Consider the following 142,682-nt stretch of genomic DNA (forward strand, 5'->3'; position numbering starts at 1 on the left):
CACTGAACCACATTACATTTGGTACCACTGACCTCAGTATGAGAAGAAGCACAAATATGCACAGCCATCTTCTTCTTTTTGACCTTTTCACCAGGGGACTTCACTTTGCACAATGTTATCCTGTCATTGTCTCCAAGGACAAAGCAGGAATGATCTTTCTACTTCCTACTGGATTTTGAACCCTTCTACCATACATGGTAGAAGAATGTATGAACCATACATTCTTACATTTTAAGACTAAAACCATACCATTCTACAGCCTGTGAGGGTAAAGGGATTTTTCCTGACCTGCTCATTATTCAACTAGTCATTCATGATTTCATTCAATAATTGTCTTTGAGATGCTAGGCATTGGGGATTAAAAGAGAAACCATAGAGAAAACATCTCTGCCCTCTAGAAACTGACAGTCTATTGAATGAAACAGTTGTTTGACAATTATAATCAAGTGTGATCAATCTCTGATGGAAGGACTCCAACCATGGGCACCTAACTGGTCAAGGTTAGTGGTTACTGGTTAGGGAAAGCTTCCTGACAGAGGTGACTTTTAGGCTAAAATCAGACTGCAACAAATTTTAGGAAGTATATATAAGACTTAGGTGGTAAAGCCAGTGTCATTTCTTTCTTTCTTTTTTTGTGGTACTGAGAATTGCTCTACTAGGGTGCTATTAGCAGGGATACTCTACCATGAAGCTGCATCCTTGGTCCCTTTTTTGTTTTTTGGCACTGGGAATTGAACCCAGGGGCACTCAACCACTGAGTCACATCCCCAGTCCATTTTTTTTTTTTTTTTTTTTTTTTAAGAAACAGGGTTTCACTGAGTTGCTTAGGGCTTTGCTAAGTTGCTGAGACTGGCTTTGAACTTGCTATCTTCCTGCCTCAATCTCCCAAATCGCTGGGATTACACGTGTGTGCCACCTCCTCTGGCCCCTTAGTCCCTTTTTATTTTGAGACAGGGTCTCCCTAAATTGCTGATGCTAGCCTCAAACTTGCAATTCTTCTACCTTAGCCTCCTGAGTTGATGGGTTTACAGGTGTGCATCACCACACCAAACTTGATTTCTTAGCAATTTCTATGTAGTAGGCATGAATATAGCACCAGACTCCAACAAAAGAATAAATGCTGGAAGGCAGAACACTTCCCGAATCAAGCTATATAACAAGAGAGGGTGGCTGTACACAAACAATGTAAAGTCAAGCACAATTCCTTCAATAAACCACTGTTCTGATTTTCTACCATGAAAAAATAAGCAGCTTCAGACTCACAATGTTCATTTTTTCAAGGAAACAGATTAGCTGCTACTAGGTAAGCTCTGATAGACAGCCTCTAATAGTAGTATCAATTTACATAGTCTGCAATATTTAGGGACATTCTTACATTTTAAGATTAAAACCATACCTTAGAAAAAAAATACCACATGGTCCGGTGTAGTGGTATATGCCTGTAATCTCAGTGGCTTGGGAGGCTGAGGCAGGAGGATTGTAAATTCAAAGCCAGCCTCAGGAATTTAGCAAGGTCCTAAGCAATTTAGTGAGAACCTTTCTTGAAATAAAATAAATAAATAAATAAATAAATAAGGGGGCTGGGTTTGTAACTCAGTGGTAGAGTGCTTGCCTAGAATATCTGAGGCACTGGGTTCTATTCTCAGCACTGCATATAAATAAATAAATAAATAAATAAATAAATAAATAAAATAAAGGTCCATCAGCAACTAAAAAATATTTTAAAATAAACAAATAAAAAAGGATTGGGATGTATTCAAGGGGTTAAGTGCCCCTAGGTCAATTCCCAGTACCAAAACAAACAAACAAATAACAACAACAACACACTCCAAGAATATGCAGTGTGCTCACAATTTTAGAAGAATAATGGAAGGTAAACCAAGGGCTATAAGATCCATGAAGGGTGAATGGGAGGAAAAATCATCCCAAGGAGAAATTTATTACGTAAGAAAATATACACAATTTTTATAAATTTATAATATTGTTTCTATGTATATATGCAACTTACATACAATAAATGTACAAACCTTTGACATTCAGTTCCATAAATTTTGACAATTGCATATATAGCTGTGTAACTTCCACCCAAAACTATATATATATATATATATATATATATATATATATATATATATATATAAATAATACATTTACATTACCCCAGAAAATTTCCTTAATTCCTTTCTTGGTAAATCACTTCCCCAACAATGGCAACCACTTCCTGAGTTCAACACCAAATAGTTTTTGTCTATTTTGGGGTTTCATATTAATGGAATCATACAATCCATATTCTTCTGTGTCTTGCTTCTTTTGCTTAATATAATTTGAGATTCATACATGCTATTGAGTACATGCTAGACAAGCACTCTACGACTAAGCTACAATCCCTAGTCCAATTATGTGTCCTTTTTGTTGTTGTTGAGTAGTATTCCATTGTATAACTGTATCACAGTGGGCTATTCCATTCTCCCATTGATGGGCATTTGGGCTGTCTCTAGTTTTGGGCAACATATGAGTAAAGCTGCTATGAATATTTGTATACAAGTCTTTTGTATACAAGTTACTTTTCTTCAGTAACTACTTAAGAGTACAGTTGCTGGGCTGGGGACATAGCTCAGTTGGTAGAGTGCTTATCTTGCGAGCACAAGGCCCTGGGTTCAATCCCCAGTACCAAAAAAAAAAAAAAAAAAAAGTACAGTTGCTAGTTCATATGGGCATGTTTAATTTTATAAAAATTACCAGTTTTCCAAACTGATTATATCATTTTACACTCCCATTGGCAATATATGAGAGTTCCAATTACTGTGCATTCTTGTCACTACTATTGTCAATGCTGTTTCTTTTAGCCATTCTAGAGAGTGTCAAATGGTATCTTGTTGGGGTTTTAATTTGTATTTCCCTGATGACTAATAAATTCCAAAATACTTGAAAATGAACATTGGTCAAAGAATAAATCGTAAAGGTATAAGAAAATTAGGTGATGCAGCTCAATGGTAGAGGGCTTACCTACTATGTCTGAGACCCTGGATTAGACCCCAGCACTGCAAATAAAACATAAACAAAAAACTCTGAGCTGAAACAAAATGAAAACACAACATATCAAACTAGGGGAATACAACAAAAATAGCATGCTTTTAATACTTTATATTAATTTTTTTTTTGTACTGGGGATTTTTGGTGCTTGGCATTGAAACCAGGGGCACTTTACTACTTAGCTATATCCCCAGTCCTTTTCACTTTTTAGTTTGAGACAGGGCTCACTAAGTTTCTAAGGGGCTTGCTAAGTTGCTAAAGTTGGCCTTGAACTTGCCATCCTCCTGCCTCAGCCTACCAAGTTGCTGGGATTACAGGTGTGATCTTGTCCGGGGCAAGAAGTACTTTTATTAGAAAAAAGGAAAAGTGTGGGGCTGAGGGGAGCAGCTCAGTGGTAGAGCACATGCTTAGTATGTGTAAGTCCCTGGGTTCAATCCCCAGCACACAAAGAAATAAACAAAAACCCAGGAAAAATATAAAGTTAGTGATTTAAGCTCCTACTTCAAAAAGAAAGGAAAAAATTAAATCCAAAGTTGGTAAAAAGAAAATAATAAGGGCAGAAATCAATAAAATAGAAAATGAGTTGCACAATAGAGAAAACAACAAGGGCACAAACTGTTCTTGCTGAGTATGTTCAAGGTCAGCCTAGCAATTTAGTGAGGCCCTCATCAATTTATGTGACTTGGGAGGCTGAGGCAGGAGGATCACAAGTTCAAAGCCAATCACAGCAACTTAATGAGGTCCTAAGCAACTTATAAAGATCCTGTCTCAGAATAAAAAGTAAAAAGAGTTGGGGATGTGGCTCAGTAGTTAAGTGCTTCTGAGTAGTTCAATCTCTAGTACAAACAACAACAACAAAAAAGCTTTTTTATTTTCTTTTTTTTTTGCGGTGCTGGGGATTTGAACCTTTTTTTTTTCTTTTTGAGAAATAATTATTATTTTCCTTTATTTTTTGTGGTGTTGGGGATTGAACTGGGGCACCAAAGCACTGAGCCACATCCCCAGCCCTGTTTTGTATTTTGTTTAGAGACAAGGTCTCACTGAGTTGCTTAGTACTTTGCTTTTGTGAGGCTGGCTTTGAACTCTTTGAACTCTTGATCCTCCTGCCTCAACCTCTGGAGTCACTGCACTGGGATTACCAGCATGTACCACCATGCCCAGTTATTATTATTTTATTTTTTGCAGGCTGGGCAAGTGTTCTACCACTAAGCTATATCCCTACCAGCTGGAAGAATTATGTAAGTTGATAAATCCTATGCTAGATTTATCACAAAAAAAAGGAGAGAAAACACACATTACCAATGTCAGGAAAAAGGGACACCATTATAGTTGCAACAGATAGTACAAGGAAAAATAAGGGTATTATAAATCTTTATATGTCTTTATTCTAATAAATTCTATGACTTGAATGAAATGAGCAAAGTCCTTAAAATACACAAATTATCATACTAACACTAACATGAGAAGAAAAAGAAAATCTAAATATCCCCATACTTAGTAATAAACAGAATTTATTATTAAACTCCCCAAAGAAAACTCCAGGGCCAAGGGCTGGGGATGTAGCTCAGTGGTAGAGCACTTTCCTAGCCCTGGGTTCAATCCCTACTACCAGGGCGGTGGGGACAACTCCAGGGCCTGGTGGCTTCACTGGTGAATTCTATTAAATATTTAACTGAGGAAAGAGAAAAAAAAAAAAAAAAAAAATCCCATACAAACTCTTTCAGAACATAGAGAAGGGGATACTTTCCAACCAATTTGTAAGTGCAGAATAATCTCGATATGAGAACCTGATAAAGATATTACAAGAAATCTTAAACCATGAATATAGATGCAAAAATCTGCAAAACTTTTATGCAGCAATTTAATTTCTAGTTTATCCTAAAGAAGCACTTTTGAAAGTGGATAAAGATAAACTACAGGATATCTCCCACATTTTATTTTATTTTTTTAGTGCTGGGGATTCAACCCAGGGCCAAGAACATACTAAGTGTTCACATCCCCAGCCAATTATCTGTTTCTTGCAATAAATATATATTGATATTTTAGTACAAAAAAGTTATTGAGAAAAACATTTTAAAAATCTGACCAGTGGCCTGTTGCAGTGGCATAGGCCTGTAGTTTCAGCAACTTGAGAGGCTGAGGCAGGAAGATCCCAGGTCTGAGGTAATACTCAACAATTTAGTGAGACCTTGTCTCAATGTAAAAAATAAAAAGGACTGGGGATGTAACTTAGTGGTAAAGCACCTTTGAGTTCAATACCCATTACCAACAAACAAACAAACAAACAAAAACCAGATATAGATATATTACATATATATTACATGTATCTATGTCTATATCTCGCTATATTTGTACATCTTCTCTCATATTTCAGAGGCATTTTTGTATCTCTTCTATCGCATTTCAGATCTGGGACTACAGAATGCTCCTCCTCCTGATGCACGACCTCAAACTGGGTGACTGAATATAATTTTCTCCATTGGTTCCACAGTGGCTCTGCCCTAATGGTCAACCCCTCTCTATTCAGTATATGAGACAGTATAAACCTTGCCACTCACCTACTGTGACTTTGTCAAGATCCTTTCCTTAGTTGGGCTCTAGTTTTTTTCTTTTCTAAATTCAGGAGTTCGAAACAATGATCTGCAAGGTTCTTTCCAGATGTAGAGGGAAGAAGAGAAAACCTGGGCAAGGGGCGGGGGTGGGTGGTGGATTTAAAAATGTAGGTGGTGTTTTGCGCAGCGATGTTTGCCTATGATCTCAGCGGCTTGGGAGGCTGAGGATCGGAGGATCACAAGTTCCAAGCCAGCCTCAGCAATTTAGTGAGACCATGTCTCAGAATAAAAAATAAAAAGGATTGGGGATGGCCTAGTAGCTCATTCTGGTGAGCATGTATGTGCTCAGTGAATTAGCTGGTCCCTACATTCTAAGAAACAACTACATATATTCCAGGTTTGCTTATCAATAGATACTCCTGATGATCTGCAACCTAAGGTTTTTTTTAACTACTGGGGCACACACTGTATCGTTGTTTGCCCCCGCCCCCCCGAGGTAATTGGTGAAGTGCTTTTTTGTATCAATTTACCAAGCCCAGGGGCACCTCTCTTAAGGCGGACATGTCAGTGGCTGAGAACAGAACAAGCTCGTCAGGGCCAATCTCAGGGCTGCCCGCCCACGCTCGAGGAACCTCATTCCGGTGGGTGTCCAAACTACTACCACAGTTTCTGGAAAGGCACCTGATAAGACTCGCGGCTTTAGAAAAGCCCTAGTTCTGCCACTAAAGAGCTGTGTGACCTTGGACAAGTCCCTTCTTCCTTCGGGGACGTTGCAATGGGATTAAGTGCCTCCTCCCGGGACTAGTTCGGGGACGATCAAGCGACGTGGAAAACGTGGGCCTTTAAACCTTTATTTATCTTCGAGGAAAGCACGAGAGGTATCAGAAACAGGAAACTAAAGGGTCCTGGCGCCACAGCATCTAGAACCCGCCTGAGCCTCAGCTCTCGCGAGATCTCATCCCAGCGCTTCGCGGCGTCATCCCCAGGGCCGTGGCGGCCGTGGCAGCGACAGCGCCGGTGCGTAAGGTACTCACAGGGGCGGACCGTATCCCTCCGCCGCCGGCGCGGCCCGGCCCTCACTCGCTGGCCCGCCAATCCCCGCGCCTCCCGACCTGCCCCTCGGCCTGGGCCCACCCCGCGCTCCGGCGGCCCCACCCCGGCGGCGCCGCCCGCCCGCCCGCCCGCGCGTCCCTTGGTCCACCTGCAGCAGGCAGGAAGGCAGGCAGTTCCTCCCGCTGTCCGATCGAGAGGCGCCTGCTGAGCCAGAGGCTCGGGCTCTTGCTCCCGGCGGAGGGATCCACGGCGGCTGAGGAGGCTCTGAGCCTGGGAAGAAGAGGCAGCTACGGCGGCGGCGGCGGCGGCGGCGGCGGCGGCGGGGGCGGCAGCGCATAAAGGGGCCGCCGCCGGGTGATGCGGTGACCGCTGCGGCAGGCCCAGAAGCTGAGTGGGCCCCGGCCCTCTGCCCGTCTTGCCGGACCCGCGCTTCCGAACTCCCCATCTCCTTCGGCCGACCCGCGACTGCCGAGGCGGCCTCAGGCCCCTTCCCCACCCCTCCCCCGCCCCCGCCCCGGGGGCTGCCGCCACCGCCACCGCCTCCCACCATGGCTCTGAAGAGGATCCACAAGGTAAGCGTCCTGAGGTCGACTGCGGGGATGGGCCGCTGGACGAACTTGCCGAGCAGGCTGAGGCCTGCACTTCCCGCCGTCGCCTCCGCCGGGCTCGCGGCCTCAGGTTCTCGCTGCCGGCGCTGGCCCCGCGGGCCGGCCTTCACACCCCACTCCCAGTGATGGCGCCCGTAGAGGCCCCGGCGCGCGGCCCGTGCTTAGGCCTGAGGGCCTCCTCTTCTTAGCGTTCCTCCAGTCCTCCTTTCCGGGCGCGCGTGGTATGCAATCCCCGGGTCTCTCTCTCCATCCTGGGACGGCTCCGCTCCAGGCCATTGTCCAGCCAGACTAGGGGGTGGGTGGTGTGAGGGCGTTGGGAGTTCCCATAGACAGAGGTCGAAAGGGCTCCTCGACCCATCTTCGCCCTGGCTCCCTTCGGAGAACTGCCTGGGTTCAGGGACCCTCTCTTGGCCTGACAGAGGTAGCCGTATTGCCCGATCCACAACTGTTTCTTGAGTTCACTTACCTCTTTGGGTGACTGTATGCTTCGGTCCACCTGACTAGTACAGAAAGTGCTAAAGTAGGAAGTTCAGAAGGAAAAAAACGTGACTCTTAGGAAGGAGGAGGGAAATGGAGAAGCCATTTATTCCTTGAGGTTGCCATATGTAGTTAGAAACTATCACTTCAGTTTTGCAAGATTGGATCTTATAGAAAACCTGTTAAATTAGCGAGATTAGGAGCCAGTTCAGAAACTGAACATTGAAAACCATTGGAGAAATTATATATAAGGTGTCTTTCACCGTCTATTCACAAAATGAACTTAACAGAGAAATTAGGTGTCGTTTGTTCAGGGGAGACCCTTTTGATTTTTGATGAGAACGAATTTGCTCTTTGAAATGAAAGATTATTGTTTTAGTTATGGATAAGGAGGTTCTCCTGATACTGCATTGAGTGTGGACTTGTCTGGAAATTTAGGGTTCTTTCTCTAATATTGTAACCTTTATTTTACGGGTACTGGGGATTGAACCCAGGGGCACTTTATTATTGAGACACATCCCCACCCCTTTTTATTTAATTACTTTGAGACAGTCTAAGTTGTTTAGGGCCTCCTTAAACTGCTGAAGTTGTTCTTCAATTTGTAAGCCTCCTGCCTCAGCCTCCGGAGTTGATGGGATTACAGTGCCACCATGCCTGGCTATAGTAACCTTTTTAGTGCCACTTACTGTGATGTTTTATTCTTGTATTGGGGAGGCACCACTGGTGGTTTTTGTTATGTGTTTGGCTTGGCTACTCAGATTGACTAAATTAAACCTTTAGCTGCTTAGTAAGAAATAGGTCTGGAGATTATCCATTCTGAACGATTTGGTGGGAATGCAGGAGGAAGAGAACCATTTTTCACTTTGCCTTAAACCAAGTTGGAATGCAGATTGTCAATTAAAACACCTCAGTTTAGTACTTGGTTCTCATTTCATTCTTGTTGCTATTATACTGAGAGTTGAATCCCTGGCCACTGAACCATTGAGCTACATTCCCATCCCTTGTTCTTTTTTATTTTGAGACAGGGTCTGCTGAGTTGCCTGGACTGGCCTAGAACTTGTGATTCTCCTCCTGCCTCATCCTCTGGAGTAGCTGGGAGGCATGTACCAACTCTCCTGGCTAGTCTCATTTCATTCTTGATGAATTACATTCTTAATGTAGAATGAGTCTTATCATATGCTTTCAGTTAGTTTAGCTTCTTATCTACTTTTTTGGCTTCACTTACAAACAAAAAAGGGCAGACTTTAGACAAAAAATCTTATATTAAAATAAAGCAGAGTATTTGTTAAAAAAATATGAACCTTAAATAAAGGTTTCTTACAGAGTCATTTAAGGTGCAGGAGCACAATGAGGGATAATCATCCAAGTAAAAAAATTATGTATTTTTGAGGTGTTTAGGAGTTACCATGTCCTTATAGAGTCTAATTGGGACGTTGTCACTTGGTTTATACCTGTAGAAGATTGTGCTGTTCTACAACCAAGTATGATACGTGATAACTTCCAGATCACAAATCGTAGCATTTAATCTCTATATTGATAGAAAAATAGGACTTTGATTTAAAACATACATTTTAATCTAATTATACTTGCTACTTCCCCCCAGTAATATGGTTTCTTCTGAGTTACTAAACCCACCCCCTTCAGTGCTGGAGATTGAATCCAGGGATGGTTTGTCACAGCTTACATCTCCAGCTCTTTTTTTTTATTTTTTATTTTGAGACAGGGCCTCACTAAGTTGCTAAGGCTGGCCACAAACTTGCACAGCCTTCTCAGTTGCTGGGGTTTATAGGCATGTGCCACAGGGCCCAGCTACATTTTTTTCTTTTATTTTTGGTCCTGGGGATTGAATCCAGGGAACTTTACCACTGAGATATAGCCTCAGCCCTTTTTTTTATTTTTTTAAATTTTGAGACAGGGTGGGTCTGTCTAAACTGTTGAGACTGGCCTCGAATTTAGAATCCTCCTGCCTTGGTCTTCTGAGTCTCTGATATTGTAGGTGTGCCCCAACATGTCTGGCATGAGTTACTGCATCTTTTTAAGGAATAGATTCTCTAAGATATCCTTATAAAAATTTAAAAAAATGTTTTTAGTTGCAGATGGACACAATGACTATTTTGTTTATTTAGTTTTGTGTGGTGCTGGGAATCAAATATGTGCCTCATGTGCTAGGCAAATGCTCTACCATTGAGCATAATCCCCCCACCAAAAACTTTTTTTTTTTTTTGATTCTGGGGATTGAACTCAAACTTGACCACTGAGTCACATCCCCAGCCCTGTTTTGTTTTATTGAGACAGGGTCTTACTGAGGTCCTTAGCACCTCACTTTTGCTGAGGCTGGCTTTTGAACTTTTTTTTTTTTTTTTTTTTTTTTGTGGTGCTGGGGATTGAACCCAGGGCCTTGTGCTTGTGAGGCAAGCACTCTACCAACAGAGCTATCTCCCCAACCCTGGCTTTTGAACTCTTGATCCTCCTGCCTTAGCCTTCTGAGCCACCTCACCTGGCCCATAAAATTTTTAATAATAATGAAATGAAATGATAGATTGAAATGAAATGATAGAGTGATGATTTTTTTTTTCTTCTTTTTTTTTGGTACCACAAGTGTTTAACCACTGACCCACATCCCCAGCCCTTTTTATTTTTATTTTTTTGAGACAGGGTCTCTCTAAGTTGTTCAGGGCCTTGCTACTGAGGATGGCCTCAAACTTGCCATCTCTCTGCCTTAGCCTCCCAAGTTACTGGGATCACTGTCATGCGCCACCATGCCTGATGATAATTTGAACTTTTAAAACCGTTATTCCTTTTTCTCCCTAGTTTTTACACTAGAGTCTTCTTCAAAGTATGGCTTCTCTGAGGCCAGAGATTAGAAAAATGAAAGTTAATTTTGGTATAACACTCAAAGATGGTGAAAACAAAAATGGAGATAAGTTTTTACTTTTCATATGATACCCATTTTAGGTTGAGTGGCCGGCATGCCAGATACAGATGAGTAGTCCCATCTTATCCTTAGTCCTAGTAGTAGTGTATCTGTAATGGAATCTGCAAGACACTTGCTTATCTTTTTTTTTTTGGGGGGGGGTACTGGTAGTTGCACTCAGAAGTGCTTTACCAGAGTTATGTCCCCAGCCCTTTTCATATTTTGTTTAGAGACAAAGTCTTGCCAACTTGCTGAGGGCCTTGCTGAATTTCTTAGGCTGGTCTTGAACTTGTGATCCACCGTCTCAGACTTGCAAGTTGCTGGGATTACAGTTATGTGCCTCTGTGGCCAGTGACTTGCTTGTCTTGTATTGATCTTAGTCTTGAACTTTCTCAATTACCATTCTCCGAAATAATAATTCTACTTAACTATCCTTTCAAATTTAGATGTCATGAACAACTGCATCTGGATTCCAATATAATTTTCTAAGAAAAACCACATTTGACGTGGCATCTTTAGGAATGTAGTATCTTGTTTCTTTGACAGAGGGACACTATTTGTATCTGAATTTGGCAGTCTGTAAATGGTGTGTGTGTGTGTGTGCACGCGTGCGTATATGCACGCGCGCTGAGAAAATGCCATGTTGTTTTTGGAAAAAGCTTTTGATGGACTTTATTTTGAGATACTATTTAAGGTCACCAAGCCAATGCTTTAAGCAGAATATATCAGAGGGTCGTTATGAACATACAGTGTAGTTCTGGCAAAGATTGAGATACTCTGGGGCTTTTGTATCTATACCAAATGTCCCTGGTCTGCTATGTTTTGAAGTTGTCTGCTGACATATAGGTCTTAAGCTTTGATTTTGATGCTTTGAGTGCCTGCCTCTTGAAGCACCACCCCCAGCCCTTTTCCAGTTGGCTGCATCTCATCTGTTGTGGGCTAAGAAACCAGATCACAGAGCTTATTAAAATTGTGTCTAAAATAAGATCCAGTAGGCTCTGAGTGAAGAGGGTTCATGTGTTCTGTGAATTGTGTGGTCTCTGGCAGATCAGAGACCTTTTTGACTTGCTTCCTGTTTTTTCTTTTTCCTTTTGTTATACAGATGCAGGAGGAGGCTCTTTTGTAAGTGCCATAGTATTGATGGACAGAGTTAATTTCTCTATTTTTTAGGAAGGTTAAAGGCTCAGTATCTTGATCTTTGAGGAGTTGAAGACTGACCAAACTTTGGATACTGAAAGTTTGTTTGTTTGTTTTTTAATTGGTGCTGGGGATTGAACTCAGAGGTGCTTTATCACAGTCATATCTCCAGCTATTTTTGAGACAAGATCTCACCAAGTTGCTTAGGGCCTCCGTAAGTTGTTGAGGCTGGTCTTGAATTTGTAGTCCTCCTGCCTCAGCCTCCTGAGTTGCTGGGATTACAGGCGCGTGCCACCATACCCGGCAAGCTTCTTTTTTAATAGTAATAGTGTCATGTACATTTTAATGATATCCTAATGGTGCCCTTCTAGCTATAGTTAGCATTTGGTATGCATAGCTTAAAAAAATCACCTCATATATTATTCTGTTTCATGTTCAAGATTTTTTTTTTAAACTGGCTTCTTTTAAGGCTTCTGAAACAAAAAATGAAGTTTTTAGTTAGAGATTTAAAACTCCGATGACTGTAACCAAAGTGAGCAAGAACAACAAAGGCAACTAGCTAATGTATGTGCTGTCATGCATGTGCAGCTGCTATCCTGCTCCCTCCAAATGTTGCCATTACCAAGATCTGTGGGCCCAGTGTTGCTCGATCTTCCTTTTTCCCTCCCTGAAAGAGAAGCTGCAAATCCAGATTTTTGCAACCTACTTAACTTTTTTCTTTTTTTCTTTTTGTCATTACTGGCGATTGAACCCAGGGCCTCAGGCATGCTAGACTAGCACTCTACTACTGAGCTGCATCTCCAACCCTTTTTTTATTTTGAGACATTCTCACTAAGTTCCCCAGGCTGGCTTAGAACCTGTGATCCTTCTGTCTCAGTCTTTTCAATTGCTGGAAATACAAGTGCCTGCTACTGCACCTAGCTTTACATTGTCGTGTGAGGTCATGGGAAACATCAGTTTAATATATTTAATCCCATTTAGAAGAATACATTTTATTCTTTTTTTAAATATCTTTTTTAGTTGTAGATGGATACAATACCTTTATTTTATTATTTTTTATGTGGTCCTGAGGATCGAACCCCCAGTGCCTTACACGTGCTAGGCAAGTACTCTGCCACTGAGATACACCCACAGCCCATACATCTTGTTCTTCATTATGATCTGTTTCATGTTGCTAATCATCTTTTTGTAGACTGTACACTTTCAAAATATCTAAGATTGAGAGGTCACCAAAGTGATATATATATTTTTTCACTTCGGATTGACTCCAGGGGCACTCTTATCACTGAGCTGTATCTAGCCCTTTATATATATTGAGATCCACTTGCTTCCTGGGTTGATGGGATTACAGGTGTGTGTCATTGTCTCGCTGCACCTGGTTCAGGTGTGATTTTTAAGGATCTGTGGGAAAGGAGTTATAACACTGTAACGGTAATAAATTTTAAAAGATTACTTAAACATACAGTTGACTAGGGTCTGGGGGTGTAGCTAGGGTTGTGGAGTGCTTCCCTAGCATGCACAAAGCCTTAGGCTGAATCTCTAGCACTGTTTGGAAGAAATACTATTCTAGAGATGTGGTACTGTATTATTAATATCATCAGAGAATGGCCAGGGTATGGTTCAGTGGTAGTATTCTCACCTAGCAGATGCAAGGTCGTCCTGAGTGCCATCCTCACATCCCCAGCACTGCAAAAAACAAAGCTAAGGAGTAAATGAATTCCTATCAAAATGATGAAACAAATTAGCAAATAGTCCTGTGAAATTCTGGGAACGTTAACATAGTAAATAGTTGGCTAAAGAAAGCTATTTAAATTAGTTCTGTTTTGGAAAGCAGATGTACCTTATTCCAAAGATAGCTTCTTTTTTGGTTTGTTTCTTTGTTTGGTGTGTGTGTGTGTGGGGGTTAAACCTAGGGCCTCATACATGCTAGGCAAGTGCTCTATCACTGAACTGCAACCCCATCCAACCCCAGCTCCTAGGATAAGTATGTAAGTATTTTGGGAAGATTTTTTTCCCCCTTCCATTAGAAAAGGATTCTTCCCCAGAGGTCAGTGGCAAATACCTGTAGTTCTAGCTCTACTGAGAGATTGAGGCAAGAAGATTACTTGAGACCAAGAGTTCAGGGCCAGCTTGGGCAATATAGAAAGATTCCGTCTCTTTTAAGAAAAAAAAAGAAAAAGAGAGAAAGGAAGGAAAATAAAAGAAAGAAACCCCCAAAACTGGGGGTGTAGCTCAATGGTAGAACCAGTGCTTAGCATACATAAGGCCCTGCTTCAACCCCGGGCATGACCAAAAAAAAAAAAAAAAAAAAAAGACGAAAAAGAAAAGGATTCTTTACTTGGCAAAATTTCCTTGAATTGAGAGATTTTCTTTGGCCCTACTAGGTTTCTCTCGCTCTCTTTTTTTTTTTTGGGTGGTGCTGAGGATGGAACCCAGGGCCTTGTGCATGCTAGGCAAGCACTCTACCAGCTGAGCTATATCCCCATCCCCTAGGTTTCTCTTTAACTGTAATTTAAATAGCCATCATTATTGTGGCACATACCTATAATTCCAACTATTCCAGAGGCTAAAGCAGGGAGATCACAAATTCGAGGCCAGCCTGGGCAACTTAGCAAGATGCTGTCTCAGAGTAAAATAAAATGGCTAGGAATGTAGCCCAGTGAAGTGCCCATGTTCAATCCCCACTACTGGAGGTGGTGAGGAGCCATTTTTGAGGAGATCTTAATATTTTCTTTAAAGTTTCTCAGTGAGTCTGTATTTTTGTACTTCTGACTGATCATCGATGAAGAGGTTTTAAGAAGGTCCAATTCTGGGTATTATAGATCAAAGAGAGATGACTGCTAAAATATCCCAGGATAGGAATTCCTGACTCATTCCTGATACTTCCAGGAACCTCTGTAGCCCACATCATGGAAATGCAGGAGTACACTTGTTTTTTCTGTAGAAGTAAAGTTTGATGGTTAGGTTCTCAGGCTAATCTTCAAAATCATATTAAATTATAACACAGAGAAATAAAGTACCATTTTTTTTCTGTCCACAGAGTCAAGTGGGATTTTAACTAATAAGATCATAATGTTAAGATTGCACCATATCTCAGGGCTGCTATCTGAAAAGGCCATTTGACTTGCTAGGTAAGACTAGGCCTGAATGAAGAACCTGGATTTCTTGCATGATTGGTGCACACCTGTAATCCCAGCAATTTAGAAGGCTGAGAAAGAAGAATCGAAAGTTGGAGGCCAACCTGGGCAACTTAGTGATGACCCAAGCAACTTAGTGAGACTCTGTTTCAAATTTCAAAAAGGTGGGTATGTGGCCCAGTGGTTAAGTACTTCTGGGTTCAGTCCCCAGTTCCCCAGGTGGCGTTTGTGTGTGTGGGTAGAAATCTGGATTTTTTTGACTGTATCCAATGTCTTTGCTAGAAGATCATGTAGTACCCTTTTTTTTTTTTTTTTTTTTTTTTTTTTTTTTTTTTTTAATTTTTTTTAGTTGTAGATGGACACAATACCTTTATTTTTGTGTGGTACTGAGGATTGAACTCAGTGTCTCACACATGTGAGGTAAGTGCTCTTAAATCCAAAGGGTGCAGTTTTTTTTTGTTTGTTTGTTTGAATAATTTTTTTTTTTTAAACTAGAAATCGAACCCATGAGCACTTTACCACTGAGCTGTATCCCAACCCTTTAATATTTTGAGGCAGGCTCTCAATAAGTTGTCCAGGCTGTCCTTGAATTTGCAATCCTACCTAGCCTCTCCAGTTGTTGGGATTACAGGTGTGCTCCACTATGCCTGGCACAATTAGGTATTTAAATTATGTCCTGGAACCTGAATATCTTTGTCAGTTTTTCTTCATATTATTGAGGGAGTCACATTAAGGGAGTATTCACGAATACCTTGAAACTGCATACATGGGCCTGGGGTTGTGGCTTCACCACATAAAAGTGAATAAATAAAATAAAGGTATTATGGCCATCTACAGCAAAAAAATTAAAAAAACTGCACACTTGCGATGTTCTTTATCCTGTATATTTTTCATCAGTGTCAAATGAATACAGTATTGAATACTTGTAATTCTAGCTACTTGGAGGATCAGGCAGGAGGATCTCAAGTTTGAGGCCAACTTGGGCAATTTGGTAAGATTCTGGCTCAAAAATTAAAAAACAGTAGGGCTGGGGATGTAGCTCAGAGGTAGAGCACTCCTGGGCTCCAACCCTAGTGCTGCCAAAAAAAAGAAAGAAAGAAAGAAAGAAAGAAAGAAAGAAATCAAATGGGTTTTTAAAATTCCTACAAAAGATCAAGAACCATTGTTCTACTTTCTTAAACTCTATTTTAATCTCATCATGACCAAAGCATGTATTCTATAGAGAAAATAGAAATCTTTTCTATGTGAATTCTTTCAGATTTCCTTGGAGGCATTAAAAAAAAAAAAAAAAAAACCCAGCTACTATCTTTAGAGTATTAACTATATCAAGAATTACTGAATCTTTTCAGCAGTCCTATGAGAATTATTTTCTCCAGGTTAGACAAGAAACAGAGACATGAAGTAAACTTACTCAAGATTAAATGGTCTGCATCAGGATTCAGATGCAGGTCTTGACCATAGAGCCACTGCTTCTCTATATTTGACTGTTTTTATCATTTTTTCTCCCTGCTTGTTTCTAGAGAAGCTGTACTTTTCCCTTTGCCAAACTGTTGCCTTCTGTCCTATTCTTTCTTAAATGTCCTTGCTCTCTAGTAAATTGTTTGCTTTTATAGTTCCAATGTCTGCTCTTCTAATCATCTTCGGCATCCAAATTTATCCAAGGTTTTCTCCCTTTCTAAAAAAACAAACTTTTTTGGTGGTGCTGGGGATGAACCTAGGAATCATGCATGCTAGGCAAAGCACTCTGCCACTGAATTATACTGCCAGTTCCAGCAAATGAAAAAAAAAATTGTTTTTGAATATGGAGATTTAACCAAGAGGTGCTTTACCAGAGCTACTTCCCCACCTCTTTTTGTTTTTTATTTTGAGACAGGATCTCACTAAGGTGCTTGGGTATCACTAAATTGCTGAGGTTTAAACTTGTGATCCTCTTATTTCAGCCTCTCTAGCCACTGGGATTACAAACGTGCACCACTGTGCCCACCTGCAAATTAATTTTTTAAACCTTCTTTCCTGCACTGGAGCTGTTTCCTTCCTCTTCTTTATCCTTCCCATCTTTGACATTTCAGTGCCCCAATTTTTTTTTTTCTTTTTTCTTTTTTTTGTACTGGGATTTAACCCAGGTGCACTTTTTACCACTGAGACACAGCTCCAGTCCTCCTCCTTTTTTATTTTGAGACAGGGCCTCTCTGAATTGCTGAAGGCCTCCATAAATTGCTATGGCTGGCCTTGAACTTGGGAACCTCCTGCCTCAGCCTCTTGAGTCACTGGGATTACAGGCATGCACTACCACATCAGTTCAGTTCTAAAAATCCTTAAATACTTTTCATCCTTCTGGAACTGTTAGTAAGGTCACTGGTGATTACTTAATTGCCAAATTCAGTAGGCACCTCAGTGTTTTTTTTATTTGTTTTGTTTTTTTCTTGTTTTCTGGTACTGCGGATTGAACCCAGAAGCTACATCCCCAGTGCTTTTTGTTTTACTTTGAGACAGAGTCTCTCTAAATTGTAGAGACTGGCCTGGAATTTGTGGTCTTCCTGCCTCAGCCTCCCAAATCACTGGGAGTAGGATGTGTGCCATTGTGTCAGGCTTTTCTTTCTCCCTCGCCCATCCTTGCTTCTTGTAGTGGGATTGAAATCCGGGCTCTGCCACTGATCTGCATCCACAGACCTTCAATTATTTTTTGCTTTTTTTTTTGGTACCTAGGATCAAACCTAGCAACACTTAACTGCTGAGCCATATCTCTAACCCTTTTTAAATTTTTAATTCATTTTATTTATTTATTTATTTATCTATCTATTTATTTATTTATTTTGTGGTGCTGCGGATTAGAACCCAAGACTTTATGCATGCAAGGCAAGCACTCTACCAGGTGAGCTATATCCCCAGCCCCTAATTTTAAATTTTGAGATAGGGTCTTGCTAAGTTGCTTAGAGCTTCGATAAATAGCTGAGGCTGGTTTTGAACTTGTGATCCTCTTTCCTCAGCTTCCAGAGGCTGGTATTACAGTCATGTGCCACCTGTAATCCCAGCCACACCTGACCAGCCCTTCAGTTTTTAAACTTTCACTGCAGTTAACACAGTTATTGGTTCCTTTCCTTTTCTTTTCTTTTTTTTTTTTTTTTTTTTGTACCAGGGATTGAACCCAGGCTTGCTTAAGCACTGAACTACATCCCCAGCGCCCCCCTGCCCCTCCCCTTTTTTTTTAAACAGTGTCTTGCTGAGTTGTTTAGGTCCTCATTAAGTTGCTGAGGCTCTGTCCTCCTGTCTGTGCCTCCTCAGCCACTGGGATTACAGGTGTGTGTCACCCCACCCATCCAGACAAGTTAATTTAAATATATAATCAAAATACACTATTATAAGCAAAAAAATAAGTGACTATTTAAAATGGTGTCAAGATGAAACATCTTTCATATTCATTGTTATGAAATAATACTTTAAGACTAGTATTTTTGGGGAGCTGGAGAAATAGCTCAGTGGCAAGTACTTGCCTATCATGTACAAGCATCCCTACACAAAAAAGAATAGTATTTTTCTTACATAATTAAGTGATCCTCATCAGATGCTGCATTAATGTGTTACTGGATATTTTATTATAGTATATGGAAATTTGTTTTGAATAGGTACATTGTTGCAAATGAAAGAATACAGACTGCTTATTTTATAGTATTCTTATTTGCCATATGCAGGCAATTCAGCTACCACCAGCTTTTTTTGGTTCTGGGGATTGAACATAAGGTTGCTTAACCACTGACCCACATCCCTTGCCCTTTTTGTGTTTTATATTCAGATAGGATCTCACCAAGTTGCTCAAGATCTTGCTAAGTTGCTGAGGCTGGCTTTGAACTTAAGATTCTCCTGCCTCAGCCTCCCCAGCCCCTGGAATTACAGACATGTGCTTCCATGCCCAGCTCACCAACATTATTAATTATCCCATCATGAACAAGTCACCTGGTTTTTTTCTAAACACCAGAAGGCTATGCTTTGCTTATGTTTATTTAAAAATAATCTGACTTCTTTGGTTAAAGAATCAAAGGACCTTGCTGTTCATTCTAACTATAAGTCCATGGAAACAGGTTAGTATGCCAGAAATATTTAATATATAATGAGCTTTGATTAAATAACTTCTCAAATATATATATTGAATTATGACAAGAATTAGGGTAGATCAGTGGTGGTTAAATAGACAGTAATGCTGGTGGCTAAAGGCTATGCATCTCTACACAGATTGAGAGACACCTGTGGGCATCATTTGCCTGGGTGTGTGTGTGTGTGTGTGTGTGTGTGTGTGTGTGTGTGTGTGGTGTGTAACTTGGGTTGAACTATCCAGGGCCTCGTACCTGCTAGGCAAGTGTTTACTACTGAGCTACATCCCCAGTGCCTTTTTTTTTTGAGACAGGTCTGGTGCAGTTGTTCAGGCTAGCCTGGATTTTGTGATCCTCTTGCCTCAGCCTCCCCAGTAGCTGGGATTACAGTTTCTGCCACTGGCTGGGCTTATCATTTGATGTGCAGATTTCTTGAGGGAAATCATTGCCCTAAAGCTAGGGGGAAAAATAAAAAAAGTATTGCTAAGAATATGTATTAAAAGTGGATAAGCTGGGCTCGGTGGCGCATTCCTGTAATCCCAGCAGCTCTGGAGGCTGACAGGAGGATCACAAGTTCAAAGTCAGTCTCAGCAACTTAGTGAGGCCTTAAGCAACTCAGCAAGACCCTGTCTCTAAATAAAATAACGAAAAAGGGCTGATAGTTCAGTAGTCTATCATATGGCTCAGTATTTAGCCTCTGAGTTCAATCCCTGCTACCAAAAAAGGTAGATAAAATTTAGAACCAAAAATATTGCCATTTTCACTATTATAATACATAGTAGTCTGTCATGGGAAAAACTCTTGTAATTGAACCCATTTTCATTGATCCTTCTCAGTCATTTTATTTTATTTTATTTTATTTTTTTGCTAAGTGCTTATACAAGGAATGTCTTCTCACCTCCTTCCAAATTCTTTATTCATACTTGGAGACTTCTGAGAAGCCTGTAGAAGTCAAAAGTGCTACTACAGAATTGTTTCTTATTATGTAGACATGAATAATTTTTAACCTTTTTGGACTTAGCTCTCCTGGACAATGTCCCTGTTTTATTCTGGTATTCTTAGTACCTGATGCATAGTAGGTGTTCTGTGAATGCCAAGATCGAGTGGTTTGGTAGAAAAAAAGAATTTTGGAGTCACATACCTACTGAGTTATGTTCTAGGACTGTGGCATTAGGCAAGTATTCTTACTAATTTTCTTGAGCCTCAGCTTCCTTATGTACAGAAGGGGGATAATGTCACATATCCCACAGCCTGTGTGAAATATTAACAGGAATAATGCTTGGCATTTTGAACTACGCAAAAGGTATAGGTTCTTTTTTTGTTGTTTGTTTTTTGGTTTTGTTCTTTACAATGTGTGATTGTTCCATTTGTTTCACAGTCTGCAAACAAATCAAATAACCATCAATAGATGAATATATCAGCAAAATGTAGAATATCCATACATTGGAGCATTACCCAGCAATAAAAAGGAGCAGATAAAAGATACACATCTGCCACTTATCAATTAGCTCCAAATTCAGTCTTTAGAACCTGCTCTATCGTAAGGAGCTGGACTCCCACTTTTCATTCAGCAAAATATTATACTTGTCCGTAGGGGGCAGTGGAAGGACATTGCAGAAGTAAGGGGTTTTTTGGATCTGTTAGGCTAATTATTTTTATTTTATTATTATTATTATTTATTTATTTATTTTTTCTGTTAGGCTTTTTAAAGTCATTGTTCTTTTTTTTTTGTCTTTTTTGGAACTGGGGGTCGAACCCAGGGCTTTGCGAGTGCAAGGCAGACGCTTTGCCACTGAGCTACATCCCAGCCCTTAAAGTCATTGTTTAGGGTTTTTTTGTTTTTGTTTTTGCAGAATTGGATAATGAACCCAGGACCTTGGATATGCTAGGTTAACTAGCATGTAGGTCTACCACTAAGTTACATCAGCCCTGGTAATACATGTGATAGTTCAGTAGTCTAGAAGTGTCTGAACAGTTCTCTTAAATGTTACCTTGTAATAGAGGTGTCAGCTGTCATTTGAGGACTTTTTCCACCATCTGTAGAGGATTGTTCCCCCAAAATGATAGCATTTCTTTGTCAACTTCTACAGGGCTTATGTCAGGTAAAAACTTGGAAATCAGATTGGATTTTACAGACACATCAATAGGAATTAATCTCTTAAAGTAATAACCCACTAACTGAGCATGGTGGTACATGCCTGTAATTCTAGGGGCTTTAGGAGACTGAGGTAGGAGGAACCCAGGTTTGAGGCTAACCTTAGCAACTTAGTGAGACCCTCTTAAAATAAAAGATAACAATGTCTGGGGGTGTCACTCAGTGATAGAGAGCCCCTGGGTTCAATCCCCAGTATGGGTTGTGGGAGAGATAAAAAATAATCCACTAATATGAGTGAGTGCTTTTCTTTAGATTAAGTATGCATTTTTTTTTACTATGTGTATTAATTTTCTGTGCTGTCATGATAAATTACCACAAATTGGGTGGCTTAAAACAATAGAAATGTGCTCTTTTGGTTTTGGAATTCAGCAGTCTGAAATCAGTGTGTCAGCAGGGTCACATTCCCTTTGCTCTAGGGGAGAATTATTTCTTGTTTCTTCCAACTTCTGGTGACTGTCAGCATTCTTTGGCTTCCTTGTTTTGTGACCACATCACTTCCAATCACTGCTTCCATCTTCATATCACCTTCTCTGTGTCTTGTTTTTTTCTTTTGTCTTTTGTATAAGGAGACAGTTGCCATTAAACTTGCCCAAGCCTGGGAATGTAGCTCAGTGGTAGAATACTTGTCTAGCGTGGGTAAGTACCTTGGTTTAGTCCCCAATACTGTAAAACAAACAAATCCCAAAACTTGTTCACCCAGGTGATATAGGATGATTTTTATCTAAAGATTCATAATTATATCTGCAGAGACCATTTTTCCAACTAAAGTAACATTTGTAGGTCCTAGGAATTAAGGCATACAGGTATCTGTTTTTTAGATGAGGGTATTTTAATCCACTGAGGATTAAACTGAGTGCTGGGCAAGTGGTCTTACCACTGAACTTCTTAACCAACCTCAACATGATAGTATTTAATCACTCAATTTAATAAAGTAACTACTATCATAGCTTTTTTTTTTTTTTTTTTGAGCAGTACTGGGGACTGAATCTGGTGGGTGGGGCTCTACTCCTGACTGACATCCCTAGTCCTTATTGGGGTCTCACCAAGTTGCTGAGGCTGGCCTTGAATTTATGAGACTTTTGCCTCAGCTCCAGTCACTGGGATTATAGGCGTATTCTACTATGCCTGGCTAGCCTTTGGGCTTTTTCATATTGTTTCTCAGCCTACAAAAAAGTTGCAAATATAGTATAATACAGCATTTTTTTTTGTTAGCCATTTCAGAGGCAGTTGCCAACATGATGCTTCATCATCCCCCATTTAATTTAATTATATATTTCTGGTGCTGGAAGCTGTTCCAGTATCATTTATTGAAAAGATTATTCTTTGAATCCTGTTGGATTGTTTTGGCTTTGGAAACCAAAGACATTTGTGTTTATTTTTGCACTTTCAATTTTATTCCATTGATCTGTATATTCTTAGGCCACTACCATACTGCCTTTTTAAAAAATATTTTTTATAATGTTTTGTGGTTTTTTTATACCTTTATTTTTATATGATTCTAAGTCTTGAACCTAGTACTTCACACATGCTAGGCAAGTGCTCTACCACTGAGCCACAACTGCAGTTCCCTACCATACTGTCTTAAATGCTGTAGCTTTGCATTTTAATTTGAATGCAGACATATGAATCCTTCAGCTTTATTCTTTTCCAGATTGTTTCTGTTCCTTGAGCCCTCTGCATTTCCATGTGAATTTTATTTTATTTTATTTTATTTTTTGGGTATAGGGGATTTAATCCAGGGATAACAACATTCCCAGCACTTGATTTTTTTTTTTTTTTGGAAACAGAGACTCACTAAATTAAGACCTCACTAAGTTGCTGAGGCTAGCCTTGAACTCATGATCCTCCTTTTTCTGCCTCCCAAGTTGTTGGGATTACAGGTGTGCACCACTGCTCCTGGCTCCATATGGATTTTATCATCAGCTTCTTTACTTTTTGTAAAAAAAAAGTTCACAATTTTGATAGAGTTTGCATTGAGAATCTATAACTCAGTTTGAGAAGTATCTGGACTAGTCCTACTATACTCCCTTTTTAATTTTCATCTTTGCCTTTTGTCTACTTTGTGGAGGGTCTTTTTTATTTTTTTATCTTCCATTCTTTCAAATGAACTTTTCTTCATTCTCAGAAAATTTCACTTAATTGTTTTAAGCATTTTTGTTTGTTTGTTTTTGCAGTACTGGGAATTGAACCCAGGGCCTGATGCAGGCTAGACAAGCACTATACCACTGGGCTATATCCCCAGCTTTATTTTTTTCTGGTACTAGGGATTGAACCCAGTGGTGCTTTACCACTGAGCTACATCCCCAGCCTTTTGTTTTATTTTATTTTATTTTTAACTTTTTAAAATTTTAAGATGGGCTCACTAAATCGCCCAGGCTGGCCTTGAACTTTTGACCTTCCTTAACCTTAGTAGCTCAGATTATAGGTGTGTACCATAGTTCCAGATTTATTTTATTTTTTATCTTTATGTTTTGGTACTGGGAATTGAACCCAGGGTCACTTCACCTCTGAGCCACATCCCTAGTCCCCCCTCTTTTCTTCCCCCTAGCCCTTTTTATGTTTTATTTTGAGACAGGGTCTCACACGTTTGCTTGGGGCCTCCCTAAGTTGCTGAGGCTGGCTTTGAACTTGTGATCCTCTTGCCTCAGCCTCCTGAGCCACTGGGATTACAGGCATGCACTACTGTGGCTGGCTTAATCACTTATTTCTTGTTTGATAGAAACAATAGTTTTTCTTCACTGATACTTGTGATAGTTTTTCTTTTGCTCTTTTTCTGCTCCTTGCATTTTCTTTTTTTTCCTTCACATATTTTTTTGGTCTTCATCTTTCTTATGGAAGATAAATTATCAGGTTGTTGTTCTTTTTTTGTCAGTTGTCTTTCCCGATTAAGAGTAGGGTATGGACCGGGTGCAGTGGCGCATACCTGTAATCCCAGCAGCTGGGAGACTGAGGCAGGAGGATCATGAGTTCAAAGCCAGCTTGAGCAAAAGCGAGGTGCTAAGCAACTCAGACCCTGTCTCTAAATAAAATACAAAATAGGACTGGGGATGTGGCTTAGTGGTGGAGTGCCCCTAGGTTCAATCCCTAGTACTCTAGTACTAGGTACTAGTACTCAACCCCCCCACACACCCGCCCAAAAAAAAAAAAAAGAAATAGTAGGGTATAACCAGGGAGTTTAGTTCAGTGGTAGAACTCATGGTAGAACTCTTTCCTAGCATACAGGAGGTCCTGGGTTTGAACCCTAGCACTGCAAAAAAAACAAAGAATAGGACGGTAAAAAACTGATTCAACATTTTGAATATATGGAAGTGAGGTCTGGCAACTGTGGAGTTGAGTTTATGTTTTGCTGACTGGGCTATTTATCTGGTTGAACCACTGATGTTAGTATATTGTATAGCTCTTTGTCTTACGCTTGTCAGATTTTCCTCAGAAAGATCTTATAATCTCTTGCCTGGAAGATACAGTTAACCCTTCATTTCTGCGGATTCCACATTCTTGGATTCAACCAACTTCAGATTGAGAATATTAAGAAAAAAGATGGTGTCTCTTTGAACATGTAAACATTTTTCCTTGTCATTATTCCCTAATCAAAACAGTTTAACAACTATTTATGTAGCATGTATGTTGTATTTAAGTAAAGTATAGATGATTTAGAGTATATGGTAGAATGTTGGGTGTGCTAGGTTATATTTTATATATGCAAGTATTGTTATTTTGTATAAGGAACTTGAGAATCAGATTTTGATATCCTTGGGGAGTGTCCCCCTTTCCTCACTGCTGCCCACGGTGGATACTGAGGGATGGCTGTATAGGCCTTGGTCACTTGTGTAGTAGGCACAGACCAGGGAAATTGCTATCTATTTTATAATGTGTAGAAAGAACTGCCCCCAACAGTAAAGAATTATCTGGCCCCAGAATGTCAGTAGTGCTGAGATTGAGAAACAATGAGATAAGGATTTTTATTTTTAATTTTTTGGGGGGTGGCTACCTAGGATAAAACTCAGGAGCACCATTCAGTCATATCCCCAGACCTTTTTATTTTTTATTTTGAGTCAGGGTCTCACTAAGTTGCTTAGAGCCTCACCAAATTGCTGAGACTGGCTTTGAATTTGATCATTCTCCTGCCTTAGCTTCCTGAGATGCTGGGATTATAGGCATGTGCCACCACGCCTGGCATGATAAAGATTTTTAAAAAATACACAATACAGTTATCACATCTAAAAATAGACAGTAATTTTCTTGTATCAAATGTCTAATTAGTTTAAATTTCTTTCAGAGCTCTAAGAGCAAAAGAAAAAAATTTGTAAAATTCTAAATATTGGACCTGTAACTGTAATGTCATGTTTTCTAGTCCTATCAAACAAGATGTGACTATCCCAGGCAGAGGGAGGAGATGTAGACTCTACATATTGATAAGAGAAGTTTCATGCTTATAACAAGGGAAGAAATTGTTTTCAACCATCTCTGAAGATTCTGAGCTTCAGGAGATATTTAATGTTTTCTTAACATATTTCTTGGATGAGATTCGTGTGCCATAAATTTAATTTTTGTGTAATTTTTGCTGCTTCAGAGTCATTAAAAATGAGATGGGGTGCTGGGATTGTGGCTCAGTGGTAGAGTGCTTGCCTAGCTTGTGTGAGTCACTGGGTTCGAATCTCAGCACTGTGTATAAACAAATAAAGGTCCATTGACAACTAAAAAAAATATTTAAAAAAATGAGATGGTTGAGTAATATTAAATTAACATGTTTTTCTGAATATTTATTCAAAAAAACTTTTCTCAAGATTTGTTTGACCAGTTAACAGTGGGAGGGAGTAGAGAAGAAGGAAAGGGAAAGGATGAAACCTAAAAGTGTGATTGTTTTTGAGAAGTTTAGATATTTGTGTGTGTAGGGGGATTCCTGTCAGAATAACTTCCTAAGTAGCTTTGTTTAGCCTAGTGCTAAGAGACTAAGAAAAGTAGTTAGAATGGTAAAAGACAAAATTAAGTAACAAGATGAATTTCATACTTTTACAGCCTTGTTGCTTTTGAAACTTTTCACTTAAGTCATAGGCTTTAGTACACACTTTAAGAAATTTGAGTCTGACTAGATAGTGTGGGTGAAGGACTTGATTAATAACATTTTTATACTTCTATTATACCACAGAACAACTTCTCTACTTGCTATCTCCTATGTATTAATCTCAAAAATGCTCTTGGAATCCTCAGATAGCACCACTGTAATGATTGTATGAGTTAAATATCCCCTAAAACTTAATTTTCAGATCTACCATATTATAAACTACTTACTACATAGAAATGATGTTTGAGGAGATAGATATATTTACCCTGACTTGGACATCACACAATGTAAACATGTATTGAAGCATCACATGGTACCCGTAAATATAGATAATTTTTATGTCAAAAAGTAAATTAAGGACTGGGGTTGTGGCTCAGTGGTAGAACACTTGGCTTCACATGGGTGAGGCATGGGTTCAATTCTCAGCACCACATATAAATAAATGACAAAAAAATAAAGGTCCATCAACAACTTAAAAAAAAAAAAGGTAAGCTGGTCATGGTGACACATACCTGTGATCACAGCAACTCTTCTTCATTTAAATGGTTTTGTGTTGTTTTTCAGTGGCTATGTAAGTTGTTATTTGTAGAATGACCTTTTCCAGAACTGGAGCACCTGATTGCCCTATATTGTACTATGAAAATAATTGATCTCCAGATGTGGTGGCACAAGCCTATAAAACAAGCAACTCAGGAAGCTGAGGCAGTAGAATCCCAAGTTCTAGGCCAGCCTCAGCAACTTAGTGAGACCCTACCTCAAAATAGAAAATAAAAAGGACTAGGGATGTAGCTCAATGCTAAAATCCCCTGGGCTTGATCTTCAGTACCACAGAAAGTAAATTTAAAAAAGAAATATTCATTTACTTTGAAAATTGTGTCCATGTCATCTTTTTATTTAATAAAAGAAACTGATCCGGTGTGTGTGTGTGTGTGTTTGTGTATTTTTTTAAATCTTTAATAAATTGCTTACTAGAGCTGTGCTTTCTTCTTAGTATCAGCAAGTATAGAATGGATTTTTGAAACAGGTAATACAGGACCAAATTGTTCCCTCGCCTAACTGTGGACTTGAATTTTCTGTGTTGCCTCTTCCAACTTCACTTGCAAATAGCATGGCAATACTTGCAGGGTGCAAATTTTCATCACAGGAAAAAAAACTGTTTCGTTTTCTTAGTGTCAAAGTGCTCTAATTTAATCTTCCCCAAAGATGGTACTAAGTTCTTCTGTTCTGTGTAAAAGACGTGATTAAATGCCATCTCAGGTGCTTTTAATGTGGACAAAGGACTCCTATCTTTAAGCTTACATACAATATAATTTTAAAAAACATTTTTTCATATGTCCCAAGTCACATATAATAGTGTCTCGTTTGGGAGGCTGAAATATTCCAGGGAGAGGTAAGACCTCTTTCTGTCAGTTGGTGTTTTGATTTGTACTTTTTCAGTGCAATTGAACTCAGAAATTGAACCCAGGGTCTTGTGCATGCTGGGCAATTGCTGTACCATAAGCCAGGACCCCAACCCTATTTTCTTATTTTGAGACAGGGTCTTGTTAAGTTATGCAACCTGGCCCTGAGTTTGCAGTTATCCTGCCTCAGCCTCTCAAGTACTTGGGGAGGCTCTTCTGCCTTTGAGTCATCATGTGAGACAATTTTGCAGATATGTAATGAGTCTTCTAGTATAGTACTGGTCATCGAAACCAGAGGCCCTTTACCACTGAGTTACATCCCAGTTCCTTATTTTTTGAGACAGTGTCTTGGTAAGTTGCCTGGGATGGCCTAGAACTTGTGATCCTCTTACCTTAGCCTCGAGTGGGGTGGCAGGAATGTACACTGTGCCTAGTTTAGCATAGTACAGTTTAACAGTTTACTTAACTGTTATTTTACCCATCATATATATCATAGTTTGTCATCTATAGGAAGACTGATGTAACCAGTCAGGTTTCTTATTATCTGTTTGTTTATTTATGTGATACTGGGGATTGAATCTAGGGGTACTTTACCATGATCTATATCCCCATCCCTTTTTATTTTTTCTTTTGAGACAGGATCTCATTAAATTGCCGAGAGTCTTAAGTTGCTGAGGCTATTCTCAAACTTGGGATTCTACTGCCTCACCTCCACAGTTGCTGGGATTACAGGCGTGTGCCACTGTGCCTAGCAGTTTCATTCTTTGGAACTTTTGATACTGTTGGAGAATTTGTGAAATGAAAACTTAGGCTTTGTTTTGGAGGAATGAAGAGGAAAGTAAGTTCATGAGAAATATTACTTTTTATGTTTCAAGGATTTACAGTTTAATAGTTTTTTAAAATATTTTTTTAGTTGTTGATGGACCTTTATTTTATTAATTTATTTATATGCAGTGCTGAGAATCGAACCCAGTGCCCCACAGAAGCATTCCACCACTAAGCCACTACCCCAGTCCCTAACAGTTTTTATATATTTCAACACATCACTATACTTAAGTACCCCAATGCTATTTAACAAAAATAGTTCACACAGGTTCTTTGGAAAGGGGACATAGTTTTACAGGGTATAATGAGAAACAGGTGACCATTTAAACCTCTTTTGAGTTCCCTATTATTCTGTCACTTTAAGTTAGGTCCCTATTTGTTACTGGGTCATGAGACATTAAATAGGTACACAGAGTTCAGAGGCCAACCTGGAAAACCTCATATCCCTGTCTTAATAAAAAGGACTGGGAATATAGCTCATTGATAGAATGCTTGCCTAATATGCCTAAGGCCTTGGGTTCAATCCCTACCAACAAAAACGGAAGTATGAACTATGCTAAGTTGTAAGAGCATGTTGTGCTTTTTCATAGTATTTAAGAAGAAATAAATGAAGAAAATGGTCCCAAGTGTGGTGGCGCATGCTTGTAATCCCAGCTACTCAGACTGAGACTGAGGAGGATGGCAAGTGGCCTCAGCAATTTAGCAAGACCCTAAGCAACTTAATGAGACCCTGTCTCAAAAAATAAAAAGGACCGGGGATGTAGAGCCCCTGGGTTCAATTGCTGTACAAGGGGAAAAGAAAGAAGAGAGAGAGAGAGAGAAGGAAAGGGAAAGGAGGGAGGGGAGGGGAGAAAAAGGGAGAGAAGGAAAGAGAAAGGAAGGAAGAAAGAAAGAAAAATGGGGGTAAGAAACTTCAGTGAAGGCCTAAGGGCAATATTTACATATAAATCAAAGGTACATGGAGGAAGTGGAGATTAGAGAGAAAAGTATTCCAGGCAGAATGTTCCTAGAATTCTGAAATGGTTGAAGTTAAAAAGCCAATGAATTGGACTTGGGATATAGCTTGGTGGTAGAGCACTTGCTTAGCATGTACAAGGCTCTGGGGTTCAGTACCCAAGTACCACAAACCAAAAAACCTTGTACAACCCAAACATGAATGAATTAAGAAAAATTTTTAATTGGAATATTATTAAGCCTTGAAAAGAAAGACAAACATATTTGCAATGATGTAGATTAATCTGGAGATTATTGTTAAGTGAAATAAACCAGACACAAAAAGACAAATAATCATGTTTTCTCACTTTCATGTGGAATCAAAGTCAAACTCTTATGAGTAGAATGGTGGAGGAGGAGGTGGAGATTCGAGAGAAACCAGAAGCAGGGGTTTGAGGGTTGGGGAGATTTTGGTCATACAGTTTTCAGCTAGATAGGAATAAATAAGTGTAAGAATTCTATTATGCAATGTAGTATAACTATAATTAATAACAACATATTATATTCAGAATGGCTAGGAGAGTGTTTTTAACCACAAAAAAACCTTTCAAATCATGTAAATGATACGTTTTTGTCAATTTTAATAAATGAAAAAAGTTTTGAAGTGAGTGTGAATTCAAATGAGTAAAATAAGATCTAGGAAAGATTTATTTATTTGTTTATTTACTTATTTATTTATTGGTGCTGGGGATCAAACCCAGGGCCTTATACATGCTAAGCATATGCTTTACCACTAAGCTATACTCCCCAGCCCTGTAGGAGCTTTTTTTAATAAAATATATTTTTATTTATTTATTTTATTTAAATTTTTTTTTCATACAAGTATTTAGGGTAAATATCTCATTCTACCTAACGTTCTTCCCATCCCTACCTCCCCACCCCTCCCCTCACTCCCTTCTGCATAATCCAAAATTCCTTCATTCTTCCCTACTGTGGATGGATCAGCATCTGCTTATCAGAAAACATTCAGTCTTTAATTTTTTGGGATTGGCTTATTTCACTTGGCATGATATTCTCTGGTTCCATCCATTTACCTGCAAATGCCCTAGGAAAAGTTCTTGGTCCTCCTAATGAACACAGGAAAGCTAGGCGTGGTGATACTTGCCAGTGTCCCAGCTACTTGCGAGACTTGATGTGGGAGGATCACTTGAGCCAGAAATTTAGATAAGCTGAACAACATAGTGAGACATCAAAGTAATAAGTAGCTGGGTGACACATTCCTGTAAACCAAGTGACTTGGGAGGCTAAAGCAGTTGGATCGCCAATTTGAAGCCAGCCTCAGCTCTTTTGGTGAGTCCTTAAGCAACTTGGTGAGACCCATCTTTTTAAAATTGGTACCAGGGATTGAACCCAGGGGCACTTTACCACTGAGCCACATCCCTGGCCCTTTTTGGTTTCTTAAATTTTTTAATTTTTTTTAGATTTTTTAAATTTTGGGACAGTCTTGATAAGTAGCTTAGGCCTTGCTAAATTGCAGAGACTGGCCTCAAACTTGCAGTCTTCCTGCCTGCCTCAGCCTCCCAAATTGCTGGGATTATAGGTGTTTACCACTGTGCCCAGCTATGAGACCCTGTCTTAAGATAAAAAATAAAAAGGGCTGGGGATGTGGCTCAGTGGTAAAGCACCTTTGGGTTCATTCCCTTGAACCATCCCCTCCAAAAGAAAAAAAAGAAAAAAAAATTATGAAAAGAAAATATTGTCATTAATTGTAGCAGAATATTTCCATCTAAATGGTTTCTGCTCAAAGAGAGAAACTTAATGTTCTCTGTAATGTTTTCCAGTCTTCCTTTTTTTGGAACTGGGGATTGAACTCTGGGATACTTTGCCACTGAGCTACATCCCCCCACCTTTTTTTTTTTTTTTTTTTTTTTTTTTTTTAAATTTTGAGACAGATCTTACTAAGTAGTTTAAGTACTTGCTTAATTGCTGAGGCTGGTCTAAAATTTGGCAGCCCTCCTGCCTCAGCCTGGGATTATAAGCATGTAACACTGCCTCTGGTTTGTTTTCCAGTCTTAACCCCAAACACCTTTTCCATTCAGGTTCAATAAATAAATCAATACATTCTGTATGTCACTATAAACTTTGTTTCCTAGCACTATAGGTGATTAGACTGAGTGAATTGGACTTGTCCTTGGAAGTGTTTCCTTCACATTCCCCCACCCCCACTGTCATACTGGGAATTGAACCCAGGAACACTTTACCACTGAGCTGTGTATCCCCAGCCCTTCATATTTTTTGAGACAGAGTCTAGCTAAATTGCTCAGGCTGATCTCGAACCTGTACTCCTCCTGCCTTAGCCTCCTGAACAACTGTAATTACAGACGTGCACCATTGCACATGGCCTTTAGAAATATTTTTATGTTTTATTGTCCCTTTTGTTGTACCAGTTTTACTTGGTACTGTGCCAAGCATCCTTTCATTTAGGTACTTAAGTGTTTCTCTCTGAGGAATATAGTGAAGAATATGATATCTCTCACTTAGAGTTTATGATTTAAACATTCAAGGAGTAGAGGAGGAGAATATAGAAGTTAATTTTGAGAGTTATGGATAAAAAATTGAACATGAAATACAACATAGAGTACCATATATGATATTAAATGTGTGTAATACTGTTACTGAATCAAGTACCAGCTTGGAAAAGGAAGGAGGTCTATGGGGAATAAACAGATCATTTTCATCCTAACAACATTGTATATAAACACTGTCTTTATTATTGGAAATGTTTGATTTTGCATTTTAAAATCACATGTGCTATTGTGAAGTTAGATAAAAATGATCTGGGCAGGGGTGGCTGCCTAGTGATAGAGCACTTGCCTAGCATGCACAGGGGCCTGGGTTTGATCCCCAGTGTTAGGGAAGATCTGGAATGTAGCTTAACATAGTTTTCTTTAATCCTGTTTCAAACAGGGTCAGTTGTATATCGTCAGTTTTATATAGGTTTCTCCATTGTGAAACTAAATGTGGTAAGCAAATTTGCTGGGTGTGGTGGTGTGTGCCTGTAATCCCAGTGGTTCAGGATTATAAATTCAAGACAAGCCCCCACAACTTAGAACCTGTTTCAAAATAGAAAATAAAAATAAATAGAAAGAATTGGGATAAAGTGCTCCTGGTTTAGTACTAAAACCAAACGAAAACATGCTAAGCAAATTTGAATGTTTTATCAATTCAGCTATAATTTTTTTGGTAGAAATATCTTACAGGTCTGAGCTCACTAACTTGATCTCAGAATTTCCTGGATTCAGCAATTCTCTTGCTTCAGGCTCCTTAGTAGCAAGGACTATAGGAGTGTCACTGACTTTTTAAGACTGCTTTTCTCAAGGTGGATTTTTCCTGCTTGACAAAGAGATACAGAACTCATTATTCTCTGACTTCCTGATTCCATACTGTTTTCCGTCACTTTGTAACAGGTAGACCTGGTTTTGTATTTGAGGTCGGCGAGTGTAAAAAAACAAATTTCAGGGACAAGAGGATGTAAATCAGTGGTGGAGTACCTTTGAGGCCCTGGGTTCCACCCCGAAGCACTGAAAAAGAAGAAGAAAAGATTCTTTACAGTTTGTATTTCTTTGAATTCCTTTTATATCTTAGAGTAATAAGGATTTCTTTTTGTTACACAGAAATTTATTTATTTATTCATTTATTTATGGTACTAGGGATTGAACCTAGGGATACTTTACCACTGAACTACATCCCTAGTCATTGTTGTTTTTTTTTTTTTTTGTTTTTTGTTTTGTTTTGTTTTGTTTTGTTTTGTTTTGTTTTGTTTTTGGGTGCTGGGGATTGAACCCAGGGCTTTGTGCTTACAAGGCAAGCACTCTACCGACTGAGCTATCTCCCCAGCCCCGTCATTGTTTTTTTTTTATTTTGAGACAGGGTATTGCTAAATAGCCCAGGTTAGACTCAAACTTATGCTCCTACCTCAATCTCATGAATTACTGGGATAATAGGCATGCACCACTACCCCTAGTTACCCTTTTCCTTTTAAAAGAAATGTCCTTTCCTGCCCTGCCCATGTGGAATACACAGCTGTAATCCCAGTTACTCAAGAGTCTGAGGTAGGAGGATAAAAACTTTGAGTCCAGCCTTGGCAATTTAGTGAGACACTATCACAAAAATAAAAAAGGACTGGTAATGTAGTTTGAAGGTAAAAAAAATCTCCAGTACTGAAAATAAATAAACATAAGTAAATAAAAATAAAATCAATCTCTGAAAACTCATAGATAAATGTAATCTGCCTTGGAAAGAAATTATGCTGGGTGTATACACTTCTGTAATCCCAGCTATTTGGGAGGCTGAGGCAGGAGAATCCTTTTTTGTAGACCAACCCTGGCAATTTAGCAAGACCCTGTCTCAAAATAAAATTTCGAAAGGGGCTGTGGATGAAACTTAATGGTAGAGTGCTCCTGGGTTGAATCCCTCAGACAGAAAGAAAAAAATAATTTATGTTGTATTAGCCATATCTGAAAAACCACTAAACTTGAACTTTCTCTTGCTTTAAATATTTGTTTAAACACTTCAAAGTAGTTTATTGTTAGACCTAAAATAATGATGAGAAATAACTATAGGACAGTTTAGCTGTATTTATGTAGATTTCTTTGTCATGCTTGAAAGACTTATTCATACTACTGTAACATTTCTTGTCTGGGATAAAAATATTTTTCTTGGTTCCTTCAGACTTGTTTCAGACCTTCTCACAGACATTATGCATTTTGTGAGAATCAAATCTTGAGGGGGAGGAGGGAGAAAGAAGTAAATAAAGGCTGGTTTTGTGTTCATACTATTTTCTTTATGAAGAACCTTTTTAGAACCTTGAATATTTATAAGAATGTAGATTACAACATTTCCAAACTTCTTTGACCCTTAAAGACCTATAAACAAAACAAACCAAGCTCTGTAAATTTTCATTTCAGTCTAACGCACACATTCCTCCTCCCCCCAGTCCACATCCTTTTGAGACTTGGTCTTGCTGTGTTGTCAGGATGGTGTATGACTTGGGCTCCAGTGACCTTCCCACCTCAACTTCCCTAAGTAGTAGGGACTACTACTGTTTGCTACTGAAAGTGGCCTTATTTTATAGCTTGAGAACTCTGATCTGGACTGTTTGATTTCCTTTAAGTTATGTCAGCATATAATTAAAAATATTGCAATACGTTAGCATTTAGAAAATCTGAATTCTGCATATTACGCCTAGTAATATCAGCAAGAATATAAACAGATTATTTTATTTTTATTTATTTTTACTGGGGCTTGAACCCAAGGTGCTTTACCACTGAACTCCATGGTAAGAAATTTTTTGAGACTGGGTCTCACTAAGTTGTTGAGACTGACCTCAAACTGGTGATCTTCCTGCCTCATATTCTCAAATCATTGGGATTACAGGCGTTTGCCTCTTTGCCAGCCCTTGGTTTGATTTTCATGCTTTCACATGGGATGTTTAGTTTTCACTATTTGCAGCATAAAAATCTCCATGTGGTCTTCTTATAGAACCATTTAATTAGGTGAAGAACAGTTTTTGTTTTTTTGTTTGTTTGTTTAATTTTTTTCCTTTGGTACTGGGAATTGAACCCAGGAGTGCCCAACCACTGAGCTATATCCCCAACTCTTTTTACTTTTTTTTATTTTGAGATAGGGTCTTGCTAAATAGCTGAGACTGGCCTCCTATTTGGCAATCCTCTTGCCTCATCCTCTCATGACACTGGGATTATAGGCATACACCATTGCACCTGGCACATTTAGAATTTTTTATAAATTTAGTAAGTAATTTGTTAAAAGAGCTAGAATATAACTCAGTGGAAAAATAGCCCTGGGTTCAATCCCCAGGGAAAACACACACACACACACACACACACACACACACACACACACAAAAAAAAAAAAAAAAAAAAAAGAAGAGAGAAAAGAAGAGCCACCTGGGCACTGTGGCACATATCTGTAATTCCAGAGAGGAGGATCCTAAGTCCGAGGCCAGCAGAGGCAATTTAGCAATAAATACTCTGTCTCAAAAAATAATAACGGCTAGGGAAGTAACTCCTTCAGGCATAGCACCCTAGTTCAATCCCCAGCACAGTAAAGTGGGGGTGGGAGGAAAAAAGATCCATTTAGAAGCAAATTCCTCTTTGATAACTGAAACATTTCAGTTGGATAAATAGCAAATAATTTTGTTTTAGAAACCAATAGCTGCCAGGCACGGTGGTTCACGCCTGTAATGCCAGCGGCTGAGGAGGCTGAGGCAGGAGGATCAGGAGTTCAAAGCCAACCTCAGCAAAAGCAAGGTGCTAAGCAACTCAGTGAGACCCTGTCTCTAAGATACAAAATAGGGCTGGGGATGTAGCTCAGTGGTTGAGTGCCTCTGAGTTCTATCCCTGGTACCAAAAAAAAAAAAAGAAAAAGAAAAAAAAAAAAGGCTATAGATTTAGTAAGAAGTATAATTTTAGAAGAGGAATTTGTACTTTTTTTTTTTTTAATTTTTTTAGTTGTCAGTGGATATTTATTTATTTATATGTGGTGCTGAGAATCGAACCCAGTGCCTCATACATACTAGGCAGGCACTCTACCACTGAGCTACAATCCCAGCCCCGGAATTTGTACTTTGTGCTTAGTGTTTACCTTGAGAAACTCATGAATAAGTGAGAATATTTACTAAAGCATTATAGTGAAAAATAGAAAATAAGCTGAATATTCATGAACTAAAGAAACATTTTTTTGTCTGAGTAGCAAAATAAACAGCAATGGAAAAAGAATAAACTAGATCTACTGTGTATTTTCATGGGAAAATACCTCAGTGTTTTGAGGGGAAAAGTAAAGTATGGAAATACATATAACCATGTAAAACTTTGTGAATAAAAGTTCAAAAATTCTGCATGCAGTGATGTAGGCCTGTAATTGGGAGGCTTAGGCAGGAGGATGGCAAATTCATTTCCAACCTCAGAACTTAGTGAGACCCTGTCTAAAAATAAAAAGAAATAAAAATGACTGGGGATGTAACTCAGTGGTTGAGCGCCATTGATTCAGTTCCCAGTATTGCAAAAATAAATATGTAAATATGAAAACAGTGCTATATTGTTTATGGACACAGAGAAAAGTATAAAGGATTGTATGGGAATAAAAACCTATTGTGTGAGGCACTGGGTTTGTTCCTCATCACCACATAAAAATAAATAAATGAACAAATGGTAAAAAAAATGCATTATTAAAAAATCCACTATGTAGGTTAATCATTACTTATAGAATGGACATGTGGAACTTTGTAAAGATTCAAAGCTAATGTGGCAGTATTAAGATTGGGCAAAGCTGTTCAGGGTGGTTGTTTTCTGTACTTAAGATTTACTTGTAATTTTTTTTGAATGGAAGAACAAACTTTATTTCTGATAAGGATATCACTTCTACTTATAGTCATTTAAGAGAGACTGATATTGATGCTTTTCCATCAATTTGTTACTAAAAAGTAGCATTATTAAGAGAGAAATAGGAAATTTTAAAGAGTGCCAGGGGGTTAAGTCTGTTGACTGGATATTTGATGTGATCAGAAATCATATTTCTCTTTAAGCTCATCTAAGATAAATATGAATTGCTAATGTCTCCTGACTTTTAAAAAATTGTAATTTAAAATATGCTAGCAGTTGTTTTCAAACGGTAGCTTAAATATCTGGCATATAAATGGGGAATAAACAATTAAATTAAGGTTTGTTTTGAAAGCCTAATAGGGATAGGAGTGGGGTAGGGAGACAACAGTAATATAGGAATGACATACTGTGCCCCTTCAATCTGTCCTGAAAACCTGGAACAGACCTTGTCTTTCTCAGTCTCACCCCTTTGTTAATTTCATTTTGTGCCACTTTGCCCTTTACCTTCACTTCAGATCTTGCCAGTAATGAATTTTCTAGCATTACCTTTTGTCTTTAATGCTTCTTAACTTGCCAGACATAAAGATAAGCAAGGTTTTATGTGCATTATGATTTGCTGGGTGTCGGGTGCTGTGGTGTATGCCTGTAATCCCAGTGACTTGGAGGCTGAGGCAGAAGGATTGAAAGTTCAAGGCCAACCTATGTAATTTAGCAAGACCCTGTCACAGAAATAAAAAGGGCTGGGGATATAGCTCAGTGGTAGTGGAGTGGCAGAAACTGCTGAAGACCTTGTTAAAACAAAGACTGTTTTGCTCAGTAGTTGGAGGGTGGAGCCTGGAAAGTTTGCATTTCTAATAAGGTTTCTTCCGATGACCAGGTTGTTGTACCAGAACCTCAGTTTGAGAACTGCTAGTCTGTTCTGGGCAGTTCAATAATCCCAGGCAAACAATTTCTTAGATTTTTTAAACTTGTATATTTCTAATATTTTAGATCTCATATATTTAGAATATTTTCGATCCATACTGAAGAAGCATAGTATAGTATAGCACCCAAATTCTTACCCTTATGTTAGATACTTTGTTTTTTGTTTTGTTGTAAATTTGGGTATAGGTCTAGATTATCTCTTCTGAACTTGAAGTTATAATTCTGTGAATCATAAACTTTGTATCTTACGGTATCCACCCAAAATACTTAATTCCTTAACAGTGTTCAAAACTGTGAGTCCTGACTTTAGTCAAGCATGGTGGCACACACCTGTAATCCTGGCAATTCAGGATGCTGAGCCAGGAGGGTTGCAAATTGGAGGCCAGCTTGGGCAATTTAGTCTCTCTCAAAATAAAATAAAAAGAATTGGGGATGTAGCTCAGTGGTAGATTTTAGAACCAGTTTTCTACCAAGTTAATTATAACCTATCCTAGTTTCCCATCTTGTTTCTTTCACCCTATTAACTAATAAGGTGAGGACCACAAGAGCAAAACAGACATTTTCATGCTATATATTATTTCATAATTGTTAAGATTGGGGAATAAGGTCATTTAAAAAATAACTAGAAAAGCTGGGCATGATGAAACATACTCGTAGTCCCAGCTATTTGTAAGTCTGACGCAGGAGGATCCCTTCCCAGGAGTTCAAGGCCACTTTGGGCAACATAGGGAGACCTGGTTTCAAGGTGGGGGGAAGCAAGGAAGTAAGAAACATTAATTTTTACCCACTAATGGCTTTACTATTTAGAGATACAACTAAAGGAAATCTGCATATCCCTTGTAGGACTGCAGGATCCCTTCCCCTCAAAAATTCAGGATGCCTGCCTCCCTTCTTCCCTTCCTTCCTTTCCTCTCTCCCTCTCTCTCTTTCTTTTTTTGGGGTGGGACTAGGGATTGAACCCAGGGGCACTGTACCACTGAGCTACATCTCCATTCCTTTTTATTTTGAGACAACATCTCACTAATTTGCTGAAGCCAACCTCAAACTTCTGATCCTCCTGCCTCTGCCTCCTGAGTCACTTGGGATGGCTGGGTACCTGGGATGAGGCCCAAAGTTTAATCCCAGCAAAGTGTTTGTGTACACATGCACACAAATAAATAAGGAATAATTTTGGGGGAAATAGGTATTAAGGAATAACAAGGGATTATTACTAGTCTTGCCTATCTGTGCATTAGAAATCATATTCCTGGGGGCTGGGGAGATAGCTCAGTTGGTAGAGTGCTTGCCTTGCAAGCACAAGACCCTGGGTTCGATCCCCAGTACCACAAAAAAAAAAAAAAAAAAAAGAAATCATATTCCTGAATCAAAAGAGATAGTAGGAAAATAGGAAAAGTGTTAAAGGGTTCATTGAAAGTTAAACCTTACTTGAAAATAATTAAAACAGTTGGTATAAGGTTTGGGGCTGTTTGAACTAAGACAAAAAATACTTAGGATAATTTCAGAGAACCAAAACTGTTTATAGTTCGTAGTCTTCAAAGATCTTAGTTCTAGTATATAGCTATAAGATAAGATTAATATATGGCAACAGATTTTTTTGTTTGAATACTGCAGATTAAACCCAAGGGCATTTTACCATTGAATTATTTCCCCACCCCTTTTTATTTTTTGTTTTGAGTCAGGGGCTCACTAAATTAAGTTGATGAGGCAGGCCTTGAATTTGTGATTATTCTGCCTCAGACTCCCAAGCAGCTGGAATAATAGGCATGTACCACTATGGCCAACTCAAAGAACTGTTTTAAATTGACTAAAATACATAGTCTGCTCCCCAAAAAGATACTTATTTTAATTTTTAAAATATATCAAGGAAATTAAAAATGTAAAATCTTTTTATAATTGGAGGATTTTCTAGCTTAACTGTCAGGCTTCACTAACTTCCCCACATTTTCCCTGAATTTAATCATACATGTTAGGTTTCTCTACTGTTCTCTCTATACAAAGGAAGTTTTCCTAGAATGCTGGGCTATTACCCCCAACCCTTTTTATTTTATTTTGAGACAAGGTCTGTTTAAGTTGCCCAGGCTGGTTTTAAATGTGGGGTCCTTCTGTCTTGGCCTCCTGAAGAGTTGGAATTACAGGTGTCTCAGCAAAATGGAACAACTTTGAGAGCTGAGAATGTAGCTCCAGGGCAGAGCAACTAGCATGTGTGAGACCCTGAAGTCAATCCCCAGTACTACAAAAAACAAAACTTTGAGATGTTGAATTTTACCATATGTAGTACCTATCTCAAAATTGAGTTCAACAATTTTAAGTTAAAATTTTAATTGTACAATCTGAGTTTTGACAAATGTGTATAAGTTTTGTGCATTCTCCAAAATCAGGATATAGAACATTTCCATCACCCCCAAATTTTCCTCCTGTTCATTTGTAGTCAGTACCTCCACCCTCACATCCCAGCTACCTTCAGCTCCTGGAACCATTGATCTTCATTTTTGTTTGTTTGTTTTGGAGGGGTTACTGGGGATCAATTCCAGAGATTCCTAACTACTAAACCACGAGTTGGCTTAGAACCTTACTAAGTTATTAAGACTGGCCTGTTCCCCCCACCCTCCATACTGCTGGGGATTGAACCCAGGGCCTTATGCATGGTGGGCAAGTGGCCAACCACTGAGCTACATCCCCAGCACCCAGTGTTGGCTTTGAACTCATGATCTTCCTGCCTCAGCCTCCCAAGTTGCTGGACTACAGGCGTGTGGCACCATGCCTGACTTGATCTGCTTTATGTCATTATAGTTTTCCCTTTTCTATAATGTCAAATAAATGGAATCATACAGTGTGTCAGTATGTAAGCCTTTTTATGTGTGGCTTCTCTTACTTAGTATCATGCATATCTGCCTTTGAACCAAAGAAGTGTTGAAATGATTGTGTTAACTGTATATTGGCCTATATTTGGGTTAGTTTTTTAAAATTAATTGTATCATACTGTCTCAAGTAATGGACTGATGGGATGGTAAGTCCAGCTTAGACAAATCTTAGCTCTTGAGGTCAAACCTCGATGTCATTTGGCATGAAGAAAGGTAAATCAGTTTGAAAGGAGCAAAAGATTAAGGCTGAATAAAGTGAAATTCCATTTAATGAACACAGTGAGACTTCAGAATAACTTGTTAAATTCAAATTATATTTTAATAGAAGCCTATTGCTGTAGCAGTAAGTGTGTTAAATCAAACCAGAGTTCTTAGTTAAACTGACATAGTGGAAGGAATATTTGGGAATGAGAACTATACGCTAATTGTATTTTTTCTTAAGATGGGTGGGAAGTCCATAGAGAAGCAAAATCTAAAAAATGAAGTACTTGAGAGAGGAAGTGTTTTAGATCTTTATCTCAGTCTCAGCGCCTTTTTTAAGACTTGTCTCTACTTTTTGTACTCCTAAGTTTATACATAGGAGTAAAGAGCATAATAACTGTAGTAAAATGACTGGTTGAATAACTTAATGCTTAGAAACAAATTTGTGTAGGGTGCTGTGGTGCACGCTTATAATCCCAGCGGTTTGGGAGGTTGGGATTTGTAAGAGGATCACAAATTCAGAGTCGGCTTCAGTAATTTAGCCACACCCTAAGCAACGTGGTGAGACCCTGCCTAAAAATTTAAAAAAGAACTGGGGTTGTGGCTCAGTGGTAAAATGCCTCTGTGTACAAAAAAACAGTTAAAAAAAAAAAATTGTATGTTGCAATTAATACATAATATTTGGAGTACTAAAATCATACCTTTAAAAAACACTTACCAATGTAAGTCTATAGTTTATAGCATTTTAAAAATATTATATTTTCCTGTTGTTCTTATAAAATATTTTCTAAAACTAGTTCTTCAGAACTAGTTTGAATCAGAAACCAAGACAAAGGGGGCTGGAAATGTAGCTCAGTGTCTAGGAAGGCCCTGGGTTCAGTTTTCATTACCACACACACACACACACACACACACACAAACAAAATAAATAAAACACAATGGAGGGCTGGGGATATGGTTTAGTGGTAGGGGTTGCGTAGCATGTGCCAGCTCTAGGTTTGATTTCCAGCATTACAAAAGAAAAACACAAAACCAAGCCCGGGGAAAAGGGAAAATAGTATGATTTTTTGCCTAATAATTATTCAGGCACACCCACGTGTTAAAATAGCTAGGAAGCAGGGTACCCAGGTACACACCTGTAATCCCAGCCACTTAGGATGCTGAGGCAGGAGGACCACAAGTTTGAGGCCAGCCTCAGCATTTTAGCAAGGCACTAAGCAACTTGGTAAGACCCTGTCTCAAAATAAAAAAGGGCTGGGATGTTACTCACTAGTAAAGTACCTCCGGGTTCAATCCCCAGTATCAAAAACTAAAACAAAGGACATATAATGGGGAGTGGGAGAGGTTAGCATTAGGTTTAGGGTTAGGTTTAGGGTTAGGGATAAGGAGAGCAGTAAGAATGAAGGAAAGAAGGACTGTATAGAGGGGTGGGAGGGGTGGGGGGGAGGAAAAAAAATAATCAAACATCATTGCCCTATGTAAACGTATGATTACACAAATGGTATGCCTTGACTCCATGTACAAACAGAAACAACATGTATCCCATTTGTATACAATAATAAAACAAAACAAAACAAAAAAAAACTAAAACAACTAAAGAGCTGACATCTGATTGTAGATCAGTCTCTGTTTTGGGTACCAGGGATTGAACTCAGAGGCATTCAACCGCTGAACCACATCCCCAGCCCTATTTTGTACTTTATTTAGAGACAGGATCTCACTGAGTTGCTTAGTGCCTTTTGCTAAGGCTGGTTTTTTTTTTTTTTTTTTTTTTTTTTTTTTGTAAACAAATGGGATACATGTTGTTTCTCTGTTTGTACATGGCGTAAAGGCATACCATTTGTGTAATCATAAATTTACGTAGGGTAATGTTTGATTCATTCTGTTATTTTTTCCCTTCCCCCCCACCCCTCCCACCCCTATTTTCCCTCTATGCAGTCCTTCCTTCCTCCATTCTTGCCCCCTTCCCTGACCCTAACTCTAACCCTAACACTAACCCCTCCCACCCCCCATTATGTGTCATCATCTACTTATTAGCGATATCATTTGTCCTTTGGTTTTTTGAGATTGGCTTATCTCACTTAGCATGATATTCTCCAGTTTCATCCATTTGCCTGCAAATGCCATAATTTTATCATTCTTTGTGGCTGAGTAATATTCCATTGTATATATATACCACAGTTTCTTTATCCATTCATCAATTGAAGGACGTCTAGGTTGGTTCCACAATCTGGCTGTTGTGAACTGAGCAACTATGAACATTGATGTGGCTGTATCTCTGTAATATGCTGATTTTAAGTCCTTTGGGTATAGGCCAAGGAGTGGGATAGCTGGGTCAAATGGTGGTTCCATTCCAAGTTTTCTAAGGAGTCTCCACACTGCTTTCCGGAGTGCCTGCACTAATTTGCAGCCCCACCACTAAGGCTGGTTTTTGAACTAGCAATCCTACTTTGCATCCCCAGCCACTGGATTATAGGTGTGCACCACCTTGCCTGACTTTTATTACATCATTCAGTCCTTTTTTTGTTATTGTTTTGGAAGTTGAACGTAGGAGCACTTTACAACTGAGTTACATCCCCAGTCCTTTTATTTACTTTTTAAATTTTTTTTTTTTTTTTTTTTTTTTTAATGTGGGGCTGGGGATCGAACCCCGGGCCTTGTGCTTGCGAGGCAAGCACTCTACCAACTGAGCTATCTCCCCAGGCCCCTACTTTTTAAATTTTTGAGATAAGGTCTTGTAAAGTTGCTGAACTTGAACCTTGTGATCTTCTTCCTCAGCCTCCAGAGTAGCTGGGATTACAGGTATGTGCCACCACATAAGGCTCAGCCTTTTTTTTTTTTTTTTTTTTTTTTTTTTAATTTAACCTATGTACGCTAAACTATACCCCCAGTCCTTTTTAAATTTTTTTTACTTGGAGATAGGTTCTTATTTTAAAAGTGTCATTATCTGTTCCTCATTTGAAGGAATCATCCTTAAAGAGCTTCAAAAGTAGGTAGGACAGAGAATGTTGGTAACAATGTAAATTTAGTCATAGTGTAGTTAAGTTTATGTTGAATACATTTATTTTCTTTGTTTTTCCTTAAGGAATTGAATGACCTGGCAAGGGACCCTCCTGCACAGTGTTCTGCAGGTCCTGTTGGAGATGACAGTAAGTATTTAAAAGGAATTATGAAGTAAAACAGCATATAACCTGCCTGTGGGGAGCTCTGTATATCTCTTAAGGTTATCTTGTGTGATAGTGAGTTTGCTAAGGAAAGATGGGAGTGTTTACTTTTAGTTTCCAATGAAAGAAGCCATTTTTTCATGCATCCTGTCATCTTCTGGGTTGTTCATTATATTTTGAACCCCTTCTATTTTTGGCAGGAGTGGGGGATGGCCCCCAGAGATTGAACTCAGGGGCACATGACCACTGAGCCACATCCCAGCCCTATTTTGTATTTTATTTAGAGACAGGGTCTTACTGAGTTGCTTCCTCCCTCACTACATTTCTGAGGCTGCCTTTGAACTCGTGATCTCCTGCCTCAGCCTCCCAAGCTCCTGGGATTACAGGTGTGCTCCTCCACACCTGGCTATTTTGAACCCCTTCTGCTAGGTGTAATCTTGGTTATTCTGGTTTCTTCTACTCCTTCCTTCATTCCTTCTGGGTATTTTCCTAGGGTAAAATAGTTACATCCATCTGTTTGTTTATTTGTTTGTTGGTATCAGGGATTGAACCCGAGTGCTTTACCATTGAACTACATCCTCAGTTCTTTTTTATTTTTGGTACAGAGAATTGAACCCAGGAACACTTAAACACTTAGCCACATCCCCAGCCCTTTTTATTTTTTATTTTGAGACGGATTCTCACTATGTTACTTACCTCTAATTTGCTATCCTTTCACCTAAGCCTCCCAAGTCACTGGGATTACAGGTGTTCGCCACCTTACCAGGCTTTCCTAATATATTTTTAATGTCTAATTCACCTGCTTATTTTCATCTAAAATAATTTATTAAATGATCTTACTGTGTAAGTTGAGTAATAATTTTCCTTTTGTTCTAGTATGTTTCAACATAACTCCCCCTCCCATATCTTCTAATTTTGTTTGAAGGGAGGACATTTGAATGACTCTGTTTTGTGACACAAATCCACAAAAAAATTGTAGCATTTATCGAGTTTTTTTTTTTTTTTTTTTTTTTTTTGAAAGAGTATGTTTGGAGAAAGCAATTGTATAAGGAAATGGTATACATTTAAAAAAAAATACAGTAACCTAATTAGACCTTGTCTCAAAAAAATTGGCTACGTATATGTCTCAGTGGTTGAGTGTCCCTGGGTTCAATCCCTGGTACCAAAACAAAACAAAACAAAAGACCAGAAATGAGTATGAGGGGGAGATTATCTTTTCTTTGATGCTACAGACAAACCTAGTGCCTCACATATGCTAGGCAAGTACTCTACCACTGAACTATTGATTGATTGATTGCAGTGCTGGGGATTGAACCCAGGGCCTTGTGCTTGCAAGGCAAGCATTCTACCAACTGAGCTATGTCCCCAGCTCTAGGGTTATTTTAAAGATAAAACTGGTATTGTAAATTATGAGACTAAATATGTACATGTATGAAAAATCCACTTACATTTGACCTGTCCAGCATGAATAACTACTGCATTTAGTACCAAACAAGGCAGACCAAGCACTTTAACCATACAAAAATGATTTAAGTGGTCTTATATACATACCTTACCTAAGCTTCATAGCAGCTCTTTAGCTAGGGTGTAAGACAGAGATTTTAAACTAGTTTAGGAAAGAGTAATGAGAGCCTTGTGGAGATTCCTGAAAAGGAATCGTTCTTTCTCTTTTTATTTTGTTTTGTTTTGGTACCAGGGTTTGAATAGGGTCTTGTTAAATTGCTGAGGCTGACTTTGAACTTTCAGTCCTTCTGCCTCAGCCTCTTGAGCTGCTGGGATTATAAGCATGTGCTACCATGCCCAGTCATCATTCTCAAGTGTTTTTATTCCAGTTTTTGCCATTCTGCTGTATCATGTGACACACCTGCATTAGTGTGCTTTTTTCATTCATTTGAAAAAGTGACTTCAGCCAGACTCAGTGGCACACACCTTCAATCCCAGCCCTCCAGTATGAGGCAGGAGAACCACAAGTTCTAGGCCAGTCTAAACAACTTAGCCAGACCCTATCTCAAAATAAAAATGGCTGAGTATGTGGCTTAGTGATTAAGCACCCCTGGATTCAATCCCTGGTATGAAAGAAAGAAAGGGAGGGATGTGGCAGGGGGGATGAAGTAAAAATACTGATTATACATGAATGTGGATTCATGATGAGTTAACTTGGTATAGTGGATATTGATACATGGTGATTTTTTTTTTTTCTTGTTCTTTTCCAGTGTTCCATTGGCAAGCTACAATAATGGGGCCAGTAAGTATTGAGATTAATTTCAGAATAAATAGTTTATGTAATTTACTCCTTTTAATTCCAGTTTTCTTTATCATCAACAGAATGACAGTCCCTATCAAGGTGGAGTATTTTTCTTGACAATTCATTTCCCAACAGATTATCCCTTCAAACCACCTAAGGTAATTGGGATCTAATAATTGTTTTTAATGCATTCTGTGTGATACTATTAAAGAAATTAACAGAAATTTTCCTTTTTCTATAGGTTGCATTTACAACAAGAATTTATCATCCAAATATTAACAGTAATGGCAGCATTTGTCTTGATATTCTACGGTCACAGTGGTCTCCAGCACTAACTATTTCAAAAGGTAATGGAATGGATATTTGATACCAAGATGAAACAACTTTTCTGTTTAGGGTGGTGCTTGGGCTTGAACCCAGGGCGCTTAACCACTGAGCTACATCCCCAGCCTTTTTTATTTATTTATTTATTTATTTATTTATTTATTTATTTATTTTTTGGGTGCTGGGGATCGAACCCAGGGCCTTGTGCTTACAAGGCAAGCACTCTACCAACTGAACTATCTCCCCAGCCCCCCTTTTTATTTTTTATTTTGAGGTAAGGTCTTGCTGAATTGCTTAGGGCCTCACTAAGTTGCTGAGGTTTTGAACTTGAATCTCCTGTTTTAGCCTCCTGAGTCACTGGGATTATAAGTGTGTGCCACTGCAACCCAAGCCCAGATACCAACTTTCTAATATGAAAAGTGATGACCAAAAAAAAAAAAAAAAAAACCAACTGAAGAGTTGTTTAAAAGAAAAATCAAAGGGCTGGGGTTGTAGCTCAGTGGTAGAGCACTGACCTAGCACGTGTGAGGGGCACTGGGTTTAGTTCTCAGCACCACATAAAAATAAATAAATGAAGCTATTGTGCCCATCTACAACTAAAAAAAAAAATTTTTTTTTTTAATGAAAAAGCATATGATAATGGGTTAATGTTTAAAATGTGAAGAACATATCACATAAGAGAAAAAGAAAAAAAAAATCATCTCACCAGGTGCAATGGCACACACCTATAATTCAAGCAGTTTGGGAGGTCAAGGTAGAAGGATTGAAAGTATAAGCCCAACCTAGGCAACTTAGTGAGACTATCTCAAAGTAAAAGGGCTGGGAATATAGCTCAGTGACAGAGGGCCCCTGGTTTCAATCCCCAGTACCAGAAAAAGTAAAATTTACCATTTCTTCAGTGAATCTGTCTGCCGTAAAGTGCCCTTAAAATGAGTTCCCATTTTTTCACTTTTTTTTGTTTGTTTGTTTCTTTTGGTCATACTGGGGAGCAAACACAGGGCTAAGTAAACATATGCTAAGTCAGTACTCTATGACTGAGATACATCCTGAGGCCCACATTCCACCAATGAACCACATCACCAACATCCTCCCTCCCTTTGAGTGGTACTGAGGGTTGAACCCAGGGACACTTTGCCACTGAGCTATAGTCCTTTTTTTAAAATTTAGTGACAGGGTCTCATTAAATTCCTGAGGGTCTCACTAAGTTGTGAAACTGGCCCTGAACTTGAAATCTTCCTAAAATTTTAAATAGGGGCTTAAAATGTAGCTCAGTGGTACAGTGCCCCTAGGTTCAATCCCCATTCCCCATCCTCCCACACACAGACTAAATGTTGATGATGTACATTGTAATGAGTGCTATAGTGCAGTAGAAGGGTAGGTTTGTACACTGTTACCTGTTAAGAAACTTAATTGTCCATTCCCCTGATCCAGTAATTCCAACAATACCAAATGCCAAAAAAGCTTTGTATTGAAGTACATTTGTGACAGGGATCTGTTTTTGTTTCATTTTGTTTTGGTACCAGGTATTGAACCCAGGAGCACTTAACTGCTGAGCCACATCCCCAACCCTTTTTTGTATTTTATTCAGAGAGAGGGTCTCACTGAGTTAGGGCCTTGCCAAGTTGCAGAGGCTGACTTTGAACTCACCATCCTCCTGCTTCAGCCTCCCAGTTGGCTGGGATTTCAGGTGTGGGCTACAGCACCTGGATGACAGTGATGTTATTTCTGAATGTTGGAGATTACTTATAGGTGCAGTAGTAGAGGAAGAAATAAATCAGTTCTAGCACATACATTTAAGAATATTGGTTAATTGTGCCTGGTATGCTGGTGCACATCTGTAATCCCAGTGGATTGGGAGACTGAGGCAGGAAATTCACAAAGTTCAAGGCCAGCCTGGGCAACATAGAAAGTCCCTATCAAAAATAAATAAATAAGTAAAGAACTGGGGATGTAACTTAATGGTGGAGTGCTTGCCTCCTGTGAGAGGCACTGGGTTCAATCCCTAGTGCACAAAAAAATTAATTGAATTTAAAAAGGCATGGCACTAACCATGCAGTGGTGTGTGCCTATAATCCCGGCATCTTTAGAGGCCTAGGTAGGAGAATCACAAAGTTCAAGGCTAGTCTCAGCAATTTAGTGAGACACTGTCTTAAAAATAGAAAAGATAAAATAAATACTGTGAGCTGGAGCTATGACTCAGTGATATAGTGCTTGCCTAGCATGTGTGCAACACTGGGTTTGATCCTGAGCATCACATAAAAATAAATAAATAAAGGTATTATGTCCAGCTACAACTAAAAAAAAAAAAAAAATTAAATACTGGGAATGTTGCTTAGAGGTAGAATGCTACTGGTACTCAAATCCCATGCCCCCCCTCCCCCACAAAAAAAAGTATGGTACTAAAAGTTATTAGTAGAACATTTGCCTAGCATGCACAAGGCCCTATCATACCCCTCCTATCATACCCCTTCCTCCAAATAAATATAATTATTGAAATGGAAAAATGTTTTTTGAAAAAAGCAGAAAAGGGAAAATTTTTGTATTTTAATTATATTAAAAAGTTTTAGATAGGTGGAAATAAGACAGAGTTTTGACATTTGGTAGTAAAATTTGATATATGGAAAGTGTTTTTCTTTCTACTTAAAATTACCATGTCTGCAGGGCACAGTGGAGCATTCCTGTAATCCCCGCAACATGACTGAGTCTGAGTACTGAAAGTTTGAGACCAACCTGGGCAGTTTATCAAGACCCTGTCTCAGTGGTAGAGGGCCTGTACCAGAAAAAATAAAAATTTACTATTTCTTTAGTGAATCTAGTCAAGAGGCAACATAGCTTCAGGATAAAGAACATAGATTCTAGCTCGACATCATTGTGCACATCTGGAATCCCATGGACCTTGAGACTGAGGCAGGAGGATCCCAAGTTGGAGGCTGGCCTCAGCAACTTAGCAAAGACCCCATCTCAAAATAAAAAAAAAATTTTAAATGAGCTGGGGGTGTAGCAGTGTGGTAGGATGTCTCTGGGTTAAATCCCTAGTATAATAAAAAGAACATATGTTGAAATTCCAGCTCTACCTCTTATTGAATGAGATTTAAGACAGAATTCTATATGCTTCAGTTTTTTCATCTGTAGAATAGGTATGCTAATAGGTTATATATTGTTATCATGAAGTTTTTTTTTCAATATGGAATGCTTTACAAATTTGCGTGTCATCCTTGCGCAAGGGCCATGCTAATCTTCTCTGTATCGTTCCAATTTTAGTATATGTGCTGTCGAAGCGAGCACTATTATGAAGATTAAAGAAATAAAATTGTAGTCAACTCTTTCCTTATAAACACTTTAATAACTGGGATAAAGGCACAGTTGTCACAGTATTAGAAGTTTGTCATGTTGTAACTTGAATGTTAAGATTTGTTTACTCTTCCAAATTAATTTTTTAAAGGAAACCAAAACTCCACAGCTTTAAATTAAAATATCTGGAATCTTAAGTACAAACAAATAAGAATCCCCAGAGAACCACATTTTTCTTTATTTTATTTATTTTTAAAATTTATTTATTTATTTTATTTTTTACAGACTGCATTTTGATTCATTATACACAAATGGGATACATCATTTTGTTTCTATGGTTGTACATGATGTAGATTCATACCATTCATGTAATTTTATTTTTGGTACTGGGGATTGAACCAGGGACACTCAACTACTGAGCCACATCCCCATCCCTTTGTATATTTTATTTTGAGACAGGTTCTTGCTAAGTTGCTGAGGCTGGCTTTGAATTCAGGATCCTTCTGCTTCTGCCTCTTTGAACCACTGGGAAAGAACCAAATTTCTAGAAGTTGTGAATTTAATAGTTTTTTCAGAAAAGTGGCATCTTTTTGTAGGCTTTCTTTCAACTTAAGGGCTATTAGAGAAAGTGTTTATCATGTGTTTTTGTCATTGTCTGACCTGGTGAAGATTCTTTTGTTTGCTCTTCACTAAAATTCAGTGGAGATGTAAATCTAATAATGGGACCCGGAGAGGTGGAATTGTGTGAGATATGTGTATTCGAGGGGTTTCGCTAGATAGCTGAAATCTTTTCCATCTTTTTTTTTCCTCTTCCCTTTCTCATGCCTAGTGTTAACTTTTTTTCCCCATACTATTGTAAATCATAAGGACTGTTAGAAGTTTATTTAACTGATGTTCTTTCTGGATAGGGGTCTTAAAATAGTTATAATGCCATTATGTTGAATTTAATTATGTTGTCTAGCCTAAATAAGTCATTTTTATAAATTGAATGTGCAGGTATTTCTGTGAAAGGCCTTAATCCCGTACGTGATAATAATTGTCCTTTAACATATAGCCTATCCTCCCCCGCCCCTTCACCCCATTACTAGTAGGGATTGAACTCAGGGGTGCTCTAACCAGAGCTATACCTCCAGTCCTTTTTACATTACATTTTGAAACTGGGTCTAAGTTGTCCAGGTGTCCAGGCTGACCTCAAACTTGAAGTTCTCTCTCAGCCTCCTGAGTAGCTAGGATTACAGGTATGTGCCACCATGCCTGGTTATGGTCATTTTCAAGGACAATAATTTTGACCCCAAATCCCCCTTTCTTTCCCCACCTCTTTTTTTTTTTGTGGTGCTGGGGATTGAACCTAGGGCCTTGTGCATGCAAGGCAGGCACACTCTACCAACTGAGCTATATCCCCAGTCCTTCCCCACACTTTAATACGGGGGATTGAATGCAGGGTCTCACATCCTTAGTATACACTCTGCCAGTGAGCATATCCCCAGTCTCCCTCCACTTTGAAGATACATGTTAGTGGCCTCAATATACAGAAAATGTATGTATGTAAATATAGGTAAATGTTTAGTCATATCAGTGAGGAACCTATGCAGGTTGTAGAAGTAGAAGTTACTCTTGTTATAGAGGAAACCAAAATCAATTTTCTGTGAATTAAAGGAGCTAAGTAGTGTACCAAGAATCCTTTCATTAGGTTCAGGTAATCACTATCCTGCTTTTCTTTCCTAGAAAGAAAATCAGAAAAGCTACTTCTTTAAAATTTATCCTTTTAAAGTTGCCTAGAAGATTAAGTAAAGGACTGTACATGATGGCATAAACAAACTTTTAATCCCAGCCACTTGGAAAGCAAAGGCAGAAGACTGTTAAAGTTCTGGGCCACCCTGGGCAATGTAACAAGACCCTGTCTCAAAATAAAATAAAAAAGAATGGGCTAGGGCTAGCTCTGTGGTAGAGTGCTTGACTGGCATGTGCAACCCTGGGTTCAGTCTCCAGTACCATCAAAAAAAAAAAAAAAAAAAAAAAAAGGAGGAGGGGAATGAAAGGGAATTTGTAACACATACTAATTTTGCAGTGTATCTAATTTTATGTGAAGAATCAGTGGTACTCTTGCTAATTTGATAGACCGCTGAAATTTATTCTTTTTATAGTGAGTACTTTCATGAGCATTCAAAAATTCATAACTCCCTTTTGTAATTTCCAGGAAATACATGTAGTCTTTTCAAATTGGTATTAGAATGTGCCATGTTTGAAGAGAGGGCATCAGTTGATGGCACCTGAGGATGGGAAGAAAAGATGTTTTGGCAATAACATTTACCAGAATTGTGGACAACAGGAATGAAGAGTCAGAAAATATTCTTTCCTGATGTTTTTTATTTGCTATATATTCTTAGGCAAAGAAATAGGTGTTTTATTACTAAACTGAACAATAAAGGGCATGTCAACTTTTTCTTTGTCTCTTAGAAGCCCTTGATCTCTAGAGAATAGATTTGATAGGAAAATTAGTAAATCCTTTTCTTGTTGAATTTGGTGTTTTGGGAATAAAGTGTGCCCAGAGTCATTGCCTCTTGGCACAGAATACTAGAGAGAAATAAGATACTTATATTCTGATAGCATCAGAATAGAAGGATTTGAATTTATTTCATTATGTCAGGGACTACTGAATTTAATGTTTTCAGTATCCTTGTTCCCCCTCCTTTTGCATTCAACAAGGAATGCATAAATTAATGACAGATTTGAATAGAAGAAATTATACTATTAAGGTTTATCTGCTGTATATCATGTTATCACTGAGGAAATATCTTAGATGAAATCTAAATTATTGCTGAAAAGAATTTCAGGCCTTAGTAGATGTATATTATGTTCTCTGTAATAAATGTGTGACAAAACAGTGATTGTTGGATTTCTCAAATGTCATTTTTGCCTTAGAGTATTCAGTAATGTGATTGTCTTTGGAATTTTGAAAGCCATATATTTCTTTGAACCTGGACTTCTGAACATTGAACTTCATGTGTTCTGATAAGTGTTCTTGGTCTAAGATTTGTGAAAGACCTATTTTATTTTATTGTTTTTTTTTTTTTTTCTTTTTTTTTTTTTTTTTTTTTCTTCTTCTTTTGGTGGTGCTGGGGATAGAACCCAGGGCCTAGTGCATGCTTGGCAAGTGCTCTATCTCTGAGCTACACCCCCAGCTCAAGACCTGGTTTTTCTAATTCCATTCTAATCATTAACTCTGGACCAACTTCTTTGGGAATTTAGGCATAAAAGACAGTTAGGTCTACTTACATCTGGGGTAATTGTGACACTTAAATCAAAGGGACTAGGTATTCTTATCTTGGAGGCCAAGGTGTCTGTCAACATAAATTTTCTGTTATTTTCATTTTAATTTTTTAATGACTGAACCTGACACCTGTTTCAACTTAAAATCTCTGATGATTACTTTTAAATAATACAAAGGACTCAGCACAGTGGTATACTCGTATAATCCCAGCAACTAGGGAGGCTGAGGCAGAAGGATCGAAAGTTGAAGGCCAGCCTCAGCAATTTAGCAAGGCCCTAAGCAACTTAGTAAGACTCTGTCACAGAATGAAAAATGGCTGGAGATGTAGCTCAGTGGCAAAACACTCTTGGATTCAATCCCCAGTACTGTAAAAAAGAAAAAGAAGAAAGATAAATTTATAAAGTTGCTTGTTACTATAGTACATATAGGTCCTTTTTTGGTGTAGGAGGCAGTGCTGTCAGTTGACCACTGTGCTACACCCTCAAGCCCTAAATTGTTTTTTAGAATTTTTGTCTTGTTTTTTTTTAAACCCATTGTATGTACTCTTTTTCTTTTTAAAGAAAAAATAGAGGACCTCAAACTCACAATCCTGCTTCAGTCAGTCTCTGAAGTAGGATTATAGGCATGGGCCACTGCACCTGGCTAATCCCTTGCATTTATTCTCTATTAATTTACAAATTCATGTATATTTTTTCTTCCTAGTACTCTTGTCCATCTGTTCTCTGTTGTGTGATCCCAATCCAGATGATCCTTTAGTGCCTGAGATTGCTCGGATCTACAAAACAGATAGAGAAAAGTAAGTATACCTCTAGATAGAAAGCTGTCATGGTGGGTTGGAGATGATTGTTTCAAATCTTTCTTGTCTGAGGACTGAACATGGACCAAATATCTTAAATGAAGTCTCAGTATACTTTCCTGTGGACAAGAAAGAAGAGTATTTGCACTAAGTATCATTATAAATAGATGATACTGGTCTTAATCTCTAGTTGTTCATGTCTCCTGTCTAGATAAACTTTTCTACAATACATTTTCCAGCAGCTTTATGTCTTGACTTTTGACCTATAAAGCATTTTGTATCAAGTTTCCATTTGTTTTACTTAGGTATTTGTATATTAATGGGAAAGGAATTGATTTTTCTACCATTAGACATAATCTAAAGGAAGAAAAAGAAATTACTGCTATTAAATGTGAAAGCTCCAAATTTCTTTTAAAAACAAAACTTGATAAGAGAATTTAGATGTTTTAGAATTGTATACTATGAATTATTGAAGAGTGATCAGAATATCAAAAAATAGTGTTATTCCTATTTTTGTTTTATGTATTAATGGAATTGTTGGAGGAACTAGATAGAAGCAGTTGGGTAGTTTTCTTAAACTACTGTTAAAATACAAAGGATTAACTGGGTGTGGTGGCACATGCTTATAATCCAGCAACTTGGGGAGGCTGAGGCAGGAGGATCACATGTGCAAGGCCCTAGGCAACTTAGTAAGACCCTGTCTCAAAATAAAAAATAAAAAGGGGGGGAATACACACACACACACACACACACACACACGATTAAAGAATAATTGAATTTTGTTGGATTAGACGTAGTATTTTTGTGGTTTTTTTTTTTTTGTATGTGTGTGTGTTTATTTTTATATATTTATTTTTTTATGGAGCTACAGCAGGAATAGCATTTGATTCTTAGTTTTGTTTGTGTTTAGGCCCAAATAGCATTGTAGTCATGTATTTATGGCTACATTCAGAATAAAATTAGTTGGTTCTTAATTTTTTTTTTTCCAGTTAGCCATTTTGCCTACTGCTTAGAATTATGGCCATGAATGCTTACCATAGGCGGATCCTAAGTTACTGTGGTAGTGTTTAGCAGAACTTTTCTGCATCCTGCCTCTCCCCCCTCCCCCCTGCCTTCTTTTTTGTTTTTGTTTGTTTAGTGTTTTTGTTTTGAGACAGGTCTTGCTATGGTGCCTTGAACTCCTGGACTCAAACTCCTCTTGCTGAGACTAAAGGTGCCTGCCATCATTCCCAGCCTTGCATCCCTCTTTTAATAGAAAAATTACAAAACCTTTCGCTCTGCCTATTTACTACTGGAATGTGTTCTGGAGCAATAATCCCATACATTTTTGTCAAGCAAAGTTAAGTTCTGCCAGAACCAGTTATTTTATTGATACAGACGAAAGCATGATATATCAGTTTAATCACTGTTAGTAAATAATTTCAAGAATTATATAATGTAGCCAGGCAAAGTGGTGCATGCCTATAATCCCAGTGGCTCAGGAGGCTGAGGCAGGAGGTTTGAAAAGTTCAAAGCCAGCCTGAGCAATGGAATAGTGAGGCACTGAGCAACTCAGTGAGACCTGTCTCTGATAAAATACAAAATAGGGCTGAGGATGTGGCTCATGTGGTCGAGTGCCCCTGAGTTCAATCCCCATTAACCCACCCCCCCAAAAAAAAGAATCATATAATGTAGAATTCCAGTTTTTAAGAACTTGAAATAAATGAATTAAAATAATTGAAGATCTTTTGTTGAAATAAGTCAATCAAGTATACAATAAAACACATGCCAGCAAATACCTGAATTTAACTAGAATCCTCCACAAGTACCATTTACAGAAAATTATTTTGCATGTTATAGCTCTTTCCTGTTACCGTTGAGTAAAGGCTCATTATAAATTAGAGGTAGCCTAGTGTGATTGAACACACCTATAATCCTAGCTACTTGAGAGTTTGAGGTAGGTGGATTGCAAATTATGAAGACCAGCTCAGCAACTTAGCCTCTGTTTCAAAATAAAATAAAAAAGGCTGGAGATGTAGCTCAGACTAGAATGCCCCTGGGTTCAATTCCCAGTACCACTTAAAACAAAACAAAACAAAAATTAAGGTTAGGGCTGGGGTTGTGGCTCAGTGGTAGAGTGCTTGCCTGGCATACGTGAGGGATTGGGTTTGATCCTCAGCACCACATAAAAATGAGTAAATGAAAGTATTGTGTCCATTTACAACTAAAAAATATTTTAAAAAATTAAGGTTTAAAGGTAGCTTTACTTGAATAGTCTAGAAGTTATTTCACTCAAGTTATTAGATGGGAATGAATGAAATCTGTTGCTAACTGATTCCTCACCTGTGTTAAGCCAAGCTTCTCTTTGTGTGTACAGGTACAACAGAATAGCTCGGGAATGGACTCAGAAGTATGCGATGTAATTAAAGAAATTATTGGATAACCTCTACAAATAAAGATAGGGGAACTCAAAGAGAAAGTCCTTTTGATTTCCATTTGACTGCTTTCTATGAGCCCACGCCTCATCTTCCCCTGTGCACATGTTTACCTGATACAGCAGTGCTGCGTGTTGTACATACTTGGAACAACAAACTAGAAATACTGTACTTCTGTACCAACATTGCCTCCTAGCAGAGAAGTGTGTGTGTGACAAGCCAGTTCTCCAGGCGTAACCTAGGTGTGAGACTAAAAAACTTTCCTTGTTGACTTAAATTTGGATAACGGCAAGGTGTGAGGAATGGTGGGTGGAACACAGTGTATGCTTGGAAGGGGTAAAGCTCCACTGACCTGTAGGAGATTGTTTTTAAGTGGAATCCATTTAAACTCAAAACAGTTATGAAAAACAAGGTGAAGAACATGAAGCTGTTTCTGTATTCATTTTATTTGGAAGGACCTACAACTTAGGTGAGAAAGTTATGACCAACCAGATTAAACTGTACCCACATCCTATATTTTAAGGTCTAAGTTTAACTGGTCAGCATTTAAATGGATTGGAGCTATTAGTATATAAAGTGTGATGGGCTTTGTTCCCAACTTCTTTTACATCTCCCTGCCCCTTCAACCTTCGTCCTTTCAGCCCCTTTCTCCATATTCTTTGGTTTGTATGTGGTTTCTCAGTTAATACATAGCTAATAGCTCTTATTTTTCTTATGTTTTTAACTGCTTAGGTCTATTTGGATGTAAGGGTGAAAATTCATTTGATGGAAATACTTGTGTATATTTAAAGACCCAATTGCTCCTCTGGAGCTTGTACGTTCAAGAATGATTAATCTGTGTAATAAACTGATTACTACAGTCATTACATATAGTTTTGTGTGAATAGGCTTTTTGATTTTAAGAACTTTGTCCAGCTGAGATTAGTGGTGGATTTTCTTTCACTCCTGAAATGTTTTCATTTATATGGTTGCATTTCAAAATCATGAAACAATTTCAGTTTACCTAGTAAAAAAGGACATCTTGAGCAGTTTTATTGAACAAAGATAGAAGCATAAGCTTAAAAGCATTTTTGTGAAACGTATGTGCAGCATTCCAGGAACATGACTGTTAAACTAAATAAGAAATTTGCTTTATTAATGAAACTAAACTGCATCACCAAAACCTGTGACATTCCCTTGGTACATAGGCCATAAAACACAAAGGCATTGCTGTTTGGTAAGTTAAGCCTCTGTGATTGTAATTATAGAAGAGCAACTTTGACCAAACCTGAGCACAATCTTGTATTGGAGAGTCTCCATAATTACTTTGCACTAACATTTGCAGGATGTTCATCCAATTTTAAATTGTACTACATGTGACTTTTTGAAGTCTTCCCTTGACTCTGGTAAAATGTAGTTTGAAACTTGTAAACAACTGTGTCTGCCAGAAACATCATGTGTGTGAACTAGGCAAATTACCATTTTTTTCCCCTTCTTTTCCTAATTTAAATGTAAACCAGGCCAGCCGGAAGGCCACGAATGATGCACTCTAGCCATCAGGTTCTTTAAATGCATCTTTACACTCTTGCACAAAATTGAGGAATAAATATCCACTGCTTTTGGTTTTAAACTTGGTTACCTTGTCTTATCTCTCAGTGTCACTTTTTCATCTTAGAAAGAACTGTGATACAACCTAAAACCCTCTTAAAGTTCTGCATCTTTGGATGCTGGATGCTTATAAGCATTTTAAGGGTGCTTATTAGCATCCTGGACCTTGTAGAAAAGGTTTAACTGTTAACAGGTGTGGGAAAGGAGTAAGAATTGGATTCTAACCTAAAATTACCCTGTATTGGTACCATGGGCAGGTGGGAATTCAGTTGTGGTGTTTTTGTTTGTTTTTGTTTTGGGTTTGTGTTTTTCTAGGGTTTTCTTGTTTGTTTTTGTTTTGTTTTGCTGATCAGGCCTAGGGTCTTTCACACTTGGCACATGCTAGGCAAGTGCTCTGTCACTGAGCTACATCCCCAGCTTGATGAATTCATCTTTTTTTTTTTTTTTTTTTTTGGGGGTGCTGGGGATCGAACCCAGGGCCTTGTGCTTACAAGGCAAGCACTCTACCAACTGAGCTATCTCCCCAGCCCCTCATCCATTTTTGATTTACTATTAACTGTGCTGTTGACTATGGGTCAGTTGCATAGATCTTGAAAGCCCATTCCTTATGTGCCTCTCATCTAGTAGTAATAAGAAACTAGCTTATTACCACTTATTAGGTTATCATGTGAATATTTTCACACGAGCGCTCTAAAGTATTTTTGTACTATATGAAAGTTGTCATTCCTGGTGTGCAGGTGCCAGATTAAAGGTTTGGATGGTCACAAACAACATTAAGCTCTTGAGTGCAATTTAGTTTAGTCTTGCTCATTTGAGTATTATACACGTTTGGTTCAGTCATGTGCATGTGCCTTATCCAGAATGAAGGCTTAGTGAGGGAGGCCACCTTTGCCACTCAGAAAAAAAGTGTTACTCAGGGTGGTTCTCATCTAGGAGCATGTTGTTCTTTATAGGAGTTTCTATGACTTTGTCATCTAAAACTAGTTTGCAGCAACCTTGACTATCTTGAAAAATAGTTACAAGGGAATGTCAAAGTGCATGGGTTTTCTTCTTTAATAACAGGTTGAAATATTTTGTCAAGTTATAGTTGGATCTGCTTCTTTTGGTAAAACTAAATCAGTTATTTGCATGCTGTCATTGGCCAGCAGTCAAAGGGAGCATTGTCCTGTGAGTTTGTTCCCTCTTTCTTTTCTTTCTTTGTACTGGATATTCAACCCAGGGGTGCTTTACTATTGAGCTACATCCCCAGTCTTTTTTTTTTTTTTCATTTTGGGACAGGTTCTTGCTGAGTTGATGAGTCTGACCTCAAACTTGTGCTCCTTCTGCCTCAGTATCCCAAGATGCAGGGATTATAGGTATGTGCCACCATGGCTGGTTTGTCCTGCCAGTTTCTACACATCCGTTAGAACAACTTGGAAAGACTATAGAGATGGGGAGTGATGGGCTGGGGATATAGCTCAGTTGGTAGAGTGCTTGCAAGGAGGCCCTGGGTTCAATCCCCAGCACCGCAAAAAAAAAAAAAAAGAGAGAGAGAGAGATGGGGAGTGGTGGTAAATTCTGTAGAGAGAAGGAAAATGCAATGGTCAGAGAAAGGGGACCCTTTCTCTGCACTGATCTAGCAAAGGCTTTCCTTTTCCACTTCCAACTGTTGCAATATTCCACTTTCTAAGTCATTCCTCTTGGCAATGTTCCACTTTCTAAGTCATTTCTCTTTGCTTTAACAAGTTATTTTGAACCCTAGCTAGGGTGTCAGGAAAACTGGGTTATTTTTTTTTTTTTTTTTTGGTATCAAGGATTGAACCCAAGGTTGAGCAGGGGCACTTAACCATTGCTATGTACCCAGCCCTTTTTATTTTTTATTTTGAGATAGGGTCTCATTAAGTTGCTTAGGGCCTTGCTAAATTCCTAGGGCTGGCTTTGAACTTACGGTTGTCCTGTTTCAGCATCCCAAACTGCTAGGACTACAGGCCTTTGCCACTGTACGCAACAGAAATGGTTTATTCTAAAGTACAGTTAGAATGTTCATAAACTGTCCCTTGTCTGTGATTAAGGTGAAACTTTGGCTTTTTCTTAGTGTGCTGTATAGCACTCCTTAACATACAGTGATGAGGTTTTATAGAACTCTCTTCTGTTCCTGGGTCTACTGAATTGGGAATAAGCATCTTTATTACCCCTACAGGAAATTGTCACTAGTTTTAAGAATCCATCTCCTTTTTCTTTGTGCTATGCACGTACTCAGATGAAAATTGACTTTCTCTAAGTTCTCTACCTCACAGAAGTCTTCCGTAAGCCTTTAACTGACACTGTAACTTTACTTAGCTGAAGCTGGTATAAGTGGTTTTTATTCAGGGACCTCTCAATATTTCCAGATTGATTACTGGGCTGAGCTTAGAAATAGGAAAGCTGGCTGGGCACAGTGGAGTGCACCTGCAATTCCAGTTACTTGGGAGGCTGAGGCAATAGGACTGCAAATTTGAGCAACTTAGCAAGACCCTGTCTTAAAATTTAAAAAAAAAAAATTAATAAAAAGAGCTGGTGATATAGCTCAGTGGTAGAACACCACTAGGTTCAATCCCCAGTACTATAGGGGAAAAAGAATGACTGAAATAGGAAAACTGTCCAGGAGATCACAATGTTAGTGTTAATATTCATGAAATGGTTCCCTTATTGCCATATTTTACCTTAGTCAATATAATAGAAAAACACAAAGCGTTGGACCGACTTATAGTCTTTAGGTCCTTTGGCTTCAGTGGCTGATTGTATAATACAATTACCAATCAGCATTGCTTTTTCTCACTGACTGCTCCTGGGGTGGTTGAGACCACATCAGACATTTTTATCATGATCAATTTTATCTTTGAAGTATTCGTGGAGCTTTATCTGGTCAGAGGTACAATATAATCTACCTCTTAGCAGATGTAAGACTATGAAAGAGCTGGGGTTGTAGCTTAGTGGTAGAGTGCTTGCCTTACATGTGTGAGGGTGCTGGGTTCGATCCTCAGCAGCACATAAAATAAATAATAAAAATAAACTAAAGGTAGTGGGTCCGTCTGCAACTAAAAAATATATATATTAAACTATGAATACCTTCTTGCCAAGATAGCAGTTTAGTAGCCGTCTTCAGGGCTGGGAATATAACTCAGGGCAGAGTGCTTGCCTAGCATTGCCCTATGTTCAGTCCCCAGTACTGCAAATATATATACATATATTTTCTTTGATTAAGCAATTTTGTGTTTTTTGTGTATAAGCTGTTATTTGTAGAATAGGCTTTTCCAGGGCCGGAACACCTGATTGCCCTACATAGTGCTATGAAAGCAAATGGTTGTCGGATGTGGTGGTGCTCATCAGTGACTCAGAAGGCTGGGCAATAGGATTGCAAGTTTAAGGCCTGCCTCAGTAATTTAGTGAGACCCTGTCTCAAAAAATAAAAAGGACTAGAGATGTAGCTCAGTTGTAAAGCACCCCTGGGTTCAATTCCTTGATCTTTTTTTTAAAAAGGTAAATGATTTGACCACTTGTGGAAAAAAAGAAACAGTGGAATGCCCAGTCTAGGCCTCCTATGTACAAGGAAGAGCAAGTAGCAGCAACCTTGGTGAATGTACTGTTGCCTTTCAGACAGGATTTGAGGGGGAACAGCTGCCATTTTCCCAGACACATTTCTCTCTGTCCTAAGATACTTGTTCTCAGTGTTCTCCTATTTGAACTTACAAGGATTTTTTTTTTCCTAATTGTTTTTGTGGTGCTGGCGATTGAACCCAGGGCCTTGTACATGCAAGGCAAGAGCTTTACCATGAGCTATGTCCTTAATCATTTTCATTTTGAGACAGGGTCTTTAGTAAGTTCTCCAGGCCAGCCTTGAACTTGTGATCCCCTTGCCTCAGCCTCCCTAGTAACTGGAATTACACACTGTGGTTTAAATCACTGAGCCTGACTTGTACTTATAAATCTTGAATTTCTTTCTTTTTTTTTTTTTTTTTTTTAAATATCAGGCATCGAACCCAAGAGTGCCTAACCAGCCCTTTTTATTTTATTTTATTGTTTTTTGAAGACAAGGTCTCACTAAATTCCTTGGGGCCTTGCTTAGTTGCTAAGGCTGGCTTTGAACTTGCAGTCCTCCCACCTCAGCCTCCTGAAACACTGGGATTGTAGGTGTGCAGCACTGTGCCCAGCCCACAAATCTTGAATTTAAAAAAAAAATTTTTTTTAGTTGTCAGTGGATCTTTATTTTATTTATTTATACGTGGTGCTGAGAATCGAACCCAGTGCCTTGACACATGCTAGGCAAGTGCCCTACCATTGAGGTACAACCCCAGTCCCAATACTTGAGTCTTTAAAGGTATCCCCCTGCCCTAAATTCCAGGGCCTCTAGGGAATAAGAGTAAGTGGGAGGGTTTAGTTATGTTAACCTTAAGACTACCACTCCCCAAATTGCCATCTTTCTCAGTCTTCCATAGAAAATGAGGTGACTTTGGAGGGTTCTAGAAGCAGCCCACAAATATAGTTGGACATTTAGGCTCCAGAACATCACCATCTCACAGGTAAGAGAAGTGTGCATGCTTGAAGTAATTGACAAAAGTTAGGCTACCTTCCTGATAGCAAGGGTGTCTGGAAACCCCAGCTAACTAAGGGACAATACTGGTATGGCTCATCTGGAAATTTCCCTTCAAGCCAGCATTACTGCCATCGCTGCAAGTGTGGTTACCTGCAGGATGTTGTACAGAGTTGAGGGGAGCTGTTGTTTTAGAGATCACTCAGGGCTTCCTGCTGCAGAGTGACAGAAGGATCTCTGGAAACCAAGACTTTCCCAATCTGCCAGTAGAGTTGAGCTTTTTGGAAACAGTTCAGCTCCGTCCTCCTTTGGAAGAAACATGGGGAAGGCATTTGAGACGAGGTTGAGGAGGTTCTGGTACATTATTATGAGTAAATGGGGCAGGTTCCATGAAGGTGGGTTCAATCTCTTAATTCTAAGCCTCATAGAAAGGGCACTTTTGAAGTTTCAGATTTATATTTGGGGGTGGGAGGAAGAATTGCCATGTCACATTGTGTCCCTAGATTGGTTTCTGCTCATTCTGCCCCCTATCGGGCCCTGACTCAGGTGATAACTGGATGTGGTTACATTTCAGTGCCTGCAGGTGGAGATGACCAAAGTGCATTTACTAGGTTGGGGAGTGAAGGTGGCCTTAGTTTCTGAGTGGATGCTAGTACCTGAGTGGCCAGCAGAGGGCAATGATGACCCACAGCTTTTAACAGCTGTGAAGTGTATGGTCAGTGAATCTGCATGGACAGAACCTGAGAGGGGCTTTTGTTGGGGTGGGGAGACTTCTTTTGGGCTTGTTTTTTGTTTGGTGTGTCTGTAACCAGATGATTCTGTGCCTGGTTCAGTCAGGTTCTCAGAGAACCTTACAGTGAAGAAAACAGGTTAGTGATTTAAATTCCATCTAAAGGTCTACCAGAAGTAGCAAGCTGCTATCTTCTCTTAACCTCCTCATGGCTATTGTAGTCTGTGTGTGGATAGGTGAAACATGGCCCAGGCCAGGGCCATTACTTACTTGACTGCAGGTTACATGGGAGCAAAAACCTGTCCATTGCTTCATTTGAATAAGGGAATCCATATTTTTGGTACTCACTGAAGCAGGCAGTCCCTGTGCCCACACCATGTAACCCAGTCTTGCCTGTCTACCTAGCCTGGGCATCTATGACACAGTTCTAGATCCTGAGGATGGAGGCCTGGAGACAGGAAGAGAGAAGCAGGGCTGATTGTAGTGCCTGGGAAATATTCCTGTTTGTTTCAATCTAGTGTTCAGGGGAGGGCCCCCAGGCTCCCCAGTCTTCTAGCCCAGCAGCTGTGAGCCCCCAGGGCCACCACCCGGAAGCCAGCTGCCTCTTCATGGGGAATTCTTTGAAATTTAGGCTTGGCCATCTGGGTATGCAAATATCTCCAGATTTGCTGAGCCCACCAAGTGGCTGCAACCCAGGCAGAGCTGTGAGAACCGCCACTACCCCCAAGTGGGGAAGACCGCCTAGGGACCGTTGGTGCCTGGAACACAGGACTTTGCCTACTGATAAATTCTAGGGAGGGTGGTCATGGGAGCTACTCAAATCCTCTAGTTCCTAACCATGTAAGGGATTTTGCAGGAAGCTCTGGACCTAAGAAAGAAAGTTCCTTGAATAAAGAAAAAAGTCTCTGGATCTAGCCTGGCTAGTGGGTTGAGGGCTACCTATAAGGAAAGTTCCTGACTTCCTACTATGCCAGACCCAGGCAATAGAGCTGGGCTTAAGCAATCCACAGTAGGGCTTACAGTTAGGCCCCTGGGGCTGATTATCTGACTGCTGTAGGAGAAATGTATGCTCTAGTGGGTGGGAGGTCAGGGTAGGTGTGGAAACCTACCGGGAGAGAGCCATAGAGGATGTGGCTGACAGGCTCCAGACATGGAAGAGCATAGGGCAGCATGTGTTTTTGTGTGTACATGCATGGTATATATGAGTTCAGGAGCTTGTGAGAGTGAATTGTGAAGATGGATATTCCTTAATGTTTATGCATAAGTCAGTCAGTTCAATACTTAGGTACTGAACCTAAGTCAGTTGTCTCTGAAGAACAGGAATCAGATCTGGGTTTAAATCACAGTCCCAAGCCTTTTTAGTTGTGTGATCTTAGGCAAATCGTTTTTCTCTCCTTTGATTTTCTCATCTAGAAATGGTTACTTGGCTCCCAGCTTAGTCCATAGCAATGCTTAGTGGAAAATGGCCTTATCAAATGAAAGAGTTGTGACCGTGGGTGCTTCTAGGTTCAGGGAGGGTAGGTAGGCATGAACAGTGGAATATCTTTTCTGGGTTTCTGTAAAGACAGAGGTTTGTCCCTCTTGGAACTGGACCAGCTTCTGGGACACCCAGGGGCCTAAGATAGGCTTTGGGCCCCTTTGGGGCCATATCCCCTAAGACCTACAAGAGTGTGTGCCCACAAATAGGGTAAGTAGTCAGATGACATGCTTTGCCAGTGTGTGCATAGCTGCCCGTTCTGATGAATGAAAGCTAGGAAGAGGGGTAATGGGAGAATTCACCTCTAACCATGGGGTTGGGGGTTGCTGTGGAGGCAAACCAGATCTCCCCTAGCTGTTTCCCAGTCCTTCCTGAAGCGGTAAGAAAAGGGATGCATGAGTGGTTGATTGCAACATCCAGTATAGCCAGCATCCCTTGCCTTCCCCATCCTAAGTTATGGACCCACTTTTTTCTCTAGCCAAAGATGCCCTCTGTGTATGAGGGGAGGGGTCTTATGGGCAAAACTTGGGATCCAGGCACAGAGAGGTTAGGGAATTAACCAGAGTCACAGAGCCAGGCAAAACTGAGGAATGTTGGGAGTCACTCTAGCCCAGACCTTCAAGGGGAGCTCCCTAGCTGCAAGACATTCCTGGAAACCCCTAGGTGGGCCCAGACCTAAACTGGAGGAAGTGAGGGCTACAAGTCCAGCTGTCCTTGCACTGGAACCACTCCAGGGTATGCTGAAGGACTAATGATCTTGGCCCTTGTTTCATTCATACGCACTCCAGGGAATGGGGATGGGGAAATCCTGAGCTCTGGGTCCAGTCAGTTCCTGCTTTGGATGTGGAATGGGAAAGGCCTTTCCAAGGACTCAGTTTCTCATGATGAAAATGAAGGAATTATTAGAGGAACTGACTTTAATTTGATAAGGCTAAGGAACTTATTTTTAGGGGCTGGGGAGATAGCTCAGTTGGTAGAGTGTTTGCCTTGTAAGCACAAGGCCCTGGGTTCGATCCCCAGCACCCAAAAAAAAAAAAAAGGAACTTATTTTGAAGGCTCTGGGACCCTGAATGGTGACCCTCGTGGGAGAGGCACCTGTATTCCACAACTTTGTGGGAGTAGCAGGAAATGAAGCTGGTAGTATGCACTAATTGAGTTGCACCTGGTGATAGATTGGGGGTTTTTCCCCAGCAAGGCCTAAGAGCCAGAGCCTGACCACTCTGCTGCCCTGGGGGGAAGGGATTCTGGGCTGGGTGTGGCTGTATATTGGGAGAAGTGAAAATGTGGCCTGCTATGCAAGTGAGTGCAATAGCCTGAATTGTGTTTGTGACACTTGAGTTGTTTCACGTGTGTGTAATGGCAAAATTAGTTTTGCCACTGGGGTGAATCTGGTTTCCAGAGAGGAATGGACCAAACTGGAACAGTAATGCTTAGTAGCTGCAGTCATTATATAGGTATGGCTTAGTTTATAGCCATTAATAGTAACCTAAGACCCCCTGTGTGTTGAGTGTGCCTGGCATTGTGCTAAATTCTTCACTTGTATCATTCTTGTGAGAACCCTGTGTGATCCTGGTTTGCCTATGCCACAGTGTTTGTGCCATGTGAGGTTGGGGTGTGAAACACTTTATCCCTGTCTTAGTTACTGGGGTGTTGCTCATGGCAGTGGGTTGCCCTGTTATATATCATCCTTGGGCTCTTGATCCCATTGTGTTATTTTATGGTGTGAGACCCAGTCTGACAATAATCTTTGAGATGGTGGTGATGTATAATATTGCTATGTGACTTTTTTGCTTTGTTGTGCAGGCAGAGTTTTGTGGGTGAGACCAGCTAGTGGAATGTTTGGTTTACTCTGTTCTGATGCATTAGTGGGTGTCTTGTGAAGGTGTGAGGCCCTGTTGTTGTGTGATGTACTGGTTGTGTGATAGTGTGACTGTATGTCATATCCTGTGTCATTATTACATACCTTTGACCCTGTTGTATGTCCCTGCAAACCAGGTGTTTGGTCCTGTTGTGTTGTGACTTGTATCAGACTTGTGTAACTGTGGTGAGGGTGACTCCTTTGTGGTGTTGGTGACCCTAGTGATGTCTCCCTGTACAGATTGTGTGTCCATGAGACCCTGCTGTGCCCTTTTGTGGATCTGTGTGTTTTTTGACCTCGGCCACCGGTGCCCGCACTCCTGCCGGCCTCACCGCCCCTCCCCCGTGCTGTCCGCCCGCGCCGTGCGGCGATCGATCGCCATTGATTGTCCCTGACGAGCTGCTCCACTTTCCAGCCAATGTCAGGAGGGGGGATCTCCGCCGCCCTGGCGGTGTCATTTCCACACACTCCCTGGGCTGCAGCCAGCACGGGCGCCGCCAAGAGCCGGCCTGGATCGCCCGGAGCGTGGACTGGACCGCCCACATCAAGGGAGGAAGCCCCCGACGGCTCGGCCCGACCCTTCATTGCTGGCCTGGCTGCCCATTTCCCAGGATGGGTGGGTGGATGTCGTCCCCAAACGAGTTTGAGCTGGCCGGTCTGGGGCGGGTACTCCTTATAGGTGCGCCTGCCGATGTGAAGGGGTGGGGACCTAGGGCCCTTTCCGGCTGGCGGAGGCGCCAGCAGGCCAACGTTGCCGGCCCAAACAGATGCTAATGATTTTCCGGGAGGCGCTGGTTATCTCTGGCCTCAGCCGGCACACCGGCCTGTGTGCGGGCCTGGGCCCAGCCCGATCTCCTCATCCTCCCCCTCATTCCAGTGACCCCCATGAAATGACCACTTGGCCCCAAGTGTACCGTGAAGGTCGCAGGCTGCCCCGGGTGTCTCCAGAATTGTGACTACGTGGAAATATTTGCTCCTTGTCCACTCTGGATGTTACTGCCTTCTATTCTGAATGTCTTTCCAAAAGAACCCCCACCACCATACACACACCCAAGCTTGGGCAACTGAGGTTCAAAGAAGTGTACTGCCCAAGGTCATGCGATCCCATCCCTTGCTCAGTTGAGTGGGTCACTCTGAGAGTCATCCTGTCGGGGACCAGCAACCCCTCCCCTTTAACTCCCCCCCCCCCCCCCAACACACACGCAGGGGACGGAGCCAGTTTCCAGACTCCCCGGTGGAAGTGCTGACGTGGCTCTGGGCAGCTGTCTGGGGCCGGGAAGCGGGGCAGATGTCACGCAGCCCAGGGGAGGAGGCGGCTCCGCGGGGAAGGCGGGGAGGGCGGGCAGGGCCTCTGGCCAGGCGAGACTGCCTCCTCCCCCTCGGACCTGGCTCAGTTCTGTCTGGAGCTGGGGCACAGCCACTGGGCCAGGCTGACACGCCTCCAATAGCTGCAGCTCCTCTGTGTGGCTATTGGCAAGTGCTGCAGCCTCTCTGAGCCTTTTCTGCTAGAGACTAACAGCACCTGCTTTGAATGGGTATGATCCTCAAGTGAAAGCAGAGGTGTGTGAAGCCTGGGCCCAGGGCCAGGCACAATGTTCCTGTTCAATAAATGTCAGCTATTGTTATTGTTGTCTTTGCAAGTGAGAACTTGGTGTGTCCAAAGGCAAAATTGAGTCCTGAGAGTGCCAACTGGCTTCAGAGGTCATTACAGCCAGTCTGCTGCCTCACTGCCCCTGGCTTTCTACATTTCTCATGCCTATCTAGCTTTGTGCCTTCTTACTGCAGTGTCAGCCCCTCTTGGCTCTGCCTGCTGCCAAGCTGCCCCCCTCCCTGCCTCTTATCCGTGTGGTTCCCTCCTATCTGGCGGCCACATTGGGTCCCTGGAGCAACACAGCCCCCCTGGGAACAGCAATCGATGGGGCGGAACAGCCTCCCTGACAGATGGACCCACGGAGGCTGGGCTGCTTCAGCAGAGCTCCCTAGGAAACCAGAGACAGGAGCTGAGCCACCATGGCTGCCTCCTAAATAGAAATGGGAGGGGGCGGAGAGATGAGGAGGAGGAGGAGGCCTGAGCATCCAACTAGCCAGCCCTAAGCTAGGACAGCCCTTTAGGGATGGGCCTGAAGGAGCAGGGCAGCCCTCACCCTTTCCATAGGCCCAGAATCCTTGGGGCAGGGAGGGCTCTATAGGGTTTGCCTGGAAGTGAGATGTGTGAGTCCCCCTCCATTCACAGGACCCAGTGAAATGCTTTACCAGGTCCATAACTTTTTCTGTTATGTCCAGAGACTGGCATGTGGGTAGGTGGGCAGGCAGGCAACTTACCACATTCATAAGGCCATAAGGGGTCTTTGAAGCCAGAGTGGCAGAACTAGGCCTTCTCAGCCTGTGGAAAGAGAGATGATGAGCCTTGGCCCCTTTATGGCATGGAGTGGTTGGGAGGAGGTAGGTAGAGGATACCTCCTACCCGCATCCTGGCTCCCAAATTAGTCCTGGCAGTTCCTCCCAGGGTTTAACCCAGGGTTTTTGGACCTCCCGCACTATTGACGCTTTGGGTCATAGGACATTTTATTCTTTGTCCTGTACATTGTAGGATGTTTAACATCTCCAGTCTCTAACCATTAGATGCCCGTAGCAGCAGTGTGACAATAAAAAATGTCTCCAGGTATTGCCAGATATCCTCTGGGATGATCTATAGTTCAGGACCCCATGGGGATGCCAAAGATCTGCAGTAGCAGGGCAGAGGGTCTTCCAAAATAACCCTGTCCCCAGAAGTGTGGGAAATATCCCAGACCTGCTGGCCCCAACTGGTAGGTTGGACCATCCATGCTTGCTTGAGACGGCAGGACTGTTGGCATCACTGCTCAGCTGTGCCAGGCTTGGTGCCAACACCTCACTGCTGAGACTACAAGTCATGGAGGTTAGGGGTAGATGAGGTCATTGGGCTACTCGGGCTACCTAGGTGCCCTTCTGTTCTGCCAGCTTAAGATGGGTCATCAGTATGAATGATTAGTCTCCTCCCTTCCCTTGATGCCCTGGCAATGTCTGCTGCCTCCCTTTAGGTCATTATTGGGTTAGGGTTCAGGCTGGCAGGACTCAGCCCGTGGAGGCTATTACTATAATGTGGGTTGGATAAATGGTACTAAGTATCCCAGTCTGCAGCCCTTGAACCAGTGGATTGGGGAGAAGACTCCTTTGAGTCATTTTCTTCTTCCTGTCCAGGCAGGCAGGCAGGCAGGCAAGGCATGGAAGGGAAAGCTCTCTGGTGCACAGTCCCACTGCTGTGAAGTCCCTACTTGTGTCTAACCTACTTCTTTCTTCCTAAAGCATCAGCCCTGTCCTGGCCTGTATACTCTGCCCTGGCAAAAACAGTGCCCAACATTGAGGCCAGGGTGTGCCCTCGTTCCAGGGGAAGAGAATTGTGACCCATGGGGAAATCTCAGTCAGAATACAGGTCAGCCATTACCTGTGTGGATGGACAGATGAGAATGCCTAAGTGGACAAGGCTGGGGAGATGGAGAAGGGATTGGTGCCAGATGATACCAGCTTAGGGGTCCCAGGGTAAGGAGGAGGGAGTGGCTGGGGAGGTGGGCAGTGGCTTTGTAACCAGAGATGGGCTTGGCGGGCTAAAGCACCGCTTGGGACGAGGGTTTAAAATAGCGCCTCGTCCTGGCTAGGATCGTGTTCAGGTCACCCATAAGGCAGCGTGGCCACCACCATCCAGCTCAGGTTTCTCCCTTTCTCTGATGATTTGGCAGCAGAGGAGGGGGCTACTCGGGCCTCAGGAAAGAAGTTCAAGCACTGCCACTAGTTTCCAGACCATGCACTGGCCTGACTGTTCTTCCCATATGCAGCCCCACCACATGACACAAACTTGTTCCAGCCACATCCTGATGGCCTCCCTTCTCAGTAAACATTTAGCACCAACTGGGGGCCCGACACTGGGCAGAGCATGGGGATGGGTAAGGTCTTAACCCTGTCCTGGGCCCCAGAAGTGCAAGAAGGGGAGGGTGATCAGTATGCATCAGGGATCCTGTCCCAAGGACCCATGTTTCATTTATATCCCAGCTTCACCCTGAAAATTCTAGTCATGAGGAAAGCAAGAGGAAGAAACACCCCCACAGGCTATAGCAAGAGAGAAAGTTTAGACTTAGGTAAGCCTTCTACCTGAGAACGGGGAAGGTGGCTACAATGAGGAAGGGAAGATGTCCTCAAACGCTAGCAATCATCCTAGAACTGTTTTCCTTGTAGGGAGTGACCCAAGAGAATGATACGGTACCCTCCAACCTCTCCATGCCTGGGTGGGCATAGGCCTTCCAGTTTATTGCGGTAATTCTTTGTCCACAAAGGGTGCCCACTTCCTCAGGCTAACCCAAGGTCAGGGGGTGTAAAGAGGGGGATCCTTCTTTAGTTTTTCAAGGGAGGGTACTTATCACCCTGCCACTTCCCATTATGCTGTTGGAAAGTGGGAGAAAATTAGTTCCAACAATAAAAAGCTTTATCTAACCACAGTCCCTGCTCTACTTTCCCTTACTAGTCTCTGGGTCCCTAGACAGTGGCCCCTGGGACCTGGCAAATGCGGGTTCTCCCCACTTTTCCCTTCTTCCTCAGTCCTGGGTCAGCGTGAGGGAGATGGTGACACAGGAGGCCAGGTCAGTTTATGACCATGTGCCCTCTAACTGGAGCAATGGCTAGCCCTCCTGACAGAGCTCACATCTATCTAAAAAATCATTTTGTATATCTTAATGATTTCTCAACAGCCCTGATTGAAGCATGCCTAATTTAGCCATGCCATAAGTAACTTTTTATATTTCCTTAGGGAATCATTTCACTTATGAATCTTTTCTGAATCTGCAATCTCGATTAAAAGTTGATGTTGTTTTTTCTGTCTCCTCGGCTTCTGAGATGCCTCCCTAGTGAAAAGGGTGGCAGCACCATCAATCCTCCCTCGTTGGCCTGTCTGAAGACTTCTTCCTGGGGTCGGGGGAGCAGCCAAGTCTCCCTGGTGGTAGCATGTGGGGGGTGTAAGCTGGGGAAGGGGCTCCCAGAGAGGCAGTAGGGGGGATTTTGATGGTCTCTTGCTTATATAACCCCCGCTTCCATTCCTATATGAGGCCCCTAGCAGTATTACATTGGGGAGAGGGCTTGTCCAGCCCCTGCTGCCATTAGGGTGTCCCCTCACCTATTGCTTAAGAATTTGAGAAGGAGATGGGCTGAACCCCTTCAAGGGTTCAGCTCACAAGTACAAAATTCAGGTCCAAATTCAGGCCCTCTTCCTGTACAACTGCCATGGTCTGGGCAAGTTACTTCCCTTCTCCTTTTTTCCTTATTAGCAAAATAGGAATAGGTTGCTAAGCAGATTACTTACCAAGCAAGTAAAGTGTTTTTTTGTTTTTGTTTTGGTACTGAGGATTGAAACCAAGGGTGTTTTAATCACCAAACCACATCCTCAGCCTTTTTTATATTTTATTTAGAGACAGGGTCTCACTGAGTTGTTTAGGGCCTTGCTAAGTAGCCCAGGCTGGCTTTGAACTTGAGATCCTCCTGCCTCAGCCTCCTGAGCCACTGGGATTACAGGTGCACCACTAGGTAAAGTATTTTAACATAATTCCTCCACAAAGGCAACCTTCATTGTCCCCACTCAGCCTCAGGACCCCAGCACTAAGAAACAGGTTAGAAGGATGCTGAGGGTATCATCCCAATTCTGAGCAATGTCTAGTCTTTTTCTTACCCCATTCATTATCTGGTCCTGGTGACACCCCAGGTGGAGTGGGTGGGACTGCATAATTATCTGCAACTGGTAGGGGCTGAGACTTGAGTCTTGCCTAGGGGTTCCCCAGAGGGCCCCCTCACCCCAATGCCTGGCTCTTACTTCTGAGAGACAAAGGTCAGGGCTACAGCACAAGATGAGTGCAGACTAGATTGAGAAGCTCTCAGAATTTAGAGGGAAGGGCCATCACCACTGAAACTCCCCTCCTCCTCCTTTTGATAGTTGGAGGAAGGACTTGCCCAGGTGCTGAGACCTCTGGCACTGACCTCTGACTTTTGACTTCTGGCCAGGGGTGGGCACTCAGGCCAGAGTCATGGCGGGGGTGGGGCCCAGGGGACCCAGTGGCGGCTCTGGGAGTTAACGATTTACGAGGGGCCCCTTCCTGAGGCCTCCCTCCTCCCTGGCCCAGCGGGCAACCCGTGACTGCCCAGGCGGCTAGACATAGAACCAGTCCCGCCAGTTCAAAGAACAGTTCATCCTGAGGCCCACCCCTGGCACTGCCTGAGCACCCCATTTTGTAGAGTCTAAAGAGGAAGGCAAAGTAGTAGTTGGTTGATGGGGACTTTGGGGCCCCTACTCTGGTTCAATTTTGGAAGTCCTGGTGGGAGGAGCTTTACCACCCTGTTCTGGCCTAGGGCCAGATAGATGAGAGACAGCAGAGCCCCACCCATCTACATCCAGCAGGCCTCCCCCATACTTCTCCTATCTTTGAGGCCTTGGGCAAAGCACTTTCAGGCCAGGCTGGCTTCTCAATGCCTAGGGCACCCTCCCCTAGGTCTAGGACCTTCAGGTTTGAGACTTTATGCCCTCCCCTTCCCCCAAGGCCTCCTCTTCAGTTACCTTCTCTTCCTTCAGCAATGTTTGCCCCTCCCTCTTCATGACAGGGCGGGGAGGGCTGGAGCTACAGTGTTGGGTCTAGGAGCACTCAGTCCCATTCCCACAGCATAGGCAGTTGAACCATGATTTTGCCTAGGGAAGCCAAGGACTATTGTCCTTACTCCTTTCCCCTCTACATACTGAGTTCCCTGTTCCTGGCAGAGAATGTGAAACCACATCTATGATTGTCTATGGCATAACTGCCTGAGCATAGGAAAAGTATGCAAGATAAGGGGGGGACTGCTCTTTCCCAGGCTCTTTGTGTTGGGACTGGAGTCCCTCTTTTGCCTACTCCCTTCCCTTCTATTTACATAAGGTCAAGGCCAGGCATGAACCACCAAACTGATTTCTCAGGAATGGGCAAGCCTGGACCACTTGGGAGATAGACCTATGAGCTTTATGAATTTTCCTTTTAGTTTCACAGCTGTCTTTCCCCTTCAAAGTCATGCGTTGTGGGAGTGAGGGAGACCTAAGGCCCAATTGCTGTGAAGGCTGAGACCCCAAAGTCCTGGGCCCAGAGTCTGGTTCAGTTAAGCCCCTCCCTGCTTCTGCCCATGTTAGGATTCTGGCTCAGATCACCTTCCATTGTGACCCCACTGAAGACTATCCTGTACCTGGCCCTAGCAGGCAGGGTTGCCAACACCTTCGCTTCCATCCTTTGTAATACAGGGGAGGGAACTGGGGCCCAAAAAGGGTTAGACATTAGACAAGGCCTGGATTGGCCATCTTTATTGGAGACCATAACTCTTATACTCCTCTCTACGCAGCATTTCTGGTCACTGGATGTTTAATCAGTGCTGGCCACTAGCTGATACATGGCAGTTGTGGAAAATGCCTCAGACAAGGCATAGATTGAAACCCTGGTTTTGCTACATATTTACCTTGAGCAGGAGTGTGAGCTGAAGATTGAATAAGTATGTGCACAGAAAGCAATTAGTATGGTGCCCAACACATAGTAAGTGCTCAGAAAGAGGTAGCTATGATTGTTATTATCTGACCTACCCAGAACCAGGCTTCAGGAATAGGGCAGGTGGGAGACCCTCCCTTACCCTCAAAGAATTTTCACGGGTTGTGGTAGTGGAGAACAGGGAGATAAGAGGAGCAGATGTAAGCATTTTTTTCTTTTCTTTTTTTAAATTTTGATTCATTGTACACAAATGGGGTACAACTATCATTTCTCTGGTTGTACAGGAAGCAGTCACACCATTTGCGTAAAATGTAAGCATTTTGGGGAGATGGGATATAGCTCAGTGGTAAAGGATTTGCTCAGTATGTATGAAGCCCTGGGTTCAAGACCTAGCACCATACACGAAAGCTATTTTATTTGATTTTTTAAAAACGTTTTTGTTCTTTAAAAAAAAATTTTTTTTTGCAGTTGTAGATGGACAGCATGACTTTATTTTATATTTTTATTTTTAAATATATAAAGGATTGAACCCAGTGCCTCACACATGATAGGCAAGCACTCTGCCACTAAGCTATAGCCCCAGCCCCACAAAAGTTATTTTGGCCAGGCATGATGGCACCCACCTGTAATCCCAGTGACTCTGGAGGCTGAGGCAGGAGGATTACAAATTCAAGGTCAGTCAGGCAATTTAGCAAAGCCCTATCTCAAAATAAAAAGGACGGTGATGTAACTCAATGGTAGAATGCCTGTAGGTTCAATTCTCAGAACCAAAACAAACAAAAATTTCTATGCAGTATGATCACTGCGGCCACAGAAAGAGACAAGAGGCCCAAAGCGAGGCCAAAGAGTACAGGTGTGCAGTGCACGCACTTCAAAAAGGCACCTAGTGAAGGGAGCTAGAAAGGCTGAAGGGCAGTCCATGGACCTCTTGCATGGGTTTCTATATCTGCTCAAAGTGGATGACTTTTTCTAATTTTTACAAATGCTAGTGGTGGCCATGTGGGTATGGCCCAGACTCAGGCTGGGAGTGACAAGGAAGGTTCCCAGTGAAGGTGATACATACACTGTTGGTCTTCAATGGAGTTCGTGAGATGAGCCCTTCTAAGCAGAGGGACTCGTACATGCAAAGCCCTGGAAACCTGCAATAGGGTCTTGGCATGTCTGAGGGGACTGCCAATATTAAGTGGTGTTGGTCAGCAGGGACCTGGAATTGTAGGGAGAACAGGACTGGTTAGGGAAGGGTGTCCATGATGTCTGAGAGGAATCATTTGGGAGTGAGGGGCTTGAGTCCATCCTATGGGCTCTGGAAGGTACTACAGGATGTGAAGCGGCTGAGCACCCTGGTCAGATCCGTATGGGAGAAACCTCAGGAGCACAGCAAATCTCAAGGTGAGGAAACAACTTCAGTGCAATCTTACTTGAAAAATCTTACTCCATCTGAAAAATGGAGATGAAATAAGAAGTTAATGAGATAATATACCCTGTTTAGCACAATGCCCTTCTCAGGCAGGGCAAGGGCTTTATAAAGGCCAGGCATGAATATTATCAGCAGGATTCAAGAGACCACCATCAAACTGGGGGCTAGCTCAGTGGCAGGGCTACTATTTGGGGTACTATGTTCCATGCCCAACACTACAAAAGAGAGGACAATAAAGAAAGCATAACACCAGCATTCCTCCCTAGAAGACAGGACAGGTAGATAAAAGGACCCTCTCTCCCCAAAGGTCCAAAGGTGCTGGAGACTTGAGGAACTGACTTCCTTTCTTGAAGGTTGATTGATTATTTGAAAGAAGTCAGCAGAGAGCCCAGCGAGGTGGCACAGGCCTTTAATCCCAGCAACTCAGAAGGCTGAGGCAGGAGGATTTCAAGTGCAAAGCCAGCCTCAGCCACCTACAAAGACCCTGACTCAAAATAAAAAGTAGAAAAGGTCTGGGAATGTGGCTCAGTGGTTAAGTGCAGCTGGGTTCAATCCACGTCACCAAAAAATAAAAATGCCTCAGCAGAAAGTTTAATTAACAATGTGAGACAAGTATTTTTGGGGAGGTGGAGGAGGGGTAGTGAGTCAGAGTGACCTCTCTTCTTGGGGAAGGAGGATAAGGTGGGAATAACTCCAAAAGGGCAAAAGCCCCCTCCCATCCTTCCTGGGTGTCCTCTGCTTGTCTCACCATTCATGATGGAGAGTTCTATGTGGATGGCTTGCACCTGACATTTCCTGTTCATGTTACATTTTCCATTTTCTGCCCCTCTTCTCCCTGGTTCCCTGGTTCCCATCTGGGTTGGATAGATAAGTCTGGGTTCTCACAGTTCTTTTTTTTTTTTTTTTTTTTTTTTTTTTTTTTTACGGTGCTGGGGATTGAACCCAGGGCCAAGGCAAGCACTCTACCCACTGAGCTACATCCCCAGCCCTCTCACAGTTCTTGATTTCTGGGAGAAGGGGAAGACTACAAGATCCACATTCTGAACTGGCCAAGCATTTGTCATCACCCCTTCCCTGAGGAAACCATCACCATTGGGATCACCTGGTCTTCTTCCACTGTAGCCTGTAGACCTTCACCTTTGCACTCAAGTTTTGGGTGGGGGTGGGAATAGAGATCTCAAAAAATGGATAATTAATAATAATTCCCTAATGGAGCTACTGTCTACCATTCCCCCACGGATCCCAGCATTGAGCTTTTTTTCAGTTGTGCTGGACTTAATTCTGCACTGACACCAGGCTTTATAGGTCTGTAGGATAGTTTCACTTTTTGGGTCTTCACTGGAAGGCCTGCTCTTGACTCGCAAAAAACAGGGAGTTTGTGCTTCACAGTTTGTGCTTCAGCTATCCCAGAAATGGTAGATGGGAGTGGATTAAGTGCTGGGCCATCCTGGAGCATCTAGACCTGGGATTCTACTTCATTTTCCCTTGTATGCTCAGTGCCAAACAGTGCCTGCCACTCAGAGTGAGGCCCAGAATATCTTTAAGCAGCCTAGGGGTGAACATTCTGGGGTATACACAGTCTTAAAATTGTATTTCCAAACCAAGCACCTTATTTTTACTCACATATGTTTACTTGGGGTGGTTTTGAAGAAACCTGCTGGAGAAAGGCTAAATACCTCACCCAAAGGTTTTCTTTTGGGGGGGGCAGTATTTAGAATTGAACTCAGTGGTTCTCTACCACGTACCACATCCCCAGTCTTTTATTTTATTTTGACATAGGGTTTTCCTAAATTGCTGAAGCTCGCCTTGAACTTTCAATCCACCTGCCTCAGCCTCCCAGTGGCTGGGATTACAGGCTCACCACACCCAGCAAGAAGTCATTCTTTGACACAATAGTTAAAAGAGAACATTTCAGCATTTGTGCAAGGAAGGAACTGGCTGGGAAGGGGATATCCCTGATGTCTGGGAAGAGTCACTCCTTGTGGCCTGGGATGTCAGAAGTGGGAGACAGGCAACACATCCCAGAGGAGTTCTGACCTTTGACACCACCCCCACCCCCCAACTGGTTTGAGCTCCAAATCCACACTTAGAAGGCTTGGAGGGTGGGAGTCAGCTGTTACTCCAGGGGTACACAGACCGTGGCCCTTGCCATGGCTGGCTGTGGCTGGGAGACTGCCAGGCGGCACAAAAGAGGAGAGGAAGCTGCAAGGTGGGAGCGGGTTTCGCTTCTCCCAGGGAGGCCTCATCTGTGGCTGGAGGCGCCCTGGCTGCAGTTAACTCCCTGTTATCTGGACCCCAATCAAGCTCAAACTGTAATTTTTAACCCGAGGGAGGCCAACTTCTCCAACGCATTGCCCCGCCCCTCCACCTCATCCCCCACTGGGGTCTGCATTTACTCTTTCTGCTGCACAACCCCATCCCCACCCGCACGAATCCCAGAGAACTGGAGAACTTCCACTTTGGGATTATATACAGTTTGGGATTATATGAGCCGGGGCCTTGTTCTATGGGTCCCTAAGAAGACATCTGCAGCTGTAGGATTAGCCCAAACTGGGCAGATGGAGGGGGTACTGGAGTAAGGACGAGAATATACCAACCCAAATCTCTGTCCCCACTGGGCGTCTATTCTGCCAGGGCTGAGGTTTCGTTCTGTTTCAACCAGTATCTATTGAGCCCAGCTGTGTTCTCTGCACTGTTTCAGGCTCAAAATTGTAGGCTCTTGAGTCTCAAGACATCACAGTGTAGTCACCTTAGCCCCAGGGCTCAGGACGTTGGGCTGGCGCCTAACCTCCTAAGAAACAAAATGTCCTTTCTTAGATCAGTTTCCTCACCTGTGAAATGGGAACAAAAATCTCCGCCCCTTTTCTCCCAGTGGACCTAGTACCCACTGAATACAGGAAGGTGCTATGGGAAGGATGGGGACTTTGAACACGCGCCTAGGTCCCACGGCCCTGAGCCAAAAGTCCCCGGCCCAACGCACACCTAGTGTGTATGTGTGTGTGTGTTTGGGGGGGAGGCGCAGTTTCTTGTCCCGCTGAACAGGGGGCAGTGGACGACGGGTTTTCTCTCGGAGGGTGCGTTTCCAGGCCCAGGCATCCCTCACAAAAGGGGGAGCCTTTTTTTTTTTTTTTTTTTTGTAAAGTTGCGCGAAAAAAAGGTGAAGCAGGGAGCGCAGGGAAGCTGAACCTGGGCGGACCTCGCCAGGGCGCAGGGAGCTCCAGGCGCAGCGGCTGCGGCTCCAGCTTCAGAGCCTGCGGCGTCCAAGTGGCCAGAGCTGCGCTGGGCGGGAGGCGGCAGGAGGAGGGAGGGGAGCCGAGGTGGAGCTGGGCGGGGGGGGTTGGGGGGGGAGGGAGCGGCTAGTCCGGTCCAGGTTTTGCCGGCAGCCCCCGGGCAGCGTTCAGAGCTCCTGCCCGGGCGGGCGCGCGGCGGCGGCGGCGGCGGCGGCGGCAGAGGCGGCGAAGCCTGAGCCGGGATGTAGAGGCGGCGGCACTGGCGGCAGCAGAGGCGGCGGTGGCGGCGAAAGCAGGCGTCCGAGCTGAGGAAGAAAAGCGGCGAAGCCTCGTAACCCAATAGTCCAACCCCGTGTCCCAGCCCTGCCCAGCCCGCGCCCAGCATGCGCGCCGCCTGCTGAGTCCGGGCGCTGCACGCTGAGCCCTCCGCCCGCCGCGCCGCGCTCCGCTCGGGGGTGATTAGTTGCTTTTTGTTGTTTTTTAATTTGGGCCGCGGGGAGGGGGAGGAGGGGCAGGTGCTGCGGGCTCCCCCCCCTCCCCGCCTCGGGCCAGCCTCGGCGGCGCGACTCCGGCTCCGGACCCAGGCGCGGCGGGCGGCTGGAGCGGAGCGCACCGCGGCGGCAGTGCCCAGAGCGGAGCGCAGCTCCCCGCCCCGCCCCTCCCCCTCGGCCTCGCGGCGACGGCGGTGGTGGCGGCTCGGACGACTCCGAGAGCCGGTAGGTGTCGGGCCACAGCCCTCCCCCGACCCCCCCGGAGACCGGCCCCCTCCCCTTCCCCGCCTACCTCCCTCTCCTCCCCCGGGGCTCGGTGCGCGGCCGGGGCCGGAGTTCGTGCAAGTCGGCGGAAAGTTTGGCTGCGCGGGTTCCCCCGAAGTTCAGGTGCGGAGAGCCAGGGACCGGGAAGGAGGGGTCCGTGTTTGGGAGGGGCGGGGGGCTCCCGCAGCCTGAGCCGCGGAGCCGCGAAGCCTGGGAGACCTAGCGCCGGTGATCGTTTGGTGGCCGCTTCTATACCCAAGCCTCCCCAAGCTGCAGTATGCTCGGTCGCAGATCACTGAGTTCAGACAAAAAGAGGGGTTTTTAGGGTCGGGGAAGACGGGTCGGGCGCCGTGGAGTGGGGCTGGGGCTCTTTCTGCGAGGTACCGTCCCCTTCCCAATCACTCCAGGTCGTGGGCCCTGGGGTGGCGGGCGCCCCGGGGTCCTCACCTCTTGGTGTTAGGCGGGCGCTCCGCCTGCGGGGGTGGCTGGCTGCTTGGAGATCTCTGGCTTGCACTCCCCGCATCAGACCCCACTCACAGCTCTGTGTTTGGGGGCGATGGTAACTGCCCTGAGCGTCCTCGACCATGCGTGGCTGAGCCTCCCCCTCTTGGAAGAGGCGGCGGCCACTTCTGCATTTCCCCTCCAGCTCCTCGCCCCCGCTGCCCGCGGGGTGCCTGGCGGGCTGATCAAGTTTGACCTTTTTTTATCGGTGAAAGTATCACCCCCACCTCCACCGTGCCCCGCAGCCGCTCCCTCCCACCACAGCAGTGGGGAGCCTTTCGGGCTGCCTCCCGAGCCCCGCGTGGGCTAAATAGCGTGCAAAGCCAGGGAGGGAGAATGGGGTTTTTCCCCTAGCTGCAGGGCTGTTGGAGGGGGATGTGTCCCAGGCTCCTGCCATGCAGCTCTGGCTCTGAATTTACCCCTGAAGTTCGGCCCGACCCCCCCTCCCCTTCGCTTCCCTGGAGCGAAGGCTGAACCGCCGCGAGAGGAATGTGTTAATTTTCTGACTGGGGGAAGTTGTCCTCTCCCGGAATGGGCTGCTTTCCGGCGGGGAGCGCGGGGTGCGCCTGGCTTTGTTTATTTGTAGGACCAACAGAAAGTGAGTGACCCCAGTTTTTAAATGGGGGTCCATCCCGGGACCTGTCAGAAGAGCTGAAGCATCCAATGAGAGCAAGACCTCTTTTTATTTCCCTCCCCCGAGAATCAGAAGGGATATACGGAGTTGTGTTAGTGCCATGGGCTGCAAGGAGGCACCCAGTGGATTTGGGGGGTTCTGTAGTGATTCATCCGGGAAGACCTGCTCCCTCTAGTCTCCTGCGACGAGGGTCTGAAGATTCGACAGTTTCACCCTACTTTGCCCCCAGGATCCTGGGTGGTCTGAGAGTCGCATCTTTGGATTGGGAGGTGCTGAAAGGGGGGTCGTCGGGCCACCCTCCCGATCCCCGCCTTTCGCTGTGCCGCAGGCGCTGTTTGGAGCCCTCGGTTTTGTAGTGGGCCCAGCCCCACCGCGCTCCCAGCGTTTGCTCAGGAAGCTCTGGGGAGGGGGGCGTGTGTGATCCCTCGGCCCTCGCCCCCGCCGGAGCCGCCCCAGGGCCGCCGGCAAACAGAGTCCCTTTCAAGTTTTCCGCTGGGGCCGCCTGGCGGGGGCTGCAAACACAGTCGCTGCGGACTTGTTTGGAGCGCGATTTGAACGCCCAGCGCCACCTCAGCTGCCCCTGCCCGCTGGGGTGGGGGGTTCGATCCCTGAAATTAGGAGCATTTAAATTAGATATTTTGGGGGATCGACTTCCCTATGCTTGATTTGGTTCTCCTGCCGAAAGACCCCCCTCCAACCGCCGCTAGAAATCCAGAAACTAGAACCTGAAGCACCTTCCAATCCCCTTTTGAGAGCTGTGAGGGGAGACTCAGGGCGCTACCTCCCGGTAACTGCGTGGTGTTGATTTAGCAGTTTCCCTAGATGAGAATCAAGCTGGAGCTTGTTTGGGGGGGGGGGGGAGTGGCCCGCTCTGCAGCTGTCACCCCCCTCCCAGAACGAAATTGTTCTCTCCCCTTGGGGAAGAGGGAGAGGGGGTGACAGTCTGATTTTTCCCCTGGAAAGGGGTGGGAACAGCTGAGGGATGTTGGCCTCTGCGTTCTCAAGTCAGCCCAGGGAGCTAGGTTCATGCTCCCCCACCCCATCCTGGCAGGAGTTGGAACTCTTGGGGAAGCCCCTAGCTATCCTTGAGCCTTCCTCTCCCATGCCACTTCCCTTTCCAAGGTGGAGGCAGAGGTTCCTATGCAAAAGACAGATCCTTGGCTGGCTTACTGACGGTTGGTGGCTTATTTATGTGTGTGTTTGGGCTCAGTTGTTTTCCTGGCTCAGCAGGTGACCCTGGCCTGGGCCTCCTATCTCTCCTGCGACAGAGCCTGTTGACTTATCCGAGGACCAGCGGCCTCCTCTTTATCACGTGAGGCCTGGAATGTCCACCCAGCCGATCAGGGTTAGGCTGCGTGGGGGAAGGGGGGTGAAGGGGAGGGAAGCGTTGGGAAGGGTCTGAATCCAGGACTCAGGACTGCACAAGCATATGATCCACATGCTCCACCATACCCCCAACTTTTTGCCTCTTTTCTGGCTTTTTGCCTGCCTTATACCCATTTGGCATGTGTGAAACTGAGGCCCATAGGAGTCTGAGGGCAGGGTTGCAGCTGGTTAAAGAGCTATGTCTCTGGGAATTTAGGACCCCAGCTGGTATTTCTTAGAGGGTAGAATGGAGATGGGGGTATCCCTCAGAAGGGAGAGATGGAGATGTGCTGGACTGAGGTAAGTTGACTTTAGGGTACAGGATGGGGTAGAGGTCTGGAGGAATACAGGTGAGCCAGACCCAGGCCTGCTTTGCATAGCCCCCTGTGGTGAGGCGACCAGTCAGATCCAGTTACGTACCAACTATAATGCTCTGGAGCATACTTTAACTGGTCAAGCAAGGATAGGGCAGTCTCAATTATTGTTGTTGTGGTTATTATTGCCCTCTTTTATGTAGTGCATTTATTCATTCATTGGCCTGATATGTAAATACTGTACACACTGTATATCTGGGGGTGCCGAATCACTGCCCCAGCTCTGTAGGCAGGCCCCTGGTAGAAGCTCCACCCACTTCCCGCCTCCTGGGGCTCTCATTGGGGCTTTCCCTTTTATTTTTATTTTTTTCCTTGGGGCTCTCCCACTCCTGCCCCCACCTACTGGTCCCATCCTGGCCCTGTGTGTGTGGTTGCGTATGTGTGTGTGAAGTGTTCTTGATTAAGTGTATTAATAGTTAAACTCACTCATAGCTGGAACTCACCAGACCACAAAAAGCCTCCCCCGTTACTCACGCGCTACTGCCCAACAAGAATATCCCACTAAAGTTTTTTTTCTGCTTCTCTTGCTTCCCCCTAGCTCTCTCTGACTCCCCGCCCCCCCAGTGCTGAGCCCACCCATCCAGGCTGAAGGCAGTGAGAAAGGACTGCCCCCTCACACACCCAGGAATCTCCAATCCTCCACCTGCTTGCTTAAAGCCAGAGGCAATGTCAGCTGACAGATGAGGCTGTGTGGTACTAGTTGGTTAGTCTGCATTGTGGGACTGGATGACCTGTGTGCTTATGACTCAGGATATGTGTGTTTCTAAGTTATATATGTATGTCTGGAAATTGGTGTATTGAAGGTGTGTCTGTCTCCAGGAGCTTGAGCATGCATGGATCTGTGGTTGGGATCATGCATAATTGCATTATATATGTAAATATAACGTATGTTTCTGAATCTGAGATTGTGTATCCAAAAGTTGGATGTGTCTCTGTGGATCTGGGAATGTGTATTTTCTCTACATGTGTGTGCCTGGAAATTTTAGAGAGTTCTGCTTGTGATTTGTGTGTATTTGTGTGTTCTGTATATGCTTGTGAATCTGGAAGTGGGCATATCTAAGCTATATGAGCAGTGATCTGGGCCTTCTGTGGCTGGTAGCTGTGTTCCTTTCTCTTTTAGTATCTGTCTGCCCGTCTGTCTTTCTTTTCCTTCCTGGTTGTTTGAGGCCCTGAGAGAGAGGGAGAGAGAGAGAGAGAGAGAGAGAGAGGGAGAGAGAGAAAGTGTAGCATCAAACCTCTTCTACCCAACTCCCCCTCCCCAGTAACTGGGCAGCTTCCCCGACTGCCTGCCTGCTGGGAGTTTTGGAAGCCATGGAGGGAGACAGGCTGGGGCCGGGGTGACAGCGCGTATCCACGGTGATGGCAGCCTGTGATTACGGGAATAAAAGGATTTTAAGGTCATGGGTGTTTTTTATGTTTCCCCCCTTTGGTGGAGTCAGTGGCTGCAAAGGGCCACAGCTGTGTGTCTGCAGGTTGGAAAGTCTGCCCCTGTGAAAGCAAACATGGTTATGTGGAGCTTACCTGGGAGCATGAACAAACATGTATACATACATGAACAGAATCCGTGAGAGTGAGTGTATCTGTCTGCCTTCTCCTCATGTAAGAGTCTGGGGGCTGCCATCCATTCTCCTAGGGGAGAATTCCTAGTAAAAGTTGCTCCTGGGAATCACATGAACCTGGAATCCTGCGGTCCTCTATATGCTGAGAAGGGCAATCAAGCCCACCCGCTGCTCACCTGTGCCCCCTCCCTGAGTCCAGTGTCTCTAGCTGGAGACTGGCTGGGCCCAGTCACCTGGGTAAGGCCACATCTCAGGGTGTCAGTGCCCCTGGCCCAGCTCCAGCCCCTGTAATTGCATTCTGCCGCCTAATCCCCCGCCAGCTCAATTAGATCACAAATTCTTCTTCATTTCCTGCCTGTGATGCTGGCCTCCCTCTGGGCTAGCAGTGACGAGGAGAGAAGAGGGGTCCTGATCCCCCTTCTACCAGCACTAGAGGCTGTAAATTCCCTGTACATGGACCCTGGAGCCCAGTGAGAATGTGAGGGACCTAAAAGATGGGGCTCCATTGGCCCTTTTTGGACCGGCCTCAGTATCCCCATTTTGGAAAAGAAGGTTCATGTTACCTAATACAGGGACTCTGGGTAGACCAGACAGGTCACTCTAGTCAAGTCCCTAGGCTACATCCTTACCTGGGGTCCAAGTAGGCTCTACCCACCTCCTGATCCCAGAGCAGTTGCTGGCCACCATCAAGCACAGCGGTTGTGACCTTGTTTTTGACCTTTCCATGTTGTCCTTTCTAGGAGCCAGTGGGACCACTGAGCTCCCTTCCAGCTTAGTTCTTCTAATCCCCTCCCTTGGCCCCACCCAGATAAGTGTGTATATGCAGTAGCTCTGAATTCCTTCAGACCTGGCTCCAAATCCTGGCCACCTCAGTGTCTCGTGGATGTATGATATGTCGGCAAGTTGTGTTATCTCTACAAACCTGAGTTTCTTTATTTCTGAAACAGAGCAGTTAAGAATGGCTGCCTCACAAGACCATTTTCAATGAACACAGGGAAGATTGCATAGGTGAACTCCCAGTCAACGTTCAATGAAATTTGGCTTTTATAGTGATGAGAACTTCATACCTTTCAGTGAATAGGAAGGGGGGGAAAAGAGCATTTGGCTCATACTTAGCATTTCTTCTCCATTTTGCTGATTATAGGTGTGTGCCTTGGGCATATCACTTTGCCTGAGTTTCTCTCCCCCATCTGTAAAATGGGACTGATAGAGGGCTGACCTTAGAGGTCACATGAGAGGGTTAAGTGCTTGGCCCCAGCAAGTTCTCCACATGTTTGCCCTTTCTTTCCTCACACCAAGCCTGGGGTAGATAGGACTGGTGAAGATACAGGCTCTGGGACCAGGGGCTGGCCAAGGTCATGAGGCTGGTAATGGGGCCCAGGGATGACCTGCTGGCTCAGCTGAGCTGTGAGAGGCACAGCCTTCCTTCCCTGAGGGTCTCTGAAAATTGGTGGCTTGGCTGATTATTTTCTGGGAAGGGGAAGCTGAATGTCTGCCCCTCCTTCCCCAGGAGGCACCCATGGCAGTGGCTGTGCTGACAGGCCTCCTGGCTTTCTTGCTAGGGTGGCTGGCAGCTCTGGAAGGCCGGCTGTGCCCAGATCGGCACAAGGGAAGAGGGAACTGCAAAGGTCTCCCTCCCATCACTGACCCCTGCAGCCCCTCCCATCCTCAGCCTGTCCTTCTCAATGGAAAGACAGAAAGGAGGACTTACAGCAGGAGAGCTGTGGGTGGGGGGAGACTGGCTGTGATGGAGGTGGGGGGGCAGCCTTCTGCCTCAGGGTCCCCCAGCGCTCCCTGGCTAGTCTCCTGCTTTCTGTGACCTCTGTCACTCACTAGCCTGGGCTCTTTAATATTTCATGGCCTTTCAAACCAGCCCCCTGCCCCAGCCCACATGGCCCCCTTTGTCTGCCTGCCTGCCCCCCACTGTGTCTGCCCCTGCTGCAGCATTCCCTGTCCTTCTGGATCCGTCTATGCCTCCACTTGTGACATCCTCCATCTCTCATAGGATCCTCTCCCCTTCCCTGACATCTCTGACTGTCTCTCTGCCCCTTGCCTCCGTTCTCCTCTTTTGTTGGCTGCCTCCTTCCCAGTGGAACAGAAACCTCGGCAACTGGTCTGCCTGCTTGTTCACCCCCCTAGGTACACCCCCTCCCCCCAGCTGTGCTGGCCGCCTGTGAGAGCTGGTTTTATTTATTTTTCTGTTTGTTTGGGAAGAGGGCAGTGGCAACTCTGAGCCCTGGCTGCTGCTCTGCTTAGAGCAACGAGCAGGCGAGCAGGCGGCTGCACTGGCCTCCCAGGAATGTGGCTGGGACGTCCCGCGCTATATTTACTCCCCTCCAGCTGCTGTCCCCAACTGGGCAGAGCCAGGCCTGCCTGGTGGCCCCCAGGGAGTCCTGTGCCCTCCCTCCCCTGTCTGGCAGACCCCACATAGCCCTCGGGTCCACTGCTCCCTCCCTTGCCTATGACCTCCTCTGACCTCTGGCTTCCTGGCCTGCCAGCAGGAACCCATGTGTACCATGCTGGTATGGGCATAAAGCGAGGTCACAGGGGCCTGGCACCCAGTAACCCCCGCACCCCTGCCCAGGCTTCTAACCTAGGTCTGTAATCTGGTGGCCAGAACTATGCAAAACATCTTTCCAGGCTTCTCTGTACTAGGCCTGGTCCTTACTCTTGCCACAATCCCCTCAGCTCAGCTGCAGTCACTGGGGAAGCGAGAGGGCTTGAGTGGCTGTGTCCTTGCATCACTGGACGCCTTGGGTTTCTCACACAAGCACACGTCTGCACACCTGCATGCTTGCACATACATGTGCAGAAAGACTTCCTTTCCCATGGACATATGTTGGGTTGCACCTTCCTTGGAGGCAGGGCCGTGCCTCCTGTCATTGATTCCCTCATTCATCAGATGCTTACAGGGATATTTTGAGTCTGCTCCTTGCCAGCCTTGCAATGGGATGTGGCAGTGATTCCTTCCTGTACCCTCAGTGCCTGGCATCAAGTAAGTGTTGAAGAGATTTCGCTGCTGCTGTACTCAATTGCAGCCCCCAACTATTATCACTGTTAGGATCGCATATTGTAACAATGGCAATGACAGTGGCTAGCCCATCCTAAGCCCCTGTTGGAGCAGCCACTGTGTTTCTGACCTTTGTCTCCATTAGTCCCTCCAGTAGTCCAGTGAGTCAGGTACTATTAGCATCCATATAGAGAAAGGAGGAAACTGAGGCTTGGAGTGTTTTTGACTTACCGCTGACAGGTGGAATTGAGTTCTGCCAGAACCCTTGACAGGGTACGAACACTATGAAGACAGCCAGCATTGGTCTCTATGTGGTGTTTCCAGCGTCTTCCCTGCTACCTAGTACATGGAACAGATTCTCTAAATGCTTGCTGAACACAGGCCTTGCTCTGCTTCCCCCTTGTGGCTCCCTAACCCCTGGCAGTGGGTCTGACATGAAGCAAGAAGATGGGCTGATTGGCTAGTCGGGTAAATAAAGGAATGAATGACCAGACAATGTGGGGATGAGTACTCTCAAGGGATGTGCTGGTAGACAGGTTGCTATGTGGATACCCACTAGCCCTATAGAGGATTCTGGGAAGGGAAGTGGGGTCAGAGCTGAGAGATGCAGCTAGAGACCAACAATCTGCTGGACCGAGCCAGGGAGGCAGGTTGTATCTTCTTCATGGACCTCAATTTTTCATCTGTCAAGTGGGCTTGGGAGCCATTGTTCTGGCTGACTGCCAGCTGGCCTGAGAGGTGAGGGGACTGTGACTGGAAGGAGGAAGTAGTGGGTGGTAAAGACAGGAAGGTGAAGCGTGGAGCTTGGCTTGGAACCTGAGAAGCAGGGAGACCAACCATGACCTGACCCATCCCTCTCTTTGAGCCACAGAGTGGGAATGCAGGCTGTCAAGCCCCTCCTGCCTCCCACTCTTGCTATGATGCAGGCTTACTTCCTGACTTCTGCAGCATCAGTGGCTTTGTGTTCCAGGAGGAGGTGGCTTGTCCTTTGGCCTAGCCTGATTCCTCCCCAGACCCAGACTCTCCCTCCAGCTTCTTGTCAGTTCCTACTGATCCCATGGGAGAAACCCCTCTCCTGCCTAACCCACCTCCCCAAAAGCTAGGTGGGCAATTGGTTGACTGGGCCCACAGCAGTAGGCTGGGGTGGGCATGGCCCTCTTTCTTCCTGGGGCTGTCAGATCTTGGTGGTGTAGAATTTTTAGTGACAGAATCATAAACTACTTGGAATGGAAGGATTTCAAGTCATGACTCTTGTCATGTTGGGATTGTAGAATCACAGAACCATGGGTTTTCCTGTGGGAAGGAAAGAAATATGGTCATGTTTCAGTCTTCTCTTTGATGGTAGATATACTAATGCTCTGTGGAGAGCAGCTTCCCTGAGGTCACAGACCCTGGAGCCCTCAGGTGACATGAGCCTGGAACAAAACCTGAGACAAAAAATGCCAGTTCTGCCTGTAGGGTGGACTGTGGGCCATCAGGCAGTGAGTGGATGCAGGGATGCAGGGATGCGGCTATCCTGCAGGCACAGGAAGGGTCCTCCCTGTGGCCTGCCCGCCTGCTGCCCACGCTTCCCGAGGCAACAGTGTGAGGAGGAAATGCGGGCTGTTGCTTCCAGCAACAGCCGGCAGGGCTGGGCGACTTCCCAGCTCCCCCTCTGACTCATGGCTGCCTGCAGCTCCCCTCCCCTGGGGGCCTCAGCAGCCCCATCTGTGCAATGGGGAGAGGTTTTGTTCCACAGTCTAGTGTTAGAGAAACAATAAGACTGGGATTCTTTTCTGAACCACTTGTAGGCAGTGGAGAGTTTCTAAAGAATGATCCAGAAGAGCCACAGGACATTTGGATCAAGAATACTGAGAAGTCCTGCTTGGAATCACCCTAGTGCCCCCAGAAACCTGGAAGTGTCAACCTGGTTCCTGGGCAGAAAGTGTGGCAAGCCAGTGATAGAGTACCTAAATCATTCTTTTAGGAAGAGCACAGAACATGAGGCTTAGAGCTCTCAGGGATCTCTCCTGACTTCAACATGTCTATCTGCAAAATGGAGGATATTGTCCCACTAGGTCATTTAGTGGCTGCACTGTATCTGGATATGTGCTGGATGCTGGGGAAAGGGGAATTCTTGACTACAGAAATGGGGTAGGATGTGATTGGGTAGAAAGGGTGACAGGGAGAGGTAAGGAGGTGGCCATTGAGGCAGTGTCCAGTGGAGGGAGTGTCCAGCGGAAAATCCCAGCTGTTCTCAGGAAGCGTTTCCTCCTCTGGTCTCCTGGGAGGGAGACCAGGCAAGCAGGACAGAGAGCAGTGGGAGGCGGGCAAGGCCCCTCGCTGGTCCACATGGAGACATCCCAGGCCTGGCAGCTGGGCAGGTGTGCCCTTCACACTGCTGAGGACTGGAACACACCTCCCGTGCTCTGTGGTGGAGGACCAAGGCTGCCAGGAGGGGCCCAGCCATAGTCCAGATTTTAAAGCTTTCCCTCGGGGCCTTGTGGTACCCTCCACCCTGTCCTGAGCTGCTGCTGTGGGGGTGGCAGATGGCTGTTTCTGTGGCCCAGGCGAGTGGGAGGCCTCCGGAAGATCCTCCTGGGAGGTTCCGGGGGGCAGCGGGGGCGTTGGCAGCTGCTGCCCAGCTACGGTTGGCTCACAGTGGCCTCCCAGGTCCCTCAGGCCACAGGCTTGAGGTGGTGCTTTGGAATTGAGGCTGGTCCCTCCAGCCCTTGCTTCCCTGCTGCTGCCCACCAAGCTTCTTGTCTCTGGCCCCCTCCTATCCCTGGCTGCGACTGCAGAGCCCCCCGGGAAGGCAGGGGAGGAGGCACAGCGGGCTCAGAACAGCGGGTGCCCGCGCAGCCAAGTATTTGCGTGAGCTGTCAGAGACAGACAGGCATGTGGGGAATTTGGTGCATGTGGGGCTGGGGGAAGCAGCCGGGTGGGCAGGCAGGCAGGAGGAGGGAAGCCGGGGCTGCCTGCAGGCCTGTTGAACCCTGCAGAGATACTATTTCTACCCAGTCCTTTAGGCACCTTCTCCTGCCTGTTCCAGGGCAGTGAGGGGAGTGGGACTGATCCTGACTGGGGTCTGATGATGGTGCTAACACCCAGCGAAGGGGACACCTTGTCAAGGGCCCAGAGCGCTCTGGTGGAGTATGGAGCCAGGCAGGAACCCAGGTTGTGCCTATCTGTGGCCTCCAGGAAATTGCAGCTGTCTTCTCTGCTCCCCCACCCCTAGCCTGGCACAACTTGTTTCCTGGCCAGGGTCCGGCTGGGGCAGATTGGAGGAGCCTGGTATTGCCCGGCTGAGCAAGGAACAAGCAGGATAGAGGGGGTCATGTTTATAAGTCCCAAAGCAGTTAGAGTGCTGTGGGGAGGGGACCTAAGCCCTTGTTATCCTTATGCAAAGACCCCCAACTTAGTTGCCTTTGTGGTCTACTCCCAATAGATCCTATTAGGCAGGATGGGGAACCAGAGCTGAGTAATACTTGATTTTTCACAACTGAGAGCCCAGAGGGGAATATATTGGCCTGAGGTCACACAGTGGACTCCTAACCTTCCCTCCACCCTCATGTGGATGAGGCCAATGGGAAAAGGTGAACATTGGGGTTTGCTGGGGTGTGGGTTATATTTAGTCCTGCAGAGCTGAGGGCCCCCCTGGAGCAGCTGTTGGGGGGGGTGCACAAACAGAGGCCTGGAGCTGCATTTAGTCTGGACAGAAATATCCTCCCCACCACCCACTAGCTGGGCGGCCAGGCTGCGGGCTTGTCCCCTGAGGGGCAGCTTGCCTGGGCCTGGCGGCCGGCGGGACAAGCAAGATGACCCGATAGACTTTTCCCAGCTCAGGTTTCGATGAAACAGGAACCGGAGCCGCAGCCTGGACTGTAGGGGCCAGGGCAGCAGGAGCCTGGGGGGCCAGGACTGCCTCCCCCGCTTCTCCCTCCCTCTCCTCCATGATGCAGCCTCCCTTTTGCAGAGGCCTGGGGAAGCAGCAGGTTATTTATCAAGCCAGCCTCCCTGCCGCGTCTGCCCGCGCCTCCCCCCCACCTCTTGCGCTGGCGGCCATGAGCCCAGCAGAGCAGGGTGAGCTGGGCGGGCGGGTGGCGGGATTAGCTCAGGAGACGTGAGTCACCCCATCCCCAGCAACCCTGCAAGGCCCTGAGGCCTGGCAGGCAGAACACGCACTCACGCACCCCACATGTGGCACGCCCAGGGCCACACAGGACAGATGTAGTCATACACAGCACACTTAATTCTACATGGTGTGGGACAGACTTGGTCACATGTTGTAGGCACTTTAGAAGCACACTCGCTGTTACAACCCTGCCCCCCCCCCCATGTGCTCACACTGGCACAGACCTAGGTGAACAGATAGACACAGTTACTCATGAGTGGGCCCCCTGGGAGGAGGCCACACTTACGCTTTCAGACCCCGCACCCTGTTCCAATAAGGCAGTTGTATGTCCACGCCATCCTGTCACAACTCAGGCCAGAGGTCTTAAGGCCATAGTTCGTGCCCAGATGAGACCATAGGGTTAGTCCCAGGAGGACTGACAGCAGATCCTGTTGCGCACACCTGCATACATGTGCCCACCTGATGTAGTTAGGACTCCATTCCCCCATTTAAGCTCACACAAAAGAGGCCTGACCCTCAGCCATGTTGTCAACTGATTCTATAAGCAGAGGGCTCTTCCCCATCACCAGGCTGGTATGGCCCAGTCAGGGGACCCACTTGCCCTCCAGTATAGGGAGCTCTGGCCCAAGCAGAGTAAATGGAGTAGGTGGGGCAGAGAGGCAGAGGAGCTGGTTAAGAGAAGGGCTGGAGAAGGAGTACCATAGAAAATTGATTTCCCCAGGAGCGCCAAGTGGCCAGCTGCTCACCCCATTCAGGGTGGGGTCTGTGAGAAATGGCAGGGGGTGCCAGGGATTGAGAAAGGAATGAGAACCCCTGATCCAGTGAACGGTGTCCCAGGAGTCTGTCTGTCTTCCCTGCCTACCTTGGCACTTGCTTTTCTCTGTCTCCTTGGTTCCCAAGGCCCTAATTATCCAGTGCCCCCCCATCACCTTTCAGCTAGCACCCTGAGACTTAGAATTTTGCTACATCCCTGTTTCTTAGTCTCTAACCCTGCAAGTTGGTGTGGAGCTGGCCTGAATAGGAGGAAGGCCACGCATGCTGGGCTGGAGAGATACCCTCAGGGGGTCTCTAAGCCTTTGTCCCCCCCACCCCCAATTGGCGCCGGGACATGTTTTCCTTGGACTGGACAAAACTGAGGGGCAGGCCCATTTTTCATATACTGGAAACTAAGAATTGAGTCTAATGGGATAGCTATATGATTGTTAAGGGCTTTGGATACTATTTCCTAATACCCACACTGTAGATCATTCTGGCCCAGGCAAAATCCAGAGGAAAACAAGACTGGATGCCTCCCTGAGCCCTGGACCCTGAATTAGACAGGCCTGGGTTCCTGGCTTGGTTACTTCCTGCTGTGTAATTATAACCAGCCTGCCAACCTTTCTGACCTCACTTTTGTCACCTATAAAATAGATATAAACCTCATCTGTCTTAAAGCTGTAGGACCTAAAATAAATGGTGAGGACTAAGGGTGTAGCTCAGTGGTAGAGTGCACACTTAGTATTTGTCAGGTTCTGGGTTCAATCCCCATCACCACAAAAACAACAAAAAAAGATGGCAGGGTATAGTCTCACCAGTACTTACTTTGTCACGCCTTCCAGGGAGGTCCAGCCCCCTGTGCCTGAAATTTTTCTTGGCTTCTTAATTAGAATATCTTAGTTTTCTCTAAGTCTGTTGTCCAATGGGGATGCTGAGGTGCTTAAGTGACAAGGCTAAGCTGGGTGGGCATGGGTTGGACCCAGAATAGAGGAACTATCTCTTGGATAAATTCCTGGAGGCTTCACAAGATGGGAGGAAAGAGGAAGAACCAATGTAGTTCCAAGGCTTTTTCCCCTCTCTAAGCTAGCACACACAGCAAGGCCACAACAAGTTAGACTTCAGCAGAAACTTCCAGGTTGCAGATGGGACCTTAGCAGAATGGTGAGGGGCTTGGCACATGCTCTTGTGGCACGGCTGTTGGGACTGGAGCAGGCATGGATTGGGGGCTGGGGAAGTAGGAGGAAAGGATGGCAGGAAGTGTAGGTGGGTTCTTCCTATGGCCAGAAGAGGAAGTATAGGTACAGGCCCGGCCAGCTGGCATTACTCTCCTCATACATAACCTTCAGACCCTACCATATGCTTATTATTTCCCCAAGGGCCTGCAGGGTAGAGGACTGGGGAAATGGGCATGGGAGGATTGGCTCTGAGCTTAAATTGAAACAGTGGGAGAACTGGGTCTGCCTAGGCTACCACCTAGTTCATCTAATGTTCCAGGCTTGACACTCATGCTGGCAGATGATGACAGTAAAAATAACAACACAGCTATCATTCGTTGAGAATCTACTGCATGCAAGCCCTGAACCAAGAGTTTCGCATATATCTTCTCCAGGACCTTGATGGGTTGGGTCTGACATCATCTGCGTTTCACAGACCAGGACATGGGCTCAGCAAGGTTCAACAATTTGTCCTCTATCACCTATGCTGAAGACTGCAGAGCAAGGAAAGAAACCCTGACTCTTGGAGTCCAGATGGACCCTTCCATGGCTTCACCCTGTACCTCTGAGAAGAGGGTTTCCCCGCCATGCGTGATCACACATGATGAGTAATGTTCATAGTTGGGCCAACCGTCTTCCCTCCCACACTTTAACCGTCTTAGGACTCTCTGCTGTCTGCCTTGAGGCACTCCCCAAGTTTGAACCCAAAGGCTTTGGGATCACTGTCCCTTTAGTCCTTGGAAGGTTGAGCCCCTTTGGCTGTGGCTTCAGCAGGGTGTCTCACTTGTGAGCGGAGGGTAGGGAATACCCTGGGGAGCAGGTTGATGCCCCTTGAGGTTGCAAGGATCTGCAAATGAGTTCTGAGAAACTCCACTGCTAGGCTTAGGAGAGCCACCTAGGGGCTTGCTCAGGGTCACACACCTCCCCCATCCCCAATCTTACTGAGGCTCCTTTCCTCTCTCTGGGGATCCCTGCAGGCAGTTGTTGAGAAAGATCCTTTAAGTGTATACCTTCTCTTCAGTACATAGGATCAGCCTGTCAACCCCCACCCCCCCACATACACACATCTTCTGATCTGTTTGCTGCTTAGCCAAAGAGCTCCAGGCTCCATGTGACCCTGGGGGACTCACTAAAGGTCCCCAAGTTGGGTTGACTTGCTGGAGTTTGATCCAGTCAGATCACTTTCCCTTTCTGGTCTCAGTTTCTTCATCTGTGAAATGACTGAGTCTACCCCACACATGCTCAGAGGCTTCCCATGGGCAGACAGACCCCACTTACAAACCCATGACTGGTATTCAGTTGCCAGGTCTTCCAGGTCCAGGGCTGCTTCTGCCACAGCACAGGAATCTGGAAGCAGGGTGGGCACTAGATTGGGCAACTTGCATTTCAGGCTCACCTTCATTGTCTACAACTTGGGTGTGACCTCACCTAGTCACTGCCCTACTCAGTCTGAACCTCAGCATCCTCGTCTGTGAAATGGTGCCTACCTCTTTGGACTGCTGTGAGGGTGAAGCAAGATGGTGAGGGCAGAGCACCTAGTTAGACTTCATAAACAGTGGTGACAGTGGGGGCCCTCCCCCGACCCAGTCCTCCAGCTTCCTGTCCCTCCAGCCTTGGTCTTGAGGATTCTGGGAAGGAGACGGTGCCAGTCTGCTGGCTCAGCCGACTTGGCCACTGACCTTCAGAGCACCCAGGCTGTCAAGGCCGCATGACTGCCTGCTGGGCGGGCAGGGGGGAGTGCCAACCAGCTCTTCGCCTGACGCTGCCCGCCCCTGCTCCCCCTCTCCTCTCCCTCTCTGCGCCTGTGTGTGAGCTAATTAATCTCAGCCCCTTTGGGAAATTAGAACGCTGCAGCCGCGGCCTCCTCAGCTTCGCAATGCCTGTGCTGCTACTGGGCCATGCCAAGATCCGTTGTGGTTTGGGGGCACTGGTGGGGAGGATGGGGGCAGCAGGATGAGCTGGGCAGGCCACAGGTCTCTGAGTCCCTCGCCTTCTGACTGAGGGTTCTGGCCTCTTGGCCCCCTCCCTTCCCAGAAGAAAACCAGGCGAACACCCTGCCACAGTGAAACCAAATCCCTAGTGGCCTCTCTAACCTGGTCCCAGGGCTAGCGTGGACACCCCTCACTCCATGTTCTACCTCATGTGGGGTCCTCTTTCCTGCCCAGCTTGGGCTGATGGAGACAGATGTAATTATGGCATTTTGCTTTGGAAATTAATTTGAAAAAGTTAATTAATTGGTGGTTCCGGAGGTGGCAGGCTCCACGCCCGACTGGTCTTGTTGACGTCAGTGCTGACCCACTGGAGACACGTAGCTTCCTGGACAGGCTGGGGAGAAGGACCCTGGTGACCCAGCTGGGCAGCACTGAGACAGGTAGGTGGACTGTGAGGAGCAAAGAGCAGACCAGTGTCCTGGCCCAGAACGGGCACCTAGACAGGGTTTATTGACTAGACCCACTGAGGACGAATCTCAGCCACTTGTTTGTGTGTTCAGCAAGCCATTGTCAGCTTCTGCTATACATGGATCCTAGTGTCTCAAGTACCCCCAGTCAACATAGACCACTGAATGTTCTGTCCACTTCTTTTAAACCCCTTTTTTCAAGGAAAACCACTAAGCCTATTAAAGTCTTTTGCTAAGGGCAGGGAAGACACTACTGGGCCCATTGTGCGAACTTGCCCAGGTTGTTAGGCTGCATCCTCTAGCAGCATCAGGTAGGAGGTGTGTAAAACTTAGTCTTCTTCCCAAGGAATGAACACCCCAGCTCTTTGGAATCCCACAGGCAGCCCCCTGTGGGATGGGATGAGGAAGGAAGCCCCATATCCCAGGGGTCCTGGGGGACATGGGGACCCCCACTTCCTCTGGACCCCCCATAGGGCCACTGACCACAACCTTCTGCTGAGCCAAGTCCAAGTTCCTATTTCTGGAGGAGTATAGGCAGACTTTCCCCAGGTAGGGGAAGGGCTGGGGCAAGAGGTAGGCAGGCCTGGGACAGGTTAGAATCCTGAATCCCTAGGAGGCCACCACGGTGAGAAATGAGGGCTTTCCAGATTGTTGGGCCTGCATTCTCCCAAACTGTGTGGCCTTGGGTATTTATATCTGAGAAGTGGGGGTGATCACATAGCCATTCAGAAGGCTGTGGTGGTGTGCAGGGAGGCATAACCACTTGAAGTATCTGGCCCTGGCACTAGATTCTTCCACTGCCTGGTGATATGGGCTGGGTGGGAGAGCAGGGAGCCAACCATGTGGGACTGAGCTGTCAATGAGGCCTGAGAGACCAGTGGGATTTGGGAGGGAAACTTGGTGCGTGGGGTTGGGACAGAGGAACTGAAGAATCTGAGAGGAGATGAAGTTTGTGAGGCGGCCACGAGCAAACAACTAGCAGGGTTGACCGGGGCTGGGGGTGGGGGGTCAGTTATCCAGCATCCACCCCCAGAAAAAAGTACTCTTTATGGGCAGACAGATCTGGGAATTTTGCATCCCACATCAGTCTGTGGTCCATAGTTCTGGGTTTCTTCAAGATCTGACCCCAATCTTTGATTAAGTGGGCCATATCCACACCCTGACCATCCTGTGTGGGCTGGGTATGGGGTAATAAGGAAAGAACTTCCTCTGCCCACTTTGCCTCCTCCAAGAAGCTCTCCCTGGTACATCCCCATCCCGTTCGTCCACTGGCTGAATGTTCAAGGTTCTCTGTACAAATTGTTAACTCCTTCTGTGTGTGTGCCTTAGGTGAGCTCCATGGCATTTCTGCTGTGTATCTCAGTGCCCAGCACAGGGTTAGCACTTGACAGACCAGTTGGTCATAGGGCTTCTGTGTGTTTCCATCTTACATATGGGTCACATGAAAACGTTGTTTAACCAAGGTCACACAGCCTGTTTGAGGGGCAGAGCTAAGCTGACCTAGGTGGGTGTGGGACTGCGTCTAGGGCCTTCTTGAAGACCTTATTAACAAACAGGGACTCTTCCTAGATTTCCTGGGGGCCCTGACTCACATGGCAGGCTGTGCTTTTGGTGTCCAGACTTTGATCCTGTGTCCCCATGAGCTTGGGGAGAAGGGATTCTGACATCAGGTGGGTCAAAGGGTGGACCTTAAATCTCTCTGAGCCTCAGTTTCTTCATCTGTGAAACAGGGATCTAAGTACCTCTTAGTGTAGTGCTTGGGGGAGGGGATCTGAAGAGATAATGCCTATGTTCTTAGTGGGTGCCGGCACCTAGTAAAAGCTCTGGGTGTTTGCCATCGTTATTATTACTTCTGATGCTGTTGTTTTGTTGTCATTGCATTATTATTCATGTTCCCAGGGCCCAGCAGCTGTGATAGCTGGGCTTGGACACAGAACTCTGGTCTGCAGAGAAGTTGCAGTGCCTAATTAACTTCAAGAAGAAGGCCTGGTTTTTTATTTTTGCTGCAGGGTCCCACCTGCCCAAGGCTTCCCCAGTCCCTCTCATCCACTGGGCTGGAGCCATGCCCCTCCCCAACCTCAGGTAGGGGGGCTGGCCCCAGGCGAAATCCTCCCCAAATTTCCCCTGCCACTCCCTCCGCCTCCCAGACCTCCGGGGCCATGAATCATTTATGAGGCAAAAATGAAACCAATTAAGGACAAACTTTGAAAGCCTCTAATTGCTGCGCCTGGTGGCACTGGAGAGTGAGGGGAGGCAGGCCTGTGCGCTGCGGAATCTCCTTGGCCCAGGCCTTCCCAGGCCGCCTGCCCCGCCGCGTCTCGGGGCGCCACGGCCTCCCGGCTCCCCGCCGCCTCCCGGCCCGGCCGCGGACGTGCCTGCACGGCTCCGGCTGCCGCGTCTGCCGCCCGGCGCCCGCCGGGTCCCAGGCCGACTAATTAGGCCCAGCTCCCTCCCCGCACCGCCCGCTGCCCGCTCCAGGCCCGAGGTGATGGCGGCTGTTCCTGCCCTTCTGGGGCCTGTGCCCCAGAGCTGGCCGCCTTTCTCGGGCGAGAGCCAGCTCTGCTCGCCTGGCTTAACCCAGATGAGCCCAGGACGCCCTGTGTCTGAACTGAAGCCTAAGATCCAGCACACCAAGGAGTACAGCACTGGAGGTGCTGGGTTGCAGGGCTTAGACAGTCCCCATCAGTCCGTTGGTCTCAGGGAGAGATGCTTATCAGCAGACAGAGCAGAAGGGGCTGCGGGTGGCTGATGAGAAGGAACCTGGGCTGCAGGGGAAGGGCAGTGCTGAACTCCTGGATGTTACATTGGTCCATGGCATCCACAGTCTCCTCAGTTTAGCCTCAAACGGTGACCTTATGCAGATTCCTTAGCCTCAGTTTCCCCATTTGTAAACTATCAAGACCCACCAGTTTTCTCTTGGATTTGGGATTTGGGGACCTTGGCTTTGTATGCCCCCCCAACCACTTCCCTCTCTCTGGAGGTGCTGAGGGTGTGGAGGTGAGAACCTGGACCAACAGGGCCTGCCCTGCCTCTCTGCTGTGGACCCTGGGTACCAATGATGAGGGCTGCTAGGTGTATTGGAGGCCAGGCAGGCCCTGGGCATTCAGGCACGTTGTTTGCTGAAACAGAATTTCCGTGCTTGTGTTTTTCCATAATTATATTAGCAGGTGGGATTTTTCCTCGGGGAAGTGGTTTGAGGGGGAGCACCATGGCTGTGTCCCCGCCCGCTCCAAGCGTGAGCTCACACTCAGCTCTGCCCGCCCGCCTTCGGTAATGATTTTTTAATTATGCAGCCAGTGCTCAGAATTGCTAATCCACCTCCAGCCCAGCATCCCTTCCTGCAGCTCACACCCTGGCCCCTTGCTGTCATCCCCAGAGTGGCGTGCCCAGCCCTGTGCCTGTTACCAAGTGTGGACTTGACTACCACATTGGGAGAGAGGGTAGGCTAGGAAGGGTGGTGGGAGCACCTCTCCTCCATCTGCAAGTGACAGGACTTGGGGGCGGTTGTGGCTCTCTTTGTCCTTCTACCCCCCCCCCCCAGACCAAGTGTGGCTTGTACCCACCAGGACAGCTGTAGCTCTGGAAGGGGATGAGGGAGTGATCACTGACTACCCCTGAGTGATGTGTCCACACCCACTTCAGGAACATTTGCCCATCCCTGTAGTCCTGTGTGACCCCAAGGACACATGCACACAGCTCGATCTTTGTCTCTGTCACATCCACACTCACACTTTGCATCCCTTCTCCGCACATTCTCGGCAGCACAGCCAAGCTACACAAGCACAATAGTAAGCTCTGTGGGTTTTTCACACAGGGCCACACCTGAGGGCTAGGGCACCCTCAGGAGACCCCATTCCCACCTCACTCTCTTGCCTCCAGACCCCCTCTCTCCATCTCCACCTGGCTTTGGGGAGGTATACTGAGGGCTCCCTGCTCATGCCTGGCGGGGGGTTGGGGGGGCTGCCAGTGGCTGGCCTGCCTGAGCCTCCATCGACCCTGGCCTGGGGGAGGTGGGGGGGGGGTCTGCTGTACAGTGGCGGCGGGTGGCGGCAGCTCCTCTCCAGGCGCCCAGCTGTGGCATCTGTCAAGGTCAGATAGCGACTCCGGAACCAGCCAGCTCGGCCCCATGGCCCCTCTCGCCTCATTATTTTTGTGTTCCGGGGCTGCGGCGACACCTCCCTCCTCCCTCCCTCCCTCGTCCCCCCCCTCAGTCTCCCGCCTCTTGCCTGCCTCCCCCTCTTGTCTGCCTCCCCTGTGCCTCTGCTGGGAGGGCCTGCGGTCTGGGGGCTTTGTTTTCCTTTTTTTTTTTTTCCTGTGCTCAGGCCAGAGCTGTTGGACCTTGAACAGCAGACAAGACAGGTGCCTCCCTCATGGCCCAGACAGGTTCTCTGCTAGTAGAACCGTGAGTCGGTTTCTCACAGGGACAAACTGAACCTGGGTAGAGCCCAGCCCCCACCACAGCCCAGGTGCACCTGTGGGCAGCTTCCTGTTTCCATAGGGGCCCTAGCAGCTGACACTAGTTCCTGTCCTCACCATCCTCATCCCAGTCAGGCTGCAACCTCACATCCTTCCCAGAACCCCTGGCAGCTCACAGTATACGCACACAGTGTTCTCATGGCGCAGGCAGAAATCTTCCCACCATGTAAACTGCTCTAGTTGTACACGGCACAACTGGGCATCTGCACACATTCACAAGTGTGGATAGCACACGCCTGTCTTACACACAGGGAGGTCACACAGACACCTTCCTCTGTGCCGGCATATAAACCCTGTGAGTACAGCAGTGCTCCAGTCCCCCAAGGGTGACATCTGAAACTCTGCACATGCTCACCAGACACACACACACACACACACACACACACACACACACACACAGTATGCAGTCATCTGGCACGTCTTCCAGGACACATTTGAATACACTCGTGCCCGGCGGCTTAGGAGGCTGAGGCAGGGGGATCACAGGTTCCAAGCCAGCCTCTGCAACTTAGCAAGACCCTAAGCAATTCAGTGAGACCCTGTCTCTAAATAAAATATAAAAAAGGGCTCAGGGTTAAGCACCCCTGGGTTCAGTCTCCAGTACCTAATAAATACAGTCAGACAGATACACACTTGTACATAGTGTTGTTCCTCACGACATGCACTCTGCCCCTGTGCTCCCTCTAGGGTGCTCCATGTTTCTGTGCAGTTATATACTCAAGGGGCTTTTGTCCCCTGAAATTGTGGAAAGTGAACTTGGGGTCTCTGCTTAATATGCCCTGTATGCCCTGAAAGTGGAATATAGTAACCAGACCCCCTGCGCCTGGTTAGTCTCTTCCTGTGCACTACTCTGGCCCAAATGCACCTGGATAGAGTGGGATGGGGGGTGGGTCCAAGTGGGTCATGATGGGTTTAGTGACTGCCAACAGACTCCAGGATGACTGCTTTGGTTCCACCACCCCTGATTAGGAAGTGCAATATTGGGGAAGTGGGATTTGGGCAGACCCCAGGGCCCCCAGGGTCTCTGGGCAGTCCTGTCCATCCACTCACTTCCTCCTCCAGCTGTGGACTGCTGTGACTGGCCCCAAGAGGGGGAGGTAGCTGGAGGCTTAGTGGTGGCTGGGCCCCCACCCCCCAGGAAACTCAAAACCCTGGGCCAGCCGCTGGTGGCGGGTTGGGGCAGGCACAAAGAGGGCCTCTGTGCAGCCGGCTGGGCTGCCCACAGGATTCTGGGGGAGGCGGCAGGAGCCGGTTTCCGTCCCGTTCTGCTTCCTGCGGAGGCCGCCGGAATGCCCGGAGCTCTGCCCCAGCCTGGCCTGTCCAGCCCACCCGCAGCCCCTTCCCCTGTCTTCCTGGGCCTTGAGGTATAGCTGCAGACTTCTCTGCAATGGTGCCTTATGGTGATTTGCCCAAAGCCTGAGAACCAACCGCAAGACTCATGGGAAACTTTGGGATAATCCCATGGTGAGAACTGAACTGGTCCTCATCTTCCAACTGATGTCCCTCCCACCATTTGCCTTGGAGTCCTTGGCCAATGTTGGAGAGCCAGGCCCTGGAATAACACTGACCTGGAGTTAAGTCCTGACTCTGCTACCTATTGACCTTGTGACCTTAGATGACTTTACCTTCCTGAGCCTCAGTTGTCTCATTTGCAAAATAGGAATGATAACAGTCAGGTAAAGGAATGTAGAAAAAATTCAGTGATAAAATGCATAGTACCTGGCAGAGAGTGAGTGCTCATTCTTAGGACCTGCCATTGTCATGCCCTTTTGGGAAAATAAGAGTGGGAAGCACTGGGTACTTCTCACCCCAGTAAGCTGTGCATCATCTGGGACTTGTTTTCAACCCTGAGACCTGCTCAAAACCCTTCTCTTCAGGTCTGCTTTCCTACCTGCAAGTCATATCACTGACTATTCAGACCTTCTGAGACTTGGAGGGTGGGTGGGTACTCACTATTGGGATTTTTTTTTTTTTTTTTTTTTTTTTTTTTCTTCTTCTTCCCCTGTGTCTCTCCTTCCCCATGGGACCCTGTGGAATCATGATTCCTGTAGTTTGGACTGAGAGGGAAGAACCATTCTTCATTTTTCAGATGGGAAAGGGCAGAGCCACAAACCCATACCTCAGGACTCCAGTTCCTACCCACTCCTGTTGAAAGGTGCTACCCACCCTGCAGATAAACATCTACCTCACACAGGAGCCCCAAAGGACAGAGGCCTCCCCAAGATCCAGGGTCCCCAGTAGGTAGGACATCATTTTATGTACATCACAGTTGCTTAACAAATTGCTTGCTCTGAACAGTGCAGTCCACTACTTCCTTCAGAGAGTAGGTGTGAGGTAAAGCAAACACGGTGTCTGGCACAGAGGAAGAACTCTGAACATGTTAGTTGTGACCCTCATGGTTCCATATGACGTGAGGGGACAGGACTCAAAGGATGTATGCCAAAGTCCCAAAACAAGGAAAGACCTGCCTGATCCTTTAAAGCTTTCAGAATCTTTTCTGAAAGAGTGACAGTTGAGGAAGGCTGTATTTATCAAAGCATACCTGCTGCCTGGGGCCTTAGTGTGCTGGTCCATGAATGGGCCATTCCTCTCCTCCCACTGTTTTTAGGAGCTCTAGAAGAAGAACAAAGGCCCACATGCTCCTGTGGTTTTTCTGGAACCTTGTGTCTCAGCAGCCTGTTTCAGGCTAAGGAGTGGCACCTGCCCTGGGGAGAAGGGGTTTGAGAGGAAGACCAGATGTCAGGGTAGAGTCAGGGAAGTGTGACTGCAGTGCCCTTTCTGTCCTTGACAGTTGATCTTGGGGTATTTGTCCTGCGGAGTCCCTAGTGGTGTTGAGGGCATGTCTCTCCCCAGGCCACCTGCTAGGTGCTCACACTGGCTAGTGTTGCCTATATATGTCTGTCCTTCTGTAGCTGGATATGAGCCCTGTGCTATCAGCTGGGGATTTATTTCTCATTGCCTCCAACATCAGTGTCATGGGGTGTTTCTCCTGGGCTTGAGTGGGGCTTTTTCCCCCGCTGGAAACTCCCCAGGCTGAATCATGGAAATCGGAGACAGAACCCCTCCACCCCCCACCCCGCCATTGCTCAGCTCAGTTCAGCCACTGTAGCCTGTGGTCTGCACTTCCTGCCACCACTGGCCTGCATGCCCTCCATATGTCCATCTCGTCTTGGAGGCCAAGGAGACCACTTCACCAAGCTGGGGAGGAGGGCTGTGAGAGAGCTTTCAGCAACAGTGGAAATGGTCCCTTGTGTCAGGGTGTGTGGGTTTGCAAAGCCTGCCTACTATCATCCAGGTGACCAGCACCTTGGGGTCCCAAAATGCAGTCTCCTCCAGAAAGCCTTCCCTCTGCAGGCAGGAAAGACCTGGAAGACTAGTGCAGCCAGCGAGGAATCAAGGAGGGTTGGTATCCTGGGCAAACCCTGTACTTGGTAGGGGCGACTATTGCACAGTTCTAAAAATGTACTCAAAATCATTGAACTATACCCTTAAAAATGGGTGGATTTTGTAGTATGTAAGCTATACTTCAATAAAGCTGTTTTAAAAAATCCTGCCCTTGGCCTCAAGGCCCTGTTGAGTTGGGACCCTGCCAAGCTCATGGCCACACCTCACACCTGCTTCCCTGCTTCTTAGTAATGCTTTCAGACTGTGTCCTCTTTTGTAACCTGTCCTCAGCTCTCAGCCTGGCAGCCCCTTCCTCCAGGAAGCCCTCTTGTCCCACTCAGTCCCATTCTAGCTTTCGCTTCATTCACACTGACTCTTGTGGCCACCAGTCCAGCTCCCATGCACTTCTGAGGGCAAGACCAGAGTTTGTGTCCTCTTGTATCCCCCGAGTACTACAGGGCAAGGGGCTGCTACAGGGGCAGGTGGGAGGGGGTATATGTGCAGCCAAACATCTGGAATGTCCAGCTGTGGGCCACCCGTGTACGTGTATATCTGGGCACACAGTAGCATCCCATCTCAGGATATGACCTCCTCCCCCATGCTGCCTGTAGGGTTCAGAAGTGAAGCTTTTCTGGGGCTGAGGGTGGAACAAGGGTCCTGTCACTACCTCCAGTGACCTCATTGCCTGCTGGCATTATGATGTCACTGACCCAGCATTCTGGGTTCCTGCCTCTGCATCTCTAATCCCCCTGGTGGGGGCACTCCCTTGGGGTCTGTGACAGCTCGCCCCTGACCACAGAGAGGTGACAGGCATGGTAACAATTCTGGGGTGGGGGGTGATGGGGTAACTGGGTCACCTTGCCCTGGGCCACTCTGTTAATTGCCTAGAAAGAACAAAGGCAGTCACAAAGCAGGGTGACTAATACTTGGGGCTCCAGGCTCAACCTCTACCCTTACTGGGCACCAGTTCTTTGACCTTGGGCAGACTGCTTGAACTTCAGTGAGTCTTAGTTTTCTCAACTCTGAAATTGGACAATAGTTCTCTCCTTGGGTTCTGTGTTACCATGTAAAGCATAAGAACACTAGGACACAGTAGGTCCTCAATAAATGTTAGCTGATAGAATTAGTTAAGGGAACCCGAGTGTCAACTTTGGTATGGGGTGAGAGGAAGAGGGCCTGCGCCTTCTAGGGTAGAAGCAGGGAGTGGTCCCCTGCAGCAGGGTGACCCGATTTGGACTTTCCCCTTTCTTCCCAGCTCAGCCACAGGAGGCGTTGGGGGCGTGGCCAGGTCCTGAGGCCAGGAACCTATTGCCCTTTGCCCTCCTCTCTCCATCTCTTCTCCCCAAGCCTGGTGGGTCTCAGCTGGTCTCCTTCCTCTGTGAACTTGTCCAGCGACTTCTCTTGGTCCCTGTACACCTGAGGTCTGGGACATTCAGGGCTGTGGGTTTCTCAGACCCTCAAGATCCAAGCCCAGACCAGGTACCTTGGGTCCCTAGGTCTCTCTGAGCCCCGTCACCCCAGTTTCTGGTCCCCTATAAGCCCTTTGTCCTCTAACCTTGACCCTTTGCCTCCTCCTTGTCAAATCCCTTTTTCTTGACCCTACCACTCAAGTCTCTCTTCATTCTCTATCCCTACCACCAGTCTCTATTCTTCTGCACCCCCCATGTCCCCCTGTGTTCCCCATCTCTCCATGACTTGTTCCCCTGCCCCCTGGGCTCTGTCCCCGCCCGTCAGCCCCTGGTCCCAGCTCTCGCCCGCCCGGCTCCTGCATGGACAAAGGGGTCCTTTGTGGGCTGACCGCGGCTGGCGGGGCGGCGGGGCGCTGGCTCCGCATTGCTGATGAAACGGAGCCCTTTGTTGTCCCTCCTCAGGCGCAGTATTTCTTTTTGGGGGCTGGATGCGTTCCTGGCAGGGCCGATGATGGATGCGCCCGCCGCCGCCCGCCTGCCCGCCAGCTTTCCCTCCCGCTCATTCCCGCTCCGCTTCAACGCAGTCCCAGCTCCTCCCCTGCTGCCTGGGCACTGCCAGGCCCTTCCTGGCCTGGGTGAGGGTGCTGTGTGCCCTGTAGTAGGAGACTGGGTCCTAAGAGAATGTCACCTCCATGTCCTCCCCTTCCGTGAGTAGGGCAGCTGGAGTCTGTGGTCAGGGGCCTGCTGGGACCAGGGCCTCAGCTTTTTCCAAGGTGTGAAGGAGATGGGCAGGTTCAGGGGCAAATTTGTAACAAGCCTAAGGAACAGGTCATGAAAACTAAATGCAGTTGTCCATCCTTTCTGGGGTTTTGAGGACAATTAACCCCTGTGGCCAGTTCCCCCTGTGTATCCTCCCCTATCTTTAGCTTCTGGAGCTGACAAACAAGTGTTCTGCCTGCAGCACCTGTTTGGTGACATGTCACATCCTCTGTCCCAAGCTCATTGTGTTCTAGGAACCTGGGAGCTAGCGCCAGGTAGTCCCTAAGGATGGACAGAAAAGTAGAGGATCAGAGAAATTTTAAGAGGGGATCAGCAATGAACAGAACAGGAGGTTTGTTCCCATCAAGAGAGACTCAGGATGGAGACAAAAGCAGAGGCTTAGCCAGAGCACCAGCCCTGAACCAACGCAGGCCGGCTGTGTTGGAGGGAGCTGACTTCTAATTGACCTGCCCACCCTGCACGCAGAGCCAGATTCTGGAGCTGCAAGGAGGGAGGGAGCCAACGAGCAGAGCAAGAGCAGCGTTAATGCAGCTATTGATTTCTGCCACCAGCCAGCAGGCCACAGAAGTGGGGGACGCACACAGGGGCCGGGGCACAGAGTGCTCCCCGCCCTACCTCTCCAGCATGAAGACCCTGCCTTCTCCTGCCTTTTCCCTTTCCGCTGTTATCTGGAGCTGCTGGGTTGTGGTCCAGGGCATGTTAGCTGATCTCAGATGAGCAGGAGCTAGGAGAGATGACTTGGTGGTGTCCCACCCTGATCTCACTAGCCCTGTTCCACTACACCTAACCAGGGTCACTGATGCCTGAAGGCTCACCAGTCTTTGAGGCATAGGGCTGAAAAATTGTTCCTTGGGCATGTGTGGTGGGTCGGTCCCCTTCTTACTACATCTCTGACCTCTGACCCCCTAGCTGAGCCTGGACACTGCCAGGCCCTCCTGGGTCTGTCTTGAACTCTGCCAGCTTGACCATCTCTTCCTCCTCACGCATCTGCCTTCACTAGGAAGGAACCTTGGGTGGGCCCAGGAGCCTCTTGATGCTAGTGTGAGTTGCCTCACTGTGGAGCTTTTTCCGTGACCACATTCACCCCTGTTTGTGGTCATTCGTTGGCAGTCTTGAGGCAGGCTCTGCCTGCTCAGGGTCTCCATTTCCCTCTCTATAATGCCAAGGGTTGGGCTAAATGATCTTCTGGGACAGGCTGAATGTCGGGGGCAGCTGGACTGGGGAATGATAGGGTTGTCTGGGGACAAAGATCCAATGTGTTCCCACCCTCAAGCCCAGAACAGGACAGGGTTCACCAGATGTGTGCTTCCCCCTGAGCCACCAGCTGCTGAGCCCTGTCCTCCCACCCCTCTTCTGACAGGTGCTAACTGCAGCAGGCAGGCAGAGAAGGGACACTAGAGAGCCAGAACTGATGAGGAAACTGCCACCCTGCTCCATGTGGGGCCAGTTCTCCTATGAAGGCTGACTGCTCAGATGCCTTGGCCTTGAGGCCTGAGTATAGCAGGCCTTGTCCTGGGAAGAGGCACACATGAAAGTGGCCAAAGGACGGATTTCTGTTTGGCTCCACTCCTCGAGGGTCACACCTGCTCCCAGTCCCAGCCTGCCCCAGCCAGGGGCCCCTCCTACCTGCAGTCCACCCCAACTCCTGGGTTCTCATGGGGACCTTACCCATGCCCGACTCTGACAGATCTTGTGAGGCCTCTGCCCCCACTCTGTCTGGGAGCCAGGCCAGAGCACAGCAGAGGCCCAAGTAGAGCTGAGAGTAGGGTCTGAGATGATAATGACTGTGGTTTGGGAGTTGAGGAAGAAGTGTGTGCTGCTGTGTGCATGAGCATGTTCTCCCCGTCTCTTGGGAAGACTTGCCCTCTCGCCCATTGCTGCTTGCTCTCTTGTTGGAGGTTAGATGCTCCTTGAGACAGGAATTCTAAACCTAGCCTGGTGGTACACACCTGTAATCCCAGCAATTCAGGAGGCTAAGCCTGGAGGATTGCAAGTTTGAGGCCGACCTTGGCAACTTAGCAAGACCCTTAACAACTTTGTTAAGACCCTGTCTCAAGGGGGCTGGGGTTGTAGCTCAGTGGTACAGTGCTTGCCTGGCACATGTGAGGCACTGGATTCACTCCTCAGCACCACATAAAAATAAATAAAATAGAGATATTGTGTCCATTTACAACTAAAAAGTATTTTAAAAAAACAAAAAAGAGCTGGGGATATAGCTCAGTTGATAGAGTGCTTGCCTTGCATGCACAAGGCCCTGGGTTCAATTCCCAGCTCTGCAAAAAAAAAAAAAAAAAAGACCCTGTCTCAAATAAAAATTAAAAAAGGCCAGGCACAGTGGCTCATGCCTGTAGTCCCAACAGCTTGGGAGGCTGAAGCAGGAGGATCACAAGTTCAAAACCAGACTCATCAATTTAGCGAGACCCTAAGCAACTTAGTGAGACACTGTCTCAAAATAAAAAAGGACTGGGGATGTGGCTCAGTGGTTAAGCACCTCCTGGGTTCAATCCTTGGTACCTAAAAATAAAAAGTGCTGAGGATGTAGCTCAGTGTAGCACACTCATGATTTCTCTTTCACACACACACATGCGCACGCGCGCACGCACACATGAAGAAAAGAAAAGGAAGAAGGTTTCAGTACTCCGTTGGCAGACTCTGGGGACTCTGGTTTATACATAGCAACCAGGTTCCTTTGCCTCTAGTACTTGTCAGAGCCTTGAAATAACAGATGTATATTATAAATCTCCAAATGAGTACCCAAGGGCAGCTTCCCAGATTTTTTGGTATGTACCTTTAAGCATTCCTCACCCTAGGAGGGTCAAAGAGAAGGAAGGTTAGAAAGTAGAGGTGATGGTAAACCTCCAAGGTTAATAAGCATCTCCAGCTCTCTTCCACCCCAGGAAGGAAGGAGTTCCTGCCTCTCACAGTTTTGAGAACAAAGCAGGACAAATTCATGCCTTGGAGATGTGGTCTGAGCCTGCACTGTGCCACCCATGGCTAGTCCTTTTTTTTTTTTTTCCATTTTTGGTCCTGGGATCAAACCTAGGGTCCCAGGAATGCTAGGCAAGCACTCTATCATTGAGCCACATCCCCAGCCTGGGCTAGTAATAACAATCAAACCTTGGTTTCCCTATCTGTGAAGTAGAGGATTACCAGTCACTACTTTACAAAGTTCTGAGTCTTAACTGAGGTGGTACAAAGAAAAAATTTCCTAACCAGGTAGGCTTGGCACTTAATAAACGCCTCATCAGTCTTGTGGTTGTTACCATGGTAATGGTGGTGAAGTTGAAGGAGGAAGGATTTGCTGCTCTTCTCACCCTGTATCCTCTTGTCCCAACAGAGTAGCAACTCTTCCTCGTGGACACCTGACCATGTACCTGCCCTGAGCAGCAAAGCCCACCAGGCATCTCTGTTGTGGGCAGCCAGGCCGAACACTTGCCTGTGAACCCCTGCAGTTGGCAGCCTCCCCCTGCGGCAGGGTCTGGGCCTCGGCCCCATCATGTCGAGCCTCGGCAGTGGCTCCCAAGACGCCTGCGGCAGTAGTAGCAGCAGCAGCAGCAGCAGCACCACCACCACCACCACCACCACCTCCAGTGGAAGCAGTGGCAGTGGCCCAAAGGCAGGAGCAACAGACAAGGGTGCAGCGGTGGCGACTGCTGCACCATCCTCTGTGGCAGATGACACACCACCCCCAGAGCGTCGGAACAAGAGTGGCATCATCAGCGAACCCCTCAATAAGAGCCTGCGTCGTTCCCGCCCCCTCTCCCACTACTCTTCCTTTGGTGGCAGTGGTGGCAGTGGCGGTGGCAGCCTGATGGGCGGGGAGTCTGCTGACAAGGCGGCTGCAGCTGCGGCCTCCCTCTTGGCCAATGGTCACGACCTGGCGGCAGCCATGGCAGTGGACAAAAGCAACCCTACCTCAAAGCACAAAAGTGGTGCTGTGGCCAGCCTGCTGAGCAAGGCAGAGCGGGCCTCAGAGCTGGCAGCTGAGGGACAGCTGACGCTGCAGCAGTTCGCGCAGTCCACGGAGATGCTGAAGCGCGTGGTGCAGGAGCACCTACCACTGATGAGTGAGGCGGGCGCGGGCCTGCCTGACATGGAGGCCGTGGCAGGCGCCGAAGCCCTCAACGGCCAGTCCGACTTCCCCTACCTGGGCGCTTTCCCCATCAACCCAGGCCTCTTCATCATGACCCCCGCAGGCGTGTTCCTGGCTGAGAGCGCGCTGCACATGGCCGGCCTGGCCGAGTACCCCATGCAGGGAGAGCTAGCCTCCGCCATCAGCTCGGGCAAGAAGAAGCGGAAACGCTGCGGCATGTGCGCGCCCTGCCGGCGGCGCATCAACTGTGAGCAGTGCAGCAGTTGTAGGAACCGAAAGACTGGCCATCAGATTTGCAAATTCAGAAAATGTGAGGAACTCAAAAAGAAGCCTTCCGCTGCTCTGGAGGTAACGGCGCCTTAGAGGGAGGTGTGTGGGCTCTTGATCTGTCTGGCAGTCCAAACCCACCCCCAAGCCTCAGAGCCCAAATTTCCTACCTGGGCGAGTGTCTGGGGGAAGGCCCAGCCACACCTGGGGCCTGAGGGTCTGGCTTCAAGACACCAGTTCACTGCCCTAAAAGTCAGAGCCACATCCTCAGACCTAAACAGGCTATAGTTTGCAAGGCACTGGGATTCCGAAACCCCACCTGGCCTCTGGGTCAAGGATTGAGATTATCATATAGGTCCTATTTCTCGCTGACATGTCCTAAAGCATCCAGTCCATGATCTAAGATTCTGGAACTGTCCCTGTCCCATTTGAGGGATTCTGTTCCATGTACCCTGTGTTCTTGAGGGTTAGCTCTTCACTGGCTCTTCCTATAGAGCTCAGCCTTTCCCCAAGGACTCCCCAGGGTAGCAGCTTCAGTACAGTCTGCCCTATGCTGAGGCCTGTGAGATCCCTGAATCTGAGCAACTAGCTGACAGATTTGGGAACCTTGGCTGGGGCGACCACAGGTCTAGATAACAGTATAGGCAAGGGCCTGTCTACCATAGGGTGGACTTAAAGAAGGCAAAGAAGTTCCCATGCTGCTTTCTCTCCACCCTGTGACAGGGCCTGTCTCTGTGCCCCCAGACGTGACAACCTAGCCAGAGTGCCAGGCCTGGGTACAAAGCATCTTTTCAGCTTGCTGTCCCTGCCCCTGGCACCGCCCTTCTACCAGTGGGCTTGACGCAAATCTCCAGAATGGTTGGAAAACAACAATGGTATCCTGGCCATGGCCTCTGGCCGCCACCCCTTTCAGCCCCAGACCTCATGGGTGTGTTGGCCTATGTGCACACAAAGGCACCCGCTTTCATCCAGTATAGAGATGCTTGCACACCTGCCTGGTACTCATATCTCATTATAATAGACACAACTGCTTGTTGACCACCAGATGCCCTCCTCCCCCACACTGCTCCATGTGCACTGCACAGTCTAGCACAGCTTGACAGACACACCCCTGTACATATCCAGTGCACACGCTGATTTGACAGAAACCCGAACATGGCCCCCAGATGCGGCATGGCAACCTGGTGCTTGGTGCCTTTGGGCCAGGGGAAGGGGTTTTCCTATCGAAAGAGGGTTCCTGGGCACAGTGGCTCAGGAGGCCTCAGGGTGCTCTGGGCCCTCCAGCGGTCACAGCTCCTTCTCTGGCCTGGCCTGACCAGGATAGCAGGAACTCTGCGGGGTGGCTGCCTTTACTCCATGCCCATCCCTCCGCCATGAGGCCATCCACGGGGGAGCGTCTTGCACCTGGCCCACCTGGACCCTGACTGAACTCTCTCCTTGTTTTTGTCTCCCGCCCCCGCCAGAAGGTGATGCTTCCGACGGGAGCCGCCTTCCGGTGGTTTCAGTGACGGCGGCGGGAACCCAAAGCTGCCCTCTCCGTGCAATGTCACTGCTCGTGTGGTCTCCGGCAAGGGATTCGGGCGAAGACAAACGGATGCACCCGTCTTTAGAACCAAAAATATTCTCTCACAGATTTCATTCCTGTTTTTATATATATATTTTTTGTTGTCGTTTTAACATCTCCACGTCCCTAGTATAAAAAGAAAAAGAAAAGAAAAAAATTTAACTGCTTTTTCGGAAGAACAACAGCAACAACAAAGAGGTAAAGACGAATCTATAAAGTACCGAGACTTCCTGGGCAAAGAATGGACAATCAGTCTCCTTCCTGTGTCGATGTCGATGTTGTCTGTGCAGGAGATGCCGTTTTTGTGTAGAGAATGTAAATTTTCTGTAACCTTTTGAAATCTAGTTACTAATAAGCACTACTGTAATTTAGCACAGTTTAACTCCACCCTCATTTAAACTTCCTTTGATTCTTTCCAACCATGAAATAGTGCATAGTTTGCCTGGAGAATCCACTCACGTTTATAAAGAGATTGTTGATGGCGCCGTGTAGAAGCCCCTTCTGTATCCATCCACGTGTGCAGAGCTGTGGGAGCTCGCTGCGGGGAGGGGGCACCCCCACCCCCAGGCCCAGGCCAGCTGTGCTGTACTCAGTGTCCCTGACCGGGATCCCCTGCCCCAACAGTGATGATTTTGGAAAGATGAAAGTTCTGTTCGTTTATCCACTGAGATCTGGGGGGCCCGTGTCTTGATATTTCCAATCCTGGCTACTTTCCCTTAGAGAAAATAAGTCCTTTTTTCAGCTTTGCTAATAGCAGCAGAAGAAAGGGCTTCTTTGCGTGGTCCCCTGCCGGTGGGGGTGGGTGCCCGGGGGCCCCCTGCGGCCTGGGGCCCCCTGCCCTTGGCCAGCTTCCTGCTGATGAACATGCTGTTTGTATTGTTTTAGGAAACCAGGCTGTTTTGTGAATAAAACGAATGCATGTTTGTGTCACTGAAGCACCACTGGCTTCTTGCTCTCTGGTTTTGGGGGGCTGGCTTGGGGTTTTCTGGGACCATCCTGAGCGGGGAGGAGGATAGCCCAGGGACCTTTAGAGTGGTCTCTTGGAAAGAGAGGCCTTCTGGATCCAGCAAGGACCAGAGCAGGAGCAGCCTGGAGAGAGGATGGAAATGGCCTCCACCTGGAAGGGGGTCATACCGAAGCGCCCCACTGCCTGCTCACGCTCTGTACTTCAAAACCTGGGCCTCCAGCTCTTCCCTCACCTGGAGGCGTGTTCTCTGTCCCCCTGGAGATTCATCAGGCCTGATCAATGCAAAGCAACCTGCGGTCATGGGGAGGGGTCTGGGCTGCCTGTTGGAATCTCATTCCTTTTTTTTTTTGCATGGCAGGGACTGTTCTGTTCCCCAGGGAGCAGTCCCAGCCCCAGTTCATGGTGACCTGGTTGTATCCAAGCACACAGAGACCCCTCCCTCCATTTTTCAGGTCTAAGAGTTGCTAGACTTGACTTCTGGGGAAGTCACCACACAGCCACATGGTCTAGGAAGCCACATGCTTAGCCTGAACAGGAAGGAGTAGCAGTTGTATGCCCCTCTCTACATATCACAGAGCCCAGCCTGAAAGATATTTCCTATCCATCCACTGGGGGAGCATTATTCCCACCCAGAGCTGCTTCGAGCTTGGTAGAGATGGCGGCTAGACTTGAGGAAGGACTTCCTGACAATATTGGAGCCCTTCTTCAGGTGGGTAAGGGATTTCAGAACAAAGAAAGGGACAACTTCTAAAGCTGAGTGGGTGGTGAGGTGGGGGAAATGGGCTGTCTCTGCCATTGTTCCAGGAAGGAGAAAGCCTGGGGTGGGTACTGACCCCCAACCTTTTCTCGGGTGTCACAGGCTCCCTCAGAGCACTGGGGGCTCAGCAGCCTGGCCTGGCACAGCGGGGGCAGGCGGGGGCGGGGAGGCAGCTTTCAACTGCATCTCTGCCTGGGAAAATTCCCTTTCATGTGGCTGCCTGTGATCTCTCCAGGCGGCTCTGCCTAAGGGGGGTGTCCAGCAGGGAGTAGGGGGAGGTGTTGGCAGCTGGGGGGCACCCTCACCCCCAGCACAAGGCAGACCGCAGCACCTCTAGAATCTCAAGGGGGTGGGGAGGACCCCCAGGGCTGTGGGGGGGAGCCTGGCCAGCAGGGGGCACCGGGCTGGGCTGGAGGCCCCGCCTGCCCCCACCAGTGCTGGCAGCACACTGGCTGCAGATGGCCTCGGCTGGCCCTCATTGGCACGCCTGCAGGTGTGGGGTGGATGGCTCTGGTGCCAGTCCCGGTTGGGGGGTGCTGTGACTCAGCCGGCATTGCCTTTTAGTGTGCCAGCCCATGGCCCAGCCGAGTCGAATGGACCCACCTTCCAGCCCAGACTGAAAGTTCAAAGCCCCTCACCTCTTCCAGCTCTTGCCTCCTGTGCTCTACTTTGTGGAAAGGGAAGCCCAGCTCCTGTGTCTGGAGGCGGCCAGGGGAGGGCATAGCATTGAGACTGAACACATGATAGGTCCAGACTCATTTACCTCATCTGGGAAAGGGGACAATAATCGTCTCTCCCACAGAAAGTGGCCTGAGGGGGAACTGAGATCACACAAACTACAGTCAGCACTCGGGCAATGGCAGCTGATCTTAAACTATTTTAAAACTTATTCACCTAAATCTTTCCAAAACGTCTCCAGAGTTCGTCCTCCCGGCAGCCCTAACCAGCCTGACGGCCCACCTTAATGGCGAGGCCAGCTGCAGGCCTTCCCTACTCAGCCCTAGCCCCAGCCTGCCATGCTAACCCGTCTGCCTTCACTTCTGTCTCTGGCTAATTATCTCTGCAGCTCTGACTTTTTCTGGGGGGAGGGGACCACTTGACCACTGAGTCACATCTCCAGCCCTATTTTGTATTTTATTTAGAGACAGGGTCTCACTGAGTCGCTTAGTGTCTCGCTTTTGCTGAGGCTGGCTTTGAACTTGCGATCCTCCTGCCTCAGCCTCAGCTGCTGGGATTACAGGCGTGCACCTCTGCGCCCAGCTGGTCTCTGACTTTCGTGTCATTGAGTGTCTTCATCTTTCAACACCTCTGACCTCTGTGGCATCCGGTCTCTCCTGGCTCCACACCTCTGTAGCTGGCAACTCTCCCTCTCTTGCAGGCCTACCATACCCCACCCCACTCCTCTCCTGCCTGACAAGGCATTAAGAGGCAGACACCCCCCCCCCCCGGGGTAGTGCGCCTGTTTCCCTCCCCGCTAGGGTTCCCTCAGCTCCCCTTTGCTGCAGCTGGGAACCTGACCACTTAGTGACCTGGGTATGACAAGATGGGGTTTGAGCAGCTGGTCATACCGACTATTCTGGACACAAGTCCAGCTTCCAGGCAGCTCCTCCGAGATCCTGTGTGTGTGTAAAAGAGATGGAGACGTGCTTTCCCTAAAAAGCCCGAGACCTGTGCAGCAATTTGGTTATATGTGGCATCAAGCGTGACATGAAAATGGGTGTGTGACTGTGTGGAAGACTGATATGAGACCTCCTGTGGCCATAGGTTAGTGTATGACGTCAGTGGCCACACTTTGGGATGTTCCGTGACATTGCTCATGTGACCCTTTAATACTGGGCGATCCTGTAACAGACCCAGTGTGTTTCTGGGCTGTGCAACTTGATGCATGACATTGGTTACAGCATTATTGTTGTATGGCATTGTTTGACCCTGTGACAAAACTGAGTGATTATATGAATGCGTAACACTGTGTCTGTGTGACCATGGATGTGGCCCTGACGGGGATTCTCTGTGTCTGTGTGCTGTGTGACCTCGGTGTGACCTTGTGATGCTACCTAAATAATGCTGGGTGTGTGCCATGACACCATGTCAGTGTGCACCTGTGATCCTCAGTGGTGGGGACACTGTTGCCATGTCTTGGCTTCCTTGTCTTTCCTGGGTCTCTGCCCTGACAGCCTGCAACTCGGGAGAGAGCAGGGCTCTGGCGGTCTTTCTTACCCAGAGCCTGCCCCCTTGCCTGGTCCTGAGGCGCAGTCTGCATGGGGGAACTGGCGTGGGGGCAGCAGGCACAGTTCCCACGGCTGCTGCAGCCCCTCTCCCAGACCCATCACCGCCTGCTTCAGCTACATAGAATCCTGGCAACCCCAGCCTCTTTGTTCTCTGTGACCGCCAAAGGCCTCCCCCAACCTCGGCCTGTCCAGCGCCTGGCAGGCACCCCCTCCCCATTACCCCACCACAGCAGCCAGGCCTGCCTGACCTAGTCTATAGTCACCCTTATCAGAGACTTCTGGGCCTGATTCAGGACTCCAGACAGGGCCTTTGGACCTCAACTCTGAACTTGCTATGATTGATCTCTGCAGGAAGAAGGAAGCAGTACAGCTTCTGTGGCTGCACTGGGTGACTGTGGGCTGTGAACTGGGCTCTTTGTCAGGGTCCTTCCCCTGGGCCCAAGGCTAGTTGGAGGCACAGACTTTAGTTTGGGACAATTTCAGATTGTTAAGTAAATTTATTTCATTGATTCCAAGAAGTCATCAGTACAGGGATCATCACCTGTTTTATAGATGAGAAACTGATGCCCGAGAAATTAAGTGGCCCAAAAGCAAGATGGTGTCAGGGACCTAATTAGAACCCAGGCTCCTGGCTGCCTAGGAGAGGATCAGCTCCCTCCAAAAGAATGCAGAGGGGGCCCGGGAGTCTGGACATGGATTCCTCCTCATTTCTTGGTCATCATATGTCAACACCACCTTTTGTGCACATGTGTTGTGTGTGTGTCCTTGCTGGATGATCTTGGCCAAATGCCCTTGCCTCTGTGTTCTCTGGAAAGAAGGACAACATAGCCTGGGGGTGTAGAAGAAAGCACTTGCCAGGGTGTTTTGCAGAACAACAAGATCACCTCAGTTAGTGCCAAGACCCACATCTTTCCTAGCAGGGACATGAGACTGGTGGGCCCGGGAGACCCTGGTTTGGGGACCCAGTCTCCATTCCTAGACTCTGCCAAGCTCACATTGCCACAAAAAAGATGGTGATGGCCCCCGGCTTGGCTGTAGTCAGGTCTTCTTGCATCTGACTTGATTGTAGCACCAGCTTTACACCCATCAAGGTGCCAGAGATAGATAGATGGGGGTCACTGCACAGCCCTCCCCAGCCCCTCATTGCCTGCCCACAGCCCTGAGCTGACAGGCCACTGCTGGCGACAGCCAAGGTTGGGGGAGGAACAGGCAGCCACCAGCATGGTGATAATACAGACCTTGACCCAAACACCCTGCAGACAGGGAATCAGTGGGGCACAGAGAGAACTTGCTGTCCCCCAAGGTCACACAGCCTTGCAGAGAGTCCTGTCTCCGGAGGCCCACACCTGCCTTGAGGGTTCTTCTTGCTGGGGAAGATAGTGGGGGGTATAAGAGGGTCCCCTGAGGCTGGCCAGGCTGCCAGAGCGGACACTTTCATCTCTCTCCGCCTGTCGACCTGCCATCTCTGAATGGCATTAAATTCCGTTCCTGCCAGAGAACAAGGGCTGCCTCAGATTCCAGGCAGCAGGGCGTGAAGATGAGGTGGGCTCAGGGGAGGTGAGCCAGGTCCTCCAGGGCTCTAGCCTGGGTGCAAAGCCACTGGGCTAATGGGACTCCATCTGGGGGCTCAGGTGTCCATTACCTCAGCCCCCAATCAATGAAATGCAAGTCCTGTAAGTCCGTTTCCTGTTGCCATCTCACCCTGACGGATGATGCCTTCCTCCTACTTCAGGTAACACCTTAAGAGCCTTCCTGACCTCTGCTGGGTCAGGTGCCCCTGTGCCCCCCTCTCCATCACAAGGCTGACCATCTAGGGGCATTGCCTGGCTTCATGGCCCATGGTCCTGCAGTTCAGGAAAGGAAGCATTGGCAGCCTGCACATAGAAGGGGTGGGAAGCATCTGTAGGCTACATAAACAACATTATCTCTTTTCTGGGCCTTTTTCTTTTTCCTTCCTCTCCATTTCTGACTCTAATTGGGGTGCTGACAACAGGTGATGGAAACTTAGTAAATAGAGCCTCCTTGGGCTGGGCTGGGACTCAGTGGTGGAGCCCTTGGAAGCATGAACTGGGCTCTGTGTTCGATCCCCAGCACCTCAAAACAAGCCTCCTTTCCCACTGCCTGGAACCTCCCGTAGTGCTTGGTTGGAGGCACTAATGATACCCTGCCTCAGAGGCATAGATCTTATGGCCATGGGCCAAGAATGGGGCCAGTCTGTTGAATTCACACATCCACAACAATCTTGTGAGGAGGGCATTGATCAGCTAACCCCATTTTATAGATGAGAAAGTTGAGGCTCAGAGGTAGAGAGAGAGATGCACATCGCTAGGTTCCTCTGCTTTTTAAATCTAACCCTTAACACCTAGTTATGCTTTGGGGGTTGGCTGCAAGGATTCTCCTACTGCAACTGACATGTCCCATGTGGCCATGTTCTTAAACTTTTCTGCATTTTCTGACTTTTGGGATCTCCCCCTTTTCTTATGTACTGCTTTTCAAATCAGAATGCCCAATAAATTATTTTTTAATTGAACCCAGTGGTACTACCTCTGAGGTACATCCCCAACTGCCTTCATTTTATTTTGAGACAGGGTCTCACTAAGTTGTTGAGTCTGGCCTCGAACTTGTAATCCTGAGTTGCTGGGATTACAGGCATGCGTCACCAGGCCTGGCCCCACAAAAGTCCTTAAGCAAATATTCTCTAGTCCAGAAAGGTCTGGAAACAAAGAACAGAAGGCAGAAGGACAGGGGGTGACAGGGTTGGGTATTCTGAGGGCCCACAGCGGGCACAGCCTGTGTCTACACAAGCTCCTGCCCCTCCACCTCCCTGGAGCCTGCACACTGGCTCCCAGCCCTTCACCCCGCCTGCCCAGGAGCTGCAGCCGGGGGCTGAGGTTTGGCTCTGCAGCAGTAGGATCCACAGGCAGCTGCTGGGGCCCTGGGGGAGTGGCTGCGAGGGCGAGGGCAAGTGCAGTGCCCGCTGCTGCTGCTGCTGCCGTTGGTAAGGTGACAGAGCCCTCAGGAACAGGGACGCAGTGAAGCCATGGAAACATGGCTGAGGTGTGAGGCTGGCTCAGCTGCTTCCCCCAGGTGGCCACCTCCCAGGCCTGGCAGGGGGCCCAGCAAGACAAGTCCAGCCACTGGCCGGCTGACTCTGCCCTCCTGGGAGCTAGGCTAGCAGCTGGGCAGGCTTAGTGTCATTCCAGGGCCAGGCTGGGGTCAGCCTTTGGGTCTGAGTAGGGAGGACTGAGAATAGGCAGGGGTGCTCCCCCCAAACCCCCTTAACCCATTCAGTTCCTCCCCTGCTACCATTGCCTCCTTTTTTATAAATATGTGTGTATTATTTACCTTAAGCATTTTGATAAATCATAATAGCAGAGACATCTGCTGTCAAAACTGCAAACTGCATTTGGGTCTCAGCTGGTGGACTACGAGGGCTGGAGGCCAGGGGAGCAAGGGTTCTGGTGGTTTGAGGGGGATAATATGGATGCCCCCCACCTCTCACCTAGGGCTGGACCTTGAAAGGGACCCAGGCCCCACCCTTTGGGACCCCTTTTCACCAGCTGCTGATAATAAAACCTGCCCAAGGAAGCTACCCACTCCCCGCAACCAGTTCCCTCCTTCCTGCCTCCCTCTGCCTCAGAATTAATGCAGCAGTGACAGCGGCTGAGAAGTCCCCCAAGCGGAGATTAACTCCTGGGGCAGTGCAGGCGGGGTTGGCTATGGGAGGCTGGGGGTGGGGGGTGCTGTCGCGCAGGCCTCACAAGATTAATCACCCTGCAGTCGGCCTCATCACGAGGGCGCCCAGGGCTCAACACCCCCATCCCCAGGAGGGGCTCTGAGTCCCGTGTCAGGGACCTGCCCTACTCCCATGGCCCCCAGTCTAACTCGTGGGAGGAATTTGGGGGCCCAGACCCAGTTTCTTTCTCATTTTCTCTTCCCTTCCTGGTGGCCCTGAGGGACCCTAAGGAACAAGCAGCAATCCTATGGAGTCTTTCCCTCCCCCTGTTCCAATCTGGCTCAACAGCCCTGGGAGGGGGAGGGTCTGACCCTGGCCTGCCTGCCAACGTTTTACTGGCCCTGCTGGCCCTGGGTCTTCCATGGCTTCACTGGCCGGCCAATTCCCCAAAGCAGAGCTAGGGCTGGAGACCGCTGCAGGAAGCCTTCTGGACCCAAAGTGTTTGTATGGGGGCGGGGGCTCCGAGGGGGGTGTGAGGGCATTGATGCCTCTGCTATTCAGCTAGCCCCCTCTGCCCATCCTAGAGGCCCTGGGGAGATGGTATAGAGAGGGGTTCCTGGGCAGAAGGAGTGAAGGTGCTGGCCATTAAGGCCGTGAGATCCAGGGCCTGGAGACAAGTCTTTCTCAGTCACTTACGCTTAAAAGTCTTTGAGGGGTCATAGCAAATGGGGTTGAGGATAAGCATGGAAGAAAAACTCTCCAGGCAGACAGGACCTAAGGGAGGTGGAGTCTGTCTTGATGGTAAACCTGGGCCTAAGGGCCTTCTGTGTACCCACTGCCCAGGGGCCCCCTCACAGCCTGGCTGGAACCCCACTGGGTGAACTCATCTGTTCACTTGCTGACTTCCCAGCTAGGAGGACTGGGGGAAGGGACCCACCCGGTTGGCGAGCATCAGGTGCTCAACCATGTTGAATAAGTAGATGCAGTGCAGGAGGAGGCCATGGGTTGGCCTGTTGTACCCAATGAACTGGAGAAAGAACTTTTAGGTCTGAGCCTAAGGATCTGGGCTGCAGTGCCACAGGCTGGCAGTTTCCAAGGGGGATTCGAGAGGGGGCCCAATAGGAGCCAGAAGAAAAGGGGTCTAGAGCCAGGCATCACTTACCAGTTACATGACCTTCTGCCCTCCCTCCCACTCAGTTCACCCATGGGTCAGTGATGTCACTTCTCAGAGATACAGTGAGGCTGAAACAAGAGGTCCTGTGTGGAAGGTCTTGTGAACTCTCTAAGCTTGTGCCCCATGGTAAGTAAGCAAGAGACTGACTGGGTGGGAAGAGCCAAGGAAGTTTCCTGGAGGAGGAAGATGAGCTTTGAAGAACCATGCCACTTTCCTAGAAGGCTTGGGGACTGGCACTTCTGAGGCAGTGAGACCACACTGGAGGGAGCCCAGAGGACCACAGGACTCAATTTCAAGGTCTAGGGTAAGCTGGTGTATTTTATCTTGGGGACAGTGGGAACCAATGATGGTTCTCAAACCTGGACAGCCTTCAGAGGGGCTAAAATCTGGAGTGAAACCTTTGGTCAACCTGGGTTGTGGAACAACTTCCCAACCCCACTCAGGGCCTCTGGGGCTGAGGTGGGGAGTCAGCCAGAGGCCATGACCCAAGCCATATCTCTTTGGAGGGGAACCAAAACATATTCCATGAGGACATTGGGGACTAGACTTAACAGGAAATGACCTTTTGGGGCCTTGACCACTCATTATGGGATGGGGAATCCAAGTCACAGAATGGCCAGGCTGGTTGGAGGACTTCAGAACCCTTTCAGTTCCTAGAGATGGAGATGAGGGAACTCTGGGCCTCCAGGACTCTAACCTAGAAGCAGAAGAGTATTGGGCTGGAAGGCATGGGACTAGGATTTCCATTTTCTAGAAGTCTTTTGACTTCTCTGGTCCTTGGTTTCCCTTTTGTGTAATAAAGGAGCTACATGGAAGAGGGGAAGCTGAGGAAGAGCAAGACCCTGGCTACCCCATCTCCAAGCCCTACTCCTAGCTGGCTTCAGTTTTCCTAATCAGTGCCTGGAGTACCTTCTAGCATCAATCAGGCATAGCTCTCGGACTCTCTTGGGGGTTCATATCTCAGGAGGGGGCTATGATTTGGGGGTCCTTCATTCTAGCCCCTCCTCCCTCCACCCTCATGCTGGGCCACCTCTCTTTTTCTGCTGCTCCACCCACACCCCCTCACCCCTGACCTAGTGGCCAGCAGCCTCTGCTGCTGTCATCCGTTGTCATGGGAACCTCGCAGCTCTGACCTGGTGCAGAGGAGAGCTGGCCTGGAGCTCCTAGCAGGGAAGCTGACAGGAGTGGGGCAGATGGGAGCGCCTGTTCCTGCCAGTCTGGCTTCCCCCTCAGGAAGGAGCCATTGAAGGATGACCTAGATGGGGTGGACTAGGGTACAAGGGGTCAGGGCCTGCCCGTCCCCAGTCCCTGGGGTCCCTTCCCATTTCTAGGCCCACTCTCCCACAACCCAGCTACAGGCTGGTGGAGGGGAGGGAGGGAGGGTGGTGGGGACCTTCCTATTTCCCTCACTGCTGATGGGAGCTCAGAGCCCTGAGCTCAGCTCATTCTGGAGGCTAAAAATACCAGGGAGGCAGTGGCAGCAGCTCTCCCGACACCCTGCCCAACCCCACCCCCAGCAACAGACACACACACATCCACATGCGTACACACATCCACCCATGCTGGACCAGACTGTGTCACTTAATCACACAGTGCTTTCTTCTCTGTCACTTTGAGAGAGCTGGGTTCCGCTTTCACCTTTAACCCCAATTTGCTGTGCGATCTTGGGGTAGTCCTTTGACTTCTCTGGTCCTTGGTTTCCTTTTGTATAATAAAGAGGATACATGGACGAGGGGAAGCTAAGGAAGATAAGGACCTGTCTGTCCCATTTCCTTTAATTACCATAGCAGTCTGACAGCTCCTTGAGCTGGGTATGTACTGAGTCAGAATCTCCTTTTTCTGGATGAGCATACTGAGGCTGGAGAGGTAAGGGGTCTCAAGGGATGCCAATCCAGGCCTCGGGGTTCTATGAAGGCCCTCTTGACTGGAAGTAGTCAGTTGTGTTTCTAAAACCTCCAAGTATTTGTTGAAAAGTGGATTTGTGTCCATGGTGGGGCACAGGCCTACTTGATGACATCTCAGTGGAGTTCTGGGTTCTGCAAGCATGTCTGAGAATGTGGTGGGGAGCCCACGACGCTCTCTACCCAGGGTCTGGCTGAGGCTCATCCACTCTTCCTGTCTGCCAGGGGCTTTGCCAAGATCAGGTAACGGTTCACAGTCCCACCTCATCAGGGTGTCTGAGGTTCACTGTCCATTTGGCCAAGGCCTGGCCAAGGCACAGAATGAATATCCATATTGCTCAACCACCTGGCTTGACCAAGGCTGAGGTAAGTGTCCATTCTGCCTATCTGCCTAGTCCTGGCTGAGGTCGGGTTGAGGGTTCACCCTGTGCCCCTGGAGCTGCCGTCAAGGTAAATATTCACACTGTCCATTGCCCTACGTCTATGTCTTCTTACCACCAGCCCTGGGCTTAGGATTTCAGTTTGAATTTCAAATTATCTCTACCTTCTTGGAAAGCTGTTCATCGTCCCTGTTTTAAAGGAGCCCAGGCTTCATTTGGGGGACAGTGGAGGAAAGATGGAGCCCACACAACTTCTGGGACCCTCCTGGGAGTACCAGGGAAAATCTACCATGGAAGTCACATCACTGAGCATTGAGAGCGTGGAGGTCTGGGGATCTTTACTACTATGGGACCTGATTCATTAGGTCTCCATACTTCTTCCTACTGGCTCATGGGCATCTTTTTTTTTTTTTTTTTTTTTGTACTAGGAATTGAACCCAGGGGTACAATACCACTGAGTCACATCCCCAGTCCCTCTTCCTTTTTTTTTTTTTTTTTTGTGGTGCTGGGGATTGAACCCCCCAGTCCCCCTTTTTAAAAAGATTTTTAGTTGTATATGGACATAATATCTTTATTTATTTATTATGTGGTGCTGAGGATTGAACCCAGTGCTTGGAACGTGCAAGGCAAGTGCTCTACCACTGAGCCACAACCCCAGCCCTCCCCAGGTTTTTTGTTCTTTTGTGTTTTTTTTGACAGGGTCTCACTAAATTGCTGAGGCTGGCCTCCAATTTGAATTCTTCCTATCTCAGCCACCCAGGTCACTGGGCTTATAGGCATGCGCCACCATGCCCAGTTGCCCATAGACATCTTTTTTTGTTTGTTTGTTTCCATACACATCTTGAAAACCACAGGGCACCCTCATTCACAGACCCAATGTCTCAAAGTTTGGAGTTGGTACTGGCAGTACCAGTGTGTGGACTTTCTGAGGACAGATATTGGCCTTTGGTTATGCTCCCTAGTCACACCTATAAAACAGTGTTTAATAGTACTTGTCAGGCTGGGAAGGTAGCTCAGTGGTACAGCAGTTGCCTATCATGTCTGAGGGGGAAAGGTACCTATCTCTAGGGGTAGGTACAAGGATAGGTACAAGAATTAACTGAGATATTCCCATAAAGTGTCGGGCAGAGTATCATTTCTTCTGAAAGCTGGTAGAAAAGAGGCATGCTCTGAAAGAATTCTGGAACATTTGTTTATTAATTATTCTAGTGCTGAGAAGTGTGTTAGCTGTTGGATCAAGGGGCCTGAGAATCCAGATGGGTTTCCCTACTCGGAACGAAGGGCCTCCAAAAATGCCCATTAGTTTTGTGAACGTGTTTTCAGCCCATGAACGGATAGTCCTAGGTATAACATTAATAAACTCCATCGCATTGGTGGGGAAAATTAAATGTAAATTAGATAATTAAAAATGAAGCTGATGCCCGCTGCTTGGTGCTATTACCTCTTATTAAAAGTTATGAGAGGTGGCCCTGGGTGGAGGCTGCGTGCAGAATTTCTGTTGAGGGTCAGGGCTGTAATGGGCTGCCCATTGGAGCCTGGTTTGGTCTTTGAAAGAGGTAGACAGAGGGGATGCTCCCTATGGGGTCTGGAGAGCTATGTGGAGGGGAAGAGGGGATCAAAGGCCTGGTGTGGGCCTTTCTGGGGGTCCCTAGGACAGCACCTTCCTTTTTTTTTTTTTGTACCAGGGATTGAATCCAGTGGCCCTTAACCTCTGAGCCACATCCCTAGCCCTTTTTATTTTTACTTTTTTTTTTTGGGGGGGGCGCGGTTACTGGGGTTTGAACTCAGGGGCGCTCAACACTGAGCTACATCCCCAGCCCTATTTTGCATTTTATTTAGAGACAGGGTCTCACTGAGTTGCTCAGTGAGCCTCGCCTTTGCTGAGGCTGGCTTTGAACTCTCGATCCTCCTGCCTCAGCCTCCTGAGCTGCTGGGATTACCAAGCGTGTGCCACTGCACCTGGCCCTTTTCATTCTACTTTATTTTAAAATATTTTTAAAATTGTAGATGGACACCATACCTTTAATTTACTTATTTATTTTTATGTGGTGCTGAGGATCCAACCCAGTGCCTCACACATGCTAGGCAAGTGCTCTACCACTGAGCTACAACTCCAGCCCTCCTGACCCCCGCTTTTTTTTTTTTTTTTTTCCTGGAATCAACACTTTATTAGTGGCACCAGGGCCCAGAGGCATAATTCCCAAAGTCTAAACACAGAGCACAGCAGGGATTTTACTTTTATACATAAGCAAGTTTTGGGTACATCAAGGCAAGTGAGTTGGTGCAATTCTATTGGAGGGTGCATTCTACATTCTTTATATGGGTACTAGCTTGTCAACAACCTAGGGTCTCTTATCCAGCCCCCACCCCCTTTATTTTTTATTTAGAGACAGGGTCTTGCTAAGTTGCTTAGGACCTCACCAAGTTGCTGAGGCTGGTTTTGAACTCACGATCCTCCTGCCTCAGCCTCCAGTTGCTGGGATTACAGGAGTGGTTACAGCACCAGGCTCCCAGTCCTTTTTATTCTTTAAAACTTTAGGAGGCAAGGTCTTCCTAAGTTGCCCAAGTTGGCCTCTAACTGGTGATCCCCCTGCCTCAGGTTCTGGTGTAGTAGCTGGGATTACAGGTGAGTGCCACCATGCCTAGTTGTCTCAATGTTTCTTCATCTGTAAGAGGGATCATAGCAGAACCTATCTCATAGAACTGAGGTGGGAATTAGATGAGATAATGTCTAGAAAGCACCCAGCCAGGGATCTGGCACATTGTAGGTATTCATTAAATAGCCATGATTATTATTAATATTATCACCCCTTCATCCAGTTGAATCACTAACAGCAGAAGACCCTGAGTTTAGAACTGTATAGACAGGTTTCTGCATAGGCTGTCCCTGTTAGCACATGGTGTGGGTATGTTATCTCACTCCACAGGATGAGGAAAGCAAGGTTGGACATGGGGGAATAAGGGTCCAAGGTCACAGGCCCTGTGAGGTAGGTGGCCTTCCTTTACTATTCAAAGAGGAAGAGCCCTGGGAATAGCACTCCCCTACAAAGCTCTGCTTCCCTCTCCCCTCACCCTACTTGCCCTCTGCTGGGTATGGGAACCCAGAGGTGTAGCATTCTGGAGTGAGAGAGCAGGAGTTAAGTCCCAAAGGAGAGCTTTTATTGTTGTTTGGTACTGGGGATTGAATCCAGGGGTGCTTTACCACGGAGCTTCATTCCCAGCCCTTTTTTATTTTGAGACAGGGTCTTGCTAAATTGGCCAGGCTAGCCTCGAACTTAGGATCCTCCTGCCTCAGTCTCTGGAGTCACAGGATTATAATCGTGAGCACCCCAACCGGTTCCAAAGGAGTGTTCTAATCAGAGCAAGTCCAGAGAATAGACAGGCCTGTGGTGGTGGTGGTGGGTGGGGGCGGGTGTCTAAGGACTCCCCCTGTGCACCTCCTGTGCAATCTGGCTCAGTATTCTAAAACGCCGGGAGAATGGAGGATGGGCAAAGTAGGTAGCAGGGCCAGCAGAAGCAAAGGCAGGGAGGCTGGGAAGCCCCGGCCAGGCCTGTGGTGGGCTGTGGAGGGTGCACGACGAGGGGGTGGGAACACGGAGCGGGTGAGTCACCGTTTCTGGGCCAGGCAGGCGGCGGCTGCGGAGCGGGGGGCGCATTCCTGGCTGGCAGGGCGGCCGGCACTAATGTCTTTCCCACATGGCCCCGAATTCCCTGCTCGGCACGATCACACCGGCAAGACGCTCCCGCGGCCACCCCCGCCCCAGCTGCCTCCTTCCCACAGAGCAAGGAAGGCGCTGGGGTGGGGAAGAGTTGGTGAGGCAGGCGAACTGGGCCCTCCTGGGGCAAGCCGAGGGTCCTCGCACCGCCTGGCTAGGACTGCGCCCACCGGGCCAGGCACACCGTGAGCTGGGCACCAGGGGTAAAAAAGCAGGGTCCGCCGGCGAAGCGGGAGAAGGAAGAAGGCCCGGGCGGCCATGGATCCTTGGCTGCGTCTCCGCTTCTTTGATCCCTCTTCATCTATCCCTGCCCCGGTCTTCGCGCAAGGGTAGTTGGAGCAGCCAGGACCGATTGGTGGCGGGATCACCAGGAACTGAGGTCTCCTGGGATGCAAGGCTGTTTGTCTCCTCCCCTCCTTTGCGATCCCTGGGCCCTGGGTGGGGCGGGGGATATCTGAGGCTGTGGTGCATCCGGTGGGGGCCTGGGGAGGGTGGTTCCTGGAAGAGGCCACACCCTGTCCCTCATTCCATCGGGTGGAGGACAGTCCTTGCTAAGGCCTAAGGGACTATGAGTGCTCCTCTCCCACGCAGCCCCTGTCCCTGGGCCAGTCCCCTGGGGGAAACTGAGGCTTCGAGGGCGGCCCACCCAGAGCTCCCTGTCTGCTAGGGAAGTTGGCGGTTGTCCCTCCAGCTGGGCTCAGAGGCGCTAATGAGAGTTAAATGTAGGGCGTGAGTCACCTCAGAGGGGGCTGGGACCACCCCCAGATGTGGAGGGTGGAATAGAGGTTTGTCCAGACTGTTCAGCTTTTCTCCACTCCCCTGCACCTCACCCCTTCCCCTTGGACATCCTGTCACCCTGGGCCAACCTCCCCCAAATGTCTGGCTGCTTCAGGGCTGGGGGCCGAGGGACCACAAGGGCACTCCAAATTCCCAGAATGGGGCCCAGAGTACCCTGAGGACTTGGAGACTAACACCTGAGATCTTTAGGGCTGTGAGCTCTGGGGTATGGTCATGTGTGTGTGTGTGTGTGTGGCGGGGGGAGGGCACTGGGCAAAAGGCCCAGGCCACCCTGAAGATCCCCCTACCGCCTACTGCCTGTTTGGCCTTGCTTAGGCCACCAGGCTCTGACCACACAGGGTGCCTGTCCCACTCCCCAACTCCCACCTTCTTGACCTCCAGGCAGCACAGGACTTCAGTATGAAGTCCTCATGACAGGTCAAGCACTGTGCCTGTGTGTACGCACGCGCACACACAGACACTTGCAAGGATTAGTGCATGGGTGCATGCGTACAAGCGCACACTCTACACATACATGCTCCTGTGACTGGGTCTGTTTGTCTCACTTTGTGTATTTATGTATTTATGACCGATTGTGCACTTGTGTGTATTATGTGTGACTGTCTCTGAGTGGGTGTCAGTGTTGCAGGGGGCTTGGGAGGGCATGTGTTTCTGCATGTTTATATCTGTTTGTTGCTTCTATGTCTATGTGTGGATCTTTCTGTATGACTCTGAGTACCTGTGTCAGCCTTGCCCTATCCACAGGGTCCTCGGCTCCTCCTTGAGCACCCCACTGTCACCTGGAGCCTCCCCATTAGGGAAGTGAGTCTGGAAGGAGGACACAGGGGGGAAAAGAGCTGTGTTCCCCAAATGGAATAAATGGAATGGCCTGGCTGGGTGGGCAACACCAGGGGGTGGGCGTGGGCAGCCACAGGAGAGAAAAAAAGGGGGGCCAGGAAGGAGGCCCTGCTCAGCAGTCCCCTCCCTGCTCCCTCTGCTCCCAGCCCAGCGCCTCCTGGCAAGAGCTTATTTGCATGGTATTTACATTTCATTTGCATCGCGTTCAATTAAAAACCTGACCAGCTCCCGCCTGCCTGGCGCTGCCTGCCCAGCCTGGTGAAAATGTTGGTTGGGCACTGCCGCCTTCCTACCCCCTGCCCCCCCATGAACTGACCCATGTGGGAGGGGTCCTCCCCTCAGTGAAATCATCCAAGTCACCCACTCTAGGAGTGAGAGGGCTGGAAGTTCAAATGGAGAAACTGAGGTCCAGAAAGGACTGCCTTGAGCTGTGGACAAAGGGCCAACTCAGACAGAGCTAGAAGAATATTAGTAGAAAAACAGCTGTCCCTTTATGGAAGAGTTGTTGTGCCAAGAGTGTGGCCAGCACCTGGTTTGCAATATCTCATGGAAACATTACTACCCTTCAAGGTCAGGCCTTCCCTGCATTTTTCCCAGTTTACAGATGAGAAAACCAAGGCTGGAGAGTGCAAGCCCAAGTTCACCTACCTGACCTAGTACTCAAATCTCTGTCAGTATGATGACCAAGTCCAAGCTCCAAACCCCAGAGGAAAGGCCATCGCCTTTCCCCTCCTGGTGAGGTGAGCTCATTACCTCCAAGATCACTAGTTATAGGATGGGCCGCTAAAACTCTCACCCTAACCTGGGGATTGGCCCCCAAGTGAACTGTCCTCTTGCTTCATGAGACTGATAGCTATACCTTTTCCTGTCTAGAGGGTGGAATGCTCTCCTTGTGAAAGTCCTTCCTGGCACCAGGCCATAGCCTTTCCTGTTGCAAGACTGCCCTTCTGGGCTCCAATCAGAGCTGGTGACTTTGTAAAAGGCAAGTAAAGATGCTGATAATAACACAAACTCTAGGGGAAACAGCCAAGCTAAGGGTAAAGAGTGGGTGAAGAGAAGATCAGACAGGTCCATGGAGATGACCAAGACACCAGAGCCAGCTGGGCAGGAGAAACCCTCAAGATACTTCCTGTCCTGGATCAAGAGCCTTAATGATGCTCCCCTTTCAGCTAACTAGAGCTGGACTGCAGGATTTCATCAGTACAGGTGGGAACTCTAAGAAAAGTGGAGAGTGAGTGGGGGGTCCTTAGGTTGCCCATGGAAGGGTCAACCAGGACCCAGAATCCAGTCCTGGGACTAGGGCACACTGATGTTGATAGGCACCCAATACCCACACCCCTTTGGAGGACTACTTTTCTCCTCCTCCACCAGCCTTAGGGACCTCCCATTACCTCTAGTTTTGGGGGAGGAGAACCTGGCTAATGACCTGACCACTCTGATTGGATCAGAGAGGGGCATGTGACTTAGGTCTGACCAATCAGGCTGAATCCTAAGGCTTGTTTGGAATTATTGGGAAGAAGCAGGTGATGTCTGATCTTGTAGTATGGGAATTTGGGGCCATTACCTTCTGAGGAGAGCTACCCATGAAGCCATCAAAGGGAAATTGATCTCCTTGTACTTGAAGCCAAACACTTTTGTACTTGAGCCTCAGAATAAGTCAGTGGGTTCCACTTTTGCTTAAGCCATTGTGTGTTGGTTTTCTGTCACAGGTCTTGCCCATGTCTGCCTGTAAGCCTCTGTCCATGGACTGTTCCTCTGTCTTCCTCTTGTCCTCTACTAACCAACTGTTCCTGTGTTTAGAGGCCCAGCTCATTTCCTCTCCTCCAGAAGGCTTTTATTTGTATCCTTCTCTCCTGACTCCATTCTTCAGAGACTTACCTGGAACTTCTGACCCCCAGCCTGGGGCTCAGTGTCTATGCCTACAACTGCTGTGTTAATTTTCAGGGCTTGCTTCTCATAGCTCCAAAGTGGACTATAAATTCCTAAATGGCATGAGCTGAGTTCCCTCCTATAAAGAATGATGCAAACCAGGTGCAGTAGTACTTACTTGTAAACCCAGCAACTTGGGAGGCTGAGGCAGGAAGATTGCAAGTTCAAGGCCAGTCTCAGTAATTTAGCTGAACCCCTAAGCAATTTAGCAAGACCCTGTCACAAAATAAAAAATAAAAAAGGGCCAGGCACAATGGCGCACACCTGTATTCCTAGTGGCTGGGGAGGCTGAGGCAGGAGGATTATAAGTTCAAAGCCAGACTCCGCAATGGGCAAGGTGCTGAGCAAAACTCAGTGAGACCCCATCTCTAAATAAAACACAAAATAGGACTAGGGATGTGGCTCAGTGGTTGAGTGCCCCTGAGTTCAATTCCCAGTACTATAAATAAATAAATAAATAAATAAATAGGCTGGGGAGATAACTCAGTGGTAAAGTACCTCTGGGTCCAATCCCAAGTACCCACCCCCCCAAAATGATGCAGAATAGTGGTTAGAAGTTTAGTATCCATTGGCATCAGGCAACCTCAATTCCAATTTAAATTCTAGTACATCTATGTGATTGCTTTTTTTTTTTTTTTTTTTTTCAGTGCTTGGGATTGAACCCAGGGCCTTGTACATGTAAGGAAAGCACTCTATCAACTGAGCTATATCTCCAACCCTATGTAATTGATTTTTGAACCACTCCCTCCTCTGAGTTTCCCTTTCTTCAAAATGGGGAAATTATAGCCAGGTGCATCATGGTATACACATATAGTCCCAGTTACTCTGGAAGATGAAGTGGAGAGATCCCTTGAGCCCAAATGTTCAAGACCAGTTGGGCAACATAGCAAGGCCCTATCTCTAAAAAATAAAAGTTTCCATGTATAAAATAGGGATATTAACCAGGTAGTGATGCACCTGTAGCCCCAACCACTCAGGAGGATCACTTGAGTCCAAGACCAGCCTGGTTTACATAGTAAGACTTGTCTCAAAACAAACAGGGTTTGGGTTTGTGGTTCCATGGTAGAGCACATGCCCAGCATGCATGATGTCCTGGGTTCCATCCCCACCACCGCAAAAAAAAAAAAAAAAAAAAAAAAAGACTCAGTAAAATGGTGAGGTGAAGATTGAATGAGTCTGCATGAAAGTACTTAGCACAGATATTTACTGGGCACCTATCCTGTGCCTGGAGTTGAGGCCTCAGTTGTGAAGCACCCATAGCCATGGATCCAACTCTCAGAGAAGCTAAATGTGGAAGTTGCCCCACCTTGGAGCAGTGGATCAGGAGAGTGGGGGTGGCCCTCCCCAGCCTGCCTGTGCTGTTTGAGGGCAGGGGTCCCCTTTGGCCCCATTTCCTTCCAAGATACTGGGGGCTCTTGCTGGGGGAAGGTCCAGTCGGTCATTCCCTCCCCCTTCTTCCCTTCCCTGTTGTCCCTTCCAGCCGGCGCCGCTCTGAGTTAATCTCTTCGCCCGTCAGGGGGTGACAGGAGGTGTCTGTCATTCGGAGCTCAGGCCGTCAGCCTCGCCGGCTAATTGGGGCACAGGCGCCGGGAGCACGGGAAATGGCCGGAGGGAAGGAGCAGGAAGGAGAGAAGAGAAGCCACCCTCACCTCCTTCCCTTGCTGCCAGCTTTGGGCTGATCCACATGGCTCCTTAGGGGAGGAGGAAAACCAACTAGAAGAGGAGAGAGCTGTGGGATAGGACTCTGTGATCGTGGACAAATTGCTATTCCTTTCTGGGCTTCCTATTATTCATATTGATAACAGCAAGCCTTTATTGAGCAATTACTGGGTAAATCCTCCAATGGTTTTCTATGGCCAGACTTCTCCCAAGGACCAGAGATCCCTAGTACTTATGCCTCTGCCCTTCCTGCTCCAGTCACTCTGGCCTCCTCAAGAGCAAGCTCTTCCTGCCTCAGGAGCTTTGCACTTGCTGTTTCTGCTCCTTGGAAAACCTTTCTCTACCACTTAACATGGTTGACTCCCCCTCATTCTTCAGATCTCTGCTCAAGGACACCTCAGAGACAGGTTTCTGACCACCTTATCCAAAATCACTCTCTCTCACCTCTAGTTATGTCACCCTCTTATGTCACCCTGTTAGATTATCCTATTTATACTTTCACAGCATTTGTCACGATGTGAAATTTTAATTTACATATTTGTGGCTGGTCATGGTGACATATGCCCATAAGCCCAGCTACTCTGGGAGGCTGAGGCAAGAAGGATCACAAGTTCAAGGCCACCTTGGGCAACTTAGTGGGAACTTGTCTCAATATAAAAAGGGCTGGGGGTGTAGCTCAGTGGTAAAATATTCCTGAGTTCAATACCCAATATGTATGTATGTGTGTGTATATATCTATATATAGAGATATCTCACACACCCATACAAATTTACATATTTCTGGCTTATATTGATTTTCCCCTTCCTAGATTGGAAACCCCTGAGAACAAGAACCTTGTCTATGACTTACTGCTGAAACCCCAGTGTCTCAATCAATGCTAGGTACATAGAAGATCCCCAATAAATACAGAATGATTAAATAAATGAAATTCAGGCATTCTATTAAGTACTTCATCCAATCCAGTTCTCACAAGAAACTTGGTAGTATGTCTATTTTGAGGAGAGGAAACCAAGGCTCAAGATTATGTGACTGTAAGTTCTGGTAACTGGAAGGAGCCTCAGGACTGTGGTACCCTAGAGGCATAAGGAATCTGGAGCTTATTGCAAAGGTTGCTGCCAGCCTGGCCATTCAGCTGCACAGAGGTGACAGGGGAATGCACCAGGAGAGGCCTGGGGCCCTCTCCGTGCTGGGATTGAAGTTTTCTTGAGAGCTCAGCAGCCTTGGGAGCTTCTCCTGGGTTTGGGGAACCTGTGCTGGAGTGGTAGATGGAATGGATGGTGCCCAGGGGGACTTCACAGAGGCCTGGTGCTTTTCCCAGGGAAGGGTAAGGATAGGGAGGAAGGCAGGGGGATCTCAGAGCCTATTCCTTCAGTCTGCCTTTCATGTCCCTCATGCCTGTCAAAAATGCAGTCTCTGGGGCCTCAAAGTTTGGCACAATCGAGTCCTTACTGCCTTTCTCTTCTCCTTTCCCTTGCTATCCTTGACGCACTGGAGAAGTGCCTGCCTGCCAAATATGTCTTCAGTCACATGTTTTGCCACTTTTTCTACCTGTACTGCCTCCTCCAGGAAGGGCTTCCAGGTTAGTGTTCCTGCAGTGCTTGTCTGCAGGTATGAGGATCCCCAAGAGCTGTTGGTACCCTGTGTTGCCCTCCATGCCCATTGCATGACTGGTGCAAAGCCATTCAGTAAGTATCCTGCTGCCTCCCATCCATCTATGGACCCAGGTGAACTCACCATTCTGAGTTCCTAGATCTCTGTTCTTCCTCAGGCACCTACTAGATGCCTCCAAGTCTGAAATTTCAACCTAGAGTTGGAGAAGGGGAATGGATGGGCTGCAAGATACCTCTACCAATCCCAATCCTCAACTGCTGACATTTCGTGGCCAATCAGACTCTAAGACCCTCATTACAATCATGACTGGGTCCAATCAGGACAGGTTTTTGTCCTCTGTCTTGGGTCACTCACATGGGTTGCTCGTCATTTGACAATCACAAGAGCTCCCTCCTCCTACCTTCCCATGTCAGCATGTATTAGTTAGCTTTCCACTGCTGTGACAAAATACCTGAGAAAATCAACTTAGAGAAGAAAAGATTTATTTTGGTTTATAGTTTCAATCCACATTCTTTTGGCTCTGTTGCTTTAGGCCAGTGATGAAGCAGTCCATCATGGCAGAAGGATGCAAGAAACAAAGCTGCTCATCTTATCGCAACCAGAAAGACAAGAGAGAAAGAAGAGGTATCCAGGGACAAAATAAACCCTTCAAAGTCATGCCCCTAGTGACCTACTTCCTCCTAATAGCCTATTCAGCTATTCACTGATGAGGTTAGAGTCCCCATGATCCAATCACTTCCAAAAGCCCCATCTCTGAACATTGCTGCATTGGGGACCAACCCTTCAACACATGAGCCACTGGGAGACATTCCAGATCCAAACCATAACACAGCATCTCTTAGGAGGCCCTGACCCAGTTAAAGGTCCAGGCTAAGGCCAGGCTATGCCCAGACTCCCCTTTTTCCCCAGGATCATAGAGCAAAATTCTTTCTTTTCAGTCCTTGCTACCATCCTATTACTGGCATCTCCATTTCTTCCTGCCCCAAATTTCTTCGGCCAAGCTGCCCTATCAGAAGGGTGTGTAGCTGGGAGGTCTGGGAGAGGTTACTGGCACTGTGTGAGGACAGGCAGCCCAACCATCCATCCCTTAGCAGCCGCAGCAACCATAGCAGTACCTCTTATCCTTTCTCCTTTACCTTCATGTGGGGCAGCAGGTACTCAGACCCCAGACATTTCCTGGTGCACTACCATGTTTATGTGTATGCATTATTTCAGGTGTGCACACTGGCATCTGCTGACCCACTAGGCCTCCCAGGAAGGGATGGAGGGGAGGGAGGGACAGAGATGAAGGCAGGCAGGAGCCTTCTTGTTTCCCTCCTCCACAACACTGGAAGTAGACAAGCTTAGACTAGTTCCAAGAATCCCCACTCCCTGCTCTGGGTGGGTGGGTGGGGAGGCCAAGACAAGGATAGGGTACAGGATAGGGTGCTGGGCCTCTGTGCATTTTGATGTTATGTGTACAACATGCAAAGCAGATGCAAATATTATGCAAAGTAGAACTTTCTTTTTCTAGTCAACAACTCTGAGGTGCTCTGAAATGGGCTGTAGTGGGGCCTGGTACCCAAGGGGAGGTATGGAGGTGAGGGTAGGCATCGTGGCTGCTTTGTGGAGATAATGCCACATTCAAACAGTACCTTCTGCGTACCTGGGTGTAGCTTGGGGTCCTGAGGATTCAGATGAAAACCCTGTCCTTGAGGATTCAGACACACAGGGAAGTCGAGGCAAGAAGGGGCAGAGCCATCTCCAATGGACTTTGGCTGAGGATCTTTCAGACGCATCTGTGTATTAAATGGCATGTAAGACCAGATCGATCACAGAATGGTTGAATTCTCCAGTCCTGGCCTCAGCCAGACCCAGCACCACTACTTGATTGCTGTGTGACTTTGGGCAAGGCACATCACCCCTGGAAGTTTCTGTTTATTTGCTTATAAATTAAGAGCAATAATTGTACTTATCTCATGGGATGGTTTTAAGGACAATGACAGCGTGGATGGACCAGTGCAAGGTGCCTAGTTCTAGGTAAAAAACTCCAAAAATGGCAATTGTAATGACAGTAACTGCTTTCCCAAGGGTGCCCCCACTCCCACCCCTCCATCCTCTTGTATCTGGCTAGGAGGACCCAGAAAACAAAAACTATGGCCATACCAGCTGCTCACTGTGGTTTCTTCCCTCTCCACAGTGCTGCTTGACGGGAGGGTCACTCAACTGACTGGATGAGGGGTAACTAAATGCTCTCACCTTTTCAGATAGTTGTTGGAGGGGGCACTCCCATAGAGATCATTGAGGGACTCTTGGAGAATTCCATTAGACAGCTTGGTGAACTAACTAGGTGGACTGGGTGGGTTCCTTCCCAAGGATTCCCATCCCCAAATTGCCCTCCAAACAAAGGTGGGGGTTAATGGGAGGCGTTTCTGCCCTCCACAAATGAAAACAAGGCCAAAGGTGGGGTGGAAAGGTCAGGCAGTGTGTTGGGGAAGGTTCTGGTGCAGAGAAGCGTGTGTGGAGGTAGATGGACTAGCAGCAACACCCACAGTAACAGCCAACATTTGTGAGTATTTACTTTTTTATCTATTTACTTATTGCAGTACTGGGGACTGAACCCAGGGTCTTGCACATGCTAGGCAAGTGCTATCCTACTGAGCTACATGCCTAGTTCTCTTAAATTTTTTAAAAATTTGGGCTTGGGATGTAGCTCAGTGGTAAAACACTGTCTGGCAAGACCCTGGGTTTAATCCTCTCCCCCCCAAATTTTTTAATTAAAAAATTATATATGTGTGTGTGTGTGTGAATTTTGAGACAGGGTCTCACTAACTTGCTTATGCTGGTTTCAAACTTTTTTTTTTTTTTTTAATTGCTGAGGCTGGCTTTTGTTTTGAACTTGCGATCCTCACAGCCAGCCAGCACTGGGCTGCTTATAGATTTTTTTTTTTTGAAGGTGGGTACTGGGGGTTGAACTCAACAGCACTTGACCAATCAAACTTTCTTTTTTTGGTATTGGGGATTGAACCCAGGGGCTGGTGGGGGAGGGGCTTAACCACTAAACCACAACCCCAGCCTATTTTTATATTTTACTTAGAGACAGGGTCTAAGTTGCTTAGGGTCTTGCTAAGTTGCTGAGGGTGGCTTTGAACTTGCGATCCTCCTGCCTCAGCCTCCAGAGGAGTTGGGATTACAGGCATGTGCCACTGTGGCAGGCTGGTTTCAAATTTTTGATCATCCTTCCTCAACCTCCTGTGTGGACCAGGCTCTGTGCTAACACTTCAAATTATCTCATGTTCAAACTTCACAGGACAATCTCCATGGTCATCCAATTCATTTTCATTTAAAATGCTTAAAAAACTGATCAAGAGGCTTGCCCAGGGATACTCAGCTAGTGAATACCAGCACCGAGATTTGAACCCTGGCATCCTTCCTTGCTCCTTAGCTTTACCCTTAGCTTCTAAGCAGCTTCTCCATGTCCCAAAGGGCAGTCTAGGTTCAAACCCTGCTCTTTCTACCACCAGGCTTGTTACTGTACCTCACCACCTCAACCCTACCTCCAATTTACCGGTCAAAATATATCACTAAGCCAGATCTCTCCTCCACCTCCTTTTGCTTCTTTACCCCATCCTCTCCCTTTTCCCTCTGCTCAAACTTTTGCTTTCCTCTGGTCTACATAGTAGCCAGAAAGAGCTTTAAAAAATTTTAAGTCAGACCTTAAATAACTTCCAGTTTCACTCCTCCCTCCAAAGTCTCCTGTTGCATTTTGCACAAACCCTGACCCTTCACCTGGCCTGCAAGGCCCTGTCCTATCTGTATCCCCTTTGGGTCTATGATCATGCTCACAAAGGCCTTTCTCTACCTTCCACAAGGTAAGAACTGTCCAGTATTGGAGACCTTGTTTTAGCTGTGCTGCTCCTCTCCCGCTTGGCTCTACTCCTTCTTAGGTTAGCTAGTTCTTCCCAGTCTTTTAGACCTTTCAGAGTCACCTCCTCAGAGAGGCTTTCCCTGATTACAAGAGCTAATGTGGTTCCATCCCTGAAGTCAGTCTCACATGACCTATTTTACTGTCTTCTTGGCTCCTCAGACTCTCTACAGTGATCTCGTTCAACTATTTGTTTACTTGAAGATGGGCTGCCTCCCTGAGCTAGAATGTAATTTCTGTGAGGCTGAGAACAAGACTGTTTGTTCTCTGGTGTCCCCATAGTTTAAACAGTGCCTGGCACTTAGTAGGTACTCAATAAATATCTGAAACAACGTGTGCTTGCTGTGTCCGGGATCAAGAAGTCCCAGTGGCTCTCTGCCTCAGTTTCCTTTTGGTTGGCCTTTGCTCCTCCTTGCTTCCCAGAGAGGCTCTGGATGAGATCAGAGATGGCAAAACCTTCCCTCTGGGGGAGGGTGGGCATGATGCCCAACTGGGGATGAGGTCACTGTAGGAGGCAAGCAGAGCCATAAAGATCATCTTAGCCATGCCCCTGCCCGAGAAAAGGATCCCAGGCCGACAGGGCAGAGACTGCGACCCCTTCCTCGGGTGGGAAGCAACTCCCCCAGGGGCCTCCTCTCCCCCCTCCCCGGGGAGGCAGGTGGAGCTGCGTCCTCATCTTTGTTCCCATCTGGAGCGCGTTTGGCGCGGCGTGGCGGGGGCGGAGCTGCGCCCCCGCGGTGCCCAGAGAGACGGGCCCGCCCGCTTATCTGATCTGCGGCTAATTGAAACTCCCTGCTCGCGAAGGTCAGCTCGGTCCCCTGACAGCTGCCGAGCCGAGCCGGGCCGGATGGAAAACCCGGGCTGTGCAGGGCCCGGCGGGGCGCGGGGGGGAGGGGTTGTGGGGGGCTGCCTCTGCGGCAAAGTAGACAAAGGCGGCCCCTCCCTCCTCGTGCGCGCTGCTGGGGGTCGCCAGAGGTAGCAGCCTTCACCCTCACTCTACAGGGCGCTCCAGCCGGGGTCACACGGCCTAAGGCTGCAGAGGAGGTGGGCGCCCTTAATCCCTGTGCTCCCGCCCACCCCGCTCCCACGCCGAGGCCCCGTCTGGGGTCTCTGGGAGAGTCACCCCCAACTTCCTGCCCCCACCCCGCCTCCACGCCCCGGCTCTGAGACTTCCTGCCTCCCCGGCTCCGGGCAGCTCAGGCTGTGGGAAGCTGGTGGGGCGGGGGCGGCCCGGTCCCCTCCCCCTGCGTACTCGACGGGGCGTTGGGGGTCCGGGAGGAAGTGTGCGCGGTGGGGGGCACGGTCCGGCCCCCGGGCCGCCATCCGGTGGGGCAGGTGCGGCCTCAGTCCTGGGAGGGAGGGCAGGCAGGCCTGTTGCTAATGGGGCTGGAACGAGGGGGCGGGAAGGAGGACTCCGCGGGGGGCCGCGTTTCCAGGGTTCCGGGTGCGGATGTGGCCAGCTCTGAAGCCGCCAATCCTGCCTGAAGCGCCTCAGGCGGGCCCAGGCCCTGTGCAGCCTTCAAGCGTCCCCTGTCCCCTCACCTGCCGTTTGTGTGCCTAGGCTGGGAACTGGGACCGGGAACTCTCGAGGCCTAATTCACAGCCTCTGGGCTGGGTGCGCGCCCTTAATCAAAGCCTGTAGTGCCTTTCCTTTCTCAGCCAGGAAAAAGTAACCTCAACCACAAATTTTCAGAACCACTTGTCAAACACAGTATTAAGCGTTAAACGGACTTTGAATCAGTTTAAGTCTCACAACAATTCCATTTCGGTGATGAGCAAGCTGAGGCGCAGAAAGGTTGTTTGTGACTTGCCTAAAGTCACAGAGCTAGTAAGTTATTAGGAAGGTTCGGTTCTGACACCACAGTCAGGCTTCTTAGCCACGGGTGGTCCGTCTTGGCAAGAACTCCAGAGTGGTGCGCCAATACAGATCGATTCTCTAGGGCATCCACAAATGCAGAGCCCCTCGGTGGCGTCTTGCTGCACATGTTCCCATCCTGGGGTTGGACACGTGTTTCGTGGCGCAGTCCCGCGTGCCAGAGCCCAGGGACAGAGGCATAGCTTAGCGCACTGGTGCCCAGGTGCGATATTCCCGGTTGGGACCCGGCAGAGTCATATGGTATGGGGCCTGAGTCTCTGGCAAGGCGGAGCGGGGGCGGAGAACTCAGAGCTGAGTCCACGCGGGCCACGGCGCCTGGGAGGCCGCAATCCGGGCGCCTGCAGCCGGCGAGGCGCGGGGTGACGCGCGGGGGCCCAGCTACCGTGACCTCCTCCGCGGTTGCCATGGAGACCGTGCACTATAAATAAAAAAAAAAAAAAAAAGGAGGAGGAATTTCAAACCCGTTTTCTACGGAGCTTGGCGGGAGCGGGGGGGACGCTCTCTTTGAATCGAGTTTCCCATTTCACCTTCCCAGGCGGCAGGAGTGCTTCCCCCGCAGCCCAGCCGGGAAATTGCCGCCCCTCACGCCGCGTGGCGCCCCCGGAGAAAGCTAATTAGCGCAGCCCGGGGAGCTGGAGACAGGGGACCTGGCCCCGGGGGGCCAGGGCCCGCCTTTTGTGGGGAGAGGAAAGCGCCTACAAATTGCACACCCCCCCCAGCCCCATCTCTCCAGGCGCGCGCGCAGCCCGGCGCGGGCCGGGGCACCGGGCGCAGGCGGGAGGTCGCATCTGCAGCTTTGGCGCAATGAATCAGGCGCGGCCGCCGCCGCCGCCGCCGCCGCCGCCGCCGCCGAGCGCGTCTGGCATCCGGAGTCTCCCGGGATCGAAAATAATTTGGGCAAAGCGGTGGGAGGTGTATGCGCGCGCGCTCCGAGGGGAGGGCGGGGGAGCCGGCCGGGCGGGGTGCGCAGGGCGGGGGGAGGTGCCATCCGACAGCCCCGCTGTGGTGAGAACAGAGTTGACACTTCTTTCCTTTCCACTTACTGCGGCAAGTACCGCGAGGAAGCTTAACCCTCTCGCTGCTTGGAGATCAGAGACGGCGCAAGCGCCCTCCTGAGGGCGCGTCTGGGCGGAGGCCAGGTGTGCAGACTCCTTCGGAAAGGGTTATTACTGCCTGCTGGATCGGCTCTCTGGCTCCTCTGGCTGGTGTACCCACCCGGACATTACTTAAGGCATCCTCCCTGGGGCTTTCTCAGTGCCTCTTTTTGCCTTTCCCAGCTCTGGCTAGAGCCCGCACGATGGCCTCAGTTTCCCCACCTGTATAAGAGAGTGGGGGGGGTACTTCCGAAGCAGTTTCCTCCCCTGTGTTTCTGGCGACCCTGGTTTTGTGACCCTGAGGCTTGGGCCTTACGTCTGGGTGGGTTGGGCAGTTAGGGAAGAGGGTGTAGGAGTCGGAACTGACCCCCCTTGTCTCCCGCCTGCGCTCTGGGCGTCCTTCATCAAAATGGCCGGGTTCCTGTTTTTGCCTCTGACGGCAGAAATGTCACCGCCGCTGCATTAAGCACGCTCCGCGGGAACTCGGTTTGGAGCTAGGAGCTGGCGCTCAGCCCTGCCAAGCTGCCTGCCGCAGGGGGGAGGAGGTGGGCTGGCTGGCCAGCCGGCCTGGCTGGGGTCAGCCTTTGTCTGTGAGGGGCTCACACCTTCTTGCTGGTTCAGCCTGCCATTGCCCTCGTCCCCTCAAGCTGTGCAGATCGCTCCCACCTCACTCAACTTTGGCCTTGAGGGGCTGGGAGTCTGTTTATATCTCTGTGCCCTTTTGGCTCAGGGATGGCTGGGGGGGAGATGATAGGGAGGGGAGAACTCATTTCTTCCTCTTCCCTACCTCTCTAATTGGGAACACCTCTGGAATTCATGGATCATTTCTCCACTAGTATTGCCGATTTGCTGAGGAAGGAGTGAGTGGTAGGTAGCCAGACCTCAGAGCATCCCCAGTCTTATGACCTGAAGTTTCCCCAGGAGTGCTTTGTGGGGGGTTCCACATTCATCTAGCTTCTCTGTCTGAGGAATTCCACTACCCCAGGAATTTTCAGACCACTGTGAGCATGCAGATGTGGAAAGGAGGGTTATGGAGACAGGGTCGGGGAGGATGGTACTGTCATCTGCATGCCACAAGACCTGTGGGTGGCCCTGGTCTTCATTCTGAAAGGCATGCTGGGAGCCCCCCAGAAATCAGAGGTTGTGGGCTCTAGCCATCACTGCACAGACTAGGATATTGAGCGTGAAGAGACTATCTAGGATCTCTGAGTAAGGGAGAATATCTGTGGATAAGAGTGTAGGTTCTGGCCAGGTGTGGTGTTGCATGCATATAAATTCTAATGATATGGAGTCTGAGGCAGAAGGGTTGCAAGTCTGACGTCTGACGTCAGCCTTGGCATCTTAGACCTTGAGTAACTTAATGAGACCCTGCCTCAAAATTAAAAAAAGACTGGGGATGTAGCTCACTGGTAAAGTGACCCTGGGTTCAATCCCCAGTACCAAACAAACAAACGAAGCATAGACTCTGGACTTGGAAGCAACCTGCTTGAATTCAGTTTGGGTGTCTAATTCCTGTCCCCAAAATGCTCTGTCATCAATTAGCTGCATCCTGGAGGGCACATGACCTATGCTGCTTATGCCTTAGTTTCCTCAGTTGTAAATACGGGTAACACTGATGGTCCCTAACTCCACTGAAACCATGGGTGACTTCAGTGGGACTGTGCATGGAAGAAGTTGAGATACTTAATGATGTCTGATAAATGTCATCATTGTTATCAGTATTAGAACCAGAACTGGAACTAAAGTTTCTGGTTCAGAAACTAGTTTGGGGAGCATAGAAAAGTCTGGTTCAACTATTTCTGGTTCTCCAAGTCTTGTCCTTCAGTGGCCCACTAGTTCATGGGCAGAGGAGAGTGGGTGTGGGGTAGGAGTCAGTCAGTTCTCCGGGGGGCCTAGGTCTTTTTTTTTTTTTTTTTTTTTTTTTAGGCCTAGGTCTTTTTCACCCTTAGCATAAGTGTTGGCCCCTCATAGCTCCAATTTGGAGTTGTAGATGCCCACTGGGTGCTGGTCTGGTTAGTCCTTGAGGGCTTGCCCCTAATAGACCCATGTTTAACCCTCCCAGCATCGGGGTCTGGGACTGTGGGAAGAGGCCCTGGTAAATCTGCCCCTCCCCCAGTGATGGGAGGAGGAGGAGTATTGATGTTGAGAGCACTTAGGGGACAGGAATAGGAATGGAAATGTGGTTCCCATTTCCCTCCCTTGGAAAGGTAGGTTGGGGGAGCTGAGTAAGACAACGTGTGTCTGGAAAATAGAGCTGATGTTCATTCAGGGTTTGGGGAACTGCTGATTTGTGAAGCATAACCCAAAGACTATGGTCAGAATGCAGGAAGGACTTTCCAAAAACTATGCTTTGCACTAGGGAGCATCCTAGGGAGGGAAAGGGGGAGGGGGACATCAGTTGGGCAAAAGTGCATTCGTGTTGCACTTGGGGAAGAGGTAGCTGTCTAATTGAAACTGATAGATGGCTGAGATGACCTTTCAGAGATCCTTCTTGGACTATAGGCAGCAGAGGGCACCAGCTCAGCTCTCGATCCTGCTTTTCTTACACTTGCCTGCACATTTACCCATGCTCAAGCACATTCACCAGTGTTCACACTGGCCCATATGTTCTCTTGCCTCCACATGCAATTCACGTATACATATGTTACGACCTTATAATCACATGTATATACATGCTCATGCATGTTATACACAAGTACATACTTGGACACTCAGATGCACAGAGATGCACATGCACAGACACCCTGATGCACCCATGCACACATGAACACCACATACACACACACAGTTACACATGCACAAATGAGAAGACCCACAGGCCTTTGCTCTTCCTTCAGTTAATTTGTGTGTATTTCAACTGT

General features: G+C 46.8%; 2 protein-coding genes and 1 non-coding gene across 7 annotated transcripts; 2 read left to right on the forward strand and 1 right to left on the reverse strand.

Annotated features, from left to right (window-relative positions):
* Positions 1–6,672: 6,672 nt before the first annotated feature.
* On the forward strand, positions 6,673–57,875 carry Ube2d2 (ubiquitin conjugating enzyme E2 D2). 2 transcript variants are annotated; one of them, XM_047555003.1, is made up of 7 exons: positions 6,673–7,210; positions 43,843–43,906; positions 46,135–46,166; positions 46,247–46,324; positions 46,408–46,513; positions 53,755–53,848; positions 56,205–57,875. In XM_047555003.1, exons 1-7 carry the CDS (start codon positions 7,187–7,189, stop codon positions 56,248–56,250), a joined length of 444 nt encoding a protein of 147 aa, XP_047410959.1. In that variant the 5' UTR covers positions 6,673–7,186; the 3' UTR covers positions 56,251–57,875. The 2 variants fall into 2 exon arrangements, with proteins under 2 accessions (XP_047410959.1, XP_047410960.1); XM_047555004.1 differs by lacking the exon at positions 6,673–7,210 and adding an exon at positions 32,962–32,982.
* Positions 49,669–49,775, reverse strand: LOC124987786 (U6 spliceosomal RNA). Its single transcript, XR_007109296.1, has one exon. It is a non-coding gene; the product is annotated as a U6 spliceosomal RNA (small nuclear RNA).
* Cxxc5 (CXXC finger protein 5) lies at positions 53,755–112,248 on the forward strand. 4 transcript variants are annotated; one of them, XM_047555001.1, is made up of 3 exons: positions 53,755–53,848; positions 108,727–109,830; positions 111,213–112,248. In XM_047555001.1, the coding sequence occupies exons 2-3, from the start codon at positions 108,886–108,888 to the stop codon at positions 111,255–111,257; spliced, it is 990 nt and encodes a 329-aa protein (XP_047410957.1). In that variant the 5' UTR covers positions 53,755–53,848; positions 108,727–108,885; the 3' UTR covers positions 111,258–112,248. The 4 variants fall into 4 exon arrangements, with proteins under 4 accessions (XP_047410957.1, XP_047410955.1, XP_047410958.1 ...); XM_047554999.1 differs by lacking the exon at positions 53,755–53,848 and adding an exon at positions 78,820–79,376; XM_047555002.1 differs by lacking the exon at positions 53,755–53,848 and adding an exon at positions 78,820–79,115.
* Positions 112,249–142,682: the final 30,434 nt, after the last annotated feature.

The sequence above is a fragment of the Sciurus carolinensis genome, chromosome 6 (assembly GCF_902686445.1).
Source record: "Sciurus carolinensis chromosome 6, mSciCar1.2, whole genome shotgun sequence".
Taxonomy (NCBI): Eukaryota; Metazoa; Chordata; class Mammalia; order Rodentia; family Sciuridae; genus Sciurus; species Sciurus carolinensis.

Coding starts and splice junctions, on each gene's coding strand:
- Ube2d2 (XM_047555003.1), top strand. CDS start 7,187: ATGGCTCTGAAGAGGATCCACAAG. Junction 7,211..43,842: donor CTCTGAAGAGGATCCACAAG/GTAAGCGTCCTG, acceptor TTTTTCCTTAAG/GAATTGAATGACCTGGCAAG. Junction 46,514..53,754: donor AGCACTAACTATTTCAAAAG/GTAATGGAATGG, acceptor TTTTCTTCCTAG/TACTCTTGTCCATCTGTTCT.
- Cxxc5 (XM_047555001.1), top strand. CDS start 108,886: ATGTCGAGCCTCGGCAGTGGCTCCCAAGACGCCTGCGGCAGTAGTAGC. Junction 109,831..111,212: donor AGCCTTCCGCTGCTCTGGAG/GTAACGGCGCCT, acceptor CGCCCCCGCCAG/AAGGTGATGCTTCCGACGGG.